Source organism: Momordica charantia, assembly GCF_013281855.1.
Source record: "Momordica charantia cultivar OHB3-1 chromosome 6 unlocalized genomic scaffold, Mcharantia_2.0 BLBB01000006.1, whole genome shotgun sequence".
Classification (NCBI taxonomy): Eukaryota; Viridiplantae; Streptophyta; class Magnoliopsida; order Cucurbitales; family Cucurbitaceae; genus Momordica; species Momordica charantia.
Genome location: NW_028275164.1, coordinates 6,433,671 through 6,561,843, shown reverse-complemented (window position 1 = coordinate 6,561,843; position 128,173 = coordinate 6,433,671). Strand labels below are relative to the sequence as shown.

The following is a 128,173-nucleotide window of genomic DNA, read 5'->3' as shown; positions in this document are numbered from 1 at the left end:
GAAAACATATCTCCTTAGAAAATCTTCTAGTACTAACAATATTATCATGAAAAGGTTAGATAAAATTTTTATTATATTTAACTATACATTATTTTAATAATGGGTTGAATATTTTTTTGGAATGGTGTACTAATGTGAATAATTTTACTTATTTGACCAAACAACATATATTTTAAGACTTTTGTTTTAAACTAATTTCAATTAATTAATTTAAATTGAAATTATAACTCACAATATTTTTTTTTGGAGACAAATTATATCTCTTAATTATTCTACAATGTAAGTTGAAAAATATAATTGGGTTATCTTCTAAAGATAAATAATAAATATTCTCAATTCATTTGACTATTTTTTTTATTTTTTTAATAGAAAAATTAAATTGTGTTGGAGTTTTAAAATTGATATATAAATGTAAGTTTTCTCATCTTCAATGCTTTCTCAATTCAAAGAAACATTTATAATTACAAAAACATATTCATTATTAATTATAATGTAGTCAACTTTGCTACAGTTAAACTTGAGAAACACAAACATATAGTTAGTGGGCCGGGCTAAGCCCAAAGTGCTGAAAGTTAAGCCCACGATATGCCTCCTGATCTTTGAGTTAAAATTTCCTTTTTTAAATAAATTAATATTACATCGTAAAATAAATGGTACAGATTCGATTTCTTATGCTTTTTCCCACAATTATTTAGACACATTTTCCTTAAAATTTAATGATAGTGGAGGGCATAAGAGTAAATGTAAGCTATATACGATAATATTTGTTGAGTAAATTTCGACAATTTTATTACGTATAATAAATTTTTTAAAATAAAATTTTAATGTATGAAGATAATGATCGTTGAATAAAAAAAATATATTTTGATTATAAATATTCAAATATATGACTGAGACTGTTGATCAACAATCTAGAATATGTAATATGAAAACATTGATGGAGAAATCAATTTTGTAATTTTCAAAAGAAAAGGACATTTTTAAATTTTGTCTTCAAAATTATAGGTATATGTACAGACATTTTCAAAATCAAACCTCCTAGGTCGTTTTCACTTCAATAATTTTTGTCAAAATAAAAGAAAATTTTTATCACATCAGCTATAAAAACAAAAACATCCATCCAAAGGTTTTTTTTTTTTTCAATACGACGAAAAAAAATGAATCAAGACATCTAGGCACGGAATCTTTAGATCGGCTCCTAACAAACCAATAGCCAAGTTCGTGGAAGTTTTTCTATCCACATACTTTTGACATCTTCATCCTATCAACTAATTATTGATTAAGACAACTAAGTGTGACGCATACTCTTTTCGTGGTAGGATATAAGAAAACTAAAAAAACATTCGAGATAAATTTTATAATGTATCTCGTAAAACGAGGCACTAATCCTAAAAATTTAAGGTTAGAAATCAAAAAATATATTCAATATATATTTCTTAATCCAACGTTATAGAAATTAAATATTAATGAATTATTTCGTCATTAAAATAAACAAAATTTAAACCAATTAGAGAGGGTTAAAGATGAGACCAATAAATTAAGACTGATTTGGAATGGTAGAATACAAAAGAAGGATAATATTGGGTATTTCATAGGAAATAATCATGAAAAGTAAAGAATTAATTGAGAGTTATAATTGGTTGTTTTGGGAGAAAGCAAAGGGGTGTGGGAGTGGGACTATGGAGTTGAGGAAATAGAAAAGAAAAAGACAAAAGGGAATGATATGGAAGAAGAGAAAATGATCTCTCTTTTTTCTTTCTTTCTTTTTGGGTGGGAATTTGATCACGACCTAAAATAACGTCTTAATCAATTGTAAATCGAAAGAGTTCAAATTCGATGATGCCCACCTATCTAAATATTAGTTTCTTATGTATTTCTTTAACAACAAAATATTGTATACCTCGAAAAAATGACTACTCAACTCAAAAATCCGCCAGAGTGATTGAAAAAGAATCAAAACAAGAAAAGACGGGCCATTATATTATTCAATTCTAGATATATTTGTGGCTTTGTGGTATAGAATGAAGAAGTGGGAGCCAAAGAGTCACATGGGTGATGGGATGGGACAAGACAAAGGCAACTTAGTTAGCAACTACCTAAACTTAAAATAACTTTGCCTTAGTTTCCACAAAAACATCATTTCTACCCTTTTGTGCTTGTGGGGGTCTCTCTCTTCCATTTTCCCTTCAACCATATGTGTTCTCCATACCCATGTCTAAGTCTATAATCAATTCATTTCAATAATTTTATATATGTATACTTCATGATTTTCATCTCTCTCTAGCTACGATATTGCTCAATAAAGGACTTGGTTTACTTGACGAGAATGAGTATAATTTTTTGGGGACGACAACGTTAGAAGTGAGGAAGATTTATGTGGCATGTAATAAGTAAAGACAATCATATCCAATTGCATGAGACATTTTAGGTAATACTAAAAGCAAAACGCGGATAATAATTATATTATTAAAGAAGAAAATTAACCACGTCTTCATTTAAAGAAAAAAAAAACCTCTCTTTTTCTATATTTCTCTTACCTGTCAAAAAATTTTAATTGCAGCAAAACACCAAGTGTTGTTGATTATAGAAATATGAAGAGAAGAACAAAAACAATACATTTAAAGAAAAGTATATATTAAAAGGATAAAAGTATTAAAATAAAAAAAATAAAGTCCATAAACTCAAGAATCAAAATGAGATTCTTTACATTTTTCTTAAAGGAATCCCATCCTTCAAAATCAACAAGATCCTATTTTTGATTTGGTGTGTGTGTAGGACCTACGAGTGAGTAAGGAAAATTGTGGTAGACACCAAGGACGAGAATAAGAAAGAATGAATCCTCTAATCCCTATACAACAAACAACGTGTGTTACAATCATAAAATAGACTTCAAAATCCTCTTTAATAAAAGATAATTACTTTTATTTTTTTGTCAAATCGGACATAGTTCAAATAGTTAAGACATTTATCTCTGACCAAAAGGTTAAATTGTTACGACCCAGATATTCTACTTACCCCAATTAAAACATTAACACCTATTTATTTTTTGAAAAAAAGAACAAATTTATTTTCTCTCTATTTTTTTTTATATGTTATGCACTTGAATACTATTTTATTTTATTTTTTGAAAGGCCAACGCGCTTGAATATTAGTATTAATAGTAAATGCAACCAAGTATTATATTTTTTGATCCGAAAAGCTTGATTTTTCAACCCTAATGGCCTTTTTTTTTTCTTCTTTTGAGAATCATATAGATTTTAGGGTATCAAGAAATGAGATCTTTTGCCGGCTTTTTTCCCCAAACCTTTTTTACTGTCATCCACCAAAATATCAATAATCATCATCATTAACACCTAAATAAACATTAATATATATAGGTTTGATTTGCCTTTTATATATATATATATAATCCGACAGATCCACATTAAATGCATTAATCCAAATTTATTCTTCATTTTCTTCTAACATTTCAAATTTTGATTGACAAAAAGCGTAATTTGATTTCATATATTTCCAAAGTTAAATCCCCCCGTGACTTTGCATTGCACACGTTCACATCAAGAGAGAATAATAATGTGGCCGCCTCCCCCTTACTTCAAGACACTATTATCTTTTTATTTAAATTGATTCACGAACGAGCAACAGAAATGTTAGCCAACGATTTTCGTCAATCAACTAAAAAAGCTTGCAATTCGAAAAGAAAGTTTGAAGTTTGTTTGTTTAGGTTTAAAGTTTTTTTCTTCTTCTTCGGTTTTCTCTAATTTTGTTTTAATTTGGTAGAAATTCTTTATTGCCTAAGGTGATTGTTGGATATGCGACCAACGTCTCACATTTTAGATAAAATCAAAAGGTAAAGTCGTGAGAGTTATGTTCAAAGTAGACAATATCATATCGTTACCGAAATATTTAGAAGGTACTCGAAAATACCGTTCCCTTTAACAGTTAAGATACATAATGTACTGTTCAAATGGTCTAGTGGCATTTGGTTTTTGACTTTTCTCCAATTTGCTGCTTTTGTGAAGTATTAAGTTGGCGATTTAATGGAATCATTTTGATTAATCCCTTTCTTGTCTCCATTTAGACACGTCACATACCTTGGAAAAAATGAAAATTTCCTATCCTTTTCACCGTCTCAAGATTGAAACTTTTTTGGTGTGCGAAACAAATTAATTATTATTATTATTGTTCATATAAATAATTCCTTGAGAGTTGAAATTTGATCGTGTCATGAAAAGAATAATTTTGTTAAGAAATTAGTTTCTAGTATTAGGGTAATAATTCTCTCCATATTTGTACAAATAATATGAAAAATATTCAGTTTATCATAATATGTGGTTACTTAAAAATATAATACTGTAATCTCAAAATTCATTCTACTCTATTATATATCTCTTTCAAATACCAATCGAATCCTTATATCTTGAGAAAATGAAGGAGCCGTTGAAGGATCATTCATCCAATTTGGTCACAAATTTTACATTATTTTAGGTTTGGAAGAGATACAATCCAAACCTTGTATGAAGAGAGAGAACTTGGGTCCAAATTTAGCCAGCTTACAGAAATACAATACAAAAGAATAATACCCCACAACCCCTAGCTTTTGAGTTTGGATTTTTTGTCCATATATACCTCTCTCTCATATCAAAACAAAATCTCAATGATCGCTGACCACGTCACTCATGCGGGATCCTTAACATACCTTTTAAAGACGGTGCCTCATTTTTGGGTTCATCAATCTTGATTGAATCCAATTTCTTTGACAGAATGCTCGTTTGAGCCTTTGGGCTCTGATGCCATATTATGTCCATGTGGTTTTATTTTAAAACCAACTGATAATGAGTGGAATCGTCTAATGGTCTTGCGCATTGTTCCCATATCCGTATATAAGATCATTGCTTGGTGTGGAGTTGCGTTCCTTTGTGGCTTGAACTCAAGACCTCAAGGATATTCCTTGAAGTCCTAAGTCACCCAAACTATATCTTGGGACAAGGTATTATAGGTTAGAATCTCAACTCCTCAATTCTAAACTGTAAAATGAGGCGAGGAGTTTCAAATCACTTCATAGTTCACCAACAATACTTACAAACTAACCACTACATATAATATGTAACGACAAACTCGACACTAATCTAAATACGTATATCACTATTTAAGACGATCGACACGGAATTAAAAAAAAAACGTCTTAATCCACAAGATCTATGGTGATTAATTAGTTGGGAAATTAGAGATCGGGGGAAATGACAAAGCCTAGGAATGAGAATTGAATTGGAGATCATATATGATGTATATGCATGGTGTGACAGAGTTTAAAGGTAGGTAGGTAGGTAGTACTTTTTTATTTTGTAGCCATGCATTATGCAACAATACAGAGGGACCCATGAAAACCCCTCCTTTTAAATACTCCAACTAATTGATTTTACCCACACAATTTTGACTTTTCTACCCCTCTTCACCCCAGAGAAAAAAAATGGCCAAAGAATTAACATATGTGGTTGTAGAACACATTTTGAACCCAGCTCAATTGATTTGAGCTCTAAAATGTTTCTTTCAAAAGGGTTAAATTGGTCGTCAAAATATCAAAGTTAGAGGGTCGTTATCGACCTTGTATCCAGGCATTAATCGAGTTGATCGGATTTTTGAATAAGTTGAATTCCTATAACTGAAATTTCAACATCTACCCAATATTGTAATCGACGTTGAAGGGAAGTCTCGACTAATACATCTCGCGAGGCACAAATTAGGGAGGAATATCTCCATTTGACCACGAGCTCACTACCCCTTCACTGTTGTGGCTACTTTTTCCCATGTACTTTAGACAACAATTATTTTTTCAAAAAGAAAAGATCAGCTTTTGATTTGATTTTTTTGCCCTCGATGTGTCCTGTCAAAATCTTCTTCATTGGCAAAGTATTTTAGGCCCCGCCCATCTTCCAAATTCAATCCCCAAATCTTTACCACCATCTCCCCAAATCTTTCTCTTCTACATTCAAAATTGCACCACCACATGTATACAAATCCTCCCCTTTTCCTCTCTCTTTCCATTTTCGTTTTTCGGGTCAAAAGGTTTTGATTTCTCGAACTGGAATCTTTCTCTTACCAAAAAATTAATTCAAAGAAAACAAGTATCTCTTCAACTAATCTCACGAGACCTGTCCTAAATACCTTCTTGACTAATCTCACGAGACTTATAAGAAAAGGATGTAGTTAGAACTCGACGCAGATTCGGGTAGGTATTAAAATAGAAGGAACGAGTAGGGATGGGGTCCATATGGTTTGAAATTATATGGATAATATGGTGAGATGTTTGTGTTCTGAAAGCTTTGATTTTGAAGCACCCCAAAGTACAGACAGTACTCAGAAAAGTAAGCAACTTGCTTCACGTGGGGCTCCTTTGCTTCATCATTACCATTTGCTTCCACACGACCTCTCCTTTTGCTTTGTTTTCTTCTCCTTTTTCGTTCGACTAGAGCCAAATTTTGTAACCAAATAGTTACTAAACCAGTTTTATATTTTTTTTAAGTAATGATTTAATTTGAATAATTAAGGGTTTGGTAGTTTAATTTTTTTTATATGAGAGGCATACCTTGGAGTTTGGTGTATGTATTGGTAAAAATTACTCATATGAGCAAGTATTCTTTAAGAAAGAAAAAAGGAAAATATAGATGTCATAAAAAATGGCTAAGTTGATTTTGAAAACCATTTTGCACTTAGTAAATTTTATACCAAATGAAACATTTTAATTTTAATTTATGGTTATATTTGAAGAAATTAAGTGAGTGAAGTGTTTGTGCTAAAATTATGATTAAAATAAACAAAATAAAAATAAAAATGAAGAGACCAAAATGATTACTTTTTCTAAAATAACAAAATTTGGAAGTACATAGACTAAAACAATATTTAAAACCTAATATTTAATATAACAATCAAAATAGCATCTAGGTAAAAAATAATAAAATTATTATTAATTGTCATATTATGAAAATTAGATAACATTTTTTATGGAATAAATTTGTGAAATATTGTATCACAATTCTCCCTCGAAGCATTTCTAATTAAAGATTATGCTTCTTATGGATCAAGGTGATGTATAATTGTGCAATATTGTAATTAAAAAAAAAAACTATACTTTTAATATTTTTTTCCTTAGAAAATTGTAATTTACTCCCTTTTAATAATATTTCTTCATGTTGTACTCCATAATAATAATAATAATAATAATAATAAATAAATAAATAAATAAATAAATAATCTGTCTTCATGAAATGTGAAATTTATTACAAAATAGAAATTAAAAAAAAAAGAAAATGAAATACTTTACCCATTATTTTTTATATTGTCATAAACTCATAAATCTCTTTTCTATATCCAATATGTTAATTATAACCATCATTATATTTTCAAAACCTTGTAATTGGTTAATTGCATATATTCATTTTGGATAGAGTAAAAGTACTTTATTCTGAGGTGCGTTTCAGTGAACCATTTTTTTTTTTGGTAAACATTTTCTTTTTAGAAAATATAATTAGATTTTTCCTATAATTTGGAATTTTGAAAAATAAAGTTATAGTCAAATATTATTTAAGAAAAATACATTTTATTGAATTTTGGATCATATAGTATAGCAAGAGAGTGTGGAATTTTGTTCCACAGTGCTCTCTTTCTCTCACCATCCACGCCAGTTGGCTTCCACACATGATTCTAAAATAAAAAACGCCAACTGACGTCATCTGCCCTTTTTATTAAAAAAAAAAGATATATAGGGACTGAAATTCAAAAATTATTATTCTTCTTCTTTTTAGAATATTTACATCACATAATAAATGACCCAGATATGGTACCACTTGAATAATATATCTAAATTGATAAAGAGAAATTAACGGTAAAGTAAGTAAAAGTTCAAGGCATTTTCTCAAGACGAGCAATTAGATTCGCATACCTATATAAGGAGAATGTCCTTGTATTTAATAGGTGGATCACATTCATCTGACAAACTTAGCACGATTACCAGATATTTTCTGAATGAGATCTTCAGTGGTGGCCTAGTACGTTGGAAACGGTTTAGCATAAAACCTCGATGTACTCGACCTTTCTCAAGGTTGAAGTACTCCAAAGTGAAATTATGTAGTATGATTCATCAGCCTAAAAATATGAGGAGTTATACCTCTCTTCTCCTGTCATGTAGAGGGTCGTTTTATGCCGTCCAACATATCGTATGTTAAATTAAAACAAGGGTTTGATGTACGTAATCTTTTGAGCCACGCATAGAAATATTTCTCTTATGATATATTCTAAAATAATTCGATCCATAACCTAATTATTGGGCAATATTAGTACAAATCGTTCAAAATTTAGGGTGCCTTAATACTATATTAAACTAAAAAAAACAAAAATGTTCAATTAATATTTCGTCATACTTTTTGTTTTTTGTGTGTACGAAAGAGGGGTAGAGAATGTAGCGTAGTGGCCAATAATTGGAAGGGGTTGCTTTCCTCGTGTGTTGCGCTATTGAAAATTATTAGTAGGAAGGAAATGTTATAAGTGAATAGTAGCAGATCCCATCCCCATCAATGGAATAATGGATCAAAATTTGTTGAGAGAGTAGCATCCAAAGAAAATTAAAAAGTATGCGGTTGCGTTTGATTGAACTACATCTAGGTTGACTATTCGTATTAACTAGTAATAATTTCTACAGTCCCATGTATTTTAATTTATAATTTCATTGGACAAGAGCGACGTAAGAACTCAACAACAATTTTCTGCATTTTTCTTTCTTACTTGTCAAAAATTTAACGAAGATGAGTGATACTAATTACTGTAACACTCCAGGCCCAAGATTCCGAATCCTTATATAAATCCTGAGCCTGGTTGTTACAAATGGTATTAGAGCAGAACGTCTCTCAGTATAATGTGGTATGTGGACGAACCAAACGGAAGTTAGTAGGCATGTGATGTTCGAGTAAAAATGAGGGGTACATGGGATGCACCGGTACACAGTGCTGAAGGCACTGTGCTTGATAGCCGACTTATAATGTTTTAATAACGGCTAACACTTTTTTAACAATCTTTTTTATGGTTATGCCGGCGAGTCCATCCTTACGAAAAAGGAACAAACTCGAATCGGTTAAAAAAAGGCTTAAAAGAACTGAAACTAACAAGATGCACCTTCCTTTTACGTGGCTGAATCATAAAAATTCTAAAATTAAGCATGTTTGGCTTGGAGCAATTTTCGATTGTACGAACTCCTAGTTGAATCAAAATTCTAAATCTTGATGCAGATCTTGAGTCTGGAGCGTTACACTAGGACGGTGGTAGGATATGGGTAAGATTAAATGGGTTTGGAGTTTGGTTTGGTGTGGCACCACGTGACCAAGTTTTGGTGGGTTGGGTATTTGGGTATGGCTATTGGCTTGGATCCCCATAAAGATTTCGAGTATCTTTACAAATTTAGTCCCCCACGACTTTCTCTCTTGATTTTTATGCACTCAACTCAAACGCACACAACTTTTTTCTTCTCTCTTTTCTCTTTTATGGGGAGGGGAAGCTTTTTTTTTTTGCGTACAATAGGCTTTCACTTCGTTAGGCACACAACCAAACTATCACTATTTGTGCATGTGCCCATTTCCTGCCTTTACCTTTAACTTCCTCGGGTAGGGAGTGTGCAATTAAGTCTATCGATTAGAAGATAACTATTGCTGCATAATTTTTCCGGTAGAAAGATCACTAATTCAGAATAAAAGTAATTTGTTGCGCCCATTTGGGATTTGGATCGTCTAAATTTGTGACACTAAAGTATTCTACTGGGAATTTGGATAATCAATTGAATTTGTATAGCAATATGGATTAGTCCATAAATTTAACTAACGGCATTTAATTAATCCACGGTAAAAAAAAAAAAACCCTAGTGGAAAATAAAAATCCATGGCCATGCATGTGGAGGAATATATAAAATTCAAATTGAGAAATATTATATGAAAATGTTTGTATATAATAAAGTTTAGTTCATGCAAAGTTCCTTAAAATAACATATAGTACTAACAATAACAATAATAATAATGTAAAGATTGATGATAATTGATTATGTTGCAACTCCGACAGCATGGGACTGACAGCCCAATTTGTCCCCAATATAAAATAATATTAAAGCTACATAAATAATAAAATAATAATAAGAAGTTGCTTTTTTGTTTTTTGTTTTTTGTTGCTTTTTTTTATATTTTTTAAAATGTAAAACCACGGGGAGAGTTATGTCATAATAGAGGGCCAATTGAGTTGCACCCAATTAAAAAAAATTTTTATAGTCCCATTTGAGCCCCCAAAAGATCCAACAATTCACAATAATATTCTCAATGTCTCACCCCCTTTACATATCCACATATATACATTTTATATTATATTTTTTATTTTATTATTATAAACCAAAGTAAGTAAGTAATTAAAATTAAATAGAAAAAAAAAAGAGAGATATAAAAGTTGTTCCCTTTTCATTGAAGTTGAAAAATAATGAAAAAAAGGAAATCTCAAAGATCCTTTTGATCATTATCCAATGGCACCTTGGTTTTCACACTTAATTTTATAGAAATTTTCATATTAGATTACATGTTGAATCACTACTCCATTCAAAATTTTCTAAGTTTTGAAAGTTTCAATTTTTGTTTCAATTTTTGTTTCAATGATTTGGGTTCAGATCCTATTTGATGTATTTATATTATCCATAGTTTTAATTAAAATTTTTAACTGGGTCAAACCATACAATAATTATATGTAATTATAGCGTTACATATAGTTACCATATCGAATATATGTGATACATATTTAATTTACATGACAATAAACTATTAATATTCTCCATTTGATTTGAACACGTAAAACTTAATATACTAAGATTTAGAGAATAGTACAAATTTGGTTAAAAATGGTGGATTTTCAAATAATTAAAACAGTGGTGGAGTAAAAGTGATAGATTTTCAAATAATAATATATAGTGTAGCGTCTCGGGAAGGACATATTTAGGATCAAATTGAAACTTTTAATATCACATTGACCGATAAGTCTAATTTTTAAAGAAAAATGACTTGAGTTCTCCTTAGAGTATCACCTATCTTGAGGTCTGAAGTTCGAGTAATGAGCTGGTCATAGTATTACTCGGGCCCAATAATAGATTCCGATTATAAAGATCCACTTGTATATCAGGTGATCCCGAGAAATTAAAAAAAAAAAGAAAAAAAAACTGAAATTTGAAGAATATTGTTAGGTATTGGGAGAGTGGTTGTAATGCAGATTTACCAAACTCGACTGATGTTGACCGTCTACTATCATCCAACGGTCCAAATTGGCTTAAGTGGACCCCACCTCGTGAATATACATTTCCTTTCGACTTTACCCTTCGAATCTCCATCATTATCATGTTTGAACAAGGGCACACACGTAATGTCGCTTCGATTTTCCCTCACGTTCTCTTCTCCTCCTCCCACATGCATTTTTTTTTCCTTAAATTTATCATTTCACTCACAAGTCACGAGTCACCACACTAAATAAAATAAATAAATAAATAACACCTAAATTCCTCGCCTACGGCGTCGTTTTCCCAGCCAATCTAATCATATCATCATTTATATCATTTTATATGCACAAAAAATTAGTTTTCTTTCCAAAGCTTTTTATAGTCCATATTTTGTGGTTGAAAAAACAAAATCAAGAGAGACATGCCAAATTAGTCAAAAGATATTCTTTTTGAAATAAAAGATACTCCATTCATTAATATCATTAATATCGATATAATTATTTAATATATCTATATTATTTTGTGGGCCAAATATTAACGAATATTTAGACACACAATTAATTGATATATTGTTTTATTTTATGCATGTGCACACTATTCTTAAATGCTGCTGAAATTTTTCATGTAGCTAGATTATCAAAAAATTTACCTAAACTTTTAAGTATTAATGTAATTTTAAAAAATAATATTTGGCTATATACCATTAAGTAGCTTCATCATACGGTGTATTTTTATTTGGTGTTTTATATTATATTTAATAGATAAATGGATCCAATAAAATTTAAATTTTTTTAACACTAAAATCTACGGCATCAGATAGTTAGTAATAGCTTCTTATTAAGCCAAATATATAGACAATAATTTTTCTTTCGAATACTACTATTGACATAGCTACCTCCACTCCTTTCACTCCCACATTTTTTATTTTTTTATTTTTATTTTTGGAAAAAGAAAAAAGAAAAAAGAAAAATCCAATCACTCTTTTCTTATAAATGGACCTCCTAAAATCAATATAAATGGAGAGGAAACAACAACGTAGGGGTTCGAACACAACACCACCTAGTCTAATATCATTTTAAGGATATGAATCAACTACCACTCAACCCAAAAGTTTAAGCTCATGGGTTGACTAAATACACAGGATCACCTCCCCATTCCCCTTCACCTGTGGGCTTGGAAAATTGCAACAAGACCAAAGAAGTGGAAATCATAATAAATGGGAAGGAAACAACAACGTAAAGGTTAGAACACAGGTTAAGGATGATGTTTAATTCATTTATATGGACTCTCTGATACCAAGTTAAGGATGAATAAATCATCACTCAACCCAAAAACTTAAGATTATGGGTCGGATAAATTTAATTCATTTAATAGTATCTCAACATTCTACGAATAAGTAAATACCTAAATATTTGTAAAAAAAATAATAAGAAAGTAGATATTCATCCTTGCAACCTTAATTTTGCAAAGAGACAATAACGTCTTAGCCAATGAATTATGGTTTGTCCGGTGGGTTGAGATTAATAATTGTATTTTTGGAGAGAAAAAGAAATAAATGAATTAAAATATATTAGGATAGTGGAGAGAGAGGTCCCCAATTTTCCCCTATAAATACAAGTGTTGGCTTCTCCTTTCTCTCGCCAACTCAAAATCTTCTCTCTCTCTCTCTCTCTCTGTGAAAAAATGGCCAAATACTTTTCGATTCCAGCTTATTTCGCATTGATGTTCTTCATAAGCTGTTTGAAATCCTCCATAGCCAAATCCAAGGCCTGGTTCAATTTCCTCCCCCTCCACGTCGCCGATAAACTCCGCGACGATCCCGAATCTCTCAAATCCGCCGCCGTCGACTTCGGCAACATGGTAACCCACGCGCCGGCCGCCGTTCTCTACCCATCTTCCCCAAACGACGTCGTCGCCCTACTCAAACTCGCCAACTCCCGCCCCGTCCCCTTCACAGTCGCCGCCAAGGGCCGCGGCCACTCCGTCCGCGGCCAGGCCATGGCGCCCAACGGCGTCGTTGTGGAGATGACGTCCATCGACAATCCCGGACCTCGAATCGCCGTCCTCGGCTCCCCCTCCGCCGGTTTCTACGCCGACGTCGGCGGCGAACAGCTCTGGGTTGACGTGCTTAACGCCACTCTTGAGCACGGACTTGCACCGGAGTCCTGGACGGATTATTTGTACATCACCGTCGGCGGGACGTTGTCGAACGCTGGCATCAGCGGCCAGACTTTTCGATACGGTCCGCAGATCGGTAATGTCACTGAACTCGACGTCATCACAGGTAACAACCGAGCTAGAATGGAAAAACTTTGATTCTTAAAGTTAAAACACCCTTAAAAATATTTGACAACTCACTCACCTGGCAAATAACTCCTCTTTTAAATATGGCATCATAATTGGGTAAAAGGAAAACCCTTTTTTTTTTTCCCTTTTGAGAGATATTATATTTGCATGTTTTTTTATTTTTATTTTGTAGGAAAAGGAGATTTGGTAAGCTGTTCACCAGAAAGGAACTGCGAGCTCTTCCATTCAGTCCTTGGTGGTTTAGGGCAATTTGGAATCATAGTTCGAGCCAGGATTCCCTTATACCCAACTCCAAACAGGGTACAATTTGATTAATTCAATAATATAATAAATTAAACCCACAATAAAATTTCAATTAACCCATTAATTAATTATTATTAATAATGTTTTTTTCTCAGGTTAAGTGGTTTAGGATTCTGTACAGCAAGTTCAGTGATTTTACTATGGACCAAGAAAGATTGATCTCAATGAATGGAAGAAAACAAAAGGGTGCATTGGACTATTTGGAGGGTTTGCTTCTAATGCATGATGGTCCCCCAGACAACTGGAGATCCTCCTTTTTTCCACCCTCTCATCACTCCACAATCATCTCTTTGGTTAATCAACACTCCATCATTTACTGTCTAGAATTCGCCAAATATTACGACGATCGCTCTCTAGATACCGTTGATAAGGTATATCATCGATAATAATACGGTCCCATAAGGCTTCCCTCAAAATAACTTACAATATCAACGTAGTTTTTAGAAATTGAGTTAAGAATTCAAATGGTATCCGGAATAATGACTTCTTTTCTTTGATATTGGTCTGGATAGGAACTTGAAGATTTGATGAGAGAGTTGAATTTTTTACCCGGATACAAGTTTGAGAAGGATGTATCGTACGTTGAATTCTTGAATAGGGTACGAAGTGGGGAACTAAGCCTTCAGTCGCAAGGACTGTGGGACGTTCCTCATCCATGGCTGAATCTCTTCGTACCAAGATCTCGTATCACGGATTTCGACTCGGGTGTCTTTAAGGACATTGTTCTTAAACGAAAACTTACCAAAGGACCGATACTCATCTACCCCATGAACAGGAGCAAGTAATAAAGATAATAATCTCTCTTCTTCAACTGCCTCTATTATTTTATCTAAAGATTTTACTTAAGATATATTAATTAATCAAATAATATACAGGTGGGATGATAGAATGTCAGCCATTATACCAGATGAAGAAGTTTTTTACACGATAGGATTTTTAAATTCATCTGGATTTGAAGATTGGGAAGCCATGGAAGAACAGAACAGAGAGATATTGAAATTTTGTAACAGTGTGGATACGAAGATCAAGCAATATCTTCCTCATTACAAAACGCAGGCAGATTGGGAGAAGCATTTTGGAAGCAAATGGAGAAGGATTCAAGAGAGGAAAAAGGAATTCGATCCCAAAATGATTTTGTCTCCTGGACAGAAAATTTTCAACCTTTGAAGCTCTTTTTTAATATATAATTTTAAGAAATACTCTATATTTTTTTTAGGTGGGTTATTCCTCGTATAGATTTTGTCCACTTTTTTTTTTTTCTTTCTTTCTTTTGGGTCGGGAAGGAATATTGGTGTAATATAATTATGTAATATTTGTTCATTATCTTAAAAATTTATATATCTTATCCACCATTTCCAATTCTCTGTCCGACATGGTTTTAAATATCCATAGACACGTCGATATTTCCATTGATATATCCTATCCATGGGTTCAACATCGATATGATGAGTAAATCAACATTTCCATAATAGTACAAGAAAATCGTCAAAATATGAAAAATATCAACGAAATGTCACAGATATATGCATAATATTAATATTAATTATTTTTAACTATTTTAAAATAGAAAAAATATTTATTTGTTAATTTAAATATTTTTTACGATTTTTTAATATTTCTAATTTTTAAAGAAATATCCATCGACATTGACATTTAACATCTTGTTGTCATATCTGTATTCATTTTAATAGAAACCAATTGAAAATATATTGTTTTGAAAAATCTAACTATTGAACTAAATAAATGTGGTTAATATATTGTTTTTTTCTTTCTAACCATATACTAATCATATATTTAATTATGTTTAGAGAGATAGGTTAGCATATACCATTGATAATAAATTATAGTAATTAAAAGTTAAATTATATGTACTCATTTTTCTTGGGATCTAAATACTTCGGTTGCATCAATTATTTCTTTTTTAGTTCAATGATATGTGAAATGAAGATTCAAACTTCCTACAATTTAGTTAAAAATATATTTCTCAAATAATTGAACTACGCTCAGACTTGGTGTCTAACACCCCGAACATAATTGCACTAAAAGTATATATATGGGATATAATAATAATAATAATTTAAGAAGGCACGTGGGGGGGCCTGTTCCCTTATTACATTATGGCGACAAAAACAGTGCCATATAGATCATACACAATACTGAAAAGTTTATTAACGTTATTTTATTAAAAACAAATCTGTTTTTATTTTAATTTTTCCTCTAAATTATTATAATATTTATTTGGGGGCCAGCGTGACCCTAAGCTCATATCATCATCATTATATTATATAAATATAGAGCTACGTACAGTAAAATTAATATAATAAAATAGAAAAGCAGAATTTTGCGGCTTGGAGAAGGAGGGAGCAAAGGGAATTTAATTTGAGATGTTTTTTTTTTCCTTTTTAAATTTATTTATAAAAAGGATGTTTTCAACTCTTACTGCAGAACTGCAGGCATTTAGGAGACATGGAGGCTTCAAAAAGCCTACTTCTCTGCAATATTTTTTTGACTTTTTTCTTTTTTCCCCATCATGCTGTTTTATTTATTTATTTATTATTCTTTTTTACTAATAAATTATGTGATCAATTTTCCCTTTTTCTCCTCGTTGTGAAGCAAAGCATCCGAATTAAACGTGTTTTGTTTCCATATTCTCTGTTGATTTAATTATTATGGAAGAACAAAATGATTAGGGGAAAGAGAGTGTAAACTATATATATATATATATATATTATATAAAAGAATATGTGTGTGTGGTGTCAATTGGAGTGGGGGTAAAGAAAAGAAATTAAAAGGTGAAAACTTTTATTTTATTTTTATTTTTTATGTGATGTGGATATTCCTCTAACATGCGTGGCCGACCAACCCAATTTGTAGCTTTTTTCCCCAAATATTGCCTTTCTTTGTTCTACACAAATAGGGCCCAACTATATATATGAACTCTCCCATTAAATTATATTTAGCCTCACTTGTTTAATGTTAAGATTCTCCATATCTTGTTGCTTTTATTGTTGATACGGTTCTAATTTGGCTACTCGACCCCATTAAATGACGAGAGTGATTCTATATATATGTATAAGTTGTTGTTGTTCAAGCAGCTATATTTCTCTTTTATTTTATTGCAGCTCAAAAAGTATATGGAACAATATTGGTCCTACAGTTCATTCTAAGGTTAGGATACCTGCTACTCTAGTATTTGTCATATGCTTTAACGGCGTGTGTGTTAAGACTCGAAATCTTCTTGCTGATCTTTGATAAATAAAGTGGCAATTTTAAACGGACATATTCAAAGCTGATCCATGCGGGTAGAAAATTTGTAATTTTCCTCTACTTTCACCCTCTACGTTGGTCAAGATATATGATCATGGTGTCACTTGTTCTAGAAAGGCTTTCAATATATATGATCATGTTGAAAATGAGGAGTGTATAGGTTCAAATTTAAGGGTGTGGACCATCAAATTAAAACGCCACCATTGGTTTTTTTTGCCCTTTTTGTAATGGTGTGATCACAAAGGGATAGAATCAAATACTTCGAACTGGGAAGGGAAAACGTTGAATCATATATTTCTTTCGAAATTTTATTGAGTTGAATGTTGTATTTGTTATATTGTATTTAAATTTAAATTATAAAAATTATTCAAGTGATTGTTTTGTGAGTTTATAAGGAAGCCTTATCTTAGTTAAGAAATGTATTTTTGATCAAAAAATCTTGAGTTAGAATCACCACCTCACATATTATATTCAAAAAATCATTTTTGTAAAATTAGTTCAAGAGAGACAAAAATGAAAGGAAAAAAAATTAGAATATTTAGGGCATATCAGCATATTATATTTTTCAGGTAATTTAATCAACATAATATATCAATTAAATTTGACAGCAAAATGATGGTTGAAGTAGAAGAAGAAAATCTTGGTATGATAGGTTGTATCTTATTGATGTATCCACCATATCCATAATATCCATATATATATATATATATATAGTTACGTGAATAATCAAAATATAATATCTAACTTAAGCATATATATAATTCAACGTGTTAAAGTACATATATCTGAATTTGAACATAATTAAACGGGTTAAAGTACATCTATCCGACTAGAAGATCGTGAGTTTGAATTTCCACACCAAATATTATACTAAAAATATATATATAATACCCAAAACCCTTTTTTTTTTGCTCAATTACCATTAACTTCAAACAAACCAAATCCCACCCCAAAGATGTTATCCATCATTTTATTCCCCTTTTCACATTTATACTTCTTAATTACACTATCATTAATTTCTCATTTTTGGTTCCCTTTGCATTGACTAAACAAATTTATATATACGACAGCTTACATTCGTTTCAGATTTTGTTTGTACACATGGGTTCGGTGTCCGACCAAAAATCCATTCTCTGGATAGACTTCGACACAAATAAAATTTATAAGTTCATTGAGTTTACTACTTGTGTAATAAATCTGAAAAAAGATTTTGACGAATCGAGAAAAATTAAAATCAAGAATAGAGAATTTGGACCAACGGGATCAAGAATAATGAGAAAGAACGACGACGACAAATGATTAAGTTCATCTAACGTATCGATACTACTTGAATTTGTAATTTTACGTAAAAGGTTTTTGTGTAACTTTAAATTATATTGGTCATTTGTTATACGATGCGACTAATTATTAGTAGTATGGATTTGTTGTAATATTTGAGGACTCGTTTTGGTAACGTTCTTATTTCTAATTTGTTGTGGTTTTTTAATTTAAAAAATAAATAAAAACATGTTTGGTAACTATTTATTATTTCTAATTCTTTAAAATTTTAAATTAAAAAGTAATTTTTTAAAATTAAATATTTCAAATTTTACATGTTATATTTGTTTTTTTTAATATTTATTATGTATCTACAAGTCTAGAATGATAAAATAATACTTTCAATATTTAAGTTACTACATACTTATATTTATATAGTAAAATGAAATTAGATAAACAAAATACATGTTGAAACGAAAAATACTACCAAATGGGTCTTGAGAGTCAGTTTGGTACGTAAGAGTTTTTCAATAACACACAAATCCGTTCTTATCTTCGAGAATATTGATACCTATCTAACCTCTTTTGAGTGGGTTTCATTTTTTATTAAGCCTCCACAAATTCGTATGACTAAATTAATTATGATCATAATCTTAGATTAGAAGAAATATTTCAATATATGCATGGGAATGACTAGCCTAGTTTTTAAAAGCTATACCTAACCTTATTACTTTTGAAAATAGATTCCCAATTATTCTATAAAAAAAAAAAAAACACTTCCCAATTAGTTGTAGCATACGAATATTTCATTAAAGAAAATAATTTCATTTACTTTTTTTTTTACAACGAGCAGGGTGGGAAGAATTCAAACTCATGATCTCTTAGTCTGAGACAGTTTCCAATTATCGTTGATTTGCCCGGTTAAAAAATTTAAAATGAATCCTAATTCATACATTAAAAACTCTCTTAGTCTCCGTCGATCTCCTTTACCTAATTAGTGCAATTCTCGTATCGAATTTTCAAAGGGTAAAAATCCTACTTTTCCACCTCATAACACACTTTTTAAAGTATATCCAAACTGCCTCAACTACTTGATATTAAATGAATTCACCCACCTCATAAGATCATATGACTTAGTTTTGATTTGAAAAAATAATAGTTCACATTGACTCAATTGCTCCAAAAATTCCGCTTGAGATAAGCAATGTAAGTCGTCAAAGTCATTGTTTAGGTGAGCATATAGTATAATAATAATAATGATAAGATCTTTGAAAAAACTTACACAAAATGGGGTTGCAATATCTTGGAAGAAAATCTAGAATGAAAGTGAAACACACATCAAAGGGTGGTCCAAAGTCCAAAATGGGTTACATTACAAAGATTGATTAATGCAAAAATCCCAAGTCTTGTCTTTGTCTCTGTCTTTGTGTTTTTTTTTTCCTTAAAACAAAAAACAGAACACTATTTCTAGCTGCCATCCTACTTTATTAGGTTAGGCAGAATATTGAGGCCAATATCCATGTTTTTGGCAAATGGCAAAAAATGCAAAGATTTTGTGAAGACTTGGGGAAGATTATATCTCTTCTTCTTCTTCATCTAGAAATTAAAATGGAAAGATTTGAAGATAATCCGTACGAGAAAATCCCATATGAAATAATGGATCTTCATTTGTATATTGGCTGCTCATTTACGTAACATAGAATATCAAATGGGGTAACACAATCGAATCCAAGATCTTTGCCTCGTCATTTTCTAAATCTTCCATGTTCGTGCTTATGGACTACTACTATGTGTTAAGTATAAATATTCATGAGCTCCTTCTCAAAATTAATTCGTAATAAGAGGATGGATCTCATTTTGGACCCGATGCTCACTCTGATTTTATGTTAAGGATGATTTCTACTTGTTGGACATTGTTCAATAATCCAGTGATACCATGTAAGCTTTTAGGTTGACCTATGTGTCTCCACAACATAGTATGATATTGTCCGTTTTTGACATAATTCTCATGACTATACTTTTGTTTCACCCAAAAGACTTCATACCAGTGAAATTGCGTTCGTATTTAGCCAATGTAAGACAACTTTGTTCGCATTCCCAATACCATATGATGAAATAGAATGAAACGATGGTATAAAATAATTGACAAGGATAAACAAACTCACATAACAAATGTAAATTAGGACGATTTATTGATACGAAACTAGAGGACAAAGTCAAATTTTGTAGACCCGTGAACTAAATGGTAGTTAGATGTCATGGGTTACATCATGGGGGAGGGAGTGAAGTTGGGGGCCTAAGTTTCATTGACAGATAGAAGTGACAAAGACAATCTCCACAAAACATACACCTTTTATTGACAACTTTTGATCAATCTATCATATTTATTCATCACGCTTCATGTTATGATGCATACAAAAAATAATTACATGAGTTTAATTCAATAGTAACTGACAGTTTTTTTTTACCAAAAGGTCATGAGTTCGAATTCTTACGTCACTGATGATGTTGAATTCGTCATAAACATATGTAAATTAATATTGAGTTAAACTCAGGCTAGCGCGTATATATATATATATATATATATATATATATTTATTGCTTAACAATTTTTTTATTATTAAAATTAATTGGCCCGTCGTTCATAATAATATTAAAAGCTCTTTTCTTCCATAATTATTATGGGGATATATATATATATTTTGTTGTATTTCAGTAATGCTTTTTTAAAATTGATGCTAATGTGATATTCACTTACAACATGCTTCTTTATATTTATGATCGTTTGTTTTTATTATCGTTTGTTTTTATTTATTTATTTATTTTTAAATTGACTACTTGAATGAGTAAACTCATTGACATGTCAATCTTTCATTGATTCGACAATGTCCAAAAGATTCTTGGTGCCTTTTTTTTGTTGGACCATAATCTAAGTTGATTCACAAAGAGAAATGTGACATAAATACTTTGGAGTAGTTGAATATTTATTAATACATATCGCGTGGATGTGAAAACTTTGACAAAAGAAAATATTTGCCAAGAAAACATGTATATAAATGAAAGTTTTCAGAGATTTGATCAATATATATGGGACCAAATCTTGTCCATTGTAAATGAAAACATATTGAAGCAAATCTAAAAGATAATATTCGTGAGATTTTCTTAATGTATATATTTCTTTATCACGATAAATAATTTTTTTAGTATGAGAGATTGACTCTTAATTAAAGGATAAAAAGGTTGATACGATATCTTTGTATCCAAATCTCAAAAAAAAAAAAAATTACCCACTTTTTTATTGATGAACTATATTCAGGTTGATAATATTATTTTCGATTAGAGTCTAAAAATTTGCATTAATAAGAGTCTCACTCTCACCCCTCCCCAACCGACCTCTCTTCCATATTAATTATATTGATGCATCAAAATGATAATAATGTAAAAATAATATATAAATAAAATGATAAAAAAAATGGCCATATAATCAAGGTAAAAATTAGTTGATTTGATGTGTGTTATAGTTCCAATTTTCTCACCCTAATATGAAGTAAAGAAAATTCCATATTCCATATTAGTTTTTTATTTTTTTTAATTACAAAGATTAGTGATTATTTTATAATTTTAGTAAGAAAATTAAACTCTAATGGGATGAGTATAATTTTCTCTATCATAAAACTAACTTGAGCACGATTGATTGGTTAAGATACATATCTCGACCTATCAAAAGGTTGTAGTTTTAAACCCAAACTCACATATTGTTGTATTAAAAATAATTCTCACCATAAAAATTTGAATAGAATCTCATTACTCCAAGGGTTGGATTCTTATTATAATTAAAAAAAAAAGGAAAAAATCTAATTTTACATAAATGGCAAAACATTGAATCTGCATATATATAGTCAGAATAAGTAAAATATATAATATGAAATCAAACATTAAGATTTTGCCAGTATAATATCTAATATTTGATGGACCAGAAAATCATACGAAGAATCTTTTTGAGAATGTGTCAAAACAAAACTACCTTCTTAGTGCTGAAAAAAACAAACAAACAAAAGTCTTTAGCCATCAATATTTAAAAAAGAAAAAAAAACACTTTTTTTTAATAAGTAACTTTATACAAGATCAATCCATATTTTATGTGTATGTATATATATATATATTTTTTGGAACCATTATATGTATGTATTTGATAATTATGTACAGTATCGGTATTGGTAATATTTTTTATTGAAAAAGGAAATCAATTAAGAAATAAAATAAAGAAAACTATATTAAGAAAAATCAGAAACTACTTTAAAAAATAGGAATATCATTTTAGAAACTATATTTAACCAATAGTCTAAGTTTTCAAATTGTTACTTACATTCTCATATTTTAGATTTTCATTAATCTAAAGATTGTTCTCAATTATTGTTATTTTATTTGATTAAATTTATTTTTTATTTAAATGATTAGATTTGATTTTTATGCACTTTTTTCATATTTGGATTTCAAATCTTTTTCTCCTCGCCCAATCTAAAACATCTCATCTTTTTCTAATATCACAATTAATAGTAAATTCTTCCTTTTGTAATTAAAATTTAAAAAATTCCTCTCTTACGGAATTTTTTTTCGGCTTCTTTTCTTTTCATGCTGTCTTTTTCTTTTTGCAATTGATAAACATATACTGATGTAAATGGTTCTATAATATATTTATTTATATACTATTATTTTATTTTCATGCTTATTTAACATATATTAGAAAGAAAAGAAGCTATGAGTAATTTTTCTAATGAATTCCACCTATAATTGGTCAATTTTTAAAAAATAATGTAAATTGTTATAAAGTTAAACTATTTGTATAATTTGAATCCTAAAATAGGCTAGTTTGTGTAGCAAATCCTTAAAAAAATGCTCTCTTGCTCGGGTACGCTCGCTCCAAATTCTAAATGGGCCGGCCTTTTTTTATTGGACTTTTTGTGATACTCCTACTTCTACCAGAATACCATTGATAAGCCCAGGCCCATCTTAAGTAAATGGGCTAACTGACCGTTGGTCTTTTTGAAATGGGTTTGGGCCGTTAAGAAATGTTTCAAGTGTTGGCTAGTTTTCTGTGATATTTATAATTGCAATTCTTTCAAAATATTTGCAAATATTTTCAGAAAAAAGTCCCATCAATTACTAATGTTCTTGACAATAGTAATAGTAATCCGTTCTTTTTTAACAGTAACATGTTTTCTATTCTACTTTTTAGCATAAGAATAATAATTATTATTATGTAGATAATTTTTATGATAATTATTGATTTGCATAATTGATGCTTAATATCTATATGGTTATGAGTTAAGCGATAAAAGTATAAAACAATTAATAAAAGTAAAACGTTATCAAACGGATCCTTAGCCACACACTTCCGTTAATTTTTTTTAATTTGGGCCTGGACCGAAAATTATGGGTTGGGCTGGCCCAGCACCGAACGACCCAGTCTCCGTTTCTTCTCTTTTCGTTCGTCTTCTCAATCCCCGTTTGCTCCGCCACCGCACCGGACCGGAGTTCACCATGTCTCCTCCAAGAATTCTTCTCTGCGGCGACGTTTCCGGCCGTCTCAACCAGCTTTACAAGCGCGTCGTCTCGGTATCTTTTATCTCTCTCTCTTCGAACCGTCTGAACTTTTTTTTTCCCTCGTCCATTTTGTTTTCTAACTGTAGTGAGAGCTCACTTCTCCAAGTTTAGGTCAACAAATCGGCCGGCCCGTTCGATGCGCTTCTTTGTGTAGGCCAGTTTTTTCCAGACTCAACCGACCAACTCAACGAGTTCATGGACTATGTCGAAGGTCGATCAGCAATCCCTCTTTCCACCTACTTCATTGGTGACTATGGCGTCGGTGCCGCTAAGGTTCTACTGGCCTCTTCCAAGGGCTCGGCCAACCAAGGGTTTAAAATGGATGGCTTGAAAATTTGTGAGAATTTGCATTGGTTGAAAGGCAGTGGGAAGTTCACGCTACATGGTACGATTCGAATTTCTCTCTCTTTTTTTTTTTTTTAAATGAAATCTGGGCTCTGGTCAGTTACACTACTCGTTTATGAATAATAATTCAGCAGACATCGGATTTCTAGCTCTTTTATGGTGCATAGCTCTTAATACATTTTGCTAGACAAAAGAATTCCAATTCATATCGAACTCATTGCTTCTTAACGGGAAGCTTCTTCTTCTTCAATAATTGAGCCAATTGTTTCAAGTATCAAATTAAAAGAAGGGTGACACAAGGAAGCCTGAGTGCTACTTACATTTTGGACCTGACTGCACGACGGCTTCTACAGCACTAAATGCTATCTAATATTCTGATATCAATAACTAAACGGAGCACATCCTAGTCACTTCTTTTGCTGATTGATGACATATGTAGGTTTATCCGTGGCATACTTATCTGGTAGACGTTCTTCAGATGGTCTTCAGTTTGGAACATATACTCAAGACGATGTTGATGCCTTACGAGCAATAGCTGAGGAACCTGGCATTATTGACTTGTTCCTCACATATCCTTTTTTTGGTTCATTGGGATTCTAGTTTTATGATAGATACAAGGAGTATCAACTTACCAGCCCTTGAAATTTGTTCATAATTTTCCCTTCTTGAATTTTGCACATCCTTAATTGATCACACAAATGAATGGCCAACTGGGGTTACAGATAGAGCAACAACACCTGATCTTCCCCCTGGAGTCTCAGATTCTTTGGGAAGTGATTCTACCATCTCTGAGTTAGTTGTGGAGATAAAACCTCGGTACGTAAGATTGGAAATGGCTAGATGTGTTCAATATTTTTATTTAGTAAATATCTATGATATTGCATAACTTAATCAATATCAATGCATATTTGAATTTCACTTAACAATAAAGACTCTTGGTTGTCGATGGTTTAGAATTTTTGTATTATGCTCATTTCCAGTTCTCCCAGATTATTTGGGGCTGTTTCTTTGAGATATTCGAGTTTTCTTGGGTTCGTCATAGAGAGTGGGGATCTGTGGTGGAGGGAGTGCTCTTGTATTCTCCTTTCCGTGAGAAAGAGAGGTTTTTATGGCAGACTGGTTTTTTGGGATTTTGTTGGGGATTTGGTTGGAAAGAAACAATAGAATTTTTAGGGAGGTGGAGAGAGAATGAGAGTCTGTTTGGGACCTCATAAGCTTTAATGTCTCTTTATAGGGGTTTGTTTTGAATTTGTTTTGTAATTATTAGTTTTGTACTATTCTTTTGGATTGGAAGCCCTTTCTTTAAGGTAGCTTGCTTTTTCTGGGTTGTTGTTTTTGTATGCCCTTGTCTTTGTTTTTGTTTTCATTTGTCTTAATGAAAAGTTCGGTTTCTTTAAAAATATATATATATTTGTATTATGCTCATTCCTTATTGATTTAAAGTACTTCGTCCGTTGTCTAAGTTCATTGATTACTTTTTTAAGTACTTGGAAGTCAAGTATACTCGGGTGATGATTTTTTCTTGTTCACCTTGTCATTCTAATTCTTCTTTGAGTGTAGCCCTTTCTTCTAATTTAAAGAAAACCAAGAATATATGAATATGAAGATAGATAAATACTAAATACATATGAGTTTTCCTTTCACAAAAGTAAGAAATAAAACCTACGAGAAGCTTGCCCTTCTAGAGTACATTGAAACAAAAGTAAGATCAACCTCTAAAGATTTTGTGTTCTTTGACTAACAATAAGTATTAAAAAAAACTCTATCCTAAATGTATATTGTTTTAATCTACATGTTTATTCTACAAAATATGCTGGTTTCTTTGTAACTGAATTCCGTAACAAAGAGCTGAAATTCCACATTTCCAAAAAGCATTTATTCTTCAAGATATGCTGAATTCCTTCCCAAAAGAACACCCATCTTGCCAACCATCTAGCATTGAGTGAGTCATTTCAATAACTAGCTCCGCTGGGCTAGACAATGAGTTCCAAAGGAGATGCAAAGGGGTGTCCATTCTATACTCATACCTTCGCAGTAACATTATAAAGATTAGTTATTTTCTAAAGTTCAAATTTTGACAGTACAGTATCATAGCACAATTAGGTAGTAGTCTTCTCACTAATTTGAGCCTGTATAAGGTTCCATTACAGATGAGTTATTCTAAGTACTTGATTTCCCTTTTAATTTCAGGAAATTTGTTATGCGCTGATGCTAAAGGAAATTATAAGTTGGTCGTTTCACAGTTGCTCATAGGAGTCTTTTGTTTTAATTTTTAAACAATCATTCATGCAAATTTCTATGCTCTTAATTGCATTTTAGAGATAAAAAGTTCCTGGCTCAATTATTGACTATGGTAGAAGTCCTTTAGTTTTAGCTATAGCAAACTACGTATGCAGATCTTTTTTTCTGCCTATTGCATTTTCAAGGACTAAAAGTTTGTGGCTCAATTGCTGCCTCTGGTACGTGTTATCTATATTCTAAACTATCATGAAAACTGTAGAATGGAAGTTTCGAATTACATGCATAATATTGAATATAAAACTGGCCCTAATTTAGCATCTGTAATAAATACTAAAATATAATTGTTCTGATAAAATATACTTCTTTGCTAGCTATCACATTTCAGGTACAAAAGGTGTGTTTTATGCTCGAGAACCATACTCTAATGTTGATGCCGTGCATGTGACTCGATTTTTGGGTCTTGCTCCTGTAGGAAATAAGGAGAAACAGGTATGTTACAGTCTGTGTGGCAGTTTCCCCAACACATGAAACATAGACTTTCATTTCTGACAGTGTATTGACCTGCTTCACAGAAATTTATTCATGCACTGTCTCCCATCCCATCATCTACCATGTCTGCTACTGAAATTAGCATGAAGCCCCCGAATACTACCTTGTCTCCATACATACTTACTGAACGGAAAACTGATGCCTCAGACTCCACGAAGAGGCCCAGCAGTAGTGTTTCTGAATCGCAATATTGGAGATACGATGTGTCTCAGAAACGACAAAAATCTGGAACTGCAGATGGTAACAAGCTTTGTTTTAAGTTTACATCTTCTGGATCTTGTCCACGCGGAGAAAAATGCAACTTTCATCATGACATGTATGCAAGGGAGCAAAGTCAGAGAGGTGTTTGTTTTGATTTTCTTAACAAAGGCAAATGTGAAAGGGGTGCAGATTGCAACTTTAAGCACAGCTTTCAGAATGAAGTTGAAAGCCACTCTGGGAAGAGGAAACTTGGAAATGCTGGAACCAAGAGGTCCAAACCCCCACATTTACGTTGTTATCATTTCTAAAGTTTTCTCGACACTTGGTTCTTCAAGTCCTTAATTCTTTTACTTGATTAATTTATTATCCCAACACAGTGATTTATTATGTATTTTAAGCTACCTAATTTCTGTTCTATGATTGAGGTGCAGGTCTAAAGAATGCTGGTTTTGTCTGTCAAGTCCCAACATAGAGTCACATCTTATAGTCAGCATAGGTGAGAGTTTCTATTGTGCACTGGCTAAAGGACCTCTTGTTTCAGACCACATCTTGATAGTACCTGTAGAGCATTTTCCAAATACCCTTTCTCTAGCCCCAGAGTTTGAAGCTGAACTCAATAGAGTTCAAAATCGTCTCCGGAAGTACTTTAAGAACCAAGGGAAGGAAGTTGTTTTCTTTGAGTGGGTTTCAAAGCGTAGCACTCACGCTAATCTTCAGGTAATCCTCTGCTTTATGCATACATTCTAAGAAATTGTAAGTCGAAACTATGAATGTGAGCTTTGGCTCTCTTAATGTGTCAATAATGGTCCAACTTCGGTCAAGTATGCAAGGGAAGAATAATACGTTCATTGAGTAGTTCTTACTTTTTACCTGACTACTTATGATTTTAAAATTTTGACCAATTCATGAAACTCGTGCTGTTGGGTTTAGGAAATGTCTCAAATCAAACACTCTGCAACAGATGAGAAAATTTATTAAATTACATATTTATCACTTTTAAGGAAATAAACAATATCATATGGTGCTTTTTCCGTTTCCTATATGAAATATTGATTATGCTCCGTCATTTACAACATTAATTTGATGTATGGAGCATTTTGCATTCAATAACATAAGGAATCAATCTGTAAATCTTTAGACTTTATTTTTGGTGTTTCACCCCAGCTAATTGTGTTTTGATGTTAGGCTGTTCCTATTCCATCATCTAGAACTCATGTCGTTCAAAACATATTTGATATGGCTGCTCAAAAGCTGGGATTTAAGTTCGTGGTCTCTAAATGTAAGTACAAGTTAATATGTATTTTTTTAATTAAGATTCTCAACTCTTTCTTAATCGGGTTTTATGGCTGATGTTGGTCTGCTTTCATCATCTTTTAGTGGATCCCTTCCATGCAACAAAATAATAGTACGCAGATAAAAACTAAAAAGATTCAAACTGTTCCAAAAATTGATGAAATTTTATGTCCTAGATTCATAAATCATAATAAGATCACTGAATTGGTAATGATCTTGCATGGATGAAATATATGATGTCAATGCTTCTAGCGTCTTTTCCTGATTGCAAGATTATTTTTTTTAACTTCACGTTGACTAATTTATGCTGTGATTTTTCTAGTAGAACATAAAGTGGCAGATATTTTATGGTTTCTATTCTACCGGCTCCTCATTTTGTTGTTGCACTTGATTGCAGCAGCAGATGCTCCTGGTGAAGGAAGAAAATCGCTGAGGACACAGTTTGATAGTAATCACAGTTTCTTCTATGCTGAACTTCCTGAATGTACAACTCTATCGCATGTAATTGAGGAGAATGAAATATTTCCTGCCCAATTTGGACGTGAGGTTAGCTAGAGAAATTCAAAAGAATTTATACCCTTTTTCCCTTCCGGATCACCCCAAACAAAAATTTGGAGAATCTTATCATCACGGACAGTGACACCCTTCCTTTATCAAAGAATAGATCATTTCTTATTATGAAATGGAAAAAAAAATGACCGAAAATTTTTTGCAGGTTCTAGCAGGCTTACTTAACATGGCTGATAAGGCTGATTGGAGGAATTGCACCCATTCTAAAGAAGAAGAAATAAAGATGGCTGAAGAATTTAAGACACGATTTGAAAAATTTGATCCAAATAAGTGATATTTTAGTTGTAGTTGAGAATAGTCTGCCGTTGCACTCATGATTTCTGGTGAGTCAAAATGAACCTGCTTACGCCCAATATACCATCCAGGGACATCGTACAGAAGGCATACTTTGAGTAAACTACTTGGATATTTGAAGTTTTTTTCCTCCTTTGAGTAAACTGCCCAGATGAAGATGAATTACGAAGATGAAGACAATACGTTGATGTCCTTTTCCTGATACCAAAGGTTCTGGCACGCCACTTATTTCTGGAAACATTGGAGTAAAAAGGGGTGTCTGTTACTGTTACATACATCCCAGCATGTATTTGCCAGTCCAGCTATTATAGCCACGTGCTGATTGGTACGAATACCTGTTCTATATGCCTCTTACTTCTTTAGGATATTCTTTTTCTTTTGAAATTCCATGTTGCTGTAGGAACTGATTTCAGCTAATTAGTTTCCTTCAGCAATAGCTCAGGAGGTTATTAATTGTATTAGATTATTGATGAAAAGGGATCTTGTTCTTTAACTAACTTATCATTTATGCTATAATTCTTTTAAAGATGAATTCTTTTTCATCACTTGTTCACTGCCCAACAGACACGCTTCACACTTCACGACAATGAATTTATGAATGACTTGTAAGTCTATGACTCTGGCCTAGACTGAGGTTCCTTGGCGTTTAGGTTTGGTGAGGGAGTGGACGAAGTTGATGTGGGAATTATTCATCTGCCTAACTTTTTCCCCTCCTTCTCCCCCTTTTCAGCCTTAAGCAAAGCGAGACAAAGCAGAGGCAGGACAACGTAAAAATAAAATATATGTACACTTGTGTGTGTGTGTGTAAATATATATATATATATATATATATATATATATATATATATATATATTTATATATTTATTTATTTATTTATAGATTCCACTCAGAAAAATAAACAAATATCTCCAGCTTGGAGATATGGAACAGCGGGCCAGCTTAGATCTACAGCATATTTTCACATGATTGGGAAGGAAGGTGGGAAAAGTGGCGGAAACAACCTTGTGGGGTTGGTTCTAAACTTTTTTACTCTTTTTCTTTTGTCTTTTGTCTTTTGTTTTTTCACTCTGTGAATTTCTAAAATACCATTAGGTTTTAAAAGACCCAATGTGTATAATTGAGCTGTTCAATGGTCAAATGATTTTAGGACCACTAATTAAGGATGATGCTGAAGTGGAGTGGTGGGGGAGGACTCAAGAGTAATGGGTTTTTAGCGAACCCATTGAAGTGTTTAATTTTATTTTTTATTTTTTTTTATTGTTCTTTTAATGCCAACTTAGATTGCCATCTTTACCCTCTTTCTAAGAGTAAATTTAGGGGAAGATGATTTTATTTGAAGCTGTTCTCTGCAACTTGGAATCAGCAGCAACAACAACTCCATGGATGGAACAGAAAGAGTGCAAGTTTGGTGAGCATTTTAATATTCTGTTCATCCCTATAATATTTGTTGTAAATTAAATATCCTGTTTTGAACATGTGGGTCCCCTCCATTCCCTGCCTGTCACTGTCAGATTTCAGAACAAAACAAAAAACAAAAAACAAAACAAAAAAAAACTCCCAACACAGAAGGATAGCATTAGGGGTTTTTTTTGTGGGGGAAAAAACTCCCAATCTTAAGTTGGGAGAAGTGATCCACAAGCTCTCAACCATGGCGGGGCCTATTCTGATAGCTCTACATCCATTTTAATGCTCTTGAATTGCCTGCTTTATGGAGTAGGATTGAATTGAATGATGCTCTTTGTTTCCTTTTTACAACTTTGAAAATTATTTCTTCCCATTGGACTTCGAATGAGTGATTGTGAAACAACCCCTTTCTATTTGTTTATTCGATTATCCTCAGTACCATATTTGCAGAAGATTGGCTAAGTTCATTTGATGGGCCATGTGACTAATAACTCTACTATTTCACAGTCACTCCGAGATCTAAAAGGAAATGGGTCAAATAGAGTAACAATGATGAGCTATTTCATACAGTAAGTTTCATTTATTGCTTTTATATCATGAAGTATAAGTTGATATGTTCTATCTTTGGTTTGTAGGTTTATGATCTGTAAAAACTACATAACTTTCTGGATTAACAAATTTGTAGTTTAGGATAAGCAAATTTACATATCAAACTATACGAGTTTTGAGTAGACTGATGGTTAAGTTTAACGGTTTTCGTTTAAACGATTTCATGTAGACAGAAAATGCAGCATAATCCTGTCTATGAGCTTCAAAATAATGCTAAACATTGTTGGTTGGGGACAAGAAATCAATCAATGAGTGAGCTGATTTCAAACAGGGATTTTTTGTGTATCTAATTTTGTCCATTTTCTTGGGCTCTCAGACAGGATTTGATTTTGTTTTTTGTTCTCTGCTTCCCGATCACTCTTTTCATTTTCTTCCTCTGCCAAAAGATAATCAATTCCGACACAGGAAAAAGCCTATGTTTTGTTCTCCTTTTGCTATTCACTCCCTCTAAATTTGGGGTTCATGTGGAGCCAAACTGGTTGCTCCAGAGGAATATGTTCTACCATAAGTTGAAAGATATGTTCTGCTTTTGATATTTCTAAAATGACGTACATATCATTGTAAAATATTACTACTTAAAATAGAAGTGATTTTGATCGTGTCAAAATTATTTCTAACATGCCTTGATGTTTGGCAATGATTTATGCATGATTTTAGAAAATGGTAAAAGTGATTTTGTCTAGTTTATAGTATTTTTTTAAAAATATATTCTCTTTATTTGTGTGTTTGAAAATTCGTATGAGGTTAATGAGTGAATATTAGTTGGAGAAAAATGATAATTGCACTCGTCTACCTGGGCATGGGGTGCCTGCACTCGCTTCAAGATCTAGACTTGAGAGACATCATAGATGTTTTGGCATTAAGTTCAATTGGAAGGTTCAAACTTGAGATTTTTAAGTTAGTATGACCACCAAAAGATCCCAAGCTCTTGTCATTCAGGCTGTTCTTTAAAGGCCTCTTCTAATATTATGTTAAATCATGAACTAAAATCAAAAAGTAGGTTACGATATATTTAGGTTAAATTATAAGTTTGTTCGTGAACCTTTACAAAATTCCAATAAAGTCATGAACTTGCAAAGTTTTCTTTGAGTCCCTTCCCTTTCCTTAAAAAGTTTCTAACAAGTCACCGAACTTGCAATTTTGTGTCTAGTATGTCTCTATTATTGAATTCATCAATTTAACGCTTATGTAGCATATTGGCATTGAGGTTTTTGAGGTGAGTTAATTTGAGATACTCTAGACACTTGGTAGCATAATTGAAATTGAGTAATCTAACTCGTATTTTATCTTTCGATTTAATTTATTTTTTGTTAAAAAAACTTGTTTTCTTATTCTTAACATGTTTTTTTAGTAAAGGAAACTACTTTTAGTTTTAGAAATCAATATTTTTTATAGTAAAACTTCTAACAATAGTGTTCAATAATTTGTAAAATCATTGGAAAATATCTCTTCTAAAAGTAGAAAAGCAATAGCTAAACTAAAAAAGTAAATGTTAAACTAGTCGTAATGTTTATTATCTACTTTATAAGGCAGTTTAATCTTCCTATAAATGATCATTAAAAACTGTTTGAAAACTATTTAATTTTCCCATCCATTTCAGCAACGATTTTGACCCATTCAAATTACACAAGACTCGCTCATTATAATAATAATCATGATGCTGAAGCTCGAATTCTTAAATGAAAAGTAGAATAAAATAAAATTGTAATTTAAGTTAGGAGGGTGACGAGTCAAATGAGTCTCTAACCACGTCATCATCCAAATACTAAAACGATGGAAAAAACATGGGGAGAAAATTTGATTCGCAATCAAGGTTTTAAATGGAAACATGAATAAAATGTCGGTGTCCATAGAAAAAAATTATAAGAATAAAACATTCATAAAAATTATTTAAATTAACAAATAAGTATCATATCATTTCTAAATAAGTTTAAAATAATTTATATCAATATTATGTTTATATTAGTGAGATTTTTTTTGTAATTTTATAGAAATGTCGGTTTACATCAAATATGAAACATGAATACATAGATATGTCGACGGAAATATCTATTCAATATCATGTTCACAATTGAAAAAAGGAAAAATGGAAATCAACCAAATAAAAAAAAAACGTTGTCTCAATTACACAGATGAAAAATATTAGATTTACCAAATCTTAAACTCCGGAAGGAAATATTAGATTTACCAAATCTTAAACTTGTGAGGGAAAATTTTCACAGTTGTACTCTCTCTATCTCAGCAATCTGAATTACGAAAATTTCGAAAAATGAAATTTTGGAGATAAAATTTAATTCCCAGATGAAAAGAAAAATGGAAAACCAAACAAAAAGAGTTGGTTCAATTACCAATAAATTGATCTCCACTCGTAAGTTGGATCCAAAAAAGGTTCCATTAAAATATTTGCTTCTTCCAGTGATTTGTATATAAAGCGACTGTTACTTCAAGCTTGCTTTGGATGCAAAATGTTTGGTGTAAATATTTGCAAACAAATATAGTTTTTTTTTTGTTTCATTTTTGGGTCAGTTTTTAGAGAAACGCTTCTCTTGTTCATGGGTACCTCAAAAATCTCTTGAATTCATCTTGGGTTATTTTCACTCTGTACACTGCCCTGTCATTGCTTTCTTCTCACTGTTTGTGGGTCTTCTTCAGTCCAACCTCCTGATTGTTCTTGCTTCAAGTTATAAATGCCCAATTAAGTAATTTGTTTATTCAATTTCATTTGTTCCCTCTTTTCTTTTTGATCGATGTTGAATAAATTTGTCGTCATTTGAGGAACTGGGGATTGGGTTTGAGTTTGGTTTATATGGGATGGAGGGGCTGATTCCATTGATTCTTCAGCTGCTGATTCTTTGTGTCGCTGCTAATGCTTCCGAGCTCGGGGAAATTGCTGGTAAAGTTCTTGCTTATTCACATTTGAAATTTGGAATCTGGGTCGTTGAGATTTGAATGAACTGTTCAGCCATTAGATTTCAATTTGTTTCTTTTTAAGCTCTGTTGTCAAAGAATACAGCTATGTTTCTTTGCAATATGTGCGGAACTTTCAGATATCTGTTCCTTTAATTGAGCTTGAGTTCTATTGAATTGGACTGATCTACTGATATTACTGCCCTTGTTTTAAGTGTATTCTCTCAACTGGGTTGATGATGAGGAGTTCTGCTCGATTCCAGTGCCTTATTTTCTGTTGAAATCTCTCTCTCTCTCTATATGTTGGAGATAACTGAACCATTGATCTTCTGAGCTGTTTGTTTTTCTTAATTCATTGATTGGTAGAAGTTCTAATTTTCTGCTGGTTCTGCCACTTCCCATGTTGTAGGATTCAGAAACTCTCCACCCCTTGTAGCTTCTTCTGCATTTCCTCCCATTGAAGGAGTACCCGGCTTTGTCCAACACGGCACGGGACCGAGCTCTGCACCCCAGCCAAATGGTAAAGTCCATCAAGTTGATAACTTCTAGTCAGCTGTTTTTTTATTATATCATAAACATTCTGTTTTGGACAATGTAGAGTCGACTTTGCAACCACCGGTTGTGTTACCACCACCAATTGCGCCAGTTCCATTGCCTGACACGACCGAAGGGTTCGTACCGTCCTCTTCTCCGAGTACTCCGACTGAGCTGCCACCATTTAATAGCATGCCACATCCCTCTTTACCAGTTCAACCAAATGCACCATTGATTTCACCAAGTACACCAGAAGCAGAAGGTAAAGCACCAGTGAATGAGACTCCTCTGTCAAAGGTTTCTCCAGGTAGATGAACTATACTGTTGGTCTCCTGTATTTTCATGTGCAATTGATTCATTATCTGCCTAATTTTTTATCCACAGCTCCAGCCGTGACAACGACGAATTCTCCGCTATATTCGCCAGCAAGTTCCCCACATGAGCAAACAAATTCTTCATCAAGTTCTCGTCAAAACACTTCACCAAACGTAGCTCCCATCGCTGAGCCGATATCTCCAGGTTTGATAATATAATACAAAAAACAATTTTCTCGCTCAATCGTTAGTTTGCCATCCTTTGCTATATCTGAAATTTCTTCCCCTTTTCTCCTCTTATTTGTCATATCCATACAAATTGCAATGCCAGTGAGCAAGTTGCCGAAGAACTCACCTGCTAGTCATCCAGTAGATCCTGAAATATCTCCATCCACATTACCAGGTGAAAGTCTGCTTGTGATCTTATCCCAATTCTTAAATTGTGGAGTAAGGGCATATATGTTGTGTACAACTATTCAACATCTTGTTATTCATGACTTTTGTTGCTCTTTGGAGTTTTTAGTTTTTTACAACACAAGAAGATTTATTCAGTCCTAAAAGCTAAAAAAGGAACAATTTCTAAATTTCACACCAGGGTAAAGAAAAAGATAAATCTCCTCGATAAGATAGCAAACAACCAAAGATCTTATAAAAAATGTACGGAATAATGGAGATCTAGTTGTTTGTATTACTTGTAAATTTGTTCAGTTATTACAATTTCTAACTTAATTCACATCTCAATTCGTGGAACTTTCATGGTTATTTCATCTGGTCTGCCTAAATTTCTTTGGTTGATTGTTCCAAATTTGATGTTCCAGAGCCTGATATCGCTCCAGCGGTAGCTCCTTCCCCGAAAGCTAGTGATGGAAATAGGTTAGAAGCACCAGCAGCTGCACCTTATTATGCATTGCCCAAACATATGCCACCTGTGAATCATTCCCCAGAACAAGGTATTGTGGAAAAGTGCATTTCAGGTAAATTGATCCTGAAGAAAGAATCTCTCCCTGGTGCTTATTTTCTGGTTCTTTTTTTGAAGCTCCTTCCACTCAAAATGACATGGGACACTCTCATGACGCTCCACGACCAATTCTTTCACCACAAAAAGCTCCAACATCTCCTCCTGTGCCCCCATATTATAAGCATCACAGAAGGAGAAATGATACCATCAGTCAAGCACCTGCACCATCATATCCAATTTCCTCTCACGCAACAAAACCACCGGGTATTGGTTCAACCTGTATTTTCTGAAGTTTATAACCATTTCCAGTTTTGGCATCCCTGACATAGAAAGGTATTCCTTGGTTTAACATCATAGGTCCAAACATATCTCCGACACAACATTCAAACAGAAGAGGGCACCCTGCTCCACCTACAGAATCAGGTACTTAGATGTATTAATATCCTGTGTGAATTATTTTAATCAAATCAGATAATGGAAAAAAATGGTCAGTTTGGCTACCCAATCACTTCTTGTGCAGATCCCTCTCCAATATCTCCTCCACATTATGATCCTCCTCTGCTTGTGAATCATGTTTCACCTTCTCCTTCACCATTCCAAAAAATGCCTGGGTATACTAGAAGTAAGGCACATCCCAATATTTTAACCAAATAAGTATTCTTCTTCTTTCATCACATAAAAAACTGTCTTAGTTGTTTGTTCTTTCTCCATTTTCAGGACATTTTGATCCCCCTAAAGCTTCACCATTGAAACCTTCCGCAAAGAGTCCGAAGATGCCACCACTGCCACCAATACATGCACTGCCTCCTCCACCTCCCAATGAAGGTATACATTACTTAATTCTTTCTCATCCAGATCACAGACCAAGGAAATTATTATTAAAGAACATGTTTAATTTCCTTTTCCAGATTGTTCAGGAACCCTGTGCACTGAGCCGTATACAAATACTCCCCCAGGATCTCCCTGTGGTTGTGTTTGGCCAATGCAAATTGGACTTCGCCTCAGTGTTTCGCTGTATACCTTCTTCCCCCTAGTTTCGGAGCTAGCGGCAGAAGTTGCTGCTGGGGTGTTTGTAAAGCAAAGTCAAGTTCGCATTATTGGAGCCAATGCAGCTAACCAGCAACCAGATAAGACTGTTGTCCTTATTGACTTAGTCCCTCTTGGGGAAAAATTTGACAATACTACGGCCTTTTTGACTTACCAAAGGTTTTGGCACAAGAAAGTTTCCATCAAAGATTCCTATTTTGGTGACTATGAAGTATTATATGTTCGATATCCAGGTTTACCTCCATCACCTCCTTCTGGAGAGTCACAAATGGATAGCGAGCCTTATACAAGTAATAGTAACAATGCAAGGACTGTAAAACCCATCGGCGTCGATATACAGAATAGACAGCATAAAGAAAGGATAAGTGGTGGTATGATTGCTATGATTGCCCTGTCAACTACTGTTGCAGTGGTTTTATGCATTGCTATTGCTTGGATTTTGATCTTTAGACACAATGATGGTGTTTGTCAGCTGAAACCAACTCCACACGTTTCGTTATCCTCCCTCAATAAACCATCAGGTAATATGGATTGCCTACTAATGTTGGCCCCCTGAAAAGGTGGATCTTTTGTAACGGTATTTTATTGCGTTTTTACGCTCATCATTCGGTCCTTTGGCATCTTTTAAGTTTATACAGACTTGCAGGTGCTGGTGGATCAGTTATGGCAACCATGCCTAGTTCTGCTTCTTTATCCTTTGGATCAAGCATTGCCCCATATTCAGGATCAGCCAAGACATTAAGTGCTTCTGACATAGAGAGAGCCACCAATAATTTTTATCCTTCAAGAATATTGGGGGAAGGTGGGTTTGGACGCGTTTACAGTGGCGTTCTTGAAGATGGTACCAAAGTAGCAGTCAAAGTTCTCAAGAGAGACGATCATCAGGGTGGTCGAGAATTCTTGGCTGAAGTCGAAATGCTGAGCCGCCTCCACCACAGAAATTTGGTCAAGTTGATTGGAATATGTACCGAGGAGCGTAGTCGCTGCCTGGTGTATGAACTCATTCCAAACGGCAGTGTGGAATCTCATTTACATGGTAAGAAAGTGGTCTTCATGTGTTCCATTTGTGGTTTAACCAGTATGATTCTATTGTGACACAGCGATATGAAACCATTTCAATTTAATCTAACTTGTTTCGTTTTTCGATATTCTCTTCCGTTAGGTGTTGATAGGGAAACTGCCCCACTTGATTGGGGCGCCCGGATAAAGATAGCGCTCGGTGCTGCTCGGGGTTTATCCTATCTACATGAAGATTCAAGTCCTAGAGTCATACATAGGGACTTCAAATCCAGCAACATTTTGCTAGAACATGATTTTACACCAAAAGTTTCCGACTTCGGATTGGCTCGAACTGCGATGGACGAGGAAAGTAAACACATATCAACACGTGTCATGGGAACTTTCGGGTATAACATTCCTCCTGTTTGTATATTATTAGAAGTTGTTTTAGATTTCTCCTTGCAAAATATAGTAAAGAGCCAAGAAGAGGCTGGTAGTTAATTTATTTATCATAATCTTCACTTATCATCATACTTGCTATTATGCATGCCATGGAGCCTACTATCTCTAGAACACTTGTTACAGATTAGATCTTGGTCATCTTTATGAAAGACTGTTTTTTCTTTTCCATTTGAACAAGTTACATATCAGATTTTGGAACATGTTATTGTAAGTGCTATTAAGCTCTGCTAGGCATATCAAGAAAAAGAAAATGTTAAGGTAGGCTAAAATTTTTCACATTTGCCATAGATTTGAGAAGCAACATGCTCTGCCTACATCCTGGGAATCTTGGATACATGTTGAATCTTCTGAATTATAGTAAAGTAGGATACTTCCGAATCTTAGAGGAAATGTAGATTCTTTTTTTTTATGCCTTCTCTTACTTGACTTATTGTTGATATGTTCAGATATGTGGCTCCGGAGTATGCAATGACAGGCCATTTACTTGTAAAGAGCGACGTTTACAGTTACGGTGTCGTCCTTCTTGAGCTATTAACGGGCAGGAAACCAGTAGATATGTCGCAACCACCTGGTCAAGAAAACCTTGTTGCTTGGGCTCGCCCACTCCTCACAAGCAAAGAAGGCTTAGAAATTATAATCGACAAATCGCTAGATTGTGAGGATGTTCCTTTTGAAAGTATAGCCAAAGTGGCAGCCATTGCTTCAATGTGTGTGCAGCCAGAGGTGTCGCATCGACCTTTCATGGGTGAGGTTGTTCAAGCACTGAAACTAGTTTCTAACCAATGTGACGAGGCACGAGAAGCAAGTTCACGGGATTCAAGCCAGGAGAACTCGTCTGTGGATATGAATGATAATGAGGCATCAAGTTCAAGACACATGCTAGACTCTTTTCATAGCCAATATTCAGTACCTAACTATAGTTCACATTTCGACATCCTCGATACACGTCTCTCCATTTCAGAGTTGTTAAATACGTCGCAAGAAACCAGATCACTTGAAAGATGCTCGAGTTCTAGACCCCCTAGAATTGAGAAAGGTAAGAGACATTTCTGGCAGAGAATGAGAAGGTATTCAGGAAGTAGCATAAGTGAACATGGAATGCCTAGATTATGGTCAGGTTCCACCTAACAAATTAGCCAGTCCTTCCTTCACCATAGGCCATAGTTCAATTTCTAATTTCAACTAACTGAACTGCCTTCCAAAATATCTTGCACAGAACTATATTCAACATCGCTCGTTACCCTCTAGTTGTAACTCTTTTTTGGTTCTTTTTCTGAACTTGGTGTTGCAGAATAAAGCATTGAGAGAAGAGAATGCTGTTAGATTCAGATAGAACATTGTGTATCACTGAAAAGACATCCTATCGCATACAAAGTTTTTTAATTTTATGACTTCTTAAGGAAGGCATTCTACTCCTGTATGAGGATCCCAAATGTTCAATACGCAATCATTATAAAGATGGGGTAAATAAGTTACCAAACACTAATAATGATCCATTTTCAAACGTTCATTCAACAGGCATTACAGAGAACCGACAGCGTTCAATTCATTGATGGTGCCAGATAGTCATATTCATTCTACATACTGTAAACTCTATAAATAGAAGAGAGAGAGCCTGCGCCGGATATTCCAAATACATGCACACAGTTGCAAAGAAGGGAAAAAGAAAGAATAGAACACTGAAGATAGACAGACTAGAGTTCCAATTCCACTACGCTACAATCTACTGCATCGAACTTTACGGTCTCTCTAAGGCTTTGCAGCACATTCAATTACGTGAGATTTGAATTTTTCAAGCTCAGCTAACACCTCATCTTCTGGCCGATAAATCAAATCACTCATACGCCATATCTGCAACTCACAAGCATAACAAGTCAAGAGAAACTTTCTTTAAATGTATATTTTAAAAAGAACAATGAGCCCCCTTCCAACCCCAAACCGAAAACATATAAATAATTAAACAATATGGTGTAAGCAACCTAGCAAAATAACCTCGTGGTTCTTGTATTGTTTTTAAAGGAGTTTTTTTCTTTCTTTTTCTTTGGAGTGGGGGGGTAATAGAGAGAGAGAGAGAGAGAGAGAGAGAGAGAGAGAGAGAGAGAGAGAGAGAGAGAGAGAGAGAGATGGTGGTGGACCTGCAATGTTCCTCCTCCACCAGTTGTATCACAATCATCAGACACGCTGACAACAGTCCATGGATCAGATGCATTCCAGTGGAAGTCAACGACCTTATCCCTGGATATGACAAAAAGGTTAGATGAATAAAGTAACCTTAAAATCAAGCACTAACAATATTGCAATGATGCAGGTGAAGGAAAAACTATCCGAGGAATAGCAGTTCTCGGAAAGGAATGAACTAAGAGTTTAACGTGCTCTTTTGTCTGGTTCGTGCGTCTCAAACAGAAAAAGGCAGTAATTTAAAACCTGTGCCCAGCATGCTGGAAAAATAAGCCTGGGGGAGCAGCAGGTGTCCTTGTTGCTCGCTCTGTCTTTTTACCAACCTGGAATAGGTTGAGACCAGAAAGAACATCATGAATATATATTACCAAAATCCAATAGAAATCCAAAGACAAATAAATTACACCAATTAATTAATATGAACCATAAACATATCAGAAACGCTAAATAAAACCAGCCAGATGTTGTCATGGTATTTTGTGTAATCAGATCTCTAAGAAAAAGGGAAAAAGAAATTCATGGCTTAAGATACTATTATCTCGATTAAATCCTGGAAGAAAGATAACAAAACAGAAACACGGTTTTAATCTCAAAATGCTGTACCTTATCGTAATCCCAGATATTCAACAGCCCGTCCTCTGCGGAACTTCCAAAGACAGATGACTTATCTGGAGACCACTGAATAAAAAATATATGGACAGGTATGTGTGATTAACACATTTTGCAACTAATTGCAAGAGCATTAAAAAATAAAACTAGTAGTAATAAGACAAAAGGTAACAAAAAACAAAAACAAAAAGAATACCTGAACACAAAGAACCGCTGCTTTATGGCCCTCAAATTTATAGATGGGCGAGCCAACTCCATTAGAAGTGAGGTTCCGACGATCAAACAGACGAATAGAGTTATCTGCTGACCTGAAGAGAGATTAGTCAAAATGTAAGTGGACCTTAAAAATTACACTTTCCTAATTCCAAACGATCTATCAAATATAAAGAGGTGAAACCAAATGGTACACAACGGCCAAATTCTGTTTCTTGTTTTCTTTAATAACAAAATGAATTTCATTGAAATAGCAACTAAAGGAGTCGGGCAAATAGCAGCAAGATCATAGTGCTATTTACTATTTCTTCTCTCTGTCTCTGTAAATTTTTTCTTTTTTTATGTCTATCGGATCTCATTTTCCCATAAACATTAATAAAGAGAAAATAAGAAATTAAAAATTACCCTGTTATGATAAGATTATCATCATGAGGATTCCAATCAACACAATGAAGATCAGCATTATGTGCTTTTTCAACCTGCCAGCCAGAAAGAAAGGTCAGACTAGCATGAATATAAACAGAAGCTCCTAAAATACGAGCTCTGAAAATAAAAACATAAAAGCAGAAGTAAATTATGGGACATCCTATTTGTCATGCAGGATGAAGCTCCTACGCAGAATAATGGTATGAAACAACCAAATAGTTTCTACTACAAAAAAGGTAAAACATCATGGAAATTTTATCCTATCAACTTTGGCCAGTATAACAAATACTAAATATTAGAGTCACAGAATGACAAGTACGTAGTTATTCCAAGGTCATACTCTAATGTACGCTCTATAACCCAGATTTCAACTTCCAGTATGATAAAGAACAGTACAGAGAAAATTAAACAAGAGAATTATGACCTTAACAGCTGGGCCAGAGCCAGCACGGGCATCCCATAATATTAGACAAGAGTCATCTCCCACGCTGCAAAACTCCTGTGCACTTAAGAAAGAAAATAAAAGAAAAAGTGGTTAATAGTTTAACTTAGAAACGAGAACATTAAAAATTAGACTTCCATCTCTATCAAACCAAACCCCAGCTGGAAATCACCACCTGCTGTACTACATGAAAAATCTAAATGTATATTAAATAAAAGAAAAGGTTTTAAATGCCCCATCCATATGCCCTTATATTCCTAATTCTCAAAATAAAATTAAAATAAAAACATGAACGACTCAAAATTCAGAACTGAGATATTACTTGGATGGACAGAAGGTCACATCTTCAACAGTATCCTCGTGACCATGGTAAACTCCTCGTGGCCCAACAGAAGGCCCATCAGAAGCTTTATCATTTGTCTCTCCCGCCTTTTTTATGATAGATCCACCAGATCCTGGTGATTTTGAAGCAGCAGGGTCTGTGGCCGAAGTTGTTATATGGTCCTGGATACTCCATAAAACAACTAACTTGTCCTTCCCTGGCATAAGATTAAATAGCATCTGAGAAATGGAACCCCTTTTCTAACACCCCACACCATGAGATAGTAATAATCCCATTACAACAAAGAAATTGATATATTTTGAAAAATAATAATAATTTGAGACATCTAATCTGAAACAATGCCACAGTCGAGTAAAACTTTGCAGATTGAGTCTCATTAGAAGGACCAACTTTAATGAGAAAAAAGATCAGAAAGCTTTCAACCTCCAGAGAGAACATAAGGTTCAGTGGGGCACATTGCTAGAGCAAACTCTGCATTTTCTTGATGACCAGTCAGAATCTGCAAATGCACTGTAAGTTAACTCAAAATTGCATAATGAAGGTTTCAAACAAAGAAGAATTTAGAATGTGCATGTTACAAACACCAGAATAATTCATCTTTCATGTTCCCAGAACAATTGTTAAGATTAACATGAGACCTAGGAAGTTATACATGCTTTCCATGATTTTTCACGTCTACCCACCAGCTTGGGAAACCCCCTCGGCTCTAGATAATTATTATGAAAAATCTCTCCATTTGAATAAAACAATTAAATGCTTTGACCATTCACATTCACGAGACATTAAAATAGGCAGCCTACTGTTTAACCACGACTGCAGCATTTAACAGTAAGAAAATAAACTAGACATGTTGGACATATCAATATCTCAGTAAGCTTCTATAATGGGATTAACTTAACCTCAATCAGCCAAAAAGAGATGGATACCAGAACTTCAAGACATAGTAACATTTAAAGAACATGTCAGCAGTTTGAGTTTTCAACAGAATTACCAAATCTGGGCGAGAATTTGTGGCACCAAGGACAGCATGACGGTTAGGTTGAGCCTCAACATCCCAAATGAGGACCTGAATGTTGAATACCAAAGAGACTTAAAGCAATAGTGGTTGAATAAACGTAATCGAGGCATAAGCTTCTCAATCAAAATAATGCAAGAACTAAAATCATTAGCACATACATCTGGACTATCCGTGTGTGTGGCAACAATTCTAGCATTCTGGGGAAGTTCCCTAATTCTGTTAACCTGTAAAAATATTCAACAAAGACCATTAGAACAATTTTAAAACAACTCCACCATCATTTTCAACTTCCAACTGGACAGCAATGACTTATCCAAAGGAACCAATATAAATGTTCCAAGACTGAGACAAACCTTGAAACTCAAGTAAGAAACGATAATTTAACAATATCCACATGTAAACATGAAAAAAAAAAAAGCGCCTGAAGGAATCAACCAGCTTATATGAATTTATTGTAGCTCATGTTTTCATCTGTTCCAGACTTCATTGTTTGAGAAATGCATAGCCGTACCTCACCAGGGTGTATGATAGTCTTGTACTTCTTCACAAATGGAGAGCGAGCTTCTTCATTGAACTGAAAATACAACAATCAAGTATGATACATGGACTAAGGATAATGAATCAAATTTAAAATTGATCAAATATGATAAACCACCTGAGAAATGTGTTCTGCAGCTGCAACCCTAGGTTTCACCACTTCACAATTTGCAATGACCAGTGTATTCGGAACACTACCATCAGTCTAGAAGCACGGAAGCAAGAAAATAAATAAATAAATGACACTTCAGCTATAGACTATAAATGAACGGTCCATAGCGCCAATCAAATACAAGCTCGTTCCTCTCCCTAAGGAATTCTCACGCCCCAATTTATATTGTTAACCAATATGTTCTGGATTCAGCACAACCACAGAAAGAAATAAACCATAGATCCATTCCAACAAATCACTTGATTTTACTGTGACGATGGTCTAACCTGTTCAGAAAGATAAAGACGCTGGCGGTTCTTATACGTCGCTTGCTCAAGCTGAGGACCCCACCTAGAACCCGGAACAGAGTTGAAACTCCAATCAATGCAATGTGATAATAATAGCTCATCTTGCATAAATGCGATACATAGTAAAAACCCTAAAAATTCAAAAGCGACAGATCCAGTAATCCAATGGAGGTGTTTTCCCCAACGAATAACCAGACGCATAATAAGAAGAAAGACAAGCCAAATAAACAGCAATTAGAAAACCCTAGAAGAGAAAGAAGCACCCACATTGCATTAGGGTGTGAAGAAGAGCGAAAAAGAAACAGAATCAAGAGGAGTGAGTAGAGTACCGGCAAGAAAGAGAGGGCCAGACGAGATTGTGGTTGGCGAACCAGTCGTAAAGAACAGGAACAAGAGACTTCCACTGAGTGTAGCGCTCGTCGACGGAGGGCTGATGCTGAGCCTTCATCTTCTTCGCAAGCTGCTCGTCCTTCTTCTCGTCCTTGGGCTTCGGCTTGCGGCCCCGCGTCTCCTTCTTCTTGACAACAGGCTGAGGTTGCTGCTGCGGCGGCTGCGGCTGCTGCTGCTGCTGCTGCGGCTGGGAAGAGTCCATGGCCGCGATTTTTCACTTGAATTTTCTGACCCCACCTAAGAACTCTGGCGCCGCTTTCACTAAACTCAGACGAAAAATAATATATTTTCGCTCCGTGGAAATGGATGCCGCTCCACTACCATCCACGGTCCATGATCGAGACACGTGGCGGAATCTCGTTAACTTTGAAAGGAACCTATTGCCTTCCGTGTAGCCGTCTACTGTAGGCGCGTAGCGTTGTTGCCGTGAAATAAGACAAATCGAGACAATAAATAATCATTTTAAAAACCTCAAAATAAGAGATTCTATTAAAAAAAAAGTTATAAAGAAATTAGCATATGTATTTATAAAAATATTTTTTTCCCTTTTTCAAAAATGTTAGTAAGGTAGTTTTAGTTTTAGTAAATCTGGTGTGATTGTATAAGTTGGCATTTATGTTAATTTTTGAACCTAATACTATATGCTTTTTTTTGTGTTATTTATGTAATTTGCTCCAAATTAAATTTTTATTTCCTGTTTTTGCTCTTTTTTAACTCCTCATTTTTTTGTTGTGATATTTTACTTTTGACAACATATTTAAAAATTGAATCGGTTCAAAATGGGTTTAGTAGTATTTTCATCAACTAATAAAAATAGGTTGTAATTACTGACTAAATAATTAGTTAATCTCAAATATTATTAATAATTTACTAACATATTTTGTGAAATAAAATTTTAATAATTATAATTTTACAATATATGATAATCTATAAGATGTCGTATTTTAATTAAAGAGAAAAAAGAAAAGAAATGAGTTGATATAATTATGTGTTCTTAATTTTCAATTTTAAAATCTGAAAATAACAAGATATACTTGCGGTGTTTATTTGATCAATTGACCGTACAAAATAGGCTGAAAATTTGTTAATTTCTGTGTAAATTATGTGACGAATAAGCTGAAAAATTAGAAGGTATAAATTTAAGATGGTAAATGTCTAAAAAAATAAATAAACTCATCCTAAGAAAACCCTCCTTTATTATTCCTTGCTTATCGAGAAAGCTCCCACTAAACTTCCATTCACAAACATCTCCCATAAATTATTCCAGACAAACTTTCATTAATTACAAAGTACTAAATGTTTTTGCTTAAAAGATATTTTTTTGAAATATTTATGAAAGTTACTTTTGAAATGATAAAGACAAATGGCAAAGTTAAAAGGTATGTTTTGTAATTTAGCCAAAGCAACAGAAACTGTCTAAACCATTGGGAACAAATAAAAAACCACTCTCCCATGGGTAAAATAAAAATAATTAACTTTGTAAACCTGAGAGTCAGAAGACTTTTAAACTTTGCAAATCCTGAAGTCTAACCAGTAAACGAATTCAATCAATTTACCAGTTAACAAGGATTGGTATGCTCCCTTCATATAAGATTTCAATCAACTTCCACATTATTGAAGAAAGCAATGGTTCTATCGAAAGCTGATTTCTTCACCACTGCCATTTTCAAGTCTACAAAATTCCTTCAATCATAATGCACGTTATGCTCTATTAAAAAAAAAAAAAAAGGAAAATTCGATTGTACTCATTCCTCATTGGAAAAAATACCACTGTTTTTACGGAAGTAGTCCTAGCCCAGCAACATAATTGTAAAACTGACTCCCTAAATAAACATAATTCTCAACATATGCTTCTGAAAGTTAGACATAAACACCAGAAGCAAGCAGCAAGAACAAGGAGCCAAAACCCTGCAACAGAGAAAAACATAGAACCATGAATATAACACCAGCATCCATAATCAAATCTGCCTATAATTGATGAGAGAGATGTACAAAAGTCAATGGGAAAACAAGGACGTTCGCCTCCCACTGACGGGGAGGAGGACAAAATCTGCTTTATAACTTATAAAAGACATCTACAGAAAGATCCATACCAAGAAAACACTGGCAACTGCTCCCCTAGTAAGTTCCTTGGCCAGACAACGGTTTTTCCTAGAAACCGTAGCTTCATAGCTGCAAACGATATTCAATGTGGTTAGAGTCACCCCAAATATAAACTCCATAAGAAGATGGCAGTTATACTTGATCTATTGGAATAATACTAACATGTCATCTGGCTCCACCCATAATAGCAAACCATGCAACTTGGTTGTGTTATAGATCATGACAATAAAAACAATTTAATCAAATTTCATACCCACTTTATCAAGTTCAATAACTTTTACTTGATATTGATACCATGTTAACAGAGACAAATTATAACCATAGTCTACATTAGAAACATCCTTGCTTGCATACAGTCAGAACCATCAAATCAATGGCAGACAAGAAACAAAAAATTTAAATCATCAGGCTACCTTCCAAATCTACAACAAACAAGAGCATTAATAACCATATTAGTTTCCGGCTGTCCAAGACTAGAGAAATTGACTTTACTCATTGCTTCGCTCATACTCTATATAGAGCATCAGAAATGTACAGTAAATTTAACCCTTGAAGTGGCAGGAGGTTCACCAACTACAAGCCTACAACAATGGGCTGATGCATACCATAGTCAAAAGGTCACGACGCTGCCACATTTTCAATGAAAAGCTTATGGAAAAGTATAATCTTAAGACACATCACTCAAGCAAAGAAAATATACTTCCACTTCTATGTAACAGATCTTAAATAAAATATTATCCCTCACAAATGATTAATTAACTCAAACAGGTTGATAATAACCAGAGCATATACACTTAAAGCCGAAGGAAAAAAACAGAGCAGTACTTGCATGCCAAAAGGCAGATGCTTCATGCAATTCTTTGGCGGCATACTTGGAAGCTGGTTTAGATCAAATAGGGGTTCAGATTTAAAGAAAAGCTGCATGATGGTCAAGTTAAAGGAGGCATTTCAGGACATCCATCGGAAACTGCAATTATGCCTTGCCCAGCATCCAAAGAGTAAAAAATAACTCTTAATGGTACATACGCAGCCTATTTAAAGACTAATCTTACTGCCTAATAGAGTTTAACAGAATGCTTAACAAAGACAAACTAGCTAACTAATTAGCTAAACATAACAGAAGATATAAATAAAAGAATACAACTGTTATATATCAAATTCTGAAAGTGTGGCAGAAAAAGAAATTGAAACAAAGGGGAAATTTTTCCTTATTTCTGAACATAGTAACAAATCATGTCAGACAAAGGGCAGATGGTTTGGAGACTACCTTCCAGGAGTTTGGGATTAAACTCCTCGTTCATTTCTTAAGATTGAAGGTCCTCAAATGGATGAATTCTTATGAAAGAGAGCACTGTGGACTCTTCTTTATTAATGGTCAGATGTCCTTTAGTTTAAACACAGATTTGGATTATGAAAATTAGTTCCATCCTGAGTTACTTCAAAAGCCTGAAGCCTCCTACAAAACATCTTTCAACCCAATGGATGAACTTCAATGCATTGGGAATAAAATTTCTTGTAGATTTTCGATTCCCTCATCGATGGTAGTGTAGTGACACGAAATGTGAAAGAAAGGTACAAAAGAAGATGATACTCGATTGGATCGATAAATTTCCGTACTACCTCCCCTTCAGAACCAAAGATCAAAAGCTTGTAGAATTGAAAACTAATTATCTCCTAACGATTCCATTGTAATCAAATAGAACTAAGAAAGCAACAAATGCCGGGAAGTAGAAGTAACCAAACCCTAATCTACTTGTATAAAACGAGCAGGAGGGCGAACCTATCATTTCACACTGAATAATTAACGTCAACCAGATTAAATTAAACTACAGAGAGACAGATCCGATCGAACTTACATGAAAAACGAAGCGGTAATAATGAGTCCAACGGCGATCATGGAGACCGCAAGGGTTGGGTACCACGCTTCGGAGACGGGACTCGTAACAGGTTTCGGAGCCTGCAGAAGCATGATCCGCGAAATTACAAAGTGCAAAATGGCAAAAACATTGAAATCAACTGGAATTGCTGCCGGAGAAATTCGATCAGCATTTCATCGATTTCAATTTCACTCACCATCAAATCCGGTGTCTCTAGTTCTTCCTCTGATCGACTGGAATTGAAGACTGAAGTCGCGCCAGATGGGAAGGACTTGGGAAATGAAAGGAAGTATTTTATTAGGGCTATTCAGCTGCAAATGCCAATTTTGAGTCCTTGACTGTGAAATTGTATTTTTTTTTTTTTACTTTTTTTTTAATATCTTCGTATAAATTACAATTTTATTTTTCTTTTTTTGGAATTTCGTCATTGTAGCATTATATCTATTTAATTAAAATACATTCTTAAACTTAGACTATTTTTGCATATAGTGCCTATTGTGTGCATGTATCAATTTGATATTTAACTTATATTAGTTAATAAACATGAATTTGTCACTAATGGTAAAAAAGATGACTAATAAATTGTAATTAAATTATGAGAATTATTAATAATAATATTTAAAAATATATTATCTAAATTAAAATGAGAAGACTAAACAAGTAATTTAACCTAAAAATAACGCTCCAAATTGTGGGGAGGAAATAAGCAAAAAAAAAACTTGTCATTGAAGGGTGTCGGATAAATTAAGGAATAAAAATGATTTTTATTTATAAATTAAGGATTTTTATTTTCATTTGTGTTGAAGAACTAGAGTTTAGTTTTTATTTCATGAAAATGATCTTGCAAAAGGATTGACACGTGAGGGTAATGACATCCTAGTCTTAGTATGAATTGTATCAGTCGTTGGAAAATTCTAAGTGCTAGATATTTCGATTTCCTTCATCGTGCTACAAGGAAGGTCGTGAATTTATACTAGGTGCACAATCAAAATGACAAAATCGATAAAACCAACGAAACCGAACTGAACCAACCCGAAAATCGACTTTAACAGTCGCTCAGTTCGATTCGGTTCGTTAAAATTTTAAAACCAAATAATTCGGTTTGGTTTCGATTTAGAATAAAATCTAAATTTCTAAAATCGAATTGATCCGCACGCATATATATATATATATATATATATATATATATATAATAACTTACCACTTTTTAAAAATTAATAATAATTACCTGACAGTTGAGATGACTGAGATTAACCTTTACCTTAGGTTACTACAAAATAAAAAAAAAATCATTTTTTCTTTTATTTAAAGATTAAATAATAATTAATAAATATCTTAAATTTCAAAATTTAAAATTGAAAATATACTAAACTCACCTTTTACCCTCTTCTTCCTTTCCTCTATTTTATTTCGTTATTTTAAGTTTTCAAGTTTCTCACTTTCTATGTTTCAATGTTGCCTTTCTTTTCCTTCCCCTTTTTCTAAAGCTCAACTCTTTTCTTCTTCTTCATCGACTCTTCTTCTTCCTCACTACTACTTTCCATCTGTTTTAAATTTTCTTATCTTCCCTTTTCACTCGTTTTTCATCTTCCTCAACTTTCCTTCTTACTCAACTTTTTCTCAAGGTTCGACACTTTCTTTTTAGATATAACCGAACCGTATCCTACTCCGTCGCTGTCATCACATATTTCCGTCTGTGTCGCCACCATCGCCTTCGCCCAAAAATCGTTCAGTGGAGCTTTTTTGGCTCCGTCGCCATCGCCGCCACCACATATTCCATCAAAAAATCGTCCTGTCAAAACCAAAAGACGGGCCATAAGGAGGAGGTTTAGAAAGCCCATAAACCACAAAACCAAACTGAACCAAATCGACTTCCGGTTCGGTTCATATAATACATTCGGTGTGGTTTATATTATTTCATTTTTTCAAATTCGGTTTCGTTTCGGTTTGGCTCTAAAACCGGACCGAACCGAACCGTAAACACCACTAATTTATACTATAAATTGTCCTCATTCTCTACTTCGAGGGTCTTATAGGATGGAAGAATTCGAGTACCCATTTAGTCGATGTACTCCAACAAATTTATAATAAATCTCTAAATTTTTGAAATAAGGTTTATCTAGTCTATATATATATTAAAAGTTTAGAGATCTATTTCAAACTAGTTAAATATGTGTATATATATTTATTTATTTATATATATTTTTAAAATAAAGTTTCATTAAGGGACTGAACACACAATAATAAAACATCTGACCGAATTGACATAGGAGAAAACTAATATTAGTAGAATTGTACTAAAATTTTCAAAGTCTATAGCCGTAAACAAAAACTTGGTTCAGGCCTACTGATAAGTATGATTTAGATTACAACTTACAAATTAGATAATTAGAGCACCAAAATTTGTGGATGCAAACCAAACAGGTTAAAAGGCACAAAATTCATACGGTTGGATGGAAAAAATATATTTTTCATACAACATTCAATAAACTTCAAATAAAAACTATTCAATTATTCAATATTGTCGATAGAATAATAATAATATTTTTATATTTATCATTATTTCATATTTTTATTCAAAATTGTCTAATTTATTTATTTTAAATGAAAAGTAAGTTATATATATATATATATATATATATATATATATATATATATATATATATATACACGGAGGTTAAAATACTATATTAATCTTGTAGGTTGCATTTTTAGTTTTGGTTCTTTTTTTTCTATATACTTTAAAAATTTATACATAGAATTTGTGTTAACATTTCGTAACTAGGGACCACAATAGTCAAATTTTAAAAATATAAGTTTAAAATTAATTAAAATTGAAAGTACAACATTTTGTAAATACAAAGATTAAAATAAACCTTTTGTAAGTCTAAAGATCAAAATAGTATTTTAACCATAGATTTAAAAAATCTATAAAAATGACAATAGAACAAAACAAATCGTTACATAGTATCCAAACATTCATAGCATATAAGAATACCATCGTCACTTCAAATTCATAAAACAGTAAAAAGTAAAGTATTGTGATTATGTATTTTGATTGAATATTTATTCTGTATTCAAACGTTACAAGTTCAACTACGGATCAATCCTTACATAAACACAGTTACACTAAAGAATAAAAAATAGTTATACAACACAAGTAAATAAATATTGGTGTGAATCTAAGATCAAAATCGTGGTATTGCTAAGTATAATGTAATTATCATCTATTTCTTCCCTCGAAGTCGAAGGTTGAAACTCCCAACAACCAAAAAAAAAAAAGAACAAAAGAATATTGAACCCAAAGAATAATTGTTCTTTCTATGCACACGGTGATTTGCTTGGCTTTAGTATTCTTCTCCACTTATTCTCTTGTAATTCGATCAATATGTAGACATTCGGTCGACACAATGAATCGGCTCGAGTCTGGCAAGTGTTCTATGAAATTTGAGATGAAATATACTTTTGAAATATCAAGCGTACGGTGAAACTAAAGAGAAACGTTAGGCATGATTGAGTTTAGTTTCAGAAAGTCTCAATCAAAAACTTCTTGGTGTTATCAGTGTAGGGATCTCTTAACCAAAGAAATCCCACCAGGACTGCCACCAAACTCTTCAAAAACTACCAATAAGTTGCCGCTCGATTTCAACCATTCGCGGGGAACGTGATACCTGAGATTTTGAAACGTTTATCATTAAGTATGCATGCAAGTAGACGAAAATCAGTGTGCAAGAGTAAGTCATATTACCATTTCTGGGAGGGTTGTCCACAGTTAGAAACACATTTTATCTGATTAAAAATTCCAGCATAATTGCAATTGTCACAGCCGCCGCTGCGTGCAGTGTATGCAGGCCAATAGCGCCCAATGCTCCGACCATTGATCCATATTTGACCTTTACCCATACTGCTCATATCTAAAGCTAACGGATCGTTGCCTCCCGGGATATTAAAAGTGGTCTGTAGATTCGGTACGTTATAGAAGCTCTCGTAGCCAAAGAGTTTTTAAACATAGAAAAAGATGCACAAATTTAAGGATGTTAAATTCAACTTCTCTCACCTTGTACCATGTGAGGGGTTGCTTTTGAACCAACCCTGATCCTTTCGCCCATTGAACAGAATCACTTCCACTGACCGAATGAAGATTCATGAGTTCTCCTTTCAAGCCAACCTGCTCAGGAACATTGTAATTGAGATTCTATAGCTTCTAAACATTAGCACTACAGCCAGCACACAGAGCGAACAAAAATAAATAACCGAAGGCCAAAGAGAGGGTAGATTGGTATGGTAATGTACCTTGTAAGACCATTTATATCTAGACATGTCTCTAGTACCCTCTTTCAGACCCTTTAACGTGACAGGGCCTAAAACGCCTGCATCCCAAGTCTCAAAATGTAGGCCAACATTCTTGACATCGAGCAAATGGTAACGTAAGTCAAACTCAGAATCCATAATAAGAAATATAAACAATTAAGAAACGAAGAAACTAACCGGAAGACCAACAGTAACGCTCAGCATGGAAAGTTTGTTAACTCCTGCCCTTAGATTAACGTGTTTACTGAATGTTAATTTGGGCTTCATCAACGACCCATATACAGTTCCTACCATTCAGAATATAATAATGTTGTGATGTTATAATCATTTAGCTGATGTTTTTGAGGATCTTTAAGGGAAAAACGTGTGTATTTTCACGTACCGATTAGTTCACCATTTATGAAAACATGCAAGACATGGCCGGCTGAAAAGATGGTGAGAAGAGGCCACTGTCCAGCCTTTAGGAAGCCTTCGTTCGGATCAATCCTTATACTGAGAAAGATAAACATGGGGCAGAGTAAAATATAATTGATTTTGTTTTCAACATTTCTCAATAAAATATTCAAAAGATAGCAAAACTGCAATAGGTGATGGGGTTTTCATACTCTGTCATGTACCACAGGTAATCTGTCGTATCCCAGGTGACACTTACTTGCTCCACTAACCCATCCTTGGTTGTTGTATCATTAGCATAACCAGAGGCAATTTCTTCTTTGTACGAAAGCCACCCAAATGAACTAACCGACGTCATCTTCATGTGCGCACCATGAACCCCAATCTGTAAAGATCCGTTGCATCAAATTTCATGCTTTCAACATTAAAAGATATTGAAGCAAGGAAACTTTGGGTTTTCAAGAGTTTTAAAGGTTCCATGAGCCTATATTTTATCATTTTGTATCTTTAACCAACTTTTTTTAGGGGCAATATTTAATTGTCGATAATCATTCAAGCATAAGAAGGTGCGGTCTAAGTGATTTCAAATCTTGTCTTACTCTTGCAGTGTTGAAAACTGCAGATTTGCAATCAGGGAGGATGCTGATGGACCAAGGTGGTAAGTCATATTGGGTATTCCAAAATTTGACTCTTGCAGAAGCTGATGTGTCATAATTTCCTAGGAAAGCAGCACATGTCCCTGAACTTGACTTGAAGACACGAGCCTACACAATCATCCAAAAACTCCAATTAGCTAGTCTTTTAAAGAAAATTGCAATTATCATTTGATATTCTTTCATAGCAACCTCTAGATTTTTTCCTAACCATGTCACGTTAGGATCTGCTGATACTAAAGCGGGTTCGCACAACTTGATGGCTTTGTGCAAATCTCTCAGATGTCCCCATTTTGGTTCCCTTTTTAGGCCTGCCATATCCAAGACAGATTTTCAAATAAGTGGAAACATCTGATAAGCTACTTTGTGAAGCTACTATTTCTCAAGCTTACCATATTCATCAATCGGAGCATCAAAGTCATAGCTAGTGGCGATGAAAAGGCCCACCGGATGTTCGGCCGAAGTTAGTTCCTCCGTGGTACTGGCACGAGATACAATTTTGAAAAGGTTAGGAATACAATATAATTTCCATTGATGGGTCAATCTATATGCAAACACTCTTGATAGCTCATTACCATATAATAATTAAATAAAGAACCACCATTCTGTACAAATCTTGCAACTGAAAAGGCCAAGTATTCCGCTGGCCTATAAGGAACTGGCCAACCAAACTCAATGTACCTTGAATATTTCACAATGAAAAGAATGTCAATTCTAGAGGACCGCGGATGACATGCTAGTGAACTTCTAATAACTCAAAAGTCGGGATATGTCACTTACCAACCGGACCAGACTTCTGTCCATATTTTGGGTTTATAATTTCGGTTTGGTTTGAAGTCTTCACAGTAAAATCCATTGCAGGTGTCAATCTGAAGCAGAACAAAGTACATAGAAGTTTAAGAGAGGAGAACGTAGGAGATGACAAAAAATCTTATCTTCAAGAATCCACCGAATTGAATCATAAGAAAAGTTAATACAAGAATACATTTATAAGCAGTCTACTAAAGAATCTATTCCATTTTAACTGATCTAGAAACAAACAAAAACAGAACTTCCAAGAACTCCTGGGGGAAGGAAGAACAATATTTCCTTTTCACCTTTTAAAGGGTGTAAGACATTGAGAAATGAGACTAAAGAAAAGGAAAAATTCACACATAGTGATTAAAATAAGCCCCAACACAATAGTTTTATAAAAGAGGCAAGCATGGCTTCAAGAGTATAAAAGAAAAATCCACCAGTGAAGGCAAAGAAACCAAGATCAAGAACTGTTAAATGTTGAAATCCCACGAAGAAAAGGGGTTCACACTTCACATCAACTGAATATAACTCATGAGTTCATAAGGGAACAACATCAATGCACATTTTTTTGTTCCATCCACAATTTGAACGAGTCAGAAAAACAACCTAGTACATGTTCCTTGATGCAGATGACATCCCCGAAGGGAAGAGAAATCCGTGACAGAAAAGGATCAGAATGACTTACCACAGGGTCAGGGGCATCCTCTTGCTTGCACATCACCCATGGGACCCCGGTGCCAAGACCTAATGCCATTTGAGCAGCCCATTTGGTGTAAGATTTACCAGCGGCACCCATTTGCAATTCCACTGGTCCATATTCATTCTCAATCTGTCACACAAAACATTAAAATGCATCACTGTTAATTTGTAATTACTGAATGATCCATTTTTAGGAAACCCAATTCTGAATCCAAACAAGTCTTCTTTTTCATATATTTGGAAGTTACCTGAGACATAATAATGGGTCCTCCCTGACTTTCATATAAATTATCCGACTTCATCATACCCACAATCTTCTCAGTGAATTTTTGCATAGCCGCCTTTATTAAACACAATTAAATCCATTACTTGAGAGAGAGACTTCTGAGGTTGTCCATAGACATTTAATAAATTTCTAACCTTGAAGGGTCCATTGTCTGTCCTGAAGGCGATGCCAGGAACATGCTTTAGCCAAATTGGAAATCCACTGAATTATTAAAGTTAACAATTTTTTTAATCAACCAGAATAGAGCTACATGAAAGAAGACAAATTATTAATATCATTTAAATTTACCCATAGTTCCATTCGGCACAGACATATGGACCGATCCGGAGATGAACATATAAGCCTGCTTGTTGAACTAGCTTTATAAATCTCACCAAATCATATCTGTCCTCAAAATAATACTGTAAATTTGCAAAATAAAATATAAGAAAACCAAAACAATCTAAACCCAAAAAGCAAAAACAAAAATTTTCCCATTCTACCTTGCCCTGGGTAGGTTCATGGCCATTCCAGAATACATTTGTCTCTATAACATCCAACCCTCCATCTTTGGCATTTTGTATAAGGTCCGGCCACATCTGGAACCAGAAAGAGTTTTTTAGAGAGAGAAATAAAAGCACCCGCAAGGCTGCAATTCACATTGGATGTATTCGAACCTGCGGTGTGCTTCTTGGGTAATGAATAGAGCCAGAAATCAAAATTCTTCTCTTGCCATTAATGATGATGGCTTTGTGGTCATAAGTCACAGTGGCCATTGCATAACAAACCGACGAAAGCAAACCTAAAAACAACAGCACAATCTTTGACATTCTGAAAATTTTGCTCTTCAACCCTCCTGCTCCTCAAAAGCAAATTGTACTGTATCTCACTCTTGTGTAGAGATAACATATATTTTCAGTGAGATAAAGCAGTGGTGAGAGGGTGGATCTCTTCTCCTTCTTCTCTCTCTCTTTTGAGGAAGAAAACAGGCAGACAGAGAATGGGTGAGGCAAATGCAAAAACTTTTATGGAATGATAAGGTACGCTGCAATGACGAGGTGTTGTATAAGCATTTGAAGCACGAGAAACATAAGGGTGGCGCCATGACACTGTCTTTATTTAGGACCTTCTTCTGCCACTTGCTTTCGCTCTGCCATTTTCAAACCAACCCAAGAGTAAATTGGCATCTTTTTAGGAGTAATTTTACTGGATTTAAATTTTGATTAAATAATAATGACTTTAATTTTACCCAATTAAAATTCAATGATGATCACCATTTCACTTCACATGAATACAAATTGGTAAGCTCGTGGCTCTTGAAATAGAATAGATACACATTTAAGGAATATCTAAACTGGATGGACCAGGAACTTATGGTTTTGGTAAGATTCATATAAAAAATATTTGATTTCTAAAAAATTTAATTTAACAAATTATTTATTTAAAAAAATCAAATCTTGAGTAGTGTTTTAATATATTTTAAAAAGATAAATTCTTATCCAGAAAAATATTTAGAAAGAATTTGGTTCGGCCTAGTATTAATAAGAATTTGGTTCAGCCTAGTATTATTTCCTCTTTTCCTTTTTAAACACTTCTCTGTTAGATAATAACTGTAACAGCCCTTTTTTTAGGTTTTACCAAACTATTTTTGAATTTCTTTTACTATTGTTAATAATATTTTGGGATGAGTCAAAGGAAGAGAAGCTAAATTTAGTAGGTCTATATTTATCTTATTATTTTTTTTTTTTTGGATAAGAAACATCAAACTTCATTCAAAAGAGACAACAAAGGAGCAAACAACCTAAGGGCGGGGGCAAGAAGGTCCTCCCCTAAAAAGCTGATACATTACAGCTTTCCAAGCACAAGAAAGTAAGGCTATATTGTAATATAACTTTTTAAAAAAATTTATATTTATCTTAGAATTGGCCTTACGGCGATTGCATAACTAATTTTAAAAAATTAAGCTTTTTTACTAATCAGCTTCTCATTTTATAATATAACTTTTTAACAATACTTTAAATTAATGGTAAACTTTTAAATATTTCAAAGTTATTTTGAAAAAATTGAAAAATAAACCAATGGTAGTTGTTATTAGACAAGTTAAATTTTTTTAAACTAAAAATTAATAACAAGATCATTATTAAATGAAAACTTAGATAATTTATAAAATATGTAAAAACATACAAATATTTCCTAATGTGAATTTCGTGTAATAAAGGTAATGAAAGAAAAGAAATATTTTGTTAGTAAAGTAATGATATTAATTGATTGGGGAGAACATTTTTGAGGAAATGACACATACTTTCACGACCACAAAGTTAAAATCAGCAGACCCTACTTTCATATAAAATCAAACCTTAACAACAGCAATCAAATTAAATGTCTCAATATCCAACATTATCATGACAATTTTGCCCATTAATTAATTAGTTAATACATCAAATTTATTTCAATATATTGTTGTAAGGTAACGTATTTTTGACACATTTTGAAAATTCTATCTTGATACACACACTTTTCTATTCATTGGTTAAACACGGAAGTTTTGACAAGGCAAATCTGCATATAACTGACAAGAGAGATCTACAGAAAGATTCATACCAAGAAAACAGAGGCAAGTGCTCCTCTAGCAAGTTCCTCGGCCAGACTACGGTTTTCCCTAGAAGATGTAGCTTTATAACTGCAAATGATATTCAATGTGGTTAGAAGTGGCCTCAAATATAGACTCCATGAGAAGATTACAATCATACTGTTAGGATCACTGATACAAGAACCTAACGAGATAACTATATTGCAATCTCAAACAGAAACTACAATATCGATGGCCTTTCGAGAGGGCTATCTCTCTCCCAATAACTCTCTCAAATTCCTCACACAATATTATTCCCAAAGATATTCTCCTTCTCCCCTACTACCCTTATTTATATTCATCTTACTCCTAACTAATTTCCAAACTAATTACCATACTGCCCCTTCATACTAAAAAACTAATAATATTCTCCCACACTCCTAATAGGACTCTCACACATACTTGATCAATTCAAATGATACTAACATGTCATCTGGCTCCAACCATAGCAAAGAAATGAAACTTTATTGTGTTAGATTATCACACTAAAAATCGATCTAATCAAATCTCAAACCTAAGTCTCGTCAATAACTATTTCATTATATTAATATCATCTTAACAGAGACAGATTACAACCACAGTCTCAGTCTACATTGGAAATGGAAACGTTCATGCTTTCGCATGTTGCAACTACATAAAGCAACAACATCTGTTCTCATACAGTCGCAACAATCAAGTCAAGAATGCCAATAAATAGAAACTTACAATCATCAAACAACATCAAATCTACACCAAACAAGAACATTTATAACCATATTACTTGTTAGTTTCCTACTGTCCAAGAGAAATGACTATTTACTCAATTCTCAAATCACGCTCCACATACAAAGTATGAGAAATATACGGTAAATTCAACCCTTTTGGATTACGAAGATTAGTTCTACCCTGAGTGACATTAAAAAGCTGAAGCCTCCTAAAGAACATCCTTCAAACCAAATGGATGAATTTCAATTCAACACATTCGGAATCAAATTGCTTGTGGCTTTTTACACTGTTCGTTCGCTAACAGGGGTTGGCAGAAACTGTTTGAAATCTTCTCCATGTCTACTTGTTTGCCTAAGACGATAGATGAGTGGTTAGCAGAATGCTTTCATGGGTGGGATCTCAAAGGCAAATGTAAAGAGTTGTGGGACTGTGCCTCCAGAGCCTTCCTATGGTGTTGTGGCTAGAAAGGAATATGCGATCCTCTGAGGACAAAGCGATTTCTTTTGATTCTTTTTGTTATAGAGTTCATATTACGGCCTCGTGTTATTGGAACAGGAAATTCTTTTGAAATTAAAGTCTCTCTCAAATCACTCGAGATTGGAGAGCTCTTCTCCATTAGTGTACTTTGGAGAGGGATACCTTTTCCCTTGTCCTTCTTAGGCTGTTTTTAAGTTCTTCCTTTTTTATGAAAAGTTGGTCTCTTGTCCAAAAAAAAAAATTGCTTGTGGCTTTTCGATTTCACCATGGATGGAGGTAGAAAGGACCAAAAAGGGAATGGTATTTGATTGTATCAATAAATTTCCGAGCTACCCAGAATCCCGATGATTGATTTATCTTTAAAACCAACGGTTGGATAAATCAAAGAGAATTAAGCAAGCAACAAACGCCGGAAAGTAGACCGTGAAAGTAACAGACTCGAATCCATTTACATGAAACACGAAGCGGAAACGATGAGGCGAACGCCGAGAATTGAGGCCGCATTGGTTGGGTATTCGGGGATGGGACTCGTAGCACTAACAGGTCTCGGAGCCTGCAGAAGCATGATCCACGAAATTTGAAAAAAAAAACGAAATGGCAACAAAATAATCGAAATCAAAATTCTGGCAGAGAAATTCCATGGACTTCAATTTTACTCACCATCGAATGATGATGGAAAGAAGAAGACTGGTTCCAGAAAGACGATGGACTCGGCTTCCAACTGAAGAGCGAACGAACACTGGAATCGGTAAACAGTTACTTGGGTCCAACTTCAATTAAATGACCTTGACCTTGACCTTTTTTTTACTTTGACTTCGGGCATTGGATATGAGCAGCATGGGTAAAGGTCAAATATGGATTAACGGTCAGAGCATCGGACGCCATTGGCCTGCATACATCGCACACGGTAGTTGTGGCAAATGCAGCTATGCTGGAACCTTTAATGAGAAGAAATGTCAATCGTACTGTGGAGAACCATCTCAGAGATGGTAAAAAGACACCCTCTGGACAAATATTTATAAGTTTCGTCTTGATGCATACTTAACGATAACATCTTTAAAATTTCAGGTATCATGTTCCCCGCGCTTGGTTGAATCCAAACGGGAACGTATTGGTAATTTTTGAAGAATGGGGTGGCAATCCTGATGGGATTTCTTTGGTTAAGAGATCCGTGTCCTGATAACACCAAGAAGCTTTGAGAGGCTGTCTACAACTAAACTCAATCATGCCTCACGTTTCTCTCTAGTTTCACCAAAATACATCTATAGATTTTTCAAATTATAGTTCATCCTGAGTTGCATAAAGTTCTTGCCAAGCTCAGGACAGCAGCGGGCGTCTCGGACTGTAATGTTCAAACTCGCAAGAGAATAAGTGGAGAAAAATACCAAAACCAAACACCATTTTTATGCCAAATGTAGATAGTGAAGAAGTTTGCTACGTACATAGAAAGAAAAGCTATTCTTGGGTTCAGAACTTTGATCCCAGATTCAAACCCATATTTGTTTATTTGGGGCTTATGTAATTATTCGATCATCGGTCGAGATTGTAACGTTTGAATACAATACAAATGTTTAAGCACAATACATAATCATTATACTTTATGAGAGTTGATTCTGAATGATGTCAAATATTTTTGATTGCTCGATGAAGTAAACAGTTTTAAATGATGAAGTAGCCCTACAAACATGGTCTCTATCAAAATGTAGACAATATAAGCATTCGGTTCTGCCATGACATCCTCATTAGTCATACCTTTCAATGTCAAACTTTCCACACCCAACTATAGAAAGCATCTTTTGATGCACGTGATCAAATTAACAATCTTCTATCTCCACATTTGTTATAACTAAAAAAGATTTTTTATTAAAAATTTGTTTCTTGGTAATGAAATTTTCCTTCTATTTGAATGGTGCATTTCGCTTATCCTACAATATTTGGTGAATAGAAAACACACAGGAATTACTAATTCATAAGATAGGTGGCCACCCATGATGGTTGTAATTTAACAAAAATCGCTATTTTTATTTTCTTTTTATTTTTTAGTTCAACAATTTTGAAAATTGGAAAAATCAAACAATCAATCTTAGAGAGAGGGTAATATGTATTAGTTAAATGAGTAGAGCTATATCAATAACTAAATAAAATAGGTGACATCAAATTAGAAGTGTATGAGCTATCATGAATGATAAAAGAAAGTATAAAAATCAATAATTTTCTTTTTACTTTATCAAATTTATCATTCACCACTTTTAGTTCAACCAACTAAAACATATCTCTTCGATCAAAAAGTCATTATTTAAATCAATTGAGCACGATTCAAATTAACAAACGTTCGTCATATCCCGCTAAATCTACACTCATTTGGTTTAATTAACACATCATGTATTAGCGAATTTGAAAATTACTCAATGGGTCAAAACATCGTATTTAGTTGTTGATGGAAAAATAAATAATAACTAAAATACAAATTGGGAGTCAAAATTGGTCATTTCATTTCAGGAAAGTATATTTCTGATTGAAGTTGAAACCCAATTGTTGAGTCTTCATTCCTTCAGTTGGAGACGGAGTTCATCGGAGAAAACCACAAATCTTTGTGGAATCACTCTCTTCTTTCCCTCCGCTGCAGCTGCATTCGATGGTGAGTCAAATTGAAGTCCATGAGATTTCTCTGCCAACATTTTGATTTCGATTTATTTGCCACTTCGCATTTTGTAACTTCGTGGATATCATGATTCTGCAGGCTCCGAAACCTGTTACGATTCCCGTCCCCGAAGTGTGGTGCTCAACCCTTGCGGTCTCAATTGTCGCCGTTCGCCTCATTGTTGCTGCTCCGTTTTTCATGTAAGTAGAATTAGAGTCTTTTTACTTTCATACGGTCTACTTCCCCGCGTTTGTTGCTTTCTGAAACCATTGGTTTGAGAGATAAATCATTCATCGGGCTTCAAAATTTCCTCTACATTTCTCACACTTTGTGTGGAGAATTGAGTAAATGGTCATTTCTCTTGGACACTATGAAACTAACAAGTTATAAGTAATATGGTTATTGCTGTTCTTGTTTGTTGTAGATTTGAAACGATGATTTTAAGTTTCTGTTTATTGTCACTTTTTACTTGATTGTTGTGACTGTATGCAAGAAAAAAATGTTGTTGCTTTATGTTGTTGCAACGTAGGGAGAGCACAGATGTTTCCAATTCAGACTGTGGTTTTAGTGTGTCTCTGTTAAGATGATATTAATATTATGAAATAGTTATTGATGACACTTGGGTTTGAGATTTGGTTAGATCAATTGTTATTGTGATTATCTAACACAATGAAGTTTCATTTTTTGCAATGACATGTTAGTATCATTTGAATACATCAAGTGTAACTGTAATCTTCTCATGGTGTCTATATTTGAGGCCACTTTTAACCACACTGAATGTCATTTGCAGCTATAAAGCTACATCTTCTAGGAATAACCGTAGTCTGGCCGAGGAACTTGCTAGAGGAGCACTTGCCTCTGTTTTCTTGGTATGAATCTTTCTGTAGATCTTTCCTATCAGTTATATGCAAATTCTCCTCGGCCAAACTTCCTGGTTTTCGCAATGAATAGAAAAGTGTGAATATCAAGATAGAATTTTAATACATGTCAGAAATACGATGCAACAATATATTTAAATCAAATTGATGTATTATCTAATTAATTAATGGGCAAAATTGACATGATAATATCGGATATTGAGATACCTTAATTTGTTCGAATTGTTAAGGTTTGATTTTTTATGAAAGTATGGCTTGTTGATTTAACTTTGTGGACGGGTCATACAAGTATGTGTCACTTTACCAAAAATGTTCTCCAAATTATCTAAGTTTTCATTTAATAATGATTTTGTTATTCATTTTTAGTTTTAAAAAAATTTAACTTGTCTAATATTGGTTTATTTTTCATTGTTTCAATATAAATTTGAAATATTAAAAAATTTACCATTCATTTAAAATATTTTTAAAAAGGTATATTATAAAATGAGAAGCTAATTTGTAAATAAGCTTAATTATCGTCATAAGGCCAATTCTAAGATAAATATAGACCTACTAAAGTTAGCTCCTCATCCTCTAATTTATCCCAAAATATTATTAACAACAGTAAAAGAAATTCAAAGAATAGATAAGGCTGTTACAGTTATTATCTAACAGAAAAGTGTTTGACAAGGAAAAGGGAAAGAATACTAGGCTGAACCAATTTTACCTTTCTAAATATTATGTTGGATAAGGATTGTATTTCTAAATATGTTAAGACATTAATTAACTCAATTTTTGTTTTTAATATATAGTTTTTTAAAAATTAAACTTTTTAGAATTCAAATAAAAATTTATTATTTATATGAATCATACCAAAATTATAAAGTCCTGGTCCTCCATCCAGCTTAGATATTCCTTAAATATTGCACATTATTCTATTTCAAGAGCGATGAGTTTACTCGTTTGTATTCATGCGAAGTGAAATGATGATAATCGTTGAATTTTAAATGAGTAGAATTACTCCTAAAAAGATGCCAATTTTTGCTAACAGATTGGTTTGGAAATGGCAGAAAGAAAGCCAGTGGCAGAGGCAGGTCCTAAATAAAGACAGTGACATGGACCCTCCCTTCCGTTTCTCATGCTTCAAATACTTATATAGCACCTCGTCCTTGCAGCGTAGCTTACTATTCCATCAAAATTGTTGTCTTTGCCTCACTTGTTCTCTTTCTGCCTGTTTTCTTCCTCAAAAGAGAGATAGAGAGAAGAGAAGAAGAAAAAGAAGAATAAGAAATCCATCCTCTTTCCACTGCTTTCACTGACTGAAAATGAAAATATATGTTATCTATGCACGAGAGTGAGATACGGTACAAATTGCATTGAGGAGCAGAGGAGCTGGGTTGCAAAATTTTCAGAATGTCAAAGTGTGTGCTGTTGTTTTTGGGTTTGCTTTCATGGGTTTGTTATGCGATGGCCACTGTGACTTATGACCAGAAAGCCATCATCATTAATGGCAAGAGAAGAATTTTGGTTTCTGGCTCTATTCATTACCCAAGAAGCACACCCCAGGTTTGAATACATCTAATGTAAATTGCAGGTGCTTTATATTTCTCTCCCTCTAAAACTCTTTTTGGTTGCAGATGTGGCCGAGCCTTATACAAAATGCCAAAGATGGAGGGTTGGATATTATAGAGACATATGTATTCTGGAATGGCCATGAACCTACTCAGGGCAAGGTAGAGTGGGAAATACTTTGTTTTTGTCTTTTGGGTTTAGATTATAGTGGTTTTTTGATATTTTGTTTTGCAAATTTACAGTATTATTTTGAGGATAGATACGATTTGGTGAGATTTATAAAGCTGGTTCAACAAGCAGGCTTATATGTTCATCTCCGGATTGGTCCATATGTCTGTGCAGAATGGAACTATGGGTAAATACAAAGATATTTACCAGAGTCTTATTAATAATTTGTCTTCATGTGGCTCTATTCTGACTTTAATTTTTTTAAAAACTTTAATAATTCAGTGGATTTCCAATTTGGCTAAAGCATGTTCCTGGCATCGTCTTTAGGACAGAAAATGAACCCTTCAAGGTTAGAAATTTCTTAACTGTCCATGAACATCCTCAGTCCTCACTCTCTCATGCAAGGGATTTAATTGTCTTTAATCAAGGCGGCTATGCAAAAATTCACTGAGAAGATTGTTGGTATGATGAAGTCGGAGAAGTTATATGAAAGCCAAGGAGGACCCATTATTTTGTCTCAGGTAACTTCCAAAACATATGAACGAGAAGCTTTACTTGGACTCAAAATTTGGTTTCCTGCAAATTGACCATTCAATAAAAACAAATTGACAATAATGCATTTTAATGTTTTGTGTGACAGATTGAGAATGAATATGGACCCGTGGAATGGGAAATAGGTGCCCCTGGTAAATCTTACACCAAATGGGCTGCTCAAATGGCATTAGGTCTTGACACTGGGGTCCCATGGGTGATGTGCAAGCAAGAGGATGCCCCTGACCCTGTGGTATGCCATTCTGATCCTTCTCTGTCACGAATTTCTCTACTCGGGATGTCGTCTGCACCAAGGAACATGTACTAGGTTGTTTGTCTAACTCGTTCGAATTGTGGATGAAATGAAAAAGAGTGCACAACTTTGACATTGTTCCCTTATTGGAGTTATATTTATTTGATGTGAAGTGGGAACCTCTTTTCACCGTGGGATTTCAACATTTAATGGTTCTTGATATTTGTTTCGTTGCCTTCATTGGTGGATTTTCCTTTTATATACTTGAAGCCATGCTTGTTTCTTTATATAAAACTTTTGTTTTTGGGCTTATTTTCATCGCTGTGTGATTTTTTTTTCCTTTTCTTTCTCCTGAATGAACCCTTTGAACGTGAAAGGGAATATTGTTCTTCCTTCCCCCTAGGAGTTTTTGGAAGTTCTGGTTTTTCCATTTTTGTTTCTAGAGCAGTTAAATGGAGTAGATTCTTGAGTGTACATGCTTTTAAATGTATTATTTTTAAGTATTAACTTTTTTATGATCTAATTCGGTAGTTTTTGGAGATAATATTTTTGATCAACTTCTTGTCCTCCTCTCTCAAAATTTCTATCTACCTTGTTCTACTTCAGATTGACACCTGCAATGGGTTTTACTGTGAAAACTTCAAACCAAACCGGGAAAATAAACCCAAAATATGGACAGAAGTTTGGTCTGGTTGGTAAGTGACATATCCTTACTTTTGAGGGATTAGAAGTTCACTCACATGTCATCTGCGGTCCTCTAGAATTGACGTTCTTTTCATTTGTGAAATATCCAAGGTACACTGCGTTTGGTGGCGCAGTTCCTTATAGGCCAGCTGAAGATTTAGCCTTTTCAGTTGCAAGATTTGTACAGAATGGTGGTTCTTTATTTAATTATTATATGGTAATGAGCTATCAAGAGTTTTGCAACCATCAATGGATATGATATCATATTCCTAACTCTTTCAAAATTTTGTCTCGTGCCAGTACCATGGAGGAACTAACTTCGGCCGATCCAGTGGGCTTTTCATCGCCAATAGCTATGACTTTGATGCTCCGATCGATGAATATGGTAAGCTTGAGAAATAGTAGCTTCCAAAAGTAGGTTGTCGGATGTTTCCATTTCTCTTATAATCTTTCTTGGATATGGCAGGCCTTAAAAGGGAACCAAAATGGGGACACCTGAGAGATTTGCACAAAGCTATCAAGTTGTGCGAACCTGCTTTAGTATCAGCAGATCCTAACGTCACATGGTTAGGAAAAAATCTAGAGGTAGTTGATGAAAGAATATCTAATGATAATTGCATTTTTCTTTGAAAGACCGGCTAATTGGATTTTCTTTTATGATTATTTAAGGCTCGTGTCTTCAAGTCAAGTTCAGGGGCATGTGCTGCTTTCCTAGCAAATTATGATATATCAACTTCTTCCAAAGTCAGCTTTTGGAATACCCAATATGACCTACCACCTTGGTCCATCAGTATTCTCTCTGACTGCAAATCTGCAATTTTCAACACTGCAAGAGTAAGACAAGATTCAAAATCACTTGGACCGAACCTTCTTATGCTTGTGTGATTATTGAAAATTAAACATTTCCTCTGAAAAAGTTGAATAAAGATACAAAATGATAAAATATACTAATAGAACCTTTAAAACTCTTGAAAACCCAAAGTTTCTTTGTTTCGATATCTTTTTTATGTTGAATTTGATGCAATGAATCTTTACAGATTGGGGTTCAAAGTGCGCCGATGAAGATGATGCTGGTTAGTTCATTTTGGTGGCTTTCGTACAAAGAAGAAGTTGCGTCTGGTTATGCTACTGACACAACAACCAAGGATGGGTTAGTGGAGCAAGTAAATTTCACTTGGGATTCGACAGATTACCTGTGGTACATGACAGAGTAAGAACTCTATCACTTTTGCAGTTTCACCATCTGTTGAATATTTTATCGGGAAATTTTGAAAACAACATCAATTATATCTTACTCTGCCCCATGTTTGTCGTTCTTAGTATACAGATTGATCCGAACGAAGCCTTCATAAAGAGCGGACAGTGGCCTCTTCTCAACATCTCTTCAGCAGGTCATGTCTTGCATGTTTTTGTAAATGGCCAACTATCCGGTGCGTGAAAGTATACATGTTTTCCCCTTAAAGATCTTCAAAACATCATCGAAATGATTATTTTTAATGGTAGGAACTGTATATGGGTCGTTGGAGAATCCCAAAGTAGCATTCAGTAAATATGTTAACCTAAAGGCAGGAGTTAACAAGCTTTCCATGCTGAGTGTTACTGTCGGCCTTCCGGTTAGTTTCTCTGTCTCTAATTTGCATATATTTCTTACTATCGATCCTGAGTTTGCTTACATTAACATTGCTCGATGTCAGAATGTTGGCCTGCATTTTGAGTCTTGGAATGCTGGCGTTTTAGGCCCTGTCACGTTGAAGGGTCTGAACGAGGGTATTAGAGACATGTCTGGATATAAATGGTCTTACAAGGTACATTACCAGACCAATCTACCCTCTCTTTGGCTTTCGGTTATATAATTTGGTTCGCTCCTGGTGCTGGCAGTAGTTCTAATATTTTAAAAGCTAGAGAATCTCAATTACAATGTTTCAATCTCTTACAGGTTGGCTTGAAAGGAGAAAACATGAATCTTCATACCATTGGTGGAAGTAATTCTGTTCAATGGGCGAAAGGCTCAGGGTTGGTTCAAAAACAACCCCTCACATGGTACAAGGTGAGAGAAAGTTGAATTTAACATCCTTAAATTTCTGCATCTTTTTCTATGGTTAAAAACTCTTCAGCTTTAACATAACCAGAGCTTCTATAACTTCTGACCGAATCTGCAGACCAATTTCAATACCCCGGCAGGCAACGAGCCGTTAGCTTTAGATATGAGCAGTATGGGTAAAGGTCAAATATGGATTAATGGTCGGAGCATCGGGCGCTATTGGCCTGCATATGCTGCAAGCGGCAGCTGTGGCAAATGCAGTTATGCTGGAATCTTTACCGAGAAGAAATGTCTTTCTAATTGTGGACAGCCCTCCCAGAAATGGTAATATGAGTTTACTGTTTCACACTGATTTATAATCTTCGTCTACCAGCATACTCAATGATAAAGCTTTTAAAATCTCAGGTATCATGTTCCCCGCGAATGGCTCGAATCGAAGGGCAACTTCTTGGTAGTTTTTGAAGAGTTGGGTGGCAATCCTGGTGGGATTTCTTTGGTTAAGAGGTCCCCATAGGACTCATTTCAAACGAGGAAGGCAAAAATGAAATAAATGACGACACCGAGAAGCTTTTGGTTGAGCAGAGAAAATGAAAAATACCCTCATAAGGGATTGTTGTGCAAAGAAAATTTTGATGTATGATAGCTAGTGTTATAGTAAAGATTATTCGGATATGTGATTATTTAAATGTTGTGTTTGATTTTTTCTAAAAAAAATCTTCATTTTGGTTGTAACATTTTACAAAATATATCCTCCAATACAAGTGGACCTTCGTTAATTTTCATTATATATTGGACCTTCGTTAATTTTCATTATATGATTTTTTTTTTTTACATTAGAAAGGTAGATAAAATTTTCGTTTGTCAAATATGTATTGAATTTTTAATCTTTTCCTACATATTGCGAGCAAACATTGGCATATGACATTTTTGTATTGTAAAAAAATATAGAAATAAATTTAGATTTTTTATTTAAATATTATAAACCAATGAGAAATTCATTACTAAACTGAAATGATATAGAAGAAATAGATATATGAGTGGAGAAGACGACATTTGAATTTAGGATGTGTTTTAGTGAAAGATATATACTAAATGTCAATTTCAACTATGCTCGCTGTGCTATTACTGCCATGAAAATTAAATAAGTATATATGGATGTAGTGATTGTATTGCTAATTATATTTACACTGATCATTTAAGTAGGTAGGAAGTAGTGTGCAAATATAACAGAAAAAATGTTTGTGATGGAAAAAATTATTATAGAAGAAATTTAAACATGTAGACTTCAAAATTTAAATCAGGAAAGTTACCAAAAAAAAAAATTAATTAATTATGCTCTAATTCTCCAGCGTGGACCACATTTCGATACTACATTGCTTCCATTACAAGATAAAAAGTCTTGTTTTCTTTGATTTTCCAATTATTCGATCAATTAATATTAGAATTTAAAGACATGTTAAAGTGGCTTTGGCTAGTAAACACACCGAATTTGAAAATAATTAATGTTTTGATTTGGAGAATGAATTTGGGCATGTAAAAGAAGAGAGAGAGAGAGAGAGAGAGAGAGAGAAAATTAGTGCATAAAAGAAAACAATACTAAATAATATTTACATTGTACTAAAAAAGATGTAAATTAAAAATAAAAATAAAAAGTTAAGTTTTCATGGGTAGATATTCATAGAAATTAATAAGATAATAAATAAACTAAATCAAATACCTAAATTACAATGTATGAATAACAATTTTGAAAAATCAAATCTAAATTTGGATAAAAGAATCAGAAATATAGTATAAGATTTATTTCCAAATCAAATTTGAATGAATGATGGGTAAAAAATCAAAACAAAAATATATTTTCATTTTTTTTTAAAACGGTTTGTTAAATAAAATTTAGGAAATCATTTTAAAAATAAACAAAGGGCAAAATAGGAAACATGAATAAAGAATATAGGCCGTAAATATTCTGTTGGTCATATTTGGGATGACTACAAGTTTTGGATATTTTTCAATTTAGAGGTTTATGCAAATCGAAAATATAATTTAACCTAAAAAATTACACTCGAAACTACAAAAAGGAAAAATGCCAAAAACATGTCATTGCACGGTGTCGAATAAATAAGGTGATAGATGTTTTCTATTGTCCCGACGTATCTTAGTGGTAATTAATATCTGTCTTTGATTAAGAGGTCGTGAGTCTAAAGTTCTCCCTCCCCACTTGTTGTACTAAATCACTTATCTAGTTTGATCAAAATAAAACGTTAAATTAGAATTTTGTTTTCTTAACTTTTATTTAGTAAAAGGATTTGCTAATGTTAGCACGGACCATTAGAGTATGTGAGAACTCATGGAGGTAATGGACGACTTCATTCAACATGTACTTGGAAGGTTATGGACTCATGCTATAGAAGGGGTCCTCTTTCTCTTGTTCGAGGGTCTTATAAGGGATGAGGTCATTCGAGTATCCGTCCATGTACTTCAAAAAGTTTATAATAAATCTGAGTTTTTAATATTGTGTTAATCTAATCTATATACGACTATACAAAACTATATAGACACAACTTTAAAAGTACATGGACTAAATATATAATTTGACATCGTAAAATTTATCACTTTCAATGAAAAAATTATAGTTTCAAACCAAATTTGTTTTCATTTTTTAAAAAGCATTCTCAAAATTATATAAAAATTTTGAAAATAATAAAAATAAGATCATGTTTAGCAATGTTTCTCATTTCTTTTATGTTCTTCCTTTTAATAAAGTTAAATAAAATTGCATTACTTGCAACACCCATGGATTCACGAATAATAAATAATATTTATATTTATATTTTGAAACAAAATTGGTGGGAACAAGTAATTTGTTTTTGTTGATTCCAAAATTTATATACAATTTTGATAATATTTCTAAAAGAAATGAGAAATAAGAAACCTAAGTGTTTGTAAAATACTTAGGTTTCTTAATAAAATTGGAAACAATAACGTTGAATAGAATTGATCCCAACACTAATGGATTCTCATTCAATAATGATAAAAATCATATTTTTTATTTACGTTGAAATAAATTGAAGATGAAAACAATAAACTTGTTTTGGTTGTTACTAAAATTTCTGTATGATTTTGAAAAATATTTATATAAAATGAGAGACAAGAAACAAAAACATTGCCAAATATACTCTAAATTTCTTGTTCCCATTCCCAATTTGTTTCAAAAACATAAATATTATTTTATCATTTTTTAATCAATAGGTGTTGGAACCATGCAATTCTATTTTTATTTATTAAAAATAAGTATCCGAAGCAAGAAATGAAACGTTATAAAATCCTAGACGTATTCCATTAACACGTATTCCATTGAACATTGCAACCTCGGAAAATGATCAAATCGTTACAAAAGCCACAAATAAATAAATATTGGTGTGAATCCAGGATCAAAATTGTGAACCCAAAGAAAGTTTTTCTATCTACATGTGATCTGCTAAAGCCACAAAAATTTAAATATTGGTCGGACATGAACTAAAAGCTTCTTCATGTTGCCCTTTATCTCATTTTCGCCTTCCTTGTTTCGAAACTGAGTCCTACATGGATCTCTTAACCAAAGAAATTCCCCCAACGAGTCCTACATGGATCTCTTAACCAAAGAAATTCCCCCAGGATTGCCACCCAACTCTTCAAAAACTATCAATAAGTTGCCGCTCGGTTTCAACCATTCGCGGGGAACATGATACCTGAGATTTTAAAAAGTTTATCATTGAGAATATATGCAGGTAGAAAAAACTAATAAATCAGTGTGCAAGATTAACTCATATTACCATTTCTGGGATGGCTGTCCACAATTAGAAAGACATTTTTTCTCAGTAAAGATTCCAGCATAATTGCATTGCCCACAACCACCACGTGCAGTATTTGTAGGCCAATAGCGCCCGATGCTTCGACCATTAATCCATATTTGACCTTTACTCATACTGCTCATATCTAAAGCTAATGGGTCATTGCCTCCCGGGGTATTGAAAGTGGTCTACAGATTTGGTACATTACAAAATGTCAAGGATCCCACATTAAAAAGAAAATGGACCTAATAATGATTTATAATAGATATGGGTTATTCCTCTCATTGCCACTTGGTTTTGAGATGGAACCCCGTGAATATTGATACAGAAGCTCTCATAATGAGAGCCGAAGAGTTTTTAACCATAGAAAAAGATGCAGAAATTTAAGGATGTTAATTTCAACTTCTCTCACCTTGTACCATGTGAGGGGTTGTTTTTGAACCAACCCTGATCCTTTCGCCCATTGAACAGAATCACTTCCACTGACGGAATGAAGATTCATGAGTTCTCCTTTCAAGCCAACCTGCTCAGGAACATTGTAATTGAGATTCTATAGCTTCTAAAACATTAGTACTACTGCCAGCACACATAGTGAACCAAAATAAATAACCAAAAACCAAAGAGAGGGTAGATTGGTTTGGTAATGTACCTTGTAAGACCATTTATATCTAGACATGTCTCTAGTACCCTCCTTCAGACCCTTTAACGTAACCGGGCCTAAAACGCCAGCATTCCAACTCTCAAAGTGCAGGCCAACATTCTTGACATCAAGCAAATGAAATGTAAGTCGAACTCAGAACCGATAATAAGAAATATATGCAAATCAGAAACGAAGAAACTAACCGGAAGACCGACAGTAACACTCAGCATGGAAAGCTTGTTATCTCCTGCCCTTAGATTAATGTGTTTACTGAATGTTAATTTAGTATTCTCCAACGACCCATATACAGTTCCTACCATTCAGGATGTAATAATGTTGTGATGTTAGAATCATTTAGATGCTGCTTTGAAGATATTTAAGGGAAACACGTGTATTTTCACGTACCGGTTAGTTGGCCATTTATGAAAACATGCAAGACATGGCCGGCTGAAAAGATGGTGAGAAGAGGCCACTGTCCACCCTTGAGGAAGCCTTCGTTCGGATCAATCCTTATACTGCGAAAGATAAATATGATTGATTTTGTTTTCAACATTTCTTGATAGAATATTCAACAAATGGCGAAACTGCAATAGGTGATGGGGTTCTTACTCTGTCATGTACCACAGGTAATCTGTCGTATCCCAGGTGACACTTACTTGCTCCACTAACCCATCCTTGGTTGTTGTATCAGTAGCATAACCAGACGCAACTTCTTCTTTGTACGAAAGCCACCAAAATGAACTAACCGGCGTCATCTTCATGTGTGTACCATGAAACCCAATCTGTAAAGATCCGTTGCATCAAATTTTGTGCTTTCAACATTAAAAATATATTGAAACAAAGAAACTTTGGGTTTTCAAGAGTTTTAAAGCTTCCATTAGCCTATATTTTATCATTTTGCATATTTAACCAACCTTTTTAGGGGCAATATTTAATTCTCGATAATCAGACAAGCATAAGAAAGTGCGGTCTAAGTGATTTCGAATCTTGTCTTACTCTTGCAGTGTTGAAAATTGCAGATTTGCAATCAGGGAGGATGCTGATGGACCAAGGTGGTAGGTCATATTGGGTATTCCAAAAGCTGACTTTGGAAGAAGTTGATATATCATAATTTGCTAGGAAAGCAGCACATGCCCCTGAACTTGACTTGAAGACACGAGCCTTAAATAATCATAAAAGAAAATCCAATTAGCCGGTCTTTCAAAGAAAAATGCAATTATCATTAGATATTCTTTCATCAACTACCTCTAGATTTTTTCCTAACCATGTGACGTTAGGATCTGCTGATACTAAAGCAGGTTCGCACAACTTGATAGCTTTGTGCAAATCTCTCAGGTGTCCCCATTTTGGTTCCCTTTTAAGGCCTGCCATATCCAAGAAAGATTATAAGAGAAATGGAAACATCCGACAACCTACTTTTGGAAGCTACTATTTCTCAAGCTTACCATATTCATCGATCGGAGCATCAAAGTCATAGCTATTGGCGATGAAAAGCCCACTGGATCGGCCGAAGTTAGTTCCTCCATGGTACTGGCACGAGACAAAATTTTGAAAGAGTTAGGAATATGATATCATATCCATTGATGGTTGCAAAACTCTTGATAGCTCATTACCATATAATAATTAAATAAAGAACCACCATTCTGTACAAATCTTGCAACTGAAAAGGCTAAATCTTCAGCTGGCCTATAAGGAACTGCGCCACCAAACGCAGTGTACCTTGGATATTTCACAAATGAAAAGAACGTCAATTCTAGAGGACCGCAGATGACATGTGAGTGAACTTCTAATCCCTCAAAAGTAAGGATATGTCACTTACCAACCAGACCAAACTTCTGTCCATATTTTGGGTTTATTTTCCCGGTTTGGTTTGAAGTTTTCACAGTAAAACCCATTGCAGGTGTCAATCTGAAGTAGAACAAGGTAGATAGAAATTTTGAGAGAGGAGGACAAGAAGTTGATCAAAAATATTATCTCCAAAAAACTACCGAATTAGATCATAAAAAAGTTAATACTTAAAAATAATACATTTAAAAGCATGTACACTCAAGAATCTACTCCATTTAACTGCTCTAGAAACAAAAATGGAAAAACCAGAACTTCCAAAAACTCCTAGGGGGAAGGAAGAACAATATTCCCTTTCACGTTCAAAGGGTTCATTCAGGAGAAAGAAAAGGAAAAAAAAATCACACAGCGATGAAAATAAGCCCAAAAACAAAAGTTTTATATAAAGAAACAAGCATGGCTTCAAGTATATAAAAGGAAAATCCACCAATGAAGGCAACGAAACAAATATCAAGAACCATTAAATGTTGAAATCCCACGGTGAAAAGAGGTTCCCACTTCACATCAAATAAATATAACTCCAATAAGGGAACAATGTCAAAGTTGTGCACTCTTTTTCATTTCATCCACAATTCGAACGAGTTAGACAAACAACCTAGTACATGTTCCTTGGTGCAGACGACATCCCGAGTAGAGAAATTCGTGACAGAGAAGGATCAGAATGGCATACCACAGGGTCAGGGGCATCCTCTTGCTTGCACATCACCCATGGGACCCCAGTGTCAAGACCTAATGCCATTTGAGCAGCCCATTTGGTGTAAGATTTACCAGGGGCACCTATTTCCCATTCCACGGGTCCATATTCATTCTCAATCTGTCACACAAAACATTAAAATGCATTATTGTCAATTTGTTTTTATTGAATGGTCAATTTGCAGGAAACCAAATTTTGAGTCCAAGTAAAGCTTCTCGTTCATATGTTTTGGAAGTTACCTGAGACAAAATAATGGGTCCTCCTTGGCTTTCATATAACTTCTCCGACTTCATCATACCAACAATCTTCTCAGTGAATTTTTGCATAGCCGCCTTGATTAAAGACAATTAAATCCCTTGCATGAGAGAGTGAGGACTGAGGATGTTCATGGACAGTTAAGAAATTTCTAACCTTGAAGGGTTCATTTTCTGTCCTAAAGACGATGCCAGGAACATGCTTTAGCCAAATTGGAAATCCACTGAATTATTAAAGTTTTTAAAAAAATTAAAGTCAGAATAGAGCCACATGAAGACAAATTATTAATAAGACTCTGGTAAATATCTTTGTATTTACCCATAGTTCCATTCTGCACAGACATATGGACCAATCCGGAGATGAACATATAAGCCTGCTTGTTGAACCAGCTTTATAAATCTCACCAAATCGTATCTATCCTCAAAATAATACTGTAAATTTGCAAAACAAAATATCAAAAAACCACTATAATCTAAACCCAAAAGACAAAAACAAAGTATTTCCCACTCTACCTTGCCCTGAGTAGGTTCATGGCCATTCCAGAATACATATGTCTCTATAATATCCAACCCTCCATCTTTGGCATTTTGTATAAGGCTCGGCCACATCTGCAACCAAAAAGAGTTTTAGAGGGAGAGAAATATAAAGCACCTGCAATTTACATTAGATGTATTCAAACCTGGGGTGTGCTTCTTGGGTAATGAATAGAGCCAGAAACCAAAATTCTTCTCTTGCCATTAATGATGATGGCTTTCTGGTCATAAGTCACAGTGGCCATCGCATAACAAACCCATGAAAGCAAACCCAAAAACAACAGCACACACTTTGACATTCTGAAAATTTTGCAACCCAGCTCCTCTGCTCCTCAATGCAATTTGTACCGTATCTCACTCTCGTGCATAGATAACATATATTTTCATTTTCAGTCAGTGAAAGCAGTGGAAAGAGGATGGATTTCTTATTCTTCTTTTTCTTCTTCTCTTCTCTCTATCTCTCTTTTGAGGAAGAAAACAGGCAGAAAGAGAACAAGTGAGGCAAAGACAACAATTTTGATGGAATAGTAAGCTACGCTGCAAGGACGAGGTGCTATATAAGTATTTGAAGCATGAGAAACGGAAGGGAGGGTCCATGTCACTGTCTTTATTTAGGACCTGCCTCTGCCACTGGCTTTCTTTCTGCCATTTCCAAACCAATCTGTTAGCAAAAATTGGCATCTTTTTAGGAGTAATTCTACTCATTTAAAATTCAACGATTATCATCATTTCACTTCGCATGAATACAAACGAGTAAACTCATCGCTCTTGAAATAGAATAATGTGCAATATTTAAGGAATATCTAAGCTGGATGGAGGACCAGGACTTTATAATTTTGGTATGATTCATATAAATAATAAATTTTTATTTGAATTCTAAAAAGTTTAATTTTTAAAAAACTATATATTAAAAAACAAAAATTGAGTTAATTAATGTCTTAACATATTTAGAAATACAATCCTTATCCAACATAATATTTAGAAAGGTAAAATTGGTTCAGCCTAGTATTCTTTCCCTTTTCCTTGTCAAACACTTTTCTGTTAGATAATAACTGTAACAGCCTTATCTATTCTTTGAATTTCTTTTACTGTTGTTAATAATATTTTGGGATAAATTAGAGGATGAGGAGCTAACTTTAGTAGGTCTATATTTATCTTAGAATTGGCCTTATGACGATAATTAAGCTTATTTACAAATTAGCTTCTCATTTTATAATATACCTTTTTAAAAATATTTTAAATGAATGGTAAATTTTTTAATATTTCAAATTTATATTGAAACAATGAAAAATAAACCAATATTAGACAAGTTAAATTTTTTTAAAACTAAAAATGAATAACAAAATCATTATTAAATGAAAACTTAGATAATTTGGAGAACATTTTTGGTAAAGTGACACATACTTGTATGACCCGTCCACAAAGTTAAATCAACAAGCCATACTTTCATAAAAAATCAAACCTTAACAATTCGAACAAATTAAGGTATCTCAATATCCGATATTATCATGTCAATTTTGCCCATTAATTAATTAGATAATACATCAATTTGATTTAAATATATTGTTGCATCGTATTTCTGACATGTATTAAAATTCTATCTTGATATTCACACTTTTCTATTCATTGCGAAAACCAGGAAGTTTGGCCGAGGAGAATTTGCATATAACTGATAGGAAAGATCTACAGAAAGATTCATACCAAGAAAACAGAGGCAAGTGCTCCTCTAGCAAGTTCCTCGGCCAGACTACGGTTATTCCTAGAAGATGTAGCTTTATAGCTGCAAATGACATTCAGTGTGGTTAAAAGTGGCCTCAAATATAGACACCATGAGAAGATTACAGTTACACTTGATGTATTCAAATGATACTAACATGTCATTGCAAAAAATGAAACTTCATTGTGTTAGATAATCACAATAACAATTGATCTAACCAAATCTCAAACCCAAGTGTCATCAATAACTATTTCATAATATTAATATCATCTTAACAGAGACACACTAAAACCACAGTCTGAATTGGAAACATCTGTGCTCTCCCTACGTTGCAACAACATAAAGCAACAACATTTTTTTCTTGCATACAGTCACAACAATCAAGTAAAAAGTGACAATAAACAGAAACTTAAAATCATCGTTTCAAATCTACAACAAACAAGAACAGCAATAACCATATTACTTATAACTTGTTAGTTTCATAGTGTCCAAGAGAAATGACCATTTACTCAATTCTCCACACAAAGTGTGAGAAATGTAGAGGAAATTTTGAAGCCCGATGAATGATTTATCTCTCAAACCAATGGTTTCAGAAAGCAACAAACGCGGGGAAGTAGACCGTATGAAAGTAAAAAGACTCTAATTCTACTTACATGAAAAACGGAGCAGCAACAATGAGGCGAACGGCGACAATTGAGACCGCAAGGGTTGAGCACCACACTTCGGGGACGGGAATCGTAACAGGTTTCGGAGCCTGCAGAATCATGATATCCACGAAGTTACAAAATGCGAAGTGGCAAATAAATCGAAATCAAAATGTTGGCAGAGAAATCTCATGGACTTCAATTTGACTCACCATCGAATGCAGCTGCAGCGGAGGGAAAGAAGAGAGTGATTCCACAAAGATTTGTGGTTTTCTCCGATGAACTCCGTCTCCAACTGAAGGAATGAAGACTCAACAATTGGGTTTCAACTTCAATCAGAAATATACTTTCCTGAAATGAAATGACCAATTTTGACTCCCAATTTGTATTTTAGTTATTATTTATTTTTCCATCAACAACTAAATACGATGTTTTGACCCATTGAGTAATTTTCAAATTCGCTAATACATGATGTGTTAATTAAACCAAATGAGTGTAGATTTAGCGGGATATGACGAACGTTTGTTAATTTGAATCGTGCTCAATTGATTTAAATAATGACTTTTTGATCGAAGAGATATGTTTTAGTTGGTTGAACTAAAAGTGGTGAATGATAAATTTGATAAAGTAAAAAGAAAATTATTGATTTTTATACTTTCTTTTATCATTCATGATAGCTCATACACTTCTAATTTGATGTCACCTATTTTATTTAGTTATTGATATAGCTCTACTCATTTAACTAATACATATTACCCTCTCTCTAAGATTGATTGTTTGATTTTTCCAATTTTCAAAATTGTTGAACTAAAAAATAAAAAGAAAATAAAAATAGCGATTTTTGTTAAATTACAACCATCATGGGTGGCCACCTATCTTATGAATTAGTAATTCCTGTGTGTTTTCTATTCACCAAATATTGTAGGATAAGCGAAATGCACCATTCAAATAGAAGGAAAATTTCATTACCAAGAAACAAATTTTTAATAAAAAATCTTTTTTAGTTATAACAAATGTGGAGATAGAAGATTGTTAATTTGATCACGTGCATCAAAAGATGCTTTCTATAGTTGGGTGTGGAAAGTTTGACATTGAAAGGTATGACTAATGAGGATGTCATGGCAGAACCGAATGCTTATATTGTCTACATTTTGATAGAGACCATGTTTGTAGGGCTACTTCATCATTTAAAACTGTTTACTTCATCGAGCAATCAAAAATATTTGACATCATTCAGAATCAACTCTCATAAAGTATAATGATTATGTATTGTGCTTAAACATTTGTATTGTATTCAAACGTTACAATCTCGACCGATGATCGAATAATTACATAAGCCCCAAATAAACAAATATGGGTTTGAATCTGGGATCAAAGTTCTGAACCCAAGAATAGCTTTTCTTTCTATGTACGTAGCAAACTTCTTCACTATCTACATTTGGCATAAAAATGGTGTTTGGTTTTGGTATTTTTCTCCACTTATTCTCTTGCGAGTTTGAACATTACAGTCCGAGACGCCCGCTGCTGTCCTGAGCTTGGCAAGAACTTTATGCAACTCAGGATGAACTATAATTTGAAAAATCTATAGATGTATTTTGGTGAAACTAGAGAGAAACGTGAGGCATGATTGAGTTTAGTTGTAGACAGCCTCTCAAAGCTTCTTGGTGTTATCAGGACACGGATCTCTTAACCAAAGAAATCCCATCAGGATTGCCACCCCATTCTTCAAAAATTACCAATACGTTCCCGTTTGGATTCAACCAAGCGCGGGGAACATGATACCTGAAATTTTAAAGATGTTATCGTTAAGTATGCATCAAGACGAAACTTATAAATATTTGTCCAGAGGGTGTCTTTTTACCATCTCTGAGATGGTTCTCCACAGTACGATTGACATTTCTTCTCATTAAAGGTTCCAGCATAGCTGCATTTGCCACAACTACCGTGTGCGATGTATGCAGGCCAATGGCGCCCGATGCTCTGACCGTTAATCCATATTTGACCTTTACCCATGCTGCTCATATCCAATGCTAGCGGTTCGCTGCCTCCTGGGGCATTGAAAGTCGTCTGCAAATTCAATATATTTTAAGAAACTCTCGTTATATCAAAATCCGAAAAGTTTTTAACCATAGAGAAGCTGTGGAAACTGAAGGATGTTAATTTGAACTTCTCTCACCTTGTACCATGTGAGGGGTTGTTTTTGAGCCACCAATGAACCTTTCACCCATTCAACAGAACTACTTCCACTAACAGTATGAAGATTTAAGGCTTCTCCCTTCAAGCCAACCTGCTCAATGACATTGTAATTGTGATTCTTTAGCTTCATACCAAACTGAAATAAATAACCGAAATCGAAAGAGAGGGTACACTGGTTTGCTAATTTACCTTGTAAGACCATTTATATCCAGACATGTCTCTAGTACCCTCATTTAGCCCCTTCAACGTGACGGGGCCTAAAATTCCCGCATTCCAAGTCTCAAAATGCAGTCCAACGTTCTAACATCAAGCAAATGAGAGCGTTAGTCGAACTTCAAAACAATATGATTTTGAAGAAGCGTATGGAAATCAGAAACTGAAGAAACTAACCGGGAGACCAACAGAAACACTAAGCATAGAAAGCTTGTTGACTCCTGCCCTTAGATTAACATATTTACTGAATGTTAATTTAGGATTCTCCATACCACCATATACAGTTCCTACATTCAGAATATAATAACACTATGAAGTTAGAATCATTTGGTTCGTGAATGGAGAATAATCTTCAAGGAAAAATATGTTAAGTTTCATGTACCAGCTAGTTGACCATTGATGAAAACATGTAGCGCATGGCCTGCTGAAAAGATGGTGAGAAGAGGCCATTGACCACTCTTTAGGAAGCCTTCGTTCGGATCGATCCTTATACTGAGAAAGATAAACATGGGGCATGGTAAGATATAAATGACTTTTTTCATCATTTATCAACAAAATCCATATACGGTGAATCTGCAATAAGTGATGGAGTTCTTACTCTGTCATGTACCACAGATAATCTGTTTCATCCCTAGTGATACTTATTTGCTCCAATAACCCAGCCATGGTTGTTGTATCGTCTGCATAAGCAGAGGCAGTTTCTTCATTGAATGAAAGCCACGAAAATGAAGTAACTGGCGTCATCTTAATCTGCGAACTCTGAACCCCAATCTGCAAAGATTCTTCTCATCAAATTTCATCCTTTCAACATAAAATTGATATCCAAAAAAAGAAACTTTGTGGTGGGGGGGATCATTATCCTGTGAAGGTTCAGTTTAAGCGATTTCGAAACTTGTCTTACTCTTGCAGTGTTGAAAACAACAGACTTGCAGTCAGGGAGGATGCTGACGGACCAAGGTGGTAGGTCATATTGAGCATTTCCAAAGCTGACTCTTGCAGAAGCTGAAGTGTCATAATTTGCTAGAAAAGCAGCACATGCCCCAGATCTTGTCTTGAAGACATGAGCCTTAAATAATCATCCAATAAGTCCAATTAGCCAATCTTTCAAATAAAAATGAAACTATCATTAGATATTCTTTCATCAACTACCTCTTGATTTTTTCCCATCCATGTCACGGTAGGATCAACTGAAACTAAAGCAGGTTCGCACAACTTGATGGCTTTGTGCAAATCTCTTAGATGTCCCCATTTTGGTTCCCTTAATAGGCCTGTCATATCCAAGAAATATTGTCATGCTAATAGTAACATTTGAGAACCAACTTTTGGAAGTTTCTATTCCTACATGCTTACCGTATTCATCAATCGGAGCATCGTAGTCATAGCTAGTTGCAATGAAAGGTCCACCGGCTGTGCGGCCAAAGTTAGTTCCTCCATGGTACTAACAAGAGAGAAAATTTGTAAAGAGTTATGGATATGATTTTCATTGATCAGCCAATGTTAATGAAACACTCTTGATAATTCATTACGATATACTAATTTTATTTTTTTTTTGAGAAACATTACCATATAATAGTTAACTAAAGAACCACCATTCTGTATGAATCTAGCAACTGAAAAGGCCAAGTCTTCAACTGGCCTATAAGGAACTGGTCCACCAAACTCCGTGAACCTTTAATATTTCATATATGAGAAGAATGTCAATTCCAAAGGAACTCAGATGACATGTAAGTGAACTTCTAATCACTCAAAAGTCAGAAATTTTCGGTAGCAATTTGGCGGATATAGGCAGGATAAGTAACTTACCAACCGGTCCAAGCTTCTGTCCAAATTTTGGGTTTATAAACCTGGTTCGGTTTGAAGTTTTCGCAGTAAAACCCATTGCATGTATCAATCTGAAGAAGAACCAAACCAAGTAGACAGAAGTTTTAAGACAGAAGGATATAGCAGATGACAAAAAAAGCTTCTCTTCAAGAATCTACTGATTTAGATCATAAAAGAAGTTAATACTTAAAGAAGACATTTAAGCTTGTCCACTCAAGAATCTAAAGCAATTTAACTGATTCAGAAACAAACAAAATAAAACTTCCGAGGACAGCTCTAAAAAGAGTAAAAATAGGGGGAAAAGGAAGAAGAATATTTCTTCTTCACCTCCAAAGAGTTTAAGACAATGAAAATAAAGAAAAGGACAAATTCGCCTGGTGATGAAAATAAGCCCCAAAACAGGAGCTTTTATATTAAAAGGCAAGCATTGCTTCAAGTGTCTCAATGGAAAATCCACCAATTAAAGCAAAAAAAGGCTCATGATCAAGTACCGTTATATGTTGAAATCCCACCAAGAAAAGAGGTTTTCACTTCACATTAAATGAACATAACTCGAACTCATAATGGACTGATATCAAAGTTCTGTATTCTCTTTTGTTTTGTCGATGATTCCAACGAGTTACAAAAACAATGTTAAAAGTGTTGGTAGACACTAAATTTACCATCACTTTTTTGGTTCAATGATAATTTAACACCGTATCATACTAAGAGGACCTGTATTCGAACTTCTATAATATCCTTTTGTCCTCAAATAATAATCACCTGTTGGATCTTGTGCAAAATTTCAAGCTAACAAATGAAGAGTGATATAGAATTGATAAAAGATCAAATTTATTTAACAAATAACCTAGTACATGTTCCTCGATGTAGAAGGAATCCCCAAAAGGAAAAGAAACCCGTGATAGAAATGGAGGAGAATAGCTTACCACTGGGTCAGGGGCATCTTCTTGCTTGCACATCACCCATGGGACCCCAGTGTCGAGACCTACTGCCATTTGAGCAGCCCATTTGGTGTAAGATTTACCAGGGGCACCAATTTCCCACTCCACCGGTCCATATTCATTCTCAATCTATCACCGAAAAAACACAGAAGAAAACATACTTTCAAATTCATCGCTGTTAAATGTTTTTTACTGAATGATTAATTTGCAAGAAACCCAGTTTTGATGAATCCAAGCAAAGCCTTCTTGTTTATATGCTTGTTGGAAGTTACCTGAGACAGAATAATGGGTCCTCCCTGGCTTTGATATAGCCTCTCCCCCTTCATCATACTGACAATCTTCTCAGTGAACTTTTGCATAGCCGCCTTTAGTAAAAGACAATTTAAATCAATTACTTGAGAGTAAATAAACCATCAAAAAATATTTGCTTCAAGTTCAACAGAGAGAGAGAGAGGAATGAAGATGTCCATGGACAGTTCAGAATTTTCTAACCTTGAAGGGTCCATTGTCTGTCCTAAAGGCAATCCCAGGAACATACTTTAACCAAACAGGAAATCCACTGAATTATTAAAGTAGAAAAAAAATAATAGAAAAATAATCAGAACAGAGCCACATGAAGACAAATTATTAATAAGATTCTGGTGAGTATAACTTTATTTTTACCCAAAGTTCCATTCTGCACAGACGTATGGACCAATCCGAAGATGAACATACAAGCCTGCTTGTTGAACCAGCTTCACAAATCTCACCAAATCGTATCTATCCTCAAAATAATACTGTAAATTTGCAAAACAAAAGACCAAAAATTCAGTATAATCCAAACCCAAAAAAACCCAAAAGCCAAAAACAAAATTATTCTCACTCTACCTTGCCAGGAGAAGGCTCATGGCCATTCCAGAAAACATAAGTCTCTATAACATCCAACCCTCCATCTTTGGCCTTCTGTATAAGGTCTGGCCACATCTGCAACCACCACAAAAGTTATTAGAGAGAGAAATAGAAACAACCCGTGATTCACATTGGACGTATTGGAACCTGGGGTGTGCTTCTTGGGTAATGAATAGAGCCAGAAATCAAAATTCTTCTCCGGCCATTGATGATGATGGCTTTGTGGTCATAAGTCACGGAGGCCAATCCAGAAGAACAAACCCACAAAATCAAACCCAAAAACACCACCAAAATCCTTGACATTCTGAACATTTCGCAACTCCTCACCACCAATTTCTGATAACATAAAAGAGGGTTGGTGGGTTTCTTTTCTTTTCTTTTATTCTCTCAATCTGCCAATAGGGTTGATTCTTTCGAGGAAGAAAACAGAGAAAACAGAACGGGGGAGGTAAATGCAAGGATTGTGATGGAATACTGAGGAGCTCTGATGCTAGAAAGAGCTGCTTTATAAGCAATACGAAACATGAGAAAGAGAAAAGTGGGGCCATGGCACTGTCTTCTTTCGAGGAACTGCCTCTGCTTCCCTCTGCCATTTTCAAACTACCCTTTTGCAAATTGGCATTTTTTAGAAGTGATTCTACTTGATTTAAATTTGTTATTAAAATAAATACAAATAATGTCTCGAGTTTCATTGATTTATCATTATTTCACATGAATACATACAGGTAAGAGTTGTGGACTCGTGGCTCATTGAAATTGAATAATGTGCACATTTGAGGAATATGAAAAGTGGATGGACCTGGACTTTATAATTTTGGCGTGGTTCGTATAAATAATCAATTTTTATTTGAATTCTACAAAGTTGAATTTTTTGAGTTTGAGATAATGAGATGATAACATCAATAAAAAGTTGACTATAGGAAATATCTAGCTGCACCTGATTAAGTCCTGCAAAATAAAGGTGAATATTGGAAAATTAAAATGAGTCTCACACCGAACTATTTGTATATGAATTGCAATCAAACTCGTGCGTACCTAAAAATGACTTTACCTTCATTATTTTATAGCGACTTGCGACTACAATTGTTATGCAATCATGCAGCCACCAACAACGAAATACAGCGTAGAATCTACAAATGTGATTAGTGACGTGTTGGGCAGTTATTGGCCAGCGTGTCTGTAATCCGACTATACAAGTTAAACTTCGGAACCTGTGTGGTCTTTAGCTTCCACCACAGTATATTCTTGATTGTCGCATGGTTAACACATGTAACGTCGAAATTCGTCCTCCATCATAATTTCACTTACAGTTTCTATTTATAGACTAAAATTACTTTACGAACAATTTTATTTTTTATTTTTTTCCTAAGAATTTAACTTATTTACTAACAACTCTCCCACTTTGTCATCTGTATTTTAAAATTTCTTCGAAACAAAGAAAAAATAAAAATTATTTGTTAGAAAGAAGATGAAAACTTAGAACCGACCCCACATGGGAAACTAAAACCAAGTTAAAGTTTTAAAAACTAAAAATTAACAACAAAATTTTTTGGAATGAAAGTTAGGTTTTTAAAAAAATACAAAATTTTTTCCTAATGTGAATTTCGTGTAATAGAGGTAATGTTGAGAAAAGAAATATTCGTTAAGTAAAGTAATAAAATTACTTGATTGAAAGGAGAATAAACATTTTCTTAGAAAATGACACATACTTGCACAACCACAAGATTAAATCAAGAAGCCTGCTTCCACCCAAGAAAAAATCAAAAATTCACAACATTAATCTATCTCAATATTTTGTACCATCAGTTCAATTATTGGGGGATAAAATATTTATTATCATTCTTAAGTTTACATCGTTTTTTTCTATTAATTAATTAGTTAGAACATCAAGATTTAATCTTATTTTATTTGAATATAATTTCTGTCGTACGCTTAATTTATATCTTAATATAGATCCATACTAATTATTGTGTTTTTGGTTTATAAACTTTTTGTCATTTTAGATTTTATTTTTTTAGAAGTCTTTTAAGTTGCGAGTTGACGGGAAGATAAGGTCCTATCTAAGAATACTTGGCTGCAGACCCTGCAAGGACACCCTCTTACATTGAAGGTATGACCTAGGTCCAATCATAGGTACCTAACAAATTCGACCTTCATGGACGATATCGATAACCACCCGTCGGACCTCCAACCTATAAATAGAGGGTCTCACTTCCACATCAAGTATCGCGTTCTATCCCAGACTCCATATTAAAGTTAGGCTTAAACTAACTTGATTGTCAGAGTATTTGCCTTTCTTATGTAGGTCTTTCCTTACCAAAGATGCTCGAGTCCTCCCAACTATTATATCTTGATCAGGTTTGACCTTAATCAATTTCGTTGCACAAACACATATAAATATTAAAAAGAACATATAAATAATTATTTGGTTGATTTGTAAAATTGTATAAAACAATAGAAATTAAATTAAAAGCATTTAAATCACCGATACAATTTGAAAACGAACTCAAATTATAGAACCAAAGTTTTAATTTAACATATATATTAAAATCTAATATTTAAAATAGAAAATAAATATAATTTTTAGAAACCAAACCAAAATTTAATATTTTCTAAAAAACAAAAAAAAATCAAAATTTAATACATTTTAAAGTGTTATAAGAGGTGTGGAGGAGGGCAATCACAAAAAATTTGCAGAAAAGTCAAATTGCTGCATCCCACTTTCCAGCACGACTTTATGACGTGGCTGCTTTGACTTAAAAGAACTCACCAAAGCATACACGTGGCAATCAATAAGTGGCCAAACTATCAAATTAGTCTTCCTAATTTACAACTAATCCACGAGGGGTTTGATAAGTAAAAACAAATTAAATGATGCCCCTCTATAAAATATTGATGACAATATGAAATCCCAATTCATAAATTAAGATATTGGCATGCTATGAAAATTTTATTTTATAATGATAGAAGATTCAATAATATTGAAATGGTAGTAAATTCTACGTTCAATTATGAGTTTGAGTGGTTTGGATTTTTGGTTTCAATTTAATTTCACCATCATGATTCGGTTAATTTTAATTTGGTCTCTATAATTTTCGTAGACTCCAGAAGTCATATCTTAAACTAATTTTTTGTCTACTTAAAAAAGTTCACCTCATTTCTTTTTTTTTTTATTAAATTCAAAGGTCAAATAAATTATGGCAGTTCATTATCACGTGAATAGAAAATATGCCACGTATCGATGAGAATTATAATAAGATTTATAAGGTTGATCAAAATAAAAGGCTAAATTAAAACTAATATGAACATATAGGGGCAAATTGGTAACTTAAACAAAATTATTCTATTTTTTAAAAGAAAGAGTACGATTACCATAAAATAATCATGAAATGATAAATATTTTGCTTGGAGAATAATTTTGGAATTATGAGAACAATAATTATATCCATTGGTGGGAAATTGAATCAGTAAGTGATTTTATGAACAATAATGGATGTGAAAGAGGCAACAATTTCAAATGAATTTGGTGAGAATTTTTATGGGGCTTCCAACAAATTTTTCTTTTTTCTTTTTTTTAATATGATTTTTATAAAATGAAAAAAAAATGCATAAGTTCTAGTAGGTATTTTCCATTATGGCGGTTGTTAGGGTCTTTTTTTTTTCTTTCCAATTTTGACCCTTATTTGGTTGTCAAGGGCCGCCCACTATAATGCTAATTATTTATTTTTTTAATCAACTTCATCATCAAGAAATACAAATAGTAGAGAGAAATTCGTTAAAAGATAATAATATAGTCTCACATCAGTCAAAAATTATAAAATCTATTAAATATACGGGTGAGGATAATATTTTCATTATCCTAACACGATAAATATATATCGATGGAAAAATAATTTATAATTTATAAAGGAATTCTAAAAGTCGAGTTGTTATACTTACGTCCATATTTGAACTTGCTTTCAAAGTAATTGGACGATGTAGATTGATGGAAATACAATCCATCATTTGAAAACATCTTCATATGATTAAAATGACATCTAAATTTTTACGGCAAATAATTGGACGACAATACTTGTCTTTAAAGCAATTACATTGACTTAATATTCATTGATTGACACATCATGGTCGCCTTTAATAGATTTATGCTATAAAGAAATATAAACAAAAAATCAAACAAGAACACGTCACCCCAATCACTATAATACAAGTATATTGTTGGTCAATGTGTAAGCCAAATCAATAAAAACACAAGTATAATATATTTTTAACAAATAGTTTATTTTTCTCCGTCGTAGAAAATGATATGCACGATAGAACATTTCATCGTACTATGATTGAAAATACGATCTATTTAATTTTCAATTAATAACCTAATTGAATAGGACAATAAAATCACATTAATTTCGAATGACTTGGAAGAAATGATAAAATGATTCAAATTTCCCAAAGGGAATCAATGAACCATAATTAGTCAAATTAGTTCAGCACTAATTTAATGAAAGTAATATTTGTTAATTTCTTTCTGCACCCACAGAAATTCTGCACATTTTTATCCATACACACCCACCAACACCTACCCTTACACAAATATCTTACATGTTTCCTTTTCCAAAATTAATGTAATTATAATTCAAAAGTTATTGCTTATTTTTAATATTGAGTACAAAATTTGAATATTTCTACTTACTATCACGACAAATTGTCTATTACAGAGAAATTATTCTGTGTGAATTATCTTGGATAAAAAGCTGATTAAATCAAGGAACTTTTATTTAATTTTAAATCATTTTATATGGGTACGTGATGATTTATGAAAATGTCTTCGAAGATTTTTTTTGGGATAATAAAACGCCTTAAATATAAAAGAAACAACGTCTCGTTATTTTTAATGTAATTAAAAATAAATATGATAGTCGAAAACGATACGGTCACAAAATTATTAACAAAACGGAATGGGGGTGGAGGTTATTTGTCGTGATTACAATGGAGCCATCATCTTTGCAATGACTAAAGTGATTCAGATTCCTTTATCACCTCTACATTTAGAAATCAGTGCGATATCGGAAGGGATTCGTCTAGCAATTCGCCTCAACCTGCAACGGGTTATTCTCGAATCCGACTCCTTAATTGCAATCAACATGATTTCAGGGGAGATCAAAGACAATAGTAAGGATGAGACTAGACTTGAAGACATTCAAACGCTCTCTTCTTTTGATGAAGTATGCTTCGTGCATGTCTCTTAGCACACAATCTAGCTTCTAAAGTTGTTTCTTCTAATTACTTGTATGCTGTGGATTTCTCAAAGTTCTCATATGCTTTTGCATCAAACAAAAAAGAAATTGATTCACGTGTAGTTCAAGTCTCGTGATAAAAAAAAAACACAGTTTTTTATTATATTAATATCAAATATAAAGATGGAGATCTAAACCTATTATTTATTAAAGTAAAAGAAAAATATTTTGACCATTAATCTATACTTAGTTATACAACTTATATTGATGTTAGATTAGATGTCGTTGTCTTCTGGTTTGAATCTTCACATCTTTTTTTTTTTTTTAAATACGGCAATATATTAATCACAATTTATTAATTATTAATTATTATTATGGAGGCGTCGTGTGAGAAGGACGTGTCCATGACAATATAATAAAGGTATTATTGGAAATTGGCATAATTAATTAAATGCCTCGATTTTCCACCATTTTGGGTGGAGGGTGTGAATTGAGAGAAATGCGTACGTCAGCAGCCGGCGCGGAAAAATGGGCCCCACTTCATTATCCATATAAAATTAAATTTATTATTATTATTATTTATCATTATTTCCCCTTCTTTCATTCTTCGTGGGTTGGGCCCATTACCTTTACGTAATTTCCCCCGGCCCAACTCGTGTCCATATCCAAATTTACATATTTATTTAACCTCAAAAAACAAAACAAAAAAGGCATCAAAATTTCCTCTTCAAAAAGCGACTAAAGCTAACTTCAAATAGCTTACTCCAATAATACTTAGCTTCACTTCACCACTAGAAAATGGATAATAATGATGATATGTCACCACCATCAATTATTTAAATAGAAAATTCACTTTCAAAATTTCTTAATCAATCAATCATTATTAAAATTAAGCCTTAACCGAAGAGTTTTGAACGTAAAGAAAAAAAATAATGACTCTAATATATTATTGTATCCTAAAATAAATATAGAAAACCACACCCGTACGATGAAATTTCGAACTATAAATCTTACCAACAGGACTGATAATCATCAGCGAATCGAAATTGTTAACAAAATATTTGATAAAAAAGGAAAAAAAGAATCAATTTTCATCCATATAAAAAATTTTCAATAGGGTAGGGGAGGATCAATTTCCTTGATCAAGTAGGCCATAAAATTCTCTCTCTTGTTATAATATTTTGATTTGAAAGTTATGAGAAAAGCAAAGGTCCTCTTGCATCTCAAGCAATCCATGGATTCTACATTATCTACAAGCTTTTTCTTGAAAAATATATATAAATAATAAATAAAAATAAATAATTTTGAAAATTATCATATTTATTTAAATATATACACATATTTATTTGATGTATGAATCATATGGTCCACGCTGACCTAATTAATTAAAGTCATTACATGCATTAAATATTTTAATTCCAAAATTTTCCCCTTTAAATGTATACTTTATTGGAAGCTATCTTTTTCTAATCCCAAAAAGTAAAAAAAATTAATAAAAAAAAGTAATAGTTTATTTTGAAAAGCATATAATATTAAAAAGTCGACCACAAAAGGACCACACTGCCCTTATATTATTCGATGCTACACGCAACTTGTTACCACCATAATTGTCATTCCCTCCTTCCAAGATAACATCCATTATAATTCTTATTATATAGTTTATTTCTTTAAAAAATCTTTTTATATTAGGTAAAATCTCAAATAATGCAATGAAATGATTATAAAGAGCTAAACGATATTGTTTTCTTAATAATATTTTGAATTCTTGAGAAGAGTCAATTTAAAGTTTAAATCACGCTGTAATTAATCCAATCACGAGAAAGGATTTCAATAGTGGTGACTTTTTTTTTTTTTTACGTTAAATTATATTTTGCAACTATATATATTTTGGAATTGGTTTTAATTTAGTCGGGCAAATTTGATAGGTTATAATTTGGCCTTCATATTTTAGAAATCTCAATTTTATTATTATAATTTGGTCAAATCAAACATACCATCACGATACGTATTAAAAATGTGATACATTTTTCTGTTTAAGAATTAGTAATAATTTTATATTTTGTATTTGATTGACTTTATAAAATAGTTTTATAAGAATTTAGAGACTGATGGAAAATGAGAAACTACACTAATAAAATTAAAACTAAACCCAAATTATAGTCAAACCGAACGTAGGTTAAATGGTTAAGACATCTATTTCTAAAGGTCATGAGTTCGAACTCCCACCCCACAGGATAGAGAGCAATTTGGTAATATGACATTTATTTCCTTACAGTAAACTAGTCAAATTAATTTAGACCTTGAAGGAAGTGCTGGGTATGAATTAATATTAAGATTAGGTGGAGAAATTGAAGTTTTAACAAACATTTTTTTTAGAGTTTAGTTATAGAGGTTTAAACATCTTAGTCCCAATCTCAATCCTCTATCCTTTTTCAATAACTAAAAAATCTCATGAATCATGATCTTCCATTGCATCTCACATCAATAATTAATAATTATTATTATTAGAACTCTAATATTTAAAAGTGAGGAGTTTTCTGTTTTTTACTATCCAATACATGAAAACAATATTTAAGTGTTGACTTGCGAGTACTTATCTGTTTATACTAATTCAATTGAAAAATAATAATCTATTTTTACATTTATCTCTCTTATTTGTCAAAAATTAACCGTGGTCAGTATAAAATATCACTGGTCATCTTTTCATAAATGAGAAAAACGAGCTGGTTTTTTCTTCGGTACGAAGTGAAGGAGGTAGTATAACAAATGCCTACTTTTCTTACCAAACTATCATAACAATCCCTTCAAGAACAAGTTGGATCTTACAAGGGAAAAGTCCACTGTGCCCTAAAAATGGTGGGGAAATTTTGGTGGTTTTGTTGGGGTTTGGTCCAACGCCCTCTCTTAAAAGCTGCTGTAAATTAATTCCATTTTGAAAATTGGGTTTTTGAATCTTGACTTAATAACCCCAAAAGAACATTAAAAAAAAAAGAAAGTTTAATGGCTATTTAAGAGATAAGTTTGAAAAATGGCCTTGAGATTGTTTTCAAAACGGTTTTCTATTTTTGTTTTTAAATAATTTTGATGAATTGAACTTAATTTCCATTAAAGCCAAGGCTCTTGTTTGGATTGTCAATATCATGGATAATGCATCAAAGATAATGTACCAACTAATCCCACTTCATATCTCATTAATATAATATCTTCTCTTTTACGAAATTGTAACTCAAAATCTGATAGAATTTGATTCTCTTTTCATTGGATTCCAACTTTGCATTAACATTAAAAAAGATATATAAAATATAAAATTGTCTTTGTATCTAAGCCAAAACATAGTTACCGGTGTTATAGTAATTAGTTTAGAAGAAAGCTTTTGAAAACGCAGTGCGCCCAATTGAATAAGGAACAAGATGAACGCAAAGGTTAAACGAGCATCCCACACCCAAAAGGTGTCTCACTATCTCTCACGTAGGTTTTCCTAAAAATCCCTAAATCACTCAAGTAAATGATGTAAAAAGATGGTAGATTAGTACATGCTAAAGAAAAATATATCGTATTATTATACACTAAATTTTATAAGGAAATAAGCGAGATCCAATTAGACGATAGGAGACCGGAAAAAAGTCGAGAAGTGGACATGAACCATAAAAGGGGGCACACGAACCAACCCCCGACCGACTAGGCCTCGACGTCGAGACCTCCTCGGCGCCAAGCAGTTCTCGACCCTCGCCGAGAACCCTAACAATTCATCCCGAACCATCCTGCCTCGACTCTCGATTTGACCTTAAGCCCACAATGAAACGAACGGATCCGAAACAAGCATGAAGCCCATTCCGTCTAGATCTCATGAGTGCATTAGGATTCAACTTATGTAAATCCTAAAGGGATTAAGATTCAACCTCTATAAGTGTATAAATAGGAGAATAAATAGGAGAGTAAGCTAAATCCTAAAGATATGCTCACAACACTTCACACTTTATACTCAACTATTTCGATTTTGACTTAAAACATCAGAGGCTGTGTGGCAAGAGCCACACTCATCTTTGGCGCGAATTTGGCGGATCCCAAGAAGCCAAATTTTTGCATCAACACTAAAGAGTATCAAAATAAAAGGAGTCTGCCTCCACATAAGAGGTTGCCTTTGTACTACTCGCAGGTCATATAGATTGAAACCTGAAGCTTTTCTTACTGACTTCACATCGAGAACTACTCTTTAAATAACTAATCATTCGATGATCTACAAGAAAGGTGGCAACATTCAAATGATTAATTATACAATATAAATCATCTTTGTTATTCTAAAAAAATTTAAGCGAAAAGCAAACTCATTTATCATCTCATCTTGTATTTCTTCCAATTAAGACATAACTTTTTTTTTTTTTTTTGGCTCAAACATGGATTTCCAAAAGTGTGTTCATTACCCATGTATGAACCCCAATTCATAATTATGGAAATGGACTCTCTTTTAGGTATCTTAATTTTGGGGGCAACGAATTCAATTAAACGGGCCCACGTGTCGTTGTTCGAGTGGAACCATTTGTCAAATGGGCATTTGATTAATGGGGGAGCTGTCACGTTGCTTTCAAAACATGATACAAATTTGTGGGATATCCTTTTTGATATGTAGTAATGGATAAGAAGGAAAACATTTACGCATCATTCCTACTCATGCAACCTAAAAGAGAATTGAAAATCTCTACGCCAATTTGTAGTTATGTTGATGTGATGTTTCCATCACAATGGTTTGTTTACTCTCTAATTAACTATTTTTGTCATAAAGTATGTTCGAAATTATTTTTAAGAACATATTTGTATATATAACTTGAGAGATTTGATCGGTATAGGACATGTGATTTTGTTTATCGTGTTAATCTCGTAAATTATATGCTACATAAATTCAATATATTTTTCTTTTTTACAAACTATATGAGTCAAATATCCCCGCTGAGAGCTTTGTTTATAAGCAAATATTATCCTTTTTGATTTGTAGCAATGGATAAGAAGGAAAACACTTATGCGCCATTCCTACTCATGCAATCTAAAGAGAATAGAAAATCCACGCCAACTTGTGGTTATGTTGATGGGATGTTTCCATCCCAATGATTTCTCGACTCTCTATTTAGTTATTTTTGACATAAATTATGTTCGAGATTATTTTTAGTAAAACGTATGTTTGGCTTGATAACATATTTGTATAATTTGAGAGGTTTCATCTATATATGATATGTGAGTTTGTTTAACGTGTTAATCTCGTAAATTATATAGATATATACTTTTGAATAATACATACTTTTTAAAATTTTCTTTTACAAACTATACGAGTCAAATATTCCCACTAAGAGCTATGTTTATAATAAAATATTGATTAAATTTTTTTCGATCTAATAAAACTTTTTTTAGAGTATTTTTAAATGTGATTGAGAATTTTATAAACTAAATTTTCATATGTAACTGAGTACCTAAAGAGTGTTTTCTACTGGACAATAACGCTTTTAGAATGAAAAAAACTATAATAATCCACGTGTTGACTCTTTTCCTCTCTTTAGGTGTTCATGCCCTTAATAATAATATTTGACGTAATGTAATTGAACAATAATTGATCGTGTGTATGACTTGTTATTGACGAATGTTTCTTTACAAGTTGGATGAATAAGATGGATGATAGCTCAATTTTAAGATGAAGTAATGGATCACTATGATGATTGAAAATTTTTAATCTTTAAAAAGTTAAGCATTTATCCATATATGGATATGGTTAGTTGAATTTGAGATACCTTATGTGTCACATTCGATGACCAACGTTTTAGATAGACATTATCATTTATTATTATTATTATTTCTTTTGCAACATAATTAATATATTTGAAATTACTTGATGGTAAATATTAAAGACCAGTAAAGTTAAAGTCATGTCGTTATTCGAGAAATATGAGACGAGTATCTACAAAACTATTATTATTTATGTATCTTTCAATGGATCCTCATGTCTTTATATAAATAAAAAATGATTAAAGATTACTAAAGTTAAGGTCGTGTCGTTCTTCGACAAATATGAGATGAGTATCTACGAGACTAATATTTATGCATCTTTCAATGGATGGTCGTGTCTTTATATAAAATTAATATAATAATAAAAAAATGATTTCAAGTTGAGAAATGATAATAATAATAAATAGATAAAAAAAACTCAAATCCCAACCAAATTAATTCTATATGAGAAATTAATATATGTCTAATATTTTCTAATCATGCAACCTAAAAGAGTTGAAAATTTGTACACCAACTTGTGATTCTACTCCTTATTTAGCTGATCGCCATTAAAACATATTCGACAATCTTTTCAAAAAAAGAAAAAAAAATTAACTTAAAAAGAAGAGACTTTTATAACAAGAAATTTGATTTGAATTTGATATGTGAGTTTGTTTATCTTATTAATCTCGTGAACTATAAATATCTATACTTTTTAACACGTGCAACATAAATTCAAATCGAGAATCATGACTCCCAACAACAGAGACATGCACACTCATGGGAAACACATTATTGCCACTTTGAAGTCATTACATTGCTATGAAAAGTAAAAGTATAATGATTATGTATTGTGCCTGAACATTTGTATTCTATTCAAGCATTACAACCTCGACCCTCGACCGATGATCGACTCGTTACATAAGTCCCAAATAAATAAATCTGGGTTTGAATTTGGGATCAAAGTTTTGAACCCAAGAATAGCTTTTCTTTCTATGTACATAGCAAACTTCTTCACTATCTACATTTGACATAAAAATGGTGTTTGGTTTTGGTATTCTTCTCCACTTATTCTCTTGCGAATTCGAACAATACGTGGATCTTCGACCCGATACATCTGCTACTGGCCTGAGTTTGACAAGCGCTTATGCAACTGAAGATGAACTATAATTTGAGAAATCTACCGGTGCATTTGGTGAAACTGAAGAGAAATGTGAGGCATGGTTGAGAATAGTTGCAACCAGCCTCAAGTGCAAGCTTCTTGGTGTTATCAGGATACTGATCTCTTAACCAAAGAAATCCCTTGAGGGTTGCCACCCCATTCTTCAAAAACTACCAATACGTTGCCGCTCGGGTTCAACCAAGCGCGAGGAACATGATACCTGACATTTTACAAGCTTGATCGTTAAGTACGCACCAAGACAATAGGTAAACGAAACTTATAAATCATTGTCTAGAGCACAAGTCTTTTTACCATTTTTGAGAGGGTTCTCCACAGTTCGAATGACATTTCTTCTCGTCAAAGATTCCAGCATAGTTGCATTTGCCACAACTGCCGCGTGCGATGTATGCAGGCCAATGGCGCCCGATGCTCTGACCATTAACCCACATTTGACCTTTACCCATGCTGCTCATATCTAAAGCTAATGGTTCATTGCCTCCCGGGGCATCGAAAGTTGTCTGCAACGCCCGATACTCTTGTTATATCAAAATCCAAAAAGTTTTTAACCATAAAGAAGCTGTAGAAATAGAAGGATGTTCATATGAACTTCTCTTACCTTGTACCATGTGAGGGGTTGTTTTTGAGCCACCAATGAACCTTTCACCCATTCAACAGAACTACTTCCACTAACAGTATGAAGATTTAAGGCTTCTCCCTTCAAGCCAACCTACTCAATAACATTGTAATTGTGATTCTTTAGCTTCATACCGAACTAAAATAAATAACCGAATGCAAAAGAGAGGGTACATTGGTTTGCTAATGTACCTTGTAAGACCATTTATATCCAGACATGTCTCTAGTACCCTCGTTTAGCCCCTTCAACGTGACGGGGCCTAAAATTCCAGTATTCCAAGTCTCATAATGCGGGCCGCCATTCTGACATCAATCAAATTGGAGCATAAGTCGAATTCGGAATCAATAATGATTTTAAAGAAGTATATGGAAATCGGAAACCAAAGAAACTAACCGGGAGACCAACAGCAACACTTAGCATGGAAAGCTTGTTGACTCCTGCCCTTAGATTAACGTATTTACTTAATGTTAATTTAGAATTCTCCATTCCCCCATATACAGTTCCTACATTCATAATATAATAGCACTGTGATGTTAGAATCATTTAGTTCATGTCTGGAGAATCTTCAAGCAAAAATATGTTCATTGTCATGTACCAGCTAGTTGACCATTGATGAAAACATGTAGTGCATGGCCTGCTGAAAAGATGGTGAGAAGAGGCCATTGACCACTCTTTAGGAAGCCTTCATTCGGATCGATCCTTATACTGAGAAAGGTAAACATGGGGCAGAGTAAGATAAAAATGACTTTTTTCATCATTTATCGATAAAAACCTGAAACGTTGAATCTGCAATGAGTGATGAAGTTCTTACTCTGTCATGTACCATAGATAATCTGTTTCATCCCTGGTGATGCTTATTTGCTCCAATAATCCAGCCATGGTTGTTGTATCATCAGCATAAGCAGAGGCAGTTTCTTCATTGTATGAAAGCCACGAAAATGAAGAAATCGGCGTCATCTTAATCTGCGAACTTCGAACCCCAATCTGCAAAGATTAATCTCATCAAATTTTATCCTTTCAACATAAAATTGCTATCCAGACAAAGAAACTTTGGGGGTTTAAGAGTTTTTAAGGTTCCATTAGCCTGCGAAGGTTCAATTAAGTGATTTTGACACTTGTCTTACTTTTGCAGTGTTGAAAAAGGCAGACTTGCAGTCAGGGAGGATGCTGATGGACCAAGGTGGTAGGTCATATTGAGCATTTCCAAAGCTGACTCTTGCAGAAGTTGAGGTGTCATAATTTGCTAGAAAAGCAGCACATGCTCCAGACCTTGTCTTGAAGACATGAGCCTTAAATAGTCATCAAAAAAAGTCGAATTAGACGGTCTTTCAAAAAATATATGCAATGACATTAGCTATTCTTTCATCAGCTACCTCTTGATTGCTTCCCAACGATGTCACTGAGGGATCAACTGAAACTAAAGCAGGCTCGCACAACTTGATGGCTTTGTGCAAATCTCTCAGATGTCCCCATTTTGGTTCCCTTAATAGACCTGTCATATCCAAGAAATATTGTCATGCTAATGGTTACATTTGAGAACCAACTCTTGGAATGTTACTATTTCTACATGCTCACCGTATTCATCGATTGGAGCATCATAGTCATAGCTAGTGGCGATGAAAGGCCCTCCAGCTGTTCGGCCGAAGTTTGTTCCTCCATGGTACTGACATGAGAGAAAATTTTGAAAGAGTTATGGAAATGATTTTCAATGATCAGCCCATGTTAATGAAACACTCTTGATAGTTCATTACCATATAATAATTAACTAATGAACCACCACTTTGTATGAATCTAGCAACTGAAAAGGCCAAGTCTTCAGCTGGCCTGTAAGGAACTGGGCCACCAAACGCTGTGTACCTTTAATATTTCATATATGAGAATAATGTCAATTGTAAAGGAACTCTGTTGACATGTAAGTGAACTTCTAATCCCTTAAGGTCAGAATTTTTTTGTTGCAATTTGATGGATATAGGCAGGATAAGTAACTTACCAACCACTCCAGGCTTCAGTCCAAATTTTGGGTTTATAAATCTGGTTCGGTTTGAAGGTTTCACAGTAAAATCCATTGCAGGTGTCAATCTGAAGCAAAACCAAACCAAGTAGATCGAAGTTTTATGACAAGAGAGTATAGAAGATGAGAAAAAGCTTATCTTAAAGAATCTACTGATTTAGATTATAAAAGAAGTTAATACTTAAACGAAGACGTCTATAAGCTTGTCTGCCCAAGAATCTAAAGCAATTTAACTGATTTAGAAACAAACAAAATAAAACTTCCAAGGACAACTCTAAAAAGAGTAAAAAATAGGGGGGAAAGGAAGAAGAATATTTCTTTTTCACCTCCAAAGAGTTTAAGACAATGAGAAAAAATAAAAAGGACAAATGGGCATGGTGATGAAAATAAGCCCCAAAACAGGAGTTTTATATTTAAAGGCAAGATGGATTCAAGTGTATAAAAGGAAAATCCACCGGTTAAAGCAAAAAGAAACTCAACATCAAGTACCGTTATATGTTGAAATCCCACCAAGAAAAGAGGTAGTCGTATCCACATTAAATGGATATGACTCATGAACACGTAAGGGACCGATATCAAAGTTTTGTATTCTCCTTTGCTTGATCAATGATTACAACAGGTCACACAAACCATGTTAAAAACTTAAAAGTATTGATAAAAGACTAAATTTACGATCACTTAAATTTTTTTGGTTTAGTGGTATTTAACTTCGTATCAGAGTAGGAGGTCCCTTACCATCAAACCTCTGTAATGTTTTATTTCCTTCAATATCAATAACCACTTGTTGGATTTTGTATAAATTTCCATGCCCACATGCGAGGAGAAGTGATGTAGTACTAATAAAAGATTGTTTACATTGGATGGATTTAACAAACAACCTAATACATGTTCCTCAACACAGAATAAATCCCCAGGAGAAAAAGAAACCCATGATAGAAACGGAGGAGAATAGCTTACCACAGGGTCAGGGGCATCTTCTTGCTTGCACATCACCCATGGGACCCCAGTGTCGAGACCTACTGCCATTTGAGCAGCCCATTTGGTGTAGGATTTACTAGGGGCACCAATTCCCGACTCCATTGGTCCATATTCATTCTCGATCTGTCACCCAAAACATAAAAGAAAACAAACTTTCAAATTCATCACTGTTAAATATTTTTTACTGAATGGTCAATTTTCAGGAAACCCAGTTTTGATGAATCCAAGCAAAGCCTTATGTTTATATGTTTGTTGGAAGTTACCTGAGATAGAATAATGGGTCCTCCCTGGCTTTGATATAGCCTCTGCCCCTTCATCATACTGACAATCTTCTCAGTGAATTTTTGCATAGCCGCCTTTATTAAAAGACAATTTGAATCCATTATTTAAGAGTAAATAAACCATAAAATTATTTGCTTCAAGTTCAACAGAGAGAGAGGACTGAAGATGTCCATAGACATTTCAGAATTTTCCTACCTTGAAGGGTCCATTGTCTGTCCTAAAGGCAATCCCAGGAACATACTTTAACCAAACAGGAAATCCACTGAATTATTGAAGTAAGATAATAATAAAAAAAAAGAATCAGAACAGAGCCACATGAAGACAAATTATTAATAAGATATTGTGGTAAATATAACTTTATTTTTACCCGAAGTTCCATTCAGCACAGACATATGGACCAATCCGAAGATGAACATACAAGCCTGCTTGTTGAACCAGCTTCAAAAATCTCACCAAGTCGTATCTATCCTCAAAATAATACTGTAAATTTGCAAAACAAAAGACCAAAAGATCAGTATAATCCAAACCCAAGAAAAGCCAAAAGCCAAAAACAAAATTATTCTCACTCTACCTTGCCAGGAGAAGGCTCATGGCCATTCCAGAAAACATAAGTCTCTATAACATCCAACCCTCCATCTTTGGCCTTCTGTATAAGGTCTGGCCACATCTGCAACCACCACAAAAGTTATTAGAGAGAGAAATAGAAACAACCCGTGATTCACATTGGACGTATTAGAACCTGGGGTGTGCTTCTTGGGTAATGAATGGACCCGGAAATCAAAATTCTTCTCCGGCCATTGATGATGATGGCCTTGTGGTCATAAGTCACGGAAGCCAATCCAGAAGAACAGACCCACAAAAGCAAACCCAAAAACAGCACCAAAGTTCTTGACATTCTGAACATTTTGCAACCCCTCACCACCAATTTCCGATAACATAAAAGAGGGTTGGTGGGTTTCTTTTCTTTTCTCAATCTCTCTATTGGGTTGATTCTTTTGAGGAAGAAAACAGAGAAAACAGAACGGGGGAGGGAAATGCAACGATTGTGATGGAATATTGAGGAGCTCTGATGCTAGAAAGAGCTGTTTTATAAGCAATTCGAAACGTGAGGAAGAGAAATGGATTGGGGCCATGGCACTGTCTTTTTTCAAGGAACTGCCTCTGCCGCGCAATGCCATTTTCAGGAGTCTTTTTAGGCGGACTGAACTACCGCTCAGATGAGATCTGACCTGATTTTTCAAGTAAAAGTTTTTCTAACATTTTGTTTTTTGTTTTTTTGAAATTTTTTTCTAACATTTTGTCAGTAGTAACTGGTAAGTGACAATGCAAAAATTAAACTTGCGACAAGAATTCAAATTCTGTTCATTGTTTTTGGTTTTAATAAATTAAAGGAATTCAGTGAGTATTTTTGTCATATTTGTTTCTAAAATTATTTTTAATTTTAAGATTATGTGATATAAATCGTGAAAATTCTAAAACCAAGTGTTTTAGATTCTAAATTTTAAACTTCAAATTACGAATTTATATTAAAAAATAAAAATTTTGATAAATATATTATTTCATGTCATAAATTTATTTTATTTTTGTTAAAATCAAAATAGGTAAAACATAATATATTAATTATATTATAATATATATGTTAATAAATAAATTAATAATATTTTAGATTCAATTAAATATTTAATCGGTAACTTTCACTAGTCTACCAATATATTACTAAACACATATAGAATAATTTGTAAATTGAGATGTCTACCAATATATTACTAAACACATATAGAATAATTTGTAAATTGAGATGTAATTTCTAAACATGCTAGTCGAAAACATTGAAAATATGAAATACAACTCTAGTTTTCATTTCATCTCTTTTTTTCAAACTACCGACTAAAAACACCCTAGATTTTTTAGCCATTTTCGCATGGGAAAACTTGGATATTAAGTTTTCATCCATGTGAAGAATAAATTATTTAAAGTGAGTGAAAGGTAGGTATGTTTGTTATTTTAAATATTTATTATATTTTTTTAGAAATATTTATCGATGTTTACATTTTACTGATATTTTCATCAATCCTAAAATCGAAGTCTCGACATTTTTCATACATTTAAAATTCCGGGCCTTATTAATTGAAAAATGAAGTATTGAGGATGAATAAATCACCACTCAACCCAAAAGCTTAAACGGGTTGAGTAAATTTAATTCATATACGGGTATCTCACCATGAAAACTAAATCGCATCAGAATTTAGAACAAGAACGATGTTGTAGAAAATGTCGGGATCGTGACCAGAATTCTTGTTGGACTTGGTGTGTTGGGGTTGCAACGTGTGCAAACAAAGTCCCACATTTAGTTAGGGAAAAGAGTGATCAACGAGGACAACTATCTCCATTAGTATGAAGTCTTTTGGGTGAAATCAAAGACAAAGCCGACCATGTCTAAAGCAGATAATAGTGAATATATTATTTTTAACCTAAAAATAATGGAGGTGAACTAAGTAGTACATGACACCAACTAATTTGGATTAGTTGAGCTTAATTTCCATTAAATCCAACGCTCTCGTTTCAATTGTCAACATCATGATAATGCATCCAACTAACTCCACTTTTATCTATCATTAATATAATCTCTTTTCTTTTAGGAAATATAACTCAATATTTGATAGAATTTGATTCTTTTCTCATATTCTAATCTTATGTTAACATTTATAGAAACAAAATTTTTTGGTTAAATTCTCTCCCATCCTAAGAGAATGGCTAATTACACAAGTTCCTTTCTCTTATCTTGTATTTCTTCTTATCAACCACAAATCACAATTATGGAAATGGGCATTTGTTTTAGGTTTCTTAATCTTGGGTGCAATGAATTATCAATGGGCATGTGGTTAATGGGGAATTGCCATGTTGCTTTCAAAACATATAACAAAATTGTGGGATATCGTTTCGACGTCTCCTTTCGAAGCTAGTGTTGCACCCGATTTGGATGATCATCTTCCACTTAAATTTTCATGCATTTCCATAAATCTTTGATTTTATCACGTTAAACTTCATTCTCAAATTGGTCTCCCTCACTATCAGATTCGTACGATTTTAGAGTCAATTTCAACCTGTAATGGATGAATGCGTAAATCATATGCTAGATCTATTCTCTCCCTCAATGCTATTGCTTCCACCAGTTCAACTACACCTGTTAGAGGCAAGGGTTTCTCTAAAGCTACCTCATACATATCGACTCATTTCAAACGGATGCATTTGAATTCAACAAATATGTGTGAGTTCTTCAAGTGCCCTCTACTTTTTTTCTATTTGTAGTAATTTATAAAAAGGAAAGCACTTTTGCATAATTTCTGATGTGAGTTCTTGACGGCCCGTTTGGTAACGTTCTTGTTTCCACAATCCAAGTATGATAAAACAATATTTATATTTATGTTTGGGAACAAATTGGAAATAGAGAAAAAACTTGTTTTGGTTATTTCCAAAATTTTATAAAAATTTTGAGAATGTTCCAAAAAAGGATAAACAAGAAACATAGTTAATTGCAAAATGCTTAAATTTTTTAAAACAATTAGGAAATGAAAAACAAAGAACGAAAACGTTACTTAACGGGCTCTGAGTGTCCTCCATTTTTTTTCTTTTATTTTGGATCTGTTGTAATAGATAAGAATGAAAGCATTCTTTGTCATTCCTACTCATGCACCCTAAAATCTCTAAGCCAACTTGTGGATATGTTCCTTCGCCAAACAAAAAAAAAAAAAAAAAAAACCTTGTGGCTAATGTGTTGATATGATGTTTCCATCACAACTTTATTTATTTTCGCCACAAAGAACGTCCGAGAATATTTTCAAAATCGGACTAAAAAGATTAAATTTGTATAACATCGTAGATTTATATGTATTTGATAGGTGAGTTTGTTTATCTTATTAATCTCATAAATTAAATAGATCTATATTTTTGAACACGTGCAATATAAATTATTCAAGTTTTTGTCCGTGTATCCCTATTGAGAGTTATGTGTTTTAGAAAATATTAATTAAATACTTTTTATAGTATTCAAAGATAGTCGGATATCATTTCTAAGATCTTAAAAGTATTTTTAACTAATCAAAAATACTTTTAGTTAGGACTAAAAAAGACTATAATAATCCACATATTGACTCTTTTCCTCTCTTCAGGTATCTGTGCTCTTACTTTATAATAATATTTGACGTAATATCCGTAACCAATCATATTTATGACTTGTCGATGAATCTTTACTCGATTGAATGAGATGGATGATAGCTTAATTGATAGAAAATTTTTAATGTTTAAAAAGTTGATCATTTATCTTTATGAATATGATGAGTACTTGAAGTTGAGATATGTTATGCATCACTTTCAATGACAACTTTTTAGATAGACCTTATCTAGTTTTTTTTTTTCTTCTTCTCTTCCTTTGTTAGCGTTTTTTTGCAACATAATTAATATATGTAAAATGATTTGACGATAAATATTAAACACTAGTAAAGTTTCTTAATATATAAAAGATATTTTAAATATGATCATATGATATAGACACTTTAGCTTATTCACAAGACTATTATTTATTATATCTTTCAATGGGACGACGTTTCTTTATATAATTGCTTAAGGTACATATTACCGATCAAGAGACCGTGGGTTCGAATTTCTACCTCTATGTGAGATATATATTCGCTTAGTGATCTCTATTTAGTTATTTTCACCGTAAGACACATTAAAAAATGTTTTAAAGAAAACATTCGACTTAAAGCACAGGCTTGTATAACTTAAGAAGTTTGATTTGTATTTATTATGTGAATTTGTTTATCTTGTTAATGGATCTATACTTTTTAACATGTGTTACATAAATTCAAGTTGAGAATCATGACCCTCACCAATGGAAGGGAGAAACACTCATGGGAAACACATTTTGTCACTTTGAAGTCATTACGTGAGAATAGTGTTGAGATAATAGAGTCAAATCGAGAAGAAAATCTTTTTTTCTATATGAAAGAGTCTTTTTTTAATTTTTCTTTATCTTATTTAGTTTTGGCTTTTTTTATTATCCAATTTGGTAGATGTGCATAAATATAAAGTCGTGACTAATTCTCTGAAGAGAGAGAGTTTGAGAGCTTAATATTTGTGTATCCATTAGAAAGTTTGAAAGACTTGTAGAATGATTCGTGAGTTTTTTCTATGTTTGGAAAAACTGAGAGAAATCATTATAAAGAGCTTGTAAACTCTAGGGAGATTCTTCTTTAGCAGAGAACTGGACGTAATCCACGGTGAACCAGTATAAATCTTAAGTTTAATTTTTCTCCTCCCTATCTTTATTTATCGTTCTTGTTACTTAAAAGCTTTAGTTTGATTGTAAACAGGAACCAAAAACTTATCTGACATTAGCTAACAAATATTGTCTATATTTGTGATTGAGATAATTATGAGTTGACTGCATTTTTCACACCAAATAGAAAGTAAAAGTACAGTGATTATTGAGTGTGCAAGAACATTTGTATTCTATTCAAACATTACAACCTTGATCAATGACTGAATCTCTTTACATAAGCCCCAAATAAATAAATTTGGGTTTGAATATGGGAATCAAAGTTCTGAACCCAAGAATAGCTTTTCTTTCTATGTACATAGCAAACTTCTTCACTATCTACATTTGGCATAACAATGGTATTTGGTTTTGGTATTCTTCTCCACTTATTCTCTTGATGTTTGATCCAAGAAGCCCACTACTGGTCTCCTTGGCAAGCACTTTATGCAACTGGGGATGAACTATACTATGAGAAATCATAGGTGTATTTGGTGAACCTAAAGAGAAATTTAAGACATGATTGAGTTCAGTTGTAGACAGCCTCAAGTGAAAGTTTCTTGGTGTTATCAGAACACAGATCTCTTGACCAAAGAAATCCCATCAGGATTTCCACCCCATTCTTCAAAAACAACTAATACGTTGCCGCTCGGGTTCAACCAAGCGCCGGGAACGTGATACCTGAAATTTTAAAAGCTTTCTTGTTAAGCATGCACCAAGACAATAGGTAGACGAAACATATAGATCGTTTTTTTACCATCTCTGAGAGGGTTCTCCACAGTTAGAATGACATTTCTTTTCATTAAAGAATCCAACATAGCTGCATTTGCCACAACTGCCGCTTGCTATGTATGCAGGACAATGGCGCCCGATGCTCCGACCGTTAATCCATATTTGGCCTTTACTCATGCTGCTCATATCCAAAGCTAACGGTTCATTGCCTCCGGGGGCATTGAAAGTCGTCTTCAAATTCGATACATTTCATAAGCTCTCGTTATATTGAAATATGAAAAGTTTTGAACCATGGAGAAGTTGTGGAAATTGAAGGATGTTCATTTGAAGTTCTCTCACCTTGTACCATGTGAGGGGTTGTTTCTGAGTCAACAATGAGCCTTTCACCCATTCAACAGAACTACTTCCACTAACACTATGAATATTTAAGGATTCTCCTTTCAAGCCAACCTACTCAATAACATTGTACTTATGATTCTTTAGCTTCATACCGAACTGAAATAAATAATCGAAACCGAAAAATAGGGTACATTGGCTTCCTAATGTACCTTGTAAGACCATTTATATCCAGACATGTCTCTAGTACCCTCATTTAGCCCCTTCAATGTGATGGGGCCTAAAATTCCAGCATTCCAAGTCTCAAAATTCTGGCCGCCATTCTGACACAAGCAAATTGAACTCAAGTCGAATTCTGAATCAATAATGATTTCAAAGAAGCAAATGGAAGTCAGAAACAAGAAACTAACCGGGAGACCAACAGCAACACTCAACATGGAAAGCTTGTTGACTCCTGCCCTTAGATTTACGTATTTACTGAATGTTAATTTATGATTCTGCAAACCCCCATATACAGTTCCTACATTCATAATATAATAGTACTGTGATGAATTATTTAGTCCATGTTCGGAGAAACTTCAAGGAAAAAACATGTTAATTTTCATGTACCAGCTAGCTGACCATTGATGAAAACATGTAGACCATGGCCTGCTGAAAAGATGGTGAGAAGAGGCCATTGACCACTCTTTAGGAAGCCTTCGTTCGAATCGATCCTTATACTGAAAAATATAAAACATGGGGCAGAGTAAGATAAAAATGATTTCTTTTCATCATTCATCAATAAAATCAAGATATGGTGAATCTATCATAAGTGATGGAGTTCTTACTCTGTCATGTACCACAGATAATCTGTTTTATCTCTGGTGATACTTATTTGCTCCAATAACCCAGCCATGGTTGTTGTATCATCAGCATACGCAGAGGCAGTTTCTTCATTGTATGAAAGCCACGAAAATGAAGTAACTGGCGTCATCTTAATCTGCGAACTTCGAACGCCAATCTGCAAAGATTTTCGTCTCATCAAATTTCATCCTTTCAACATAAAATTGATATCCAAACAATGAAACTTTTCCATTAGCCTGTGAAGGTTCAGTTTAAGCGATTTTGAAACTTGTCCTACTCTTGCTGTGTTGAAAATGGCAGACTTGCAATCAGGTAGGATGCTGACGGACCAAGGTGGTAGGTCATATTGAGCATTTCCAAACCTGACTCTTGCAGAAACTGAAGTGTCATAATTTGCTAGGAAAGCAGCACATGCCCCAGATCTTGTCTTGAAGACATGAGCCTTAAATAGTCGTAAAACAAAGTCGAATTAGACCGTTTTTGGAAGAAATATGCAATGATCATTAGTTATTCTTTCATTGGCTACCTCTTGATTTTTTCCTATCCATGACTAAAACAAAGTCGAATTAGACCATTTTTGGAAGAAATATGCAATGATCATTAGTTATTCTTTCATTGGCTACCTCTTGATTTTTTCCTATCCATGACTAAAACAAAGTCGAATTAGACCGTTTTTGGAAGAAATATGCAATGATCATTAGTTATTCTTTCATTGGCTACCTCTTGATTTTTTCCTATCCATGTCACGGTAGGATCAACTGAAACTAATGCGGGTTCACACAACTTGATGGCTTTGTGCAAATCTCTCAGATGTCCCCATTTCGGTTCCCTTAATAGGCCTGTCATATCCAAGAAATATAGTCATACTAATGGTAACATTTGAGAACAACCTTTTGGAAGTTACTATTTCTACCTGCTTACCGTATTCATCGATTGGAGCATCAAAGTCATAGCTAGTGGTGATGAAAGGCCCACCGGCTGTTCGGCCGAAGTTAGTTCCTCCATGGTACTGATATTAGAGAAAATTTTGAAAAGAGTTATGGATATCATTTTCATTGATCAGCCAATGTTATTGAAACACTCCTGATAGTTCATTACCATGTAATAATTAACTAAAGAACCACCATTCTGTATGAATCTAGCCACTGAAAAGGCCAAGTCTTCAACTGGCCTATGAGGAACTGAGCCACCAAACTCTGTGAACCTTTAATATTTTATATATGAGAAGAATGTCAATTTTAAAGGAACTCTGATGACATGTAAGTGAACTTCTAATCCCTCGAAAGTTTAGAAATTTCAGTTGCAATTTGGCATACATAGGGCAGGATGAGTAACTTACCAACCGGTCCAAGCTTCTGTCCAAATTTTGGGTTTATAAAACTTGTTTGGTTTGAAGTTTTCGCAGTAAAACCCATTGCAGGTGTCAATCTGAACCAAACCAAACCAGGTAGATAGAAGTTTTAAGACAGAATAATATAGAAGATGACAAAAAATCTTATCTTAAAGAATCTACCGACTTAGATGTTAGATCATAAAAGAAGTTAATACTTAAAATAAGAAATTTATAAGCTTGTTTACTCAAGAATATAAAGTAATTTAACTGATTTAGAAACAAACAAAATAAAACTTCCAAGGACAACTCTAAAAAGAGTAAAAATAGGGGGGAAAGGAAGAAGAATATTTCTTTTTAACCTCCAAAGAGTTCAAGACAGTTATAAAGAAAAGGAAAAATTTGCCTGGTGATGAAAATAAGCCCCAAAAATGGAGTTTTATATTAAAAGGCAAGCATTTCTTCAAGTGTCTAAAAGGAAAATCCACCAATTAAAGGAAAAAAAAATATATATCTCAACATCAAGTACCGTTATATGTTGAAATCCCACCAAGAAAAGAGGTTTTCAATCCGCCTTAAATGAATATAACTCATGAACTCATAAAGGACAGAACCAAAGTTTTTTATTCTCTTTTGTTCTGTCGATGATTCCAACGAGCCAACAAACAATGTTAAAGTATTTATAAAAACTAAATTTACAGTCACTTAAGTTTTTGAATTCAATGGTGATTTAACATAATATCAGAGTAAGAAGTCTTATGTTCGAACCTTTTTAATGTCATTTCCTCCTCAATTAATATTGATAACTACTTGTTGGGTCTTGGGTCTTGTACAAATTTTCAAGCATACAAATGAGGAGTGATATAGTACTAATAAAAAATTAAATTTACGTTCAATGGTGATTTAACAAACAACCTAGTACATGTTCCTCGACACAGAAAGAATCCCCAAAAGGAAAAGAAACCTGTGATATAAATGGAGGAGAATAGCTTACCACAGGGTCAGGGGCATCCTCTTGCTTGCACATCACCCATGGGACCCCAGTGTGGAGACCTACTGCCATTTGAGCAGCCCATTTCGTGTAAGATTTACCAGGGGCACCAATTTCCCACTCCACCGGTCCATATTCATTCTCAATCTGTCACCCAAAAATATAAAAGAAAACAAACTTTCAAATTCATCACAGTTAAATGTTTTTTTAGGTGACTGGTCAATTTGCAGGAAACCCAGTTTTGATGAATCCAAACAAACCCTTCTTGTTTGTATGTTTGTTGGAAGTTACCTGAGATAGAATAATGGGTCCTCCCTGGCTCTGATATAGTTTCTCCCCCTTCATCATGCTAACAATCTTCTCAGTGAATTTTTGCATGGCCGCCTTTATGAAAAGACAATTTAAATCCATTACTTAAAGAGTAAATAAACCATAAAATTATTTGTTTCAAGTTCAAGATGTCAATCGACATTTCAGAATTTTCCAACCTTGAAGGGTTCATTTTCTGTTCTAAAGGCGATCCCAGGAACATACTTTAACCAAACAGGAAATCCCCTGAATTATTAAAGTAAGAAAAAATAATAGAAAAGGAATCAGAACAGAGCCACATGAAGACAAATTATTAATAAGATATTGTGGTAAATATAACTTTATTTTTACCCAAAGTTCCATTCTGCACATACATATGGACCCATCCGAAGATGAACATACAAGCCTGCTTGATGAACCAGCTTCACAAATCTCACCAAATCGTATCTATCCTCAAAATAATACTGTAAATTTGCAAAACAAAAGACCAAAAATTCAGTATAATCCAAACCCAAAAAAACCCAAAAGCCAAAAACAAAATTATTATCACTCTACATTGCCAGGAGAAGGTTCATGGCCATTCCAGAAAACATAAGTCTCTATAACATCCAACCCTCCATCTTTGGCCTTCTGTATAAGGTCTGGCCACATCTGCAACCACCACAAAAGTTATTAGAGAGAGAAATAGAAACAACACGCGATTCACATTGGACGTATTGGAACCTGGGGTGTGCTTCTTGGGTAATGAATGGAGCCAGAAATCAAAATTCTTCTCCGGCCATTGATGATGATGGCTTTGTGGTCATAAGTCACGGAGGCCATTCCAGAAGAACAAACCCACAAAACCAAACCCAAAAACACCAGCAGAATGAAAATGCTTGACATTCTTAACATTTCGCAACTCCTCACCACCAATTTCTGATAACATATACTGGGTTGATTCTTTTGAGGAAGAAAACAGAGAAAACAGAACGAGCAGGGAAATGCAAGGATTGAGGAGCTCTGCTGCTAGAATGAGCTGCTTCATAGGCAATTCAAAACATGAGAAAAAGAAGAGTGGGGCCATGGCACTTTTGGATGAACTGCCTCTGCCTCTGCCTCTGCCTCTGCCATTTTCAAACGACCTTTTTGTAAATTGGCACGTTTTAGGAGTGAGTGACTGAGATTCTACTAAATTTAATTTTCTTTATTAAATTTAATATAAATAACTTTAGTTGAGCATAGCTTTTTTCTAAACATTGTTTTCTTTCGTAGATGATAAAATTACTAAACTAATTATGTTAAGAAATATTTTTAAGAATTGATGGTTTCTTAAATGTATCGATGGATAAAATTGAAAGGGGACCATTTATAAATAACAAATATGATTTTTTTTAAACAAAATAACAAATATTGTTGAGGGAGAAATCTGAGCAGGGTAGGTGTCAAGCATTAGAGAAAATCTGTTACTAAACTCTTAAGCTGCCTACTCCCTCTTTTCTGGTCGACCATTCGTGCGGAATGACCCCTCCACCATCAAGTAAGTGAAAATATGTTATTAAACTCTTAAGGTGTCTACTCCTATTTTCTTCTCACTCCGATTATTGACTTAATCGTCGAAGTGTATTAGCGACGCACGCTTCCGAGGGACATGTGTACCTCTCCAAAATTCGTCATCAACAAATATGAAATTGTTAGATAATAAGAATGAACCGTTCAGCTGGATGAGATTTTTTATGATAGGGATCGAATTGTTACAATTGTTAAATTATAGAGACTAAATTATTACATAAAGTTCAAGAATATTAATTTGAAAGTATAGAAACTAAATTATTACAAATTAAAGTTTGGAGATTAAATCATTTGTTGAATAGAAATGTGGGGATCATAATTATTTTTAACCTAATTAGTTAGTACATGAAAATTTAATCCCATTTTGTTTCGGCATTGTGCTTGTCATATCATCTCAAAAATAATATATATGTATATATAGTATTTGTCGTATGCTTAATTTATATTTTGATATATGTAGTTCTATATTTATATCAAATGGATTATTGAAGTTAAATATTTTAAAAAATAATAAATAAATCATATTTTGTGCTAAACTTTCTAGTTTTATTAAATTATAAATGTGGTATTTATGATTTAGTTTTAGTTTCAATTTGATGTTTATGATTTTCAAATTTTCAAATTTTGTTAAATCTTCCGATTGTTCCTAAAAAACTCATATATTTTTCTCTATTATTTACTCCACTTAAAATCTTAATATAATTAGGAGCATCCATAATTAACAAAAAAAAAAATCAACTATTACAAAATAAATTAAGTACGATCTGTGACATTTTATAAAATCAAAAATTAAATTAAAATTTTTATAAATTATGGATACTGATTCGAAACAAACCCAAATTATAGGACCAAAATTTAAATCTAACATGAAAATTAAAATTTTTAAAATATAAAATAATTAAATAAATATAATTTTTAGAAACCAAAATAAATTTAAATACATTTTTAAGGAACTTATGAGATAAAGAATAAGTGGTGTGGAGGGCATCACAAAAAAAATTGTGGATAAGTCAAGTTGCTGCACCCTCAACAAGATTTTCTGACGTGGCTGCTTTTTGACCTATCAAAATTTACAATTTTGAAAAATAGAACTCCCCATATCATACACGTGACAATCAATAATTGCCTAAACTATCAATTTTTTATTTTTTATTTTTTGAGAAAAATGCCAAACTATTAAATGAGTATGCTCGAGCGTCGGTCAATATCGTGAATTTGAATCTCTATTCTTATGTATTGTGTACTAGAAAAATAGTATACCTAATTTACAACTAATCCACCAAAGAGTTAGATATTATTTTGGTTCATAATCTTTCAAAATATATATTTTGTTTTTCTGTACTTTCAACTCTTACTTATTTTAATATCCATATTTTCAAAATAGTATTTAAACATTTTTAAATTATTAATGAGTAATTTGTGCATGTAAAAGAAAAGTTTGTAAATGTTGTGTTTTCAACTACTTTTAAATGTTTTGTTTTTACGAGAACAATTATATATTTTTTTTAATATAATACGTAGAGATTGAAATTTGAATTCACGAACTTTCAATCGGACAAAGATATCTTAATTAGTTAAGTTATGGTCAAGTTGCGAAGACATTAACCAAAGAAACTGCGTAACCGTGTCTTTAGTTTGAAAAAATATATTGAGAATCTAAAATTGAAAATTTTACCACTAAACTGCCATTCTTTAACTTTTTAAATTAAATTAGTCTACATGTATAAATTTATAATTTAAATTTTTACTTTTTTTTGTTTTGATATCTGTGAGTGTCCGAGTCAGCTTACACGCTCCAAGCATCATGAGTTTGAACACATTTCCTTTTAATTAACCCTAGTCTTTTTGGACCAATGAACCTCCATGCTGGTTAAATTTTTTCATTCTGATGCTTTTTATTTTTGTTACCCATAAACATTTTTAAGCTCTTATTCTTAAGTGAGACATTTGTTCATACTCTAACTAATTTTGATTAATTAAACTTAATACCCATTAAATCCAACATTCTAATTTTAATGGTCAATATCATGGTTAATACATCAAGATGTAACAACTAACTATATTTGATCTCTCATTAATATAGTCTCTTCTTTTTTACTAAATTATAACCCAAATTTTTTATAAAATTTTATTTTTTCTCCATCAAATTCCAACTTTACATGCATTAACATTAAAGAAAAAAAGATAAAAAAAAAGTCGTATTGTCGAACCTTCTCCCATCCTAATTACATAAAAGAAATTGAATTTTTTTTCTTCACGAGAGTTTTAAGCGAAAAGCGAGTTTCTCTATCACGTTGTATTATTCCCAATTAAGCCAAAACCATTAACTATTTTCCTTAAGAAAGTTCAAATATAGATATCTAAAAATATGTTTGCTATCCATATGAGGAACCCCAAATCACAATTATGGAGATAGACATTTTTTTTCAGGTTTCTTAAATTTTTGGGGCAATGAATTAAATAAAAAGGGCCCTACACGTGTCGTTGTTTGAGTGGAGCCATGTGTTAAATGGGCGTTTGATTAATGGGGAGCTGTCATGTTGGTTTCAAATTATGACAAAGTTGTGGGATGTGATTTTTGATTTGTAGTAATGGATAAGAAGGAAAGCATTTCTACATCATTCCTACTCACACCACCTAACAAAGAATTCAACTTGTGCTTGTGGTTGTTTTGATGTGATGTTTCAATCCCAACTTTGTTTTCTCGTAGTTATTTTTGTCATAACGTAGTTCCGAAATTATTGTTATGGGTAAAATTACCTTAAATTCATATGAAGTGAGGTTAGACAAGTAATATGGATCGAACCATTTGAATCGAGTCAGCGACAGACTCGAGCCAATTGAGTCTAAATGTAACAAAAGAAAGGGAAAAGATAGAACATAGAAGAAGAAGTGGGTTGATAAGCATCATTTTGCCTTTGGTGCTCAATAGGAGAAATTGAGCATATGCTAGAATTAGAATGATGCATATTGAAGCGCTTGTCTTACTTATCTAAACCATACAAAAAAAAAAAATGCTACAAATAAGCAACATATGAACAGAATGAGACCTTACGAAAGATGAGACTCTCAGATCGAGTATCAAAAATCCTTTCTTTACGTGTACTATTCATTTAATGATTTGGAAAATTTTTTTATATTTTGTAGATGCAGATTTGGCGTCAGCTTAAACTTCTTTATACGTTAGATTTGGTACGAGGGCCTATGCTTTAGGAACAACCTCAAGCTTTACTTAAGGTGGATCGGATCCTACATACTTGTCACATAGACATATGGAAAATTGGAAAACAAATCATCAACCTCGAACTATTGGCCTAACTTAAGCATTAGAGTGAGTTTAGTTTAACATCACATTTATATGCACATATTTATTGTGTGCAGGTGTTCGCTAGAGATTTCATCGTCGAAATCCAAATATTTTTAAGAAAGCATTCGACTCAAATAACAAACTTATATAACTTAAGAAATTGATCGTATTTGACATGTGAGTTTGTTTATATTGTTAATCTTATAAATTACATATATCTCTAATATATAAATTGTAAGTTGTTTTTTTCAACGGTAATTGACATATACCTCTAACCAAAAGGTTGTGAGTTCGATCATCGCTCCCACATATTGTACTAAAAAAACAACAATATTAAAAAAAATTTGAATATATAAAAGAATTTTTAAATATGATTATACATCATAATGTCACAACTTTTTAGAAAAATGAGATGAATACTTACACGATTATTAATTATGTATCTTTCAACGGAACAACATATTTTTATATAAATCCAATCCCTGTTGAATTAGAGAATTTAATATAATGTCTAATATTTTCTTACCTAAATTAAATTCTTCTAAGGACTATACCTACAAATGAAACAAAAGTCAAATACTTTATATAGAATGAATTTTCTAAGTATCCCAGCCCATATGAATATGGTTCATTGGTAATTTGTTGTATTTAAAAAAGTTTTGTAAATATCCCATATTATTATATTCATTTATAAATAAAAAATGAATGATCTCGATCTAAATTATGGGCCATAACAATCCACAATAGACCATTCATTTGCCCATCAAAATTCTCGCTTTAAGCCTATTGGGCTTCGATCTTTGGCCCAACTCAGAAGAAGACAGAACCCATGGCTCGGCTCTTGGGCCCATCATTGAAAATAAAAATTCCACGAAAACAAATTGTATAAATGACGTCATTTATTAAAATTTTGAAGGTTTAAATTTCTACCAAAAAATATAATCTACTATGAAAAAAGATATGATTTAAGACTTATTGTTCTATATATTTATTATTTTCTTTAAACTCGAAAAAAAAAACCCCAAAATTCTAGAATATCCTTGGCCCTAAACCCACTTCTTGATGTGTCAAAATCAAAGTATGTATCATTCTCCAAAAAAGTACAAACAATTAGAAAAGAAAAAAAATATATATATATCAGATATGTGCTATGTGGCATGTTTTTACTTCTGAGATTGAGATAGTTCTTTTTTTTTTTCCTCCTTAAAAATATTTTTATCATCTAAAATCACTTTGAGAAAATAGAATTGAATAATGCACTAGATTTTCTCTTTTTTTATTTGTAACAAGTGGCTATGAGTAAATCTTGACCGTCATTCGATCAGTATTAGGGATTTTCGTGAGGATTCACTTACAATGAATGGGAAACCTCCGTGGGCCTCGTTCCTCATTCTGCCTCACTTTTTTTTAATATACTTGTATGCACACTAAAACAATCTTATTATTCACTTTTTTTTTCCGAAAATTAATTATTCTCTATATATAAATATACTAACAAAAATTTGTATTTTTCTCTATCAATACACCCAATATATAGAGGAAAATTATACTATGTAAATGAGACTTTATCATTATAAATTAAGCAATTAGTTATAATACATTCATTTTTATTATTTTGCAATTAATTATTTTCATTAATAATTTAGTTTAACTTATACATTTTTGTAAACCTATCAATAAATCCCTCGATCCGTCTATTTTAAGAGGGGGAGAGAGAGAACAAAAGAAGAGATAAAACAAACAAAAATAAAAATTTGGAAGAAAGTGAGAAAATAAAAATCATAATAATGTTATGAGGAGGAAAGTCCTTCTCATGTCTCTCCCTCCATCCATACACACAACCAATGCGAGTGATTAACAAACCCCATACGTAGCCTTATTCTTTATCTTTAATTTTCTCTCTTTTTATTTCTTTATTATTGGTATTCTTTTTTAAAAGACAATAGAGAAACAAATATATATATTTATAGGTTGCAGTACTAACACTAAACAACTTAGTTACTAGGTCAGAGGTCTACGGGAACAACGACATCATTATGATACCAACGGTTGTAACATGCTTTGTATAAGGACTTATCATCAAATCTCAAATTGCTCCGAGTCAACACACAAGCTCATCTCAAATTCCTACCAGCCACATTCCAACTTACTCAACTCTTCAAGACTAACTCTTTAGAATCATATCGGTCCCTGACCATTTGTACCTAGGGTTCCGACACTCCTCTGGAGAAACTTAGCGTTCATTCCTTGACCATTTGTATCCAGCGCCTTGAACTGTTGCATCAACTCTTGACCATTTGTATCCAATTTTAGTTCATGTACTTTAAGTTTTGGTTCATTTTGGTTATTGTATTTTCAAAATGTTCATCTTGGTCACTGTGCTTTCAACTTTGGTTTATTTTAATCTACATCTATTTTCAAAATATTTTTCTTTTTATCTATGTACTTTTTATCTATATTTAAAATGAAATTAAAAATAGATGATGAAAATAGTATTTTAATTATATTTATATTATGATTGATGCATATAAATTCCAGGTTTCAGACATATTTGGATTTTATTGGACTTCCCATGTTCCATACTCTTCCCTCTGTCTCACGTTTCAAGACAAAACGCGGCCTCACGCTCTGCTTTTTTTCCCCCACTTGTCTTTTTTTTTTTTCCTCATCTTCTTTCTTTCTTTTAACCAATTTATAAACTTTTTTTGAATTTTTTCGTTTTACTATTAACTTTATTTTATGTTAGTTTATAGACTTTTTAAAAGCTAATCATTTAATTTGGAACTTTATTGTTATTTTACGATTCATATGGATATGGATAATATAACTTTTGAATATGTGTACTATTAATACGGATATATATTGGAGCTTTATAAATTCGTAACTGTATTGAAATAAGTGACAAAATAATAGTAAAATTAAAAAAGAGTTACTTTAGGGGAAAAAAAGGGGTAAAATAGATTAAAATAGCCATTTTAATAGATTAAGGATGAGACGATGATTTTGAAAAAATCCAAATGCTAAAATAGACCTTATAAAATTTTAAGGGCAAAGTGGATTTTGAACCCAAATTTGAATAAGTGAGTGTCTTTTAACTAATTAAATTGAGCTAATATAATCATAGCTTGAATGTATAAATACATCTGCGTTTTTCTTAAAGTAGAAGATTCGTCAAATTTTCACACCGTACATTTTTTTTAATCATACTCCACATTTATTGTATTGAAGAAAAAATACTCGTCAAATTGAAAGATCAAGGATGTTTTTAAGAGTGATGGTAGAATTAGTGATTTTGAGAAAGAGGATTTAAGGATAATTGATTTTCCAAACTCACCATTCAAGTACGTACCTTAAAAATCAATTTAAAGTGATTTTAAGTTTTCCTAAAATTAATTTTGTAATTTGTCAAAGATGATCAATAGAAAGTGAGGTGATTTTGACAATGGCAAAAGTGATTTTGGTCCTGCCAAAATCACTCCCAAACACACCTCAAATAATTATAGCTTATTTATTAAAACAAAAGACATGTGGTCGATCAAATCGACGTATTGCACTTACGATATTGAATAAAATATATTTTAATGTCGAATTATCACTTTGTCACTATTTTAGAGTCCAATTTTGATAGCTTTCTTAATATCTATTTTGTTACTTACATGTAATTATGTTGAGTTATACTCGAGTTATACTTAAATTAGTCTGGGTTGTACCATGTGTTTTATCTATTGAGTTATATCCGAATTAATTTGTTACCAAATATTTGTTTGCCTATTCAATACGTATGAGTTGAATACACGTTGATCGTATTACACATTAGTACATATATTTGAAGTCCCATTCAACTTTTTTTTTGGGCACATTTCCAACTCCTTAATGTGTTCCGTCAAAAAAAAATAATAAATAAATAAATAAATATATATATTTATAATAAAACTTGCTAACGTGAAAGTTTTAATTTAAAAATAAAAGCGTCCTTATTTTTCTATTTTTGAAATAAAAATGTTTACAAAAATTACGAGGTGGGATAAAAGTATTTTAGTATTTTACGTGAATGAAACTATTTTTTGAATAATACAGATATATATCAACAGAGATATGTCTGATATTTTAATTGCTTAAAAATAATGGGGAATGATAATTTTTAAAATTTAAATACTATTTTAGTATCTCAGTTTTATTGTGATCTTTGTATTTTTATAAAAATTTCATTTGGTCTTTGTACTCTCAAACCGTCTGTTTTGATCCCAAATTTTTAAAAATTGTCAATTTAGTCCATATTTACAAAATTTTAACACAAATTTTATACCCAATGAAAACCCATTAATACAAATTAATTTTTACATTTCAAAAAATTTAGTGAATAAAGTATCAGGCTAAAGATTATGATGTAAAGGAAAAAAGATAAAAATAAAAACGAAGAGACTAAAATGGTCACTTTTAAAAGTACACTGATAAAAGTGGATATTTTGAAAATAAATAGATTAAAATAAACACAAATTAAAAATAGACTAAAATAAACATTTTCAAAATACAATCGAAGTCAAAAACTTTAACTGAAAAGAACAAAAGAAAGTGGATGAGAAAGGAAAAAGAAAATGCATGGCCAAAGGAGTGGGGAGGTATGGGAAAGGCTTTGCCTTTAGCCCTTCTTATTGTTAAATTATTTAAAAAAAAATATTTGACCACTAACAAAATTTTTTTACCATTAAAATTGTGAACTGGAGTCTATGTTTTACCCAAGGGGTAAAAATTATATTAATGTCACAAGCTAGGACATGAATTTATAAACTATGATTGCTTGGTTGTAAAAGGCTTGAAAATCTTACCCCGTCAAACTATTGGACGGGCAGATTTCAGTGGTCCATCAAGATATATTACAACTTCAACCAATTGGAGTTACTGAGAAAAAATCACTCTTACTTCTCAAATTTATCTTCTTGCTTTTATAGATTACAACCAAGCTTATAAATATTCATGTAGATTCAAAACTCGATGGTTAATCAATTTTATGAAAATATCGATGGTTTCAAAAGTTAAAAAATTATTTGAATGAATAAATAAGTATTCTATCCTTTTGAAATAAATTTAAAATTCTTATTAATAGTAAGGGTATGATAATGAATATTTTGTTGATATTTTTTAATATTTTATTGATGTACCTTTTACGATATGATGGAAATATCAATTTACTTTCTATGTCGATGTCGAATGTGTGGAATTATGAAAATATAGACGTGTTGATGAAAATTTAACACTGATCACACAAGTGTAGAAACTAAACACAAAACGAACGATAATATTGACAATTACTGTTGAGCTAAGTTCATATTTTGTATTACATGCGAGTTTTATTAATAATCATTTTTTTATGGTCCCTTTTTTGATGACATATTGCTAAAATTTAGGAACTTTTATGCATCTGTTTTATAATATTTTAAGTTTATTTTTCATCAACTACCCACACCAACCAAATTCTAAGGAGTTCCGAATTATATATGTCGATTCCATAAGATAATAATTCGTATATTTTAATAATCTATCTTTCATAATTATACCCATGTCCAACTGTACGTGTGGCTGAGATATTCCAACTTTCAATCATTTAATTAAGTTGCATACCTTAATAACCTAATTGAACCAAAAGTCTAATTATCTCATTGATTTTAGCAGTACACATATATAAAAGGAGGAGTAATTTTGTAATTTTAAAAACATAACAAATTGTAATTTTCTCATATATATTATTCAAAACTTTTAACAGCGAATTGAAAATTTTTGGTTACTTTTAGCGATGAGGTGTAATTTTTGTCACTAAAAGTACTCAAAGCGACACACATTTAATTCGTCTCGAAAATTTTAACTAAAAAACCTCATAATAGACCAAGTTTTTGGCGATGAATATAATTTCATTGTCGTAGATTATTTATGACAACGTTACACACATTTCATCGCCAAAAGTACTTTTTTGCGACGAAATAATTTCATACTCAAATGTGGTTGCCAAAACAAACAATTATTGTAGTGATTTTAGTGGTACAAGGAAGAGTAATTTGTAGTGAAATTGAAACTGTGGTTTCTATTAATTGGACTCGTTGTTTGGGTTCGAACAATACCATAACGACCAGCATAAGATTTGAACGCTAGACTTCATGATAGGTGGTACCACAGGACCCAAGGCATTTACCACTGCGCCATCCCAACCGTCCTCGAATTCAAAGATGCGATGGCGGGTAATTTGGATTTCGGGTAATTGGGGGCGTGTGGTGTAGAAAGAGGGAGAAAAGGGTAAATGTGGATGTGTTTCCTTAGGCATCCAGATATATTTTTGATCATGAGGTACAGTAAGGAGAGGGGTTTGAAATATCATTTGAGAAGAAGGAGAAGGAGAAGGAGAAGAAGATAGGGTTTTTTGGGTGGTTTTTTGTTTTTGTTGTGAATTGTGTAGCAGAATTCCACTCCACTGATCCATTCAAAATATTATTTTTTTGGTGGTTTGTCTTTCTTTTTTCTTTTCAAGTTTTTGTTTGTTTCTTTGTCCTGAAAGGCACGTGAATGTCTCATTAATTACGCCTTAGCCCCACATCCTCTCCCCTCCCCTTTTATAAGTTTTTTCACCATCACATCTCTTCCTTCGGGCCTTTTGCCTTCTCCAAAACTTCTCTCTCTCTCTCTCTCTCTCACAGCTCTCATGGCTCCACCTTATCAAAATTCTTTCCCCTCTCATCATCACCATGATCTTGATCACCTCTTCTTTCCCACCACCCCTCAGCCTTCTTCCTCCTCTTCTTCCACTCTCTCGTTCCCGCTCCGCCTCGATCATGCCACCCACTCCGATGATCATTCTCACCCGCTCAACCTCAGACAAGACCAGGTATTGCGTCTTGTTTTGCTTAATATGTAGGGGCGGAGTCAAGAAGGAAAAGAGAGAGGCAGGACGAGAAGGGAAGACAATTATTTGTCTCTCTTTAGTCTTTGTTTCTCGGATTTGTGATATTGTTGAAATCTTTGTTCTATATATGAAAAGTTAAAATCACTTGTATGTGTATTGTCTGTTTGAGCGTTTTATTGAATCAAGATGACTAAAAAATAATCGAAATTTTGATCGTTGTTGTGTGTGATCTTTTAAGAAAATTTCTAGCTCTACCCCTATTTATATCATCCGGGGTTTAATCATTTTTCAACGATCTTCCCTTCGGTGGAATGAAGATTATTGTTGAAAAATGAACTAAAACTACGATTGTCATGTGATCTTTTAGAAAATTTCTGGTTCCGCGGCTATTTATACTATTTAGTTTTCACTTTAGAAAAACAATTATAATTAACTATGATAGTTGTGTGATTTTTTTTTTTTTTTTTTTTGATAGGGTGGAAGAATCGTGGGCTGTAACAGCGATGATGGTGTGGAAACTGGACTAAGGTTTACTATTTGGAAGCAGATTGACAAGAGCGGGAGTTCGATTGATGACGATTTGGCCTTGAAGTGGGATTCTTCTTCTTCCAATATCAGAATGGTTATAAATTCTAATCCAACAGAGACGCCAGCCCCGATCAACGGCGGTCGGAATTTTCAAGATCTCAATCCATCGTTGTCGTTCGATCAGACCAATAAACGGAGAACGTTGAACGTTGATGACAACAACTCTGTAACTAGAACTTGTTCGGACTGTAACACCACCAAGACTCCTCTATGGAGGAGCGGACCAAGAGGTCCTAAGGTAATTAATTAACTTAGTATCAGAGTAATAAATCTTATTCTCGCACTCTTGTAGAATGATTTAATTGTTAGTTACTATTAATAATCATGTTAATTCGTGAGATACAAAATTTAGCTTTTTAACTTATGGGCTTAGCTTCGTTTACCTTAATTAAACATCATCTTTCTTAATTTGAGTGTTAATTGAATATGAATAAGGGATTAAATTTGTAGTAACTTTTAAGATTTTAGTAGTGATTTACCTTTAATCAAACACCATTTATTTCATATGATTTTTAAAATTAGAATATGACATTTAAATCTAATTCATCAGTAAAAATCTCATGTTTATCATCTAACTGTAATTAGATGTAATCAGAGAGGACGGAAGGGAGAGAATAATCTCTTCTTTTTCGGTGGTGGTCAGTAAGAAAATTTATATGCTTACAGATATTCGGAAGTTTTTATTTTTTGTCTTATCAAGTATTTGTTTGTTCAAAACAATACGGTGAAAATTCGAACCATCTATGTTATGCTTTTTATGGTAGAAAAATATCTTAATCTAGGACTTTTTACCATTTTTTTTATTTAAAATTAAACAATCTCTAGGGTTTACTAATTTTGGAACCATACGAACAATTTTCATTAATGGTGCAGTCACTTTGCAACGCCTGTGGAATCCGACAAAGGAAAGCGAGACGAGCAGCCATGGCGGCAGCGGCGGAGGAGGCGGCGGCGGCGAACGGCACTATTCCATACGGCGGAAAGCCGGCGGCCGCAGTAGTTCTGAAACCCAATAAAACCGCGGTGCAACACAAGATAATCAAGCCGGCGGCGACATTGAAGAGAAAATGCAAAGACGTCGCCGCCGGCCGCGGCGGCGGAGGGAGAAAAAAGCTACATTTTGAAGATTCCTCTTACCAAAGAGTTTTCCCGCCGGACGAGAGGGAAGCCGCCATCTTGCTCATGACCTTATCTTATGGCTGGCCTTCTTCATGGATTAATTTATGAAAATTTATATATATATATTTTTAATTTATTGCCTTTTATCTTTTTTTTTTAATTCAGTTAATTTGTCTATTGCTAAATGCTAATGCATTTTGGGGATAAAAAAATTTAGAATAATTAGAATAAAGACGTCCTTGAGGAAATATTGTATTTGTACTAATTAATTTCTAAATATTTATATTTAATATATATGGAAGTGTGTATATATAGTATATATACTTGTTGATCTAGCAACTGTTTTTTTTTTCCTCAGATTTTGTTGTGGGAAATTTTAGTATATGAATTGAAATAATTAGGTACATTTTGGGAGTGTATATGTATGATACAGATAAGTTGATCCGTCATCACGAGTTAATTTTAGTAGAACAATACAAAATGGGAGATTTAACTTTCGATCGGAAAAATTGGTAATATAGATAATTTAATATTTATTTATTATTTTCTCGTGTAATATATTTCGTCACTCTTTTTCTAAATATATTTTATGTGACTTTTTATTGTAAATTTTAATTTTGTCTTTACCTTTCGAATGGAGCTTATTTTTTATGGGATTATATGTTAATAAGGATTCTTTTGTTAAGTTTAATAAAATAACGTTAATTTTCATTATAGGACGACAAAGAAAAAAACAATGTGTACTTTATCATGGGTATGTAGTACTAAAATGCTTAAGGATTGGATTAGAGAACAAACAACCCTCAAATCCTATCTTATTTAATTGAATTAATGTATCTCATATATTGTTAACAAGGAATTACAAAAATAGCACAAAAAATATGTATTTACACCTATAACATTAGATTTAAAATTTTACAAAAATAGCATAAACCAATCAAAAGTTATTTCTGCGACATTTTCAAAAGAAGCAAAAACATTCTAATATTTTGTCAATACATTTTTATTAAGTAGGACATTTAGTCTAGTGGTATGATTCTCGTTTTGCTTTAAAATTTTTACTTTGGTTTGTGTAGTTTGGTCAAACTCATGACATCTTCATCATAAGACAACTTTGATGAAGATGTCCTAAGTTTGAGTCCTCATCTCAACATGTTATATTAAAAAAGTAAAATACGTCGATTTAACGCAACGATGAAAATTAAAAATTATCAGTATACATATTTGAATATCAGACCTTGAGAAGGAAAAAAAAAAAAAGAGCCAACGTCATTTCCGCCTCATGTTTAAATTGAAATTCAGCCTAAAATACGTGGATCAAATTTCTCATCAGAAAATCAAAGGGACAGAAGTGACATAACAATTTTTGGAAAATAGTATCTTCCTACTCCGTGTAGTGTAACTTTTTTAAAATTTAAAAATAACTATGAGTGGTCCCATGCGTTCAAGATATAAAAATGAGATACATTTTTCAACTTATATGAAAATTAAAATGATTAAACACAAAAAATAAATTTCATGTTCTCGTAGCAAGCATAGAATGTTAATTGACATATATCTTCAATCAAGAAGTTATGAATCCGATCATTCACATGTTATACTAAAAAAAGAAATTAATGTTTATTATGCTAGTAAAATAAGTTCACATGTAAACTTATCGCGTACATGTTTGAAGAGAAATTCAACGAAGAGAAACTTGAATTAATGAACTTGTATTTGTATTTATGTATGTGGGTGTTACAATCTCTAATGTATAATCCTCTGATTAACTCTCTCAAATGTAAACTTTAATTCAATGACTCGTGAGCTTGTTATTGATCGTTGATGCCTTCAGCTTCTCGCTTGACGAAGGATCTTTGAAGTCTTCGGCTTTGAGTTTGTTTGAAGACTTTGACTTGTTGATGAAGTTCTTTGGCTTGTAGCTTGATGAAGACTTTGTGAAGTCTTCGGCTTTGCGCTAGTGAAGTTCTTTAACGTTGCAGCTTGTTGAAGTTCTTCGACTTTGTAGCTTGTGAAGTTCTTCGGCTTTGCAGCTTGTGAAGTGCTTCGGCTTCGGGCAGCTTGTTGAGGTTCTTCGGCTTTACGCAGCTTGTTGAAGTTCTTCGCCTTTGCAGCTTGTGAAGCTCTCCAAGTGTGCTTGTTTCCCCCTTCTTCCTTACCATGGCAAGTCTTTGTGAAATAACTCCGATGAGAAGAAAAAAGAAGGTGTTAAGAAACCCTTCTGGCCCAACCCGTCACACTCTAAGATCCTTTTTCAATTGCACTAATCGGGGGCTAGGTTTTGAAAAAGACTTTTCATGTCATTCCCATTTAGGTCTGATTCGGATCCCTTCGTTGTTTCCTTTGAAGGGATGTGAATCCCGGAGTGGAAGTGGACTTTCGTTGCTGATTTTTGGGATACAAAATCGAATTTTACAGAGGGAAAATACAGAGGAAATACAAACCTTTGAAGAACGTTTCTTCAGTAAGTTCCCCTCAAACACCACTACCGGATCTTCCTCGCTATCCTCTGGGTACGAGATCGTTCTTGTGGGAGAAATTCTTTGGAACGAGAGGGAAAGTTTGATAGAGAGAAGCTTGGGAGTTCTGTAACATCACTGTTTTCTGTAACCTTTCTTGGGTTTTGCAGAAAAAACCAATGACGTGGGGAGTTATCCCACGTCACATAACTCCCCCACTCCCCTGCAATATTACAGGGGAGTTAATATTAATAATAATAATATATATATATATATATATTTATAATATATAATAATAATTAAAATATATATATAATAATATATATATAACAATTAATATATACATCAAATTAATTAATATAATTAATTATTAATTCAATTAATAATTAATAAATATATATATATATAAATAATTAACACTTAATTATTTATAAAATTAAAATCATATTCTAAAACATTTCTCTCGTATAACCTATAGTTTTAATGTACATCTTATGCACATTATTTTTAACCTATAGTTTTAATATGAATCTTATTCATATTAATTTTATTTGAATCTCATTCAAATAATATATCTCATAATATATAGTTTTAATTTACAATTAACTATATATTATAATATATTAATATACATATAATCCCTTAAGTAATTTGAACAATTCAAATTCTTCCAAAAACTTGATCCTCGTTTTACCCGTTATGAGCCAGCAAAGGGACCTAATGGATCTACAGATCCGAAGCTCCAACGATGCAAGATTAATCGGTCAAACTCATTGATCGAGTTAATCTAGATTCGTTAACTACGGGTCATTCCACTAAAGACCCGCAGTTGCACTCTTCTCACTGCAGAATGTTTTCGTGTCCATGGATATACGACCATTAATGACAAGTCAATCCTTCACGAGTGTTCGTAACTCAAGTTGGGTCAAATTACCGTTTTACCTCTGAGTTACATCTTACTCCTTAAACACCACTGCTCCTCTAATGAACAACCCGGTTATGGTCTAACCAATAACCGGAAGTCCCTCTCGGCCAATGAGAGGGTGGGACCCCTTGTTCAAGTCCCGGAGTCAGCATTTAAGGGAACACTCATCTACTCCCCTAAAGTCGGGGAAGAGTGAAT

The 128,173-nt window shown here is 33.3% G+C and overlaps 11 protein-coding genes, 2 long non-coding RNA genes and 1 pseudogene across 17 annotated transcripts; 7 read left to right on the top strand and 7 right to left on the bottom strand.

Moving 5' to 3' along the window:
• The first annotated feature begins 12,928 nt into the window (after positions 1 to 12,928).
• LOC111016479 (cytokinin dehydrogenase 3) lies at positions 12,929 to 15,253 on the top strand. 2 transcript variants are annotated; one of them, XM_022291896.2, is made up of 5 exons: positions 12,929 to 13,568; positions 13,764 to 13,891; positions 13,990 to 14,265; positions 14,407 to 14,675; positions 14,770 to 15,253. In XM_022291896.2, exons 1-5 carry the CDS (start codon positions 12,968 to 12,970, stop codon positions 15,059 to 15,061), a joined length of 1,566 nt encoding a protein of 521 aa, XP_022147588.1. In that variant the 5' UTR covers positions 12,929 to 12,967; the 3' UTR covers positions 15,062 to 15,253. The 2 variants fall into 2 exon arrangements, with proteins under 2 accessions (XP_022147588.1, XP_087980825.1); XM_088124699.1 differs by lacking the exon at positions 14,770 to 15,253 and having other exon boundaries at positions 14,407 to 14,679.
• Positions 15,254 to 23,878: 8,625 nt separating this feature from the next.
• On the top strand, positions 23,879 to 30,047 carry LOC111016515 (CwfJ-like family protein / zinc finger (CCCH-type) family protein). Of its 2 annotated transcripts, none has more exons than XM_088126028.1 (10): positions 23,879 to 24,034; positions 24,134 to 24,407; positions 24,807 to 24,937; positions 25,065 to 25,183; positions 26,980 to 27,097; positions 27,181 to 27,629; positions 27,790 to 28,075; positions 28,544 to 28,637; positions 29,052 to 29,197; positions 29,367 to 30,047. In XM_088126028.1, exons 1-10 carry the CDS (start codon positions 23,960 to 23,962, stop codon positions 29,493 to 29,495), a joined length of 1,821 nt encoding a protein of 606 aa, XP_087982154.1. In that variant the 5' UTR covers positions 23,879 to 23,959; the 3' UTR covers positions 29,496 to 30,047. The 2 variants fall into 2 exon arrangements, with proteins under 2 accessions (XP_087982154.1, XP_087982153.1); XM_088126027.1 differs by having other exon boundaries at positions 29,049 to 29,197.
• Positions 30,048 to 30,930: 883 nt separating this feature from the next.
• Positions 30,931 to 31,956, top strand: LOC111016560 (uncharacterized). The gene is made up of 2 exons (XR_002602193.2): positions 30,931 to 31,489; positions 31,699 to 31,956. It is a non-coding gene; the product is annotated as an uncharacterized LOC111016560 (long non-coding RNA).
• A 1,965-nt stretch (positions 31,957 to 33,921) lies between these two features.
• LOC111016568 (Protein kinase superfamily protein) lies at positions 33,922 to 40,166 on the top strand. 2 transcript variants are annotated; one of them, XM_022292010.2, is made up of 14 exons: positions 33,922 to 34,422; positions 34,846 to 34,956; positions 35,035 to 35,232; positions 35,355 to 35,489; positions 35,616 to 35,687; positions 36,103 to 36,234; positions 36,321 to 36,506; positions 36,600 to 36,665; positions 36,763 to 36,864; positions 36,960 to 37,067; positions 37,151 to 37,810; positions 37,936 to 38,325; positions 38,452 to 38,695; positions 39,197 to 40,166. In XM_022292010.2, exons 1-14 carry the CDS (start codon positions 34,341 to 34,343, stop codon positions 39,876 to 39,878), a joined length of 3,168 nt encoding a protein of 1,055 aa, XP_022147702.1. In that variant the 5' UTR covers positions 33,922 to 34,340; the 3' UTR covers positions 39,879 to 40,166. The 2 variants fall into 2 exon arrangements, with proteins under 2 accessions (XP_022147702.1, XP_022147701.1); XM_022292009.2 differs by having other exon boundaries at positions 35,035 to 35,277.
• A 56-nt stretch (positions 40,167 to 40,222) lies between these two features.
• LOC111016569 (WD-40 repeat-containing protein MSI4) lies at positions 40,223 to 45,640 on the bottom strand. The gene is made up of 15 exons (XM_022292011.1): positions 45,305 to 45,640; positions 44,955 to 45,018; positions 44,635 to 44,721; positions 44,491 to 44,553; positions 44,138 to 44,203; positions 43,953 to 44,027; positions 43,385 to 43,460; positions 42,941 to 43,157; positions 42,601 to 42,682; positions 42,156 to 42,229; positions 41,734 to 41,845; positions 41,532 to 41,606; positions 41,175 to 41,251; positions 40,886 to 40,985; positions 40,223 to 40,601 (listed from the first exon to the last, which is right to left on the bottom strand). Exons 1-15 carry the CDS (start codon positions 45,565 to 45,567, stop codon positions 40,500 to 40,502), a joined length of 1,533 nt encoding a protein of 510 aa, XP_022147703.1. The 5' UTR covers positions 45,568 to 45,640; the 3' UTR covers positions 40,223 to 40,499.
• A 1,226-nt stretch (positions 45,641 to 46,866) lies between these two features.
• LOC111016605 (uncharacterized) lies at positions 46,867 to 49,700 on the bottom strand. The gene is made up of 4 exons (XM_022292053.2): positions 49,542 to 49,700; positions 49,325 to 49,425; positions 47,459 to 47,537; positions 46,867 to 47,273 (listed from the first exon to the last, which is right to left on the bottom strand). The coding sequence occupies exons 1-4, from the start codon at positions 49,542 to 49,544 to the stop codon at positions 47,226 to 47,228; spliced, it is 231 nt and encodes a 76-aa protein (XP_022147745.1). The 5' UTR covers positions 49,545 to 49,700; the 3' UTR covers positions 46,867 to 47,225.
• A 2,670-nt stretch (positions 49,701 to 52,370) lies between these two features.
• LOC111016577 (beta-galactosidase-like) lies at positions 52,371 to 61,067 on the bottom strand (annotated as a pseudogene). The gene is made up of 21 exons (XR_015791889.1): positions 60,936 to 61,067; positions 60,728 to 60,828; positions 59,066 to 59,144; positions 57,142 to 57,614; positions 56,968 to 57,063; positions 56,774 to 56,886; positions 56,620 to 56,686; positions 56,448 to 56,540; positions 56,186 to 56,329; positions 55,483 to 55,571; positions 55,278 to 55,383; positions 55,095 to 55,183; positions 54,895 to 55,013; positions 54,649 to 54,813; positions 54,262 to 54,434; positions 54,039 to 54,148; positions 53,834 to 53,943; positions 53,639 to 53,749; positions 53,403 to 53,513; positions 53,094 to 53,302; positions 52,371 to 53,016 (listed from the first exon to the last, which is right to left on the bottom strand). The product of XR_015791889.1 is annotated as a beta-galactosidase-like (transcript).
• Positions 61,068 to 61,114: 47 nt separating this feature from the next.
• Positions 61,115 to 61,876, top strand: LOC111016579 (uncharacterized). Its single transcript, XR_002602194.2, has 2 exons — positions 61,115 to 61,264; positions 61,344 to 61,876. It is a non-coding gene; the product is annotated as an uncharacterized LOC111016579 (long non-coding RNA).
• Positions 61,877 to 62,754: 878 nt separating this feature from the next.
• On the top strand, positions 62,755 to 69,807 carry LOC111016575 (beta-galactosidase). Its single transcript, XM_022292019.2, has 21 exons — positions 62,755 to 62,913; positions 63,016 to 63,116; positions 63,707 to 63,785; positions 64,825 to 65,339; positions 65,411 to 65,506; positions 65,588 to 65,700; positions 65,796 to 65,862; positions 65,942 to 66,034; positions 66,154 to 66,297; positions 66,904 to 66,992; positions 67,093 to 67,198; positions 67,282 to 67,366; positions 67,448 to 67,566; positions 67,651 to 67,815; positions 68,019 to 68,191; positions 68,302 to 68,411; positions 68,485 to 68,594; positions 68,676 to 68,786; positions 68,918 to 69,028; positions 69,141 to 69,346; positions 69,428 to 69,807. Exons 4-21 carry the CDS (start codon positions 65,187 to 65,189, stop codon positions 69,534 to 69,536), a joined length of 2,160 nt encoding a protein of 719 aa, XP_022147711.1. The 5' UTR covers positions 62,755 to 62,913; positions 63,016 to 63,116; positions 63,707 to 63,785; positions 64,825 to 65,186; the 3' UTR covers positions 69,537 to 69,807.
• Positions 69,808 to 72,351: 2,544 nt separating this feature from the next.
• LOC111016578 (beta-galactosidase) lies at positions 72,352 to 79,548 on the bottom strand. Its single transcript, XM_022292021.2, has 21 exons — positions 79,390 to 79,548; positions 79,187 to 79,287; positions 78,518 to 78,596; positions 76,963 to 77,477; positions 76,796 to 76,891; positions 76,602 to 76,714; positions 76,440 to 76,506; positions 76,268 to 76,360; positions 76,005 to 76,148; positions 75,309 to 75,397; positions 75,103 to 75,208; positions 74,935 to 75,019; positions 74,735 to 74,853; positions 74,486 to 74,650; positions 74,099 to 74,271; positions 73,895 to 74,004; positions 73,693 to 73,802; positions 73,499 to 73,609; positions 73,262 to 73,372; positions 72,832 to 73,037; positions 72,352 to 72,747 (listed from the first exon to the last, which is right to left on the bottom strand). Exons 4-21 carry the CDS (start codon positions 77,113 to 77,115, stop codon positions 72,639 to 72,641), a joined length of 2,160 nt encoding a protein of 719 aa, XP_022147713.1. The 5' UTR covers positions 77,116 to 77,477; positions 78,518 to 78,596; positions 79,187 to 79,287; positions 79,390 to 79,548; the 3' UTR covers positions 72,352 to 72,638.
• An 878-nt stretch (positions 79,549 to 80,426) lies between these two features.
• On the bottom strand, positions 80,427 to 85,731 carry LOC111016576 (beta-galactosidase). Its single transcript, XM_022292020.2, has 18 exons — positions 85,384 to 85,731; positions 85,216 to 85,311; positions 85,012 to 85,124; positions 84,841 to 84,907; positions 84,621 to 84,713; positions 84,334 to 84,477; positions 83,390 to 83,478; positions 83,150 to 83,255; positions 82,937 to 83,024; positions 82,736 to 82,854; positions 82,488 to 82,652; positions 82,185 to 82,357; positions 81,969 to 82,078; positions 81,764 to 81,873; positions 81,563 to 81,673; positions 81,354 to 81,464; positions 81,039 to 81,244; positions 80,427 to 80,959 (listed from the first exon to the last, which is right to left on the bottom strand). Exons 1-18 carry the CDS (start codon positions 85,546 to 85,548, stop codon positions 80,848 to 80,850), a joined length of 2,178 nt encoding a protein of 725 aa, XP_022147712.1. The 5' UTR covers positions 85,549 to 85,731; the 3' UTR covers positions 80,427 to 80,847.
• An 11,255-nt stretch (positions 85,732 to 96,986) lies between these two features.
• Positions 96,987 to 102,381, bottom strand: LOC111016582 (beta-galactosidase). Its single transcript, XM_022292024.2, has 18 exons — positions 102,022 to 102,381; positions 101,854 to 101,949; positions 101,650 to 101,762; positions 101,478 to 101,544; positions 101,264 to 101,356; positions 100,980 to 101,123; positions 100,002 to 100,090; positions 99,763 to 99,868; positions 99,587 to 99,674; positions 99,385 to 99,503; positions 99,136 to 99,300; positions 98,823 to 98,995; positions 98,607 to 98,716; positions 98,405 to 98,514; positions 98,203 to 98,313; positions 97,994 to 98,104; positions 97,690 to 97,895; positions 96,987 to 97,597 (listed from the first exon to the last, which is right to left on the bottom strand). Exons 1-18 carry the CDS (start codon positions 102,184 to 102,186, stop codon positions 97,486 to 97,488), a joined length of 2,178 nt encoding a protein of 725 aa, XP_022147716.1. The 5' UTR covers positions 102,187 to 102,381; the 3' UTR covers positions 96,987 to 97,485.
• Positions 102,382 to 106,746: 4,365 nt separating this feature from the next.
• On the bottom strand, positions 106,747 to 112,276 carry LOC111016580 (beta-galactosidase). The gene is made up of 18 exons (XM_022292022.2): positions 111,861 to 112,276; positions 111,693 to 111,788; positions 111,489 to 111,601; positions 111,317 to 111,383; positions 111,120 to 111,212; positions 110,832 to 110,975; positions 109,847 to 109,935; positions 109,606 to 109,711; positions 109,429 to 109,516; positions 109,228 to 109,346; positions 108,785 to 108,949; positions 108,492 to 108,664; positions 108,274 to 108,383; positions 108,075 to 108,184; positions 107,877 to 107,987; positions 107,668 to 107,778; positions 107,354 to 107,559; positions 106,747 to 107,277 (listed from the first exon to the last, which is right to left on the bottom strand). Exons 1-18 carry the CDS (start codon positions 112,029 to 112,031, stop codon positions 107,166 to 107,168), a joined length of 2,184 nt encoding a protein of 727 aa, XP_022147714.1. The 5' UTR covers positions 112,032 to 112,276; the 3' UTR covers positions 106,747 to 107,165.
• A 10,339-nt stretch (positions 112,277 to 122,615) lies between these two features.
• On the top strand, positions 122,616 to 124,926 carry GNC (GATA type zinc finger transcription factor family protein). The gene is made up of 3 exons (XM_088124872.1): positions 122,616 to 122,866; positions 123,360 to 123,710; positions 124,346 to 124,926. Exons 1-3 carry the CDS (start codon positions 122,684 to 122,686, stop codon positions 124,697 to 124,699), a joined length of 888 nt encoding a protein of 295 aa, XP_087980998.1. The 5' UTR covers positions 122,616 to 122,683; the 3' UTR covers positions 124,700 to 124,926.
• The last annotated feature ends 3,247 nt before the right edge of the window (positions 124,927 to 128,173 follow it).

What these genes read in the sequence shown, in the direction of transcription:
- LOC111016515 (XM_088126027.1), top strand. Translation starts at nt 23,960, where the DNA reads ATGTCTCCTCCAAGAATTCTTCTCTGCGGCGACGTTTCCGGCCGTCTC. An exon ending in TGGGAAGTTCACGCTACATG is followed by an intron (nt 24,408 to 24,806) that starts GTACGATTCGAA and finishes TGACATATGTAG; the next exon opens with GTTTATCCGTGGCATACTTA. An exon ending in CTGCCCAATTTGGACGTGAG is followed by an intron (nt 29,198 to 29,366) that starts GTTAGCTAGAGA and finishes AATTTTTTGCAG; the next exon opens with GTTCTAGCAGGCTTACTTAA.
- LOC111016578 (XM_022292021.2), bottom strand. Translation starts at nt 77,115, where the DNA reads ATGTCAAAGTGTGTGCTGTTGTTTTTGGGTTTGCTTTCATGGGTTTGT. An exon ending in ACCCAAGAAGCACACCCCAG is followed by an intron (nt 76,892 to 76,962) that starts GTTTGAATACAT and finishes TTTTGGTTGCAG; the next exon opens with ATGTGGCCGAGCCTTATACA. An exon ending in GGACAGCCATCCCAGAAATG is followed by an intron (nt 72,748 to 72,831) that starts GTAATATGAGTT and finishes TTAAAATCTCAG; the next exon opens with GTATCATGTTCCCCGCGAAT.
- LOC111016580 (XM_022292022.2), bottom strand. Translation starts at nt 112,031, where the DNA reads ATGTTAAGAATGTCAAGCATTTTCATTCTGCTGGTGTTTTTGGGTTTG. An exon ending in CCATTTTCAACACAGCAAGA is followed by an intron (nt 108,665 to 108,784) that starts GTAGGACAAGTT and finishes AAATCTTTGCAG; the next exon opens with ATTGGCGTTCGAAGTTCGCA. An exon ending in GTGTTGCTGTTGGTCTCCCG is followed by an intron (nt 107,988 to 108,074) that starts GTTAGTTTCTTG and finishes TGCTTGTGTCAG; the next exon opens with AATGGCGGCCAGAATTTTGA.
- GNC (XM_088124872.1), top strand. Translation starts at nt 122,684, where the DNA reads ATGGCTCCACCTTATCAAAATTCTTTCCCCTCTCATCATCACCATGAT. An exon ending in TCAACCTCAGACAAGACCAG is followed by an intron (nt 122,867 to 123,359) that starts GTATTGCGTCTT and finishes TTTTTTTGATAG; the next exon opens with GGTGGAAGAATCGTGGGCTG. An exon ending in GCGGACCAAGAGGTCCTAAG is followed by an intron (nt 123,711 to 124,345) that starts GTAATTAATTAA and finishes TTAATGGTGCAG; the next exon opens with TCACTTTGCAACGCCTGTGG.
- LOC111016479 (XM_022291896.2), top strand. Translation starts at nt 12,968, where the DNA reads ATGGCCAAATACTTTTCGATTCCAGCTTATTTCGCATTGATGTTCTTC. An exon ending in TGAACTCGACGTCATCACAG is followed by an intron (nt 13,569 to 13,763) that starts GTAACAACCGAG and finishes TTTATTTTGTAG; the next exon opens with GAAAAGGAGATTTGGTAAGC. An exon ending in CTCTAGATACCGTTGATAAG is followed by an intron (nt 14,266 to 14,406) that starts GTATATCATCGA and finishes TGGTCTGGATAG; the next exon opens with GAACTTGAAGATTTGATGAG.
- LOC111016576 (XM_022292020.2), bottom strand. Translation starts at nt 85,548, where the DNA reads ATGTTCAGAATGTCAAGGATTTTGGTGGTGTTTTTGGGTTTGATTTTG. An exon ending in AAGATGCCCCTGACCCAGTG is followed by an intron (nt 83,479 to 84,333) that starts GTAAGCTATTCT and finishes GTTCTTCTTCAG; the next exon opens with ATTGATACATGCAATGGGTT. An exon ending in GGAGAACCATCTCAGAGATG is followed by an intron (nt 80,960 to 81,038) that starts GTAAAAAGACAC and finishes TTAAAATTTCAG; the next exon opens with GTATCATGTTCCCCGCGCTT.
- LOC111016575 (XM_022292019.2), top strand. Translation starts at nt 65,187, where the DNA reads ATGTCAAAGTGTGTGCTGTTGTTTTTGGGTTTGCTTTCATGGGTTTGT. An exon ending in GACCCATTATTTTGTCTCAG is followed by an intron (nt 66,035 to 66,153) that starts GTAACTTCCAAA and finishes TTTGTGTGACAG; the next exon opens with ATTGAGAATGAATATGGACC. An exon ending in AACCCCTCACATGGTACAAG is followed by an intron (nt 69,029 to 69,140) that starts GTGAGAGAAAGT and finishes CCGAATCTGCAG; the next exon opens with ACCAATTTCAATACCCCGGC.
- LOC111016582 (XM_022292024.2), bottom strand. Translation starts at nt 102,186, where the DNA reads ATGTTCAGAATGTCAAGAACTTTGGTGCTGTTTTTGGGTTTGCTTTTG. An exon ending in AAGATGCCCCTGACCCTGTG is followed by an intron (nt 100,091 to 100,979) that starts GTAAGCTATTCT and finishes GTTTTGCTTCAG; the next exon opens with ATTGACACCTGCAATGGATT. An exon ending in GATATAAATGGTCTTACAAG is followed by an intron (nt 98,105 to 98,202) that starts GTACATTAGCAA and finishes GTTATTGAGTAG; the next exon opens with GTTGGCTTGAAGGGAGAAGC.
- LOC111016569 (XM_022292011.1), bottom strand. Translation starts at nt 45,567, where the DNA reads ATGGACTCTTCCCAGCCGCAGCAGCAGCAGCAGCAGCCGCAGCCGCCG. An exon ending in CAAATTCTCGCCCAGATTTG is followed by an intron (nt 43,461 to 43,952) that starts GTAATTCTGTTG and finishes GTGCATTTGCAG; the next exon opens with ATTCTGACTGGTCATCAAGA. An exon ending in GATAATCTTATCATAACAGG is followed by an intron (nt 41,846 to 42,155) that starts GTAATTTTTAAT and finishes ATCTCTCTTCAG; the next exon opens with GTCAGCAGATAACTCTATTC.
- LOC111016568 (XM_022292009.2), top strand. Translation starts at nt 34,341, where the DNA reads ATGGAGGGGCTGATTCCATTGATTCTTCAGCTGCTGATTCTTTGTGTC. An exon ending in GAATCATTCCCCAGAACAAG is followed by an intron (nt 36,235 to 36,320) that starts GTATTGTGGAAA and finishes CTTTTTTTGAAG; the next exon opens with CTCCTTCCACTCAAAATGAC. An exon ending in TCACGCAACAAAACCACCGG is followed by an intron (nt 36,507 to 36,599) that starts GTATTGGTTCAA and finishes TTAACATCATAG; the next exon opens with GTCCAAACATATCTCCGACA.
- LOC111016605 (XM_022292053.2), bottom strand. An exon ending in ATTACCGCTTCGTTTTTCAT is followed by an intron (nt 47,538 to 49,324) that starts GTAAGTTCGATC and finishes TATCGTTTGCAG; the next exon opens with CTATGAAGCTACGGTTTCTA. An exon ending in CAGTTGCCAGTGTTTTCTTG is followed by an intron (nt 47,274 to 47,458) that starts GTATGGATCTTT and finishes TCTCTGTTGCAG; the next exon opens with GGTTTTGGCTCCTTGTTCTT.